The sequence below is a fragment of the Lonchura striata genome, chromosome 10 (assembly GCF_050655825.1).
Source record: "Lonchura striata isolate lonStrDom1 chromosome 10, ASM5065582v1, whole genome shotgun sequence".
Lineage (NCBI taxonomy): Eukaryota > Metazoa > Chordata > Aves > Passeriformes > Estrildidae > Lonchura > Lonchura striata.
In genome coordinates this window covers 17,420,844-17,524,692 of record NC_140712.1, presented here as the reverse complement: position 1 = coordinate 17,524,692, position 103,849 = coordinate 17,420,844, and the positions used below count along the sequence as shown (strand labels likewise).

The 103,849-nt window shown below is 48.6% G+C and overlaps 4 protein-coding genes, 1 long non-coding RNA gene, 1 other non-coding gene and 1 pseudogene across 10 annotated transcripts; 5 read left to right on the top strand and 2 right to left on the bottom strand.

Annotated features, from left to right (window-relative positions):
• The first annotated feature begins 12,095 nt into the window (after nt 1-12,095).
• Nucleotides 12,096-50,510, top strand: ABHD2 (abhydrolase domain containing 2, acylglycerol lipase). Of its 2 annotated transcripts, XM_085588882.1 has the most exons (12): nt 12,096-12,158; nt 16,735-16,814; nt 21,787-21,867; nt 22,671-22,871; nt 32,493-32,668; nt 33,565-33,732; nt 36,527-36,710; nt 40,195-40,287; nt 41,976-42,089; nt 43,303-43,372; nt 44,086-44,170; nt 45,035-50,510. In XM_085588882.1, the coding sequence occupies exons 4-12, from the start codon at nt 22,678-22,680 to the stop codon at nt 45,229-45,231; spliced, it is 1,281 nt and encodes a 426-aa protein (XP_085445008.1). In that variant the 5' UTR covers nt 12,096-12,158; nt 16,735-16,814; nt 21,787-21,867; nt 22,671-22,677; the 3' UTR covers nt 45,232-50,510. The 2 variants fall into 2 exon arrangements, with proteins under 2 accessions (XP_085445008.1, XP_021393296.1); XM_021537621.3 differs by lacking the exon at nt 16,735-16,814.
• A 1,966-nt stretch (nt 50,511-52,476) lies between these two features.
• RLBP1 (retinaldehyde binding protein 1) lies at nt 52,477-59,860 on the bottom strand. 2 transcript variants are annotated; one of them, XM_021537390.4, is made up of 8 exons: nt 57,900-59,860; nt 57,028-57,071; nt 56,668-56,796; nt 56,226-56,427; nt 54,927-55,105; nt 53,813-53,971; nt 53,071-53,181; nt 52,477-52,960 (listed from the first exon to the last, which is right to left on the bottom strand). In XM_021537390.4, exons 2-8 carry the CDS (start codon nt 57,037-57,039, stop codon nt 52,802-52,804), a joined length of 951 nt encoding a protein of 316 aa, XP_021393065.1. In that variant the 5' UTR covers nt 57,040-57,071; nt 57,900-59,860; the 3' UTR covers nt 52,477-52,801. The 2 variants fall into 2 exon arrangements, with proteins under 2 accessions (XP_021393065.1, XP_085445012.1); XM_085588886.1 differs by having other exon boundaries at nt 57,028-59,860.
• Nucleotides 59,861-60,026: 166 nt separating this feature from the next.
• On the top strand, nt 60,027-84,931 carry FANCI (FA complementation group I). 2 transcript variants are annotated; one of them, XM_085588876.1, is made up of 37 exons: nt 60,027-60,184; nt 60,271-60,343; nt 61,145-61,275; nt 61,975-62,131; nt 62,211-62,268; nt 62,702-62,743; nt 63,003-63,126; nt 64,054-64,139; nt 64,317-64,449; nt 64,682-64,774; nt 65,271-65,407; nt 66,198-66,378; nt 66,965-67,052; nt 68,221-68,351; nt 69,004-69,074; nt 69,968-70,082; nt 70,481-70,603; nt 71,695-71,763; nt 72,819-72,920; nt 73,739-73,927; nt 74,022-74,143; nt 74,530-74,694; nt 74,943-75,122; nt 76,397-76,560; nt 76,973-77,049; nt 77,509-77,625; nt 78,323-78,374; nt 78,927-79,054; nt 79,179-79,247; nt 79,373-79,460; nt 79,768-79,949; nt 80,561-80,617; nt 80,702-80,761; nt 81,453-81,539; nt 82,537-82,632; nt 83,169-83,294; nt 84,035-84,931. In XM_085588876.1, the coding sequence occupies exons 1-37, from the start codon at nt 60,101-60,103 to the stop codon at nt 84,098-84,100; spliced, it is 4,023 nt and encodes a 1,340-aa protein (XP_085445002.1). In that variant the 5' UTR covers nt 60,027-60,100; the 3' UTR covers nt 84,101-84,931. The 2 variants fall into 2 exon arrangements, with proteins under 2 accessions (XP_085445002.1, XP_021393294.2); XM_021537619.4 differs by having other exon boundaries at nt 79,765-79,949.
• On the bottom strand, nt 83,721-94,891 carry POLG (DNA polymerase gamma, catalytic subunit). 2 transcript variants are annotated; one of them, XM_021537620.3, is made up of 23 exons: nt 94,839-94,891; nt 93,558-94,182; nt 93,071-93,266; nt 92,510-92,677; nt 92,136-92,282; nt 91,850-91,929; nt 91,255-91,437; nt 90,981-91,138; nt 90,646-90,769; nt 90,351-90,575; nt 90,079-90,199; nt 89,832-89,903; nt 89,599-89,718; nt 89,258-89,418; nt 89,094-89,147; nt 88,887-89,004; nt 88,318-88,453; nt 87,987-88,233; nt 87,780-87,902; nt 87,309-87,480; nt 86,836-87,044; nt 85,616-85,773; nt 83,721-84,508 (listed from the first exon to the last, which is right to left on the bottom strand). In XM_021537620.3, exons 2-23 carry the CDS (start codon nt 94,136-94,138, stop codon nt 84,447-84,449), a joined length of 3,615 nt encoding a protein of 1,204 aa, XP_021393295.1. In that variant the 5' UTR covers nt 94,139-94,182; nt 94,839-94,891; the 3' UTR covers nt 83,721-84,446. The 2 variants fall into 2 exon arrangements, with proteins under 2 accessions (XP_021393295.1, XP_077642048.1); XM_077785922.2 differs by having other exon boundaries at nt 93,617-94,182.
• A 124-nt stretch (nt 94,892-95,015) lies between these two features.
• Nucleotides 95,016-95,088, top strand: TRNAR-UCG (transfer RNA arginine (anticodon UCG)). Its single transcript has one exon. It is a non-coding gene; the product is annotated as a tRNA-Arg (tRNA).
• A 2,961-nt stretch (nt 95,089-98,049) lies between these two features.
• Nucleotides 98,050-99,372, top strand: LOC144246953 (uncharacterized). The gene is made up of 2 exons (XR_013340678.2): nt 98,050-98,419; nt 99,237-99,372. It is a non-coding gene; the product is annotated as an uncharacterized LOC144246953 (long non-coding RNA).
• Nucleotides 99,373-100,287: 915 nt separating this feature from the next.
• LOC146766540 (uncharacterized) lies at nt 100,288-103,587 on the top strand (annotated as a pseudogene).
• Nucleotides 103,588-103,849: the final 262 nt, after the last annotated feature.

Below are 103,849 nucleotides of genomic sequence, written 5' to 3'. Positions count from 1 at the left end.
TCTTTTGAGGGGCTACGGCCTGTATTAGCCTCAGAGAGAATGTAAGACCCAGAGGGAGCTGCAGAAAAAGCATCAGCCTCTCTAAAAACAGAAAGCAAAATGTTTTCTTTCTGTCCCCAGAGGCACGAATGCCAATGTCCTGGGAGCGTGCATGGGAAAGGATATTAAAAAGCGAGTTGTGGAGGCCAGATGGAGCAATGCTCTCCACAGGGACAGTGCATCTTGCAAGTTCCAGTGGATCTTTGAATGATGCAATGGAGAGGGGCATCCCACGAGAAACTACACTTGGGAAGTGTCTCTGTTGTCCCAGCGGGCAGAGGGAAACTCTGGACATGGGCAGCAGAGAAGAGAGAGGAGCAACCTGTCAAGGACAGGGAAGAAAGGAGGAACAGAGAGAGAGAGCTCCCACAGGCAAACACCACGCCCGGGCTCCTGCAGCCGCCAAGTTTTTGCAAGGGATGGCTCTACTTGAAAGAGTTGGGTAGGTCGAAGGTCAGGCATAATTTCACTCCCTTCTGCAGGGACTACTTAGGCCTTGCTATTGCAGTATTTACCACTGGGTTTGGTTTCTTCTGCAGAGATCTGCCAGATTCTGCTGAGTGTAACCCTTTCCAAGCTGTGCTGATAGCAGATAGCCTGGGTAGCTGGGGTGATAAAGAGGAAAAATAGGTGAAGATGGGGGCCATGCATTTCTCTGATGCAATCTTATTTATTTTCCAGCTTATACAAAGGTGTTTTCCTGTGAACAAGAGAGGTGAACAATGCACAGCCCAAGCCCCCATCTGCCATAAAACTGACCAGGCTGATCATCATGGTTGATGAATGTGCAGTGACAGCTTTGGTATCAGCATAGTTTCATGTTCCTTCCCTCCACTCCCTCTCAGAAACTCACAGGACTTCTCCCCACCACAATCAGGTAGCAAAGATGCTCCTCCACCCCCAGCTCAGCCCTTGAATGGATCTTGTTTTGGGTAGCAGCTCCTATTGTTTCAACTATCTGCTCTGTAAAGGAGTTCACTGGCTTAGGTCTATCTCAAAAGTCAGCTGTTATACCCCAGAGGGACTCCCCACCCAAAATGCTCCCACAACACTCTTTGCAACATGGTTTTCCTCTCTCACCCAAGTTTTGAGAGCCCCAGAAAGATCTCTGACAGAGGTAGCCCTCATCCTCCACAGGCATGACCCCTTTTAAGAGTTCAAAGTTGTGGTTCAGGCCATAACACAGGTCCTGGGAAAGTTTCCTGCCACATGGGATCAAGTCTCCCATCCTGCCACACGTGTTAGCCACTCCGAGTGGGAAGGAGAAATGATCTGTGGCACCACAGCAGTGGATTAAGCCCCAGTCTGCTCTTAATCCCACTAACAGGATAACCAAGGGCTTGTGCCAGCATCTCTAACCTCCTGGGTCACTGCCCACTGGCCTACCAGCACTAGGTTTCCAATAGCTGCTGAAGATATCCACTGGTTGGGACAATCCTTGTGTAGTATATGTTATGGAATAATTCATGTTTATGTAAAATACACAGGAAATAATTGTGCTTGTACAAAACATTCTTAAAGTTTTAAATAAAAAGGAAAGATTGCAAAACCACAGATACCAGCAAGGAGAAAGAGCTAATTTACAAACCAAAAACTGTGACTTCTTGAGGAGATGGGCCCTTTCTGGGATAATCCAGAAATATCTACGATCAAGATAGTCAGAGTCCTCAGGAGCTTGCATCCCAATACCAGGTTCAGGTAACTCAACATCTGCATTCATCACTTCCCAGAAACAGCTTTGTCCAGCCCAGCACAGACAATAGGAGACCCCATGAATATGTGAAGCAACAAAAAGAATAGGAGGACCTCTGCCCCAGGCAGAAAAAACTGTATAAAACTAACCAGACAAAGACAACATGGGTGAACAGAGGGCATCTGAAGCTGTAGAGCTCAGACCAGTGTTCACCCAGCACTGAGCCCTGGCTCGGCGCTGTCCCTTTGATTGTGGCTATCAGAGACTGAATCTCAGTCATGAAACAAAAACCTGTTTTTTTAATTATTAATTTGACTCTATCATTTTATTACCTATAACACTTGCATGTAGCCAGACTTCTCTGTTTAGTTTCTTGAGAAACAAAAGGCTTCCTCACTCTCTGCCCTTTCCACCAAAAGAGCAATAGTTTCTTTAAACGCAGCTGTACACTTAGGGATGCTAATGTTTAGGAATTGGGAACTTCAGGACTAATCAAAAAACCTAGATACTGAATATCCTTGGGGCATGGAAACTCCATAAGGCTACTGAGAGCCCTTCTGGATATCTGAAACTTTCTGATTTAAAAGGAAGAAGACAAAGGGCAGCACCATCCACTGGTTTTGCTCTGCTGCCCGCTACTGATCTTTTCTGAGCTCAGATGAGATTCCAGCCAGTTTAACTTCAAGTCCTTTGCTCTAACCTAAATAAACAAGATTATTCTCAGCTTAGAGCTGGTGTGTCTGTGTAAGGTACTTAATATAAGCACCTTTATATAACCCCCTTCTCTGAATCCTTTGCAGTCTTTAAGGATTTACACATGCTTACCTCCAGCAGAAAAGGTGTTGCCTTCATCTTCATTTGGCAGATGGGAAACCAAGGGCTCGAGGGAAGGACATCTCTCCCTTTATTTTGTTCATCCAAAAGCTAGACATGCAGGCTTGGCCTCTTACACACATGGCCTCCTCAGCCACTGGTAACAGCACCACTTCCAAAGATCATTTGTAAATGCTACAGCAGGAATTACCCTGGGAAACACCTGTCTCCTCACTGATGATGGATTAGCATTGACCTCAGGCCAGGATTAAAGCCCTTGGTGGTGGTGGCTCCCTGTGGTGCTCATCTCAGAGCACAGCCCAGGACAGACGGGGCACACTCCAGAGCCCAGACCTGCCTTGCCCTCTGTAGCCTGTTACTTGGGAGCACCCACCTGTAACAGGAACCCACACTCCGTGGTACACCACGGTGCTTAATCTGCTTAATTGAAACCCCTGATGGATTAGAAACTTCCAGCAGCCTAACCCTGCCTGAGCATCCAGCAGATATCACAGGAAGATAAACCATGGCTCTTTGTTCTTTTTCAGGAAGCTCTTTGCAAGCTCCTGCCTTGACACAAAGCACTAAATTGTGTACTTGATAGCTTTATTATGCAGGTCCCTCTGATAACCCAGGTATCTGTGGCAGCTTTCTGATCCTCGCCCTGTTACCACGCTCACAAGACCCTTTCTTACTCAAGTCACCAATTTGGTGCATGTGCTTCTGGCATATGCTTCATGGAAGGTCCTCCAAAGCCTGCAGGGTTTAAGGCAAACTCACAGTCTGATTAAACACAGGCCTGATGGCACTAATGCTGTATGAATATGGAACAACACTAATGAACTCTAACGAGCTAAACCACAGGGTTTGTTTTCAAGAGCCCAGAACCTGTCCTACCTGCTGGTGGAGAAGAGGCTGTTTGCTCATTACTGCATGCTCCTGCCCATCCATGCCGAGAGAGGCTCTGCCCAGGTGGAGACCTTATTAATTTGTGAAGTTGTCTTTTGATCTCTGTATCTCGAAGCATAATGAGAAGGTTTGAACTCTGCCCGTCCCACCCTCTCCATACTTCCCACTTGCTCTGATCCCCCAGAACCTGGCAGAAAAGGGGAGAACTGCCACAGCTCTAGGATTCACTTCTTCCTGGAGAGAAGCATATTTGTGGCCTTCTAAAACACACTTCAGTAACCACAGCCATGGCTGAAGTAGCAGGAAAGCACTAGACCCTGCACACCTTCCTTTCTCTCACAAGCACACCTGACCCTGTGAGGGAATCCAGGGTGACCACGTCTCAAAAGCAGTTCTTTATTCCCTTGGCTCACCCAGGCCAAAGCAGCTCTCAGAGGCCACCTGGAGCCACTTGTGCCCCTAGGTGGAGAGGCTGGTGACCACTGATGCAGGATGTTGGCTCCTGTAGGACCTCTGCTCTGGAAGGAAGTTCCTGGTGACCAGTGCCTTCCACTGGAGCTGCTGCAGGAGCTCCTGTGCTGGCAAAGATCCACACATCCCCCTCACCCTGTGACCCATCAGAGCCTTCCCCTTATGATTCTGTCTCTCTCCCATCCAGGATGGATCCTGCACTCTTGGCACACCAGTTGAAGCTCCTTCTCAACCACTTCCTGCCCCTTGGGCTGCAGCCTCCAGAGCCGCAGCGGAAACCGCAGCAAGAGCTCCTTTGGCACCGCACTCCGTGTCCAGGAGAGCCGGCTCAGCCACGCAGTTACTCCTCTCCCATGGCTCCTCCTTCTCTCTAAAGGAAAAAACAAGCTCCAAGGCAGACATGTGTCCTCAATGAAACCCATCTGTCAGAGCCATCACCACGGTCTCACCGGGCTCTTGCCTGGTCAGGGCGTCCGGCCCCGCCATGGAGAAGCGCACGTAGCCAGTCCCAGGGGCAGCACGCACCCAGGGGGACACGAGGCTGGAGCAGGGGATGCCACGGGATGGCCAAGCAGCTGTGTCCTCTCCGAGCACTCTGCCTGGGGCTGTGCTACCTCCTTTCTCAGCAGTGACAACAACTTCCAGGCAAGGAGCCAGCTGATAGCTCTGCACATCCACAGATGTCTCCATGCAGTTCCCATATACACTGTCTGGAGTGGTGAAGAACTCCCTAGAAGAAACAAGAATAGGCTGATGGGCAGGGGTATCCACCCACCTCTCCCAGCTGCTTCACAAATTTCCTCCAAGTAACATTTCCTAGCACTTACTTGTGTGAGCCTTTTAAAGACTCCAAATGTTTCTCCCTCCCTGCCAGGAGGTTTATACCAACATGTTTTTACAACAGGCATTCAGTTAGTCATATTCCATATGTCCTCTGCAATCACCCCTCCTTCTCAGTGGGATCTCCCATCACATCGACTACTTTGTCCAGCCTCCAACAGAGCCTTTATTAGAGCATGAACCCATTTGCCTTCTGCCATCAACTCCCCCTCCAGGCATTTTCACATTTGACTGTTCTCTCTCACTTCCTTGTCCTGCCCCACAGATCGGTTAATAATAGTAGTTTCCACCTATTCTGCATTCATCCAGTGCTCTTGGAGAGTTAAGCAGCTGCAGCTCCAGTGCTGAGTCTCTCTACATGTCCCCAGCTGGCAATGGCCAGCAGTAAAACCAGTGCCTCTCACTGCAGACAGAGTGAAAAGGTGGGTTCAGCAGCCCCTCAGCTCCTAACAGGGCTTTGCACTTTACCATAGCATTCCCTTTGGTCTGTTTTCTGGGCCAGATTTGTTTGTACCTCTTTAAGATGTCCCTCAGAGACCTACAGATGCAGCCCCAGCACTTCCTTCAGCACGTGTGGTGGGGCCAGAGCAGTTATTAGGGGCTTGTGTGGTAATCTGTGTCTAATTTAGGAAGCTCTCTTCCACTCCTTGCTAACCCACCTCAGGACTGATGTAGAAAACAGAATGGAGGTCACCTGCATCAAGATCTGATGTGGTTCATTTCTGTGAGCAGGGCTGGCTTCTTGACACTGTGCTGTACACACCATTCACCTGAAAGAACCCCAGAACCTTCCCATGACCCTCCCAGAGGGAGGTGCAGTCCCTTTAGCTGTGAACAGTCTTCCTCCTCTCTTGTCTGCCTGCATCTTCTCACTTTGGTAGGCTGCTTTCTGCAAGACCTGAGACAATAACATATCTACCTGTGCTTCCTCCTGCTCCAGCTACGCCTGCACATCTGTCCCAGCTGCTGCAGGCAGGGAGAGCAGCTGTGCCAGCTGTGAGGCCAGTGAGCCCAGCACAGGCCGGGCGGCAGGGCTGTGTCTGGCAGAGCACGTGCAGCCCCACGCAGGAGGCACGTTTGCTCCTGCTGCCTGGGGTTCCTGGCAGGCTTTCCAGGGAGCAGCCCTCGGCTCACAGAGCTGCTTGTTCAGGAGCATGTCGTGTTTTTGCCTGGGCTTGCAGCTGCCTGTCAGCTGCTGTACAAACACGGCCCTGTCTCCCATCTCCCCCCTGGCCTCTTCTCACTCCTCAGCTCTGCTCTTTGCGGTGCTCAGGATTAGCCACACCTCAGCTGGGTAAACAGGAGCTGATCCTGCCCCATCAGCCAGGGGCTTTTCAGCCTCAGCTGCCGCAAGCAAGAAGTGCTCCTTTATTTTTCTCCCAAGTAAATCTCCCTTTCATCATTCAGCACATCTGAAGCCCTCAATTAGACACAGCAGTGAATGTGATCCTCTGGTTTCATCTTCTATTTTCTTTCTTTATCCTTCATTTTCTTTCTTCAACCTTTTATTCTCTACCTTTATTCCACTTAGCTTCCCTATCTTCTGATCTGTTCCTCATTTTCTCACTTCTTTTACCCATTTCTTGCTTTTACACCCATCCGAGAAAAACCACCCTTCCTTTCTGTATGTCACTTTCTGGGTGTTAAATAATGGACTAATGAACGATTCTGGTCTGAAAAAAAAAGCCCTGGAGGTTGTTCGTAACTCCAGCCAGCACCTTAGTCTTCATGTCAGCTCAGAGGCAGCATTTCCTGCAAATTTCTACCTGGCTCTGAAGGGATGCTGAGCAGGGAAGGAGGAGGACACCCATTCCCTGCAGCACAGCACCCTCTAGCCTCCACCAGGGCGGTAGCTCTTTCCTGAGCTGCAAGGAAGGAAGGACCTTCACCATCATCACTCAGCCACGCATCCTTCCATCCTGCCACACTCCCCACACATCCAGCCCTGCTCCCTGCATGACCAGCCCTACCTAACTGCAATAAAATCCTCCTGCAGCATTACTGCCAAATCTCAGGATGGATTTCATGGGAACTCTGGAGGTCAGGATCTTAAAGCTGGTCTGCTCTGAGGAGACATGTGGCAAATCAGACGTCAATTCCCAAAAACTGAGACATCAGTTTTGCAAGGTGAAGCCCACAATGAGCCAAGGTGGAGTCAGCCTGGAGATGGGGTCATTACACCATCAGCAGCACTGTTTATTTCTCCAGCCCATGCAATACATTAACTCAGAGATGGCAGAAAGGGAAGTGCTGCTCCTGCAAAGCCAAGTAAGGTCAGCCAGAGGAATGGAGTGCAGTAGCTCTGCAGCCGCTTTGTTTTCTTGGGACTCTGATCTGCAGTCTTCCAGGGGCCTGTGCATGGAGAGGGGTGGTCACCCCCAGCTCATCCTTGGCTGTGGTGGCAGACCTTCACTGCTTGGCTGAGGCTGCCAGTGCATGTCCAGGATGTCATCAGGCAGATGGAGATGCTCTGGATTAGCCTTTCATCCCAGCCATCCCACTGCTCTTTGCAGCTTCCTACTCACCTACCAACCTCACCAAACCATGCTCCCATGGACCCAATGAGCCTCACCCACAACCCTCCCTGCACCAGCATCAAGCCTGTTTCCTCTCACCTCTGCTTTCCTTCTACACCTCCAGGAAACAGAGCTCTGGCCCTCTGCTCCCAAACACCATCAGTCATTCTCCCAGATCACAACTGTAAACATTTCTTTTGTACTCACCATCATTCAAACACTGTTGTGTTCTCCCTCCCTCCCTTCCTCCCAGATCTATCCCAATTCCCACTATTTTGGCACAAAATCAATCTTCCACCTCCACTCAATTTATTTCCATTAATATCGCTCTCTAGGAAAAGGCCCTTCCCCATTCCTTAGGCAAGACAAAAATTTGGATTTTCACAAGGGGCTGCTAATCCCATTGTTCAGTTCACTGAGCATTTCAGTTTGCAGAATTGTAAACCTGCATTCTCCTCAGGCACCACTACTTCTATGGAAACTTTTCCACAGAAAGCATTTTGCAAGCAGCCACTGAAAAAAAAAAAAACCAAAAACAAAAAACAAAACAAAACATAAAACTGTGGCCTTAACAGACTCCTTTGCCAGCTTTCTGAGGCAGGACAATCACAGCCTTTCCATACTCCAACCTCAGGAACACACTATAGTGGCAAATGTCAGACAGACCACTTGGGATTAAACAGAAGACCAGTGGTTTCCTTTATTCAGCAAGATGTCTTGGAAACTCTCCAGGAGAAGCTCATACATCCTTCTGGCTCTAGTACATCCATTTGTTGAATCCATCCTGCTTTCCTCAGAGACGCCTCCTCTCCCTGCTCTCCCTGCCTGCCAGATACCTGCTGCTCTGATGCCACCTTCCCTGCACACAACCCCCCTGCTTCTGCAGGTGGCTTTAGGGACAGGTGCCACACCAAAGCACTGCCTGGCTCCTGCAGCTGCCTCTTAAGTTACCAAAATGTGTGAAAGGGGCAGAAACAGCTCTAACTGAACAAGAGGTGGCATTAGAGGTGGCTGCAGGGAACGGGCCTACTCAGCCTGGCAGCTTTTGGTGCAGAAGATATCCTGAAGGTAGTAATTTCACCTAACCAGACTCCCTGGAAAATTCAGTAGTGTTGTGGCACAGGTTCCTTTCAGGGAGATACAGATGGATCCTTCTCCCAGACCACTGAGTTTGTTTGTGGAGCCAGGCAGGGTTTGAGTGCCATGGAGATCATGGAGCAACCAAAAGCAGGACCAGCAGCACTGCTGATACCAGGGAGTGATTTTCAAAACCTCTTCCTCTGGGCAGCAGCTGTGGCTGGATGTGGGAGAAAAGCAGTGAGCTGGCTGCTGGGAAATTGTGGACAGAAGCAGCAGAACACAGCCTGGTAAAGTGCTCATCTCAGTGGCATTTCTCTTTTGGCCTAAGGAATTTGGGAATGCAATAGCCCATCTGCTCTGAAATGATCAGTGATGCTCTCTGTACAAGCAGTCTGAGCCCTCTTGGGTTTGGGAGAAAAACAAAAAAAAAATGAGTCATAAAGTCTCTAGCAATGGCTTTCTGCCATTAGAGGAGACCAGAGTCTATGGCTTAGAGGGGACAAAAAGGTGGAGAGCAGTACCAGAAGGGCTGAGGTCAGTCACTTCAGTTCTATAATTAGGAAATAAATAGCATGCTAAATAAACCCAGAGTAGAAGCTTTTGAGGAGTGTGACAGAGCTGGAAGTTGGCAAGGAGCAGCTGAATGAGAATGTGATGGAAAAATACTGATCAGGTGGGCCACGTGCCACCTCCCCAGCTGGTTTGTATGATGCAGCCGTTCTCCCATCCCTGGCACTTGCCTCTGTACATTGCCAGCTCCTCAGGACAGAGGCTGGTCTATTTAGAGCTCTGCAAAGTGCCCATTACTCTTTTAGACACCATTTTCAGAAAATGTGTAAGAGTCCAAAGACCACTGTGCCTCCAGATCCAACAGGCTTGGGAACAGCATGGCTCTGCAACCCACAAGCCAAAGCCTCACTGGCACTGCAGGGAAGGCAGAGCAGGAGAAGAGGAAAAAGCATTGCCTTTATTTCCATCTGCAAAGCTTTTTTGTGCTCACATGTCACTGACAGGCACTTTGCTTATTTTCAGCTGGCAATCAAACCCTGCCTAAGAGCTGTTTTCCTTTTTGCTCCTGCTACACACTGCCATAGATGAACACCCTGATGTTTCCTCTGGCAAAAAGGTTTCCTCAGGGGTGCAAAGTCCGTAGGAGTCCTTCAGCACACAGCATGTTTGCTGAGCAGGAGAAAAGCTGGGCTGGGGGAAATGAAGCAGAAAAAGAGTTCAGAGTTGTGGAAGCAACAGCCAAAAGAGAGAGGGATGTGAAGAACAAAAGGTGATTGTCACCACGGTGTTGCATGGGGGAGTCTCAGGCTGGTTCAGCAGCACGTGGAGTTCTCTCTGCCTGGTACCTTTCCAATGGCTGCATTTAAAAATATGGGATTTTAATTAATTTTTTTTTGGCCTCTCTGTACAGAGGTTGCCTTTTGGTGCCTGCCCAAAGCACAAGGCAAAGCTGCATTCTTCCTGTGCTTGCAGTTTTCAGCATGTACATTTGTCCACTTTTGCAGTAGCCACACTGCTCAGAGAGGGATCCTCCTGTCTACAAAGCATTAGGGTGATCCTGGACATTCCCATCCCACCTCTCAGCAACACCAGCAGGCAGAAAGATCTTCTGGGCTGAAGCAGCTAAATCCCTCCCTAGAAGGCTGGAAATGAAGCTCAGCTTTTTCCAGCACTCTTCCTTTGGGGATGGCATTTTCTGGGCATGACCTGTTTACTGTGAGTGCCACAGACCCCGCTCCTGGCTCTGGGCCAGAGTGCTCCACCCGCAGCTCAGCAGCAGCCCTGCAGAGCCCACCAGCACATCGGCCAGAGCAACTCCTCACACACTCAGAGGGCAGCTTCCTTCACAAGCACAGCTCACCAGCTGTTTTAACAGCCCAAAGTCGGATTTGCATTCCCAAATGTGCTTGCTTCCTCGCAGACATCCCCGCTCCCACGCTACAAGGTGCAGCTGGAAGCCCTCAACACAGCCCAGAGTGAAACACCAATTATTTACACTGGTCCTTCCCTCCCTTTCTGGACACACAGCACCTTTTCTATCACTCCCCTCCTTGCAATAAGCACAGCTCAGCATTTTGGCTCCCACTGCCACAGCCACCTGTAAATTTATGCTGCCAGCTCTTCAGTGTTCACCTCCCCTCAGCAAGAAGAGAGCAGCAAGTTTGGTTTGCTTTGTTCTGTGACAGGTCTGTAACAATGCTCTCTTTTAATAGCTGAGCTTCTCTCGGGTCAGAGAAATCTCCAACAGTCTCAAAGACTTAAAATAAAAGCCTTGCCTGGAGGCTCAACTCCAGTTTGAGGCGTATTTTCCTGCCCGGATCTGTTTTTTCCTGCCTGGATCAGATGGTGGAAGAGCTAAGGTACACCTGGAATCAATTGGACTGCAATTTTCTGCAATCAACCTCAAACACATTCCTTAAATACTTAAAGTTGAGTCTGATACCGGATGGGATGTTTATCTGCTGAGCCTATCTGTTAACTTGATCACAAGCATAACTCACTGCCTTGAGACACACCAAACCTCAGCCCAGCTGAGCCACTGACAAATTTAGCAACCATAAACCCTGGGTATTTTCACAAGGTTAATTAAAAGATAAGGAATATAACTCTGTTTGACTGAGTGGTGTGGGATCACACCTGTAGCAAGTGTGGAGAGAGGAGGATGTTGTTTGTTCTGCCACCTTCATTGCAGAATTTCCCCCTCTGCCCTTACCCAGAGCTCCCTCCTTCCCTGTGACTCAGGCTACAGCAGTTACTCATCTCGTACACAGCGCCCTGGAAAATGTGACTTGCTCCTTGAGAGCTTTCTCCACGTAGGAAGCTCCAACACCCAGTAAACAGAGGAAACATTTAAAATATCTGAAATGAGAGGAAGGATTTTTCCATCCAGTTATATAAAGCAACCATTAACACAGCTCAGAATGGTTGATTTTACCAGCAACATAATGCAGGGCTCCTTTGGAAGAATACAAAAAAAGTAGGTTTATAAACACCCCATTGTGGACAGTTTTTTTTAACCTTATCATTTATTTTCCTCCTAGTGCCTTTCAGGTGGGGCAGGGTCCATGTATCTGGGAGTGGATTTCAGCCAAGGCTGCTCCCAGCGCTTGGCACCCACAGCTGGCCTGTGGGACCACCCTAAACAAACCCAGCGTGCTGAGGGCCCAGCCACCATTTCTAAGGCTTGAAGATCCAGTTTCTAAGAGACGCAGCATTATGTAACCAGCACCCGGTACAGCACACGGCTTCTCGGCAGCCTGGAGGGATTTTTAGTCCTCAAGACCACCGAGCTGCATGTCACTGAGGAGCAACCGTGTGCTTCAGCTGGGGCCGCCCGTGCGGTGACGGTGGCGGCAGGAAGGGCGGACTGAAAATGCGGCTGAGGCTAAGGAGAAGGCTGGGGCGGGGGCCCCCGAAGCCCTCACACCCGCCGCCCCCCGGCCCCGCTCTGTCATGGCCGCGCCGCCGGCGCCCAGAGCCCCGCCCCTGGCCTCCGCCGCCAATCACCGCCCTCCGCCTGACTGACAGGCGCCCGAGCCATTGGGCCCGCCGCGTCCCGCCCCCCGCTCCCCCTGCAGCCAATGGCACCCGCGCGTCAGTGATGGAGCACCCGTCCCCGGCTCGCCTTCTGACCAATCGACGCGCGGGCCTGGGCGGAAGCGGCGCGGCGCTGGCCAATGGGGGGGCGAGGGCGGCCCGTAAAGGGCAGCGGGCGGCGGGGCCGGGGCAGACGGGCGGGAGCGGCGGCGGGAGCTGGCGGGGCCCTTCGCGCCCGGCCGGCGCTGCAGGTGAGGCGGGAGCGCCTTCCCGCAGGGCTCGGGGGCGGCCGAGCCTCCTTCCCGTTCCTCTCGGCAGGCCTGGGGGGCTGCCCTGCGGCCGGGTCTGTCCCTGCCCAGGCGCCGTGCGCCGGCTGCACGCCGGGCCCCGCGTGTTTCGTGCCCGGGGGGAGATGGGGATGTTCCCCGGTGGGGAGGTGGCGGTCGGTGTCCGGTCTCCTCGCGGTTCTCCCCGGCGTTGGAAGCTCTGGGAAGTGGCAATGTGGTGACAGCTTCCACCTTCGCTGCCTGGGGGTGCGAGGCTGTGCCGGAGCTGCGGTGGGAGCAGCGCATCCCTGTGCTCGCAGGGAGGGAAGGAGGAGCTGGGATGCGATCGGCAGCTGGGATGCGATGGGGGAGAATGCTCCTTGCGTGAATGAGAGCCAGGGGGAATGTGCCCCTGTCAGGTCACACTGCTTCTACCAAACGAGGCTCTTCCCTGGTACCCACGCTCCAAGGTCCTGACCCTGCTACGAGCTTCTTGCATCACCTTCAGACCCCCTTTTCTTCTTGCCTGCTGTGTGCCTGCTTTTTACCCTGTGTGATGGGACTCTGCTCCATCCTGCACCTTCAGGTGTAACCTGTGACTCCAGCACAGGAAATGTCGATGTGTCTGTCACAATTGCTGAGTTACAGCTGCTGAGATCTCTCACCTGATGCTAACTTGATTGCAGAGGTACGTTAGGAGCAGCTTTATTCATGCCCTTGTGGCTGGAGGGATTGCATTCTTTACTTTCAGTTTTGTGTAGGTTCCCTTAGAGAATTCATAGCAGCTTCCTCTTATTGTTGATGAACAATTGTCACAAGTATAAAGATTCCTGTCAGCCCCTTAGATTGCTTTTTGGCTTTCACAGCACTGGTGTGTTCTTCTGTAACAAATGTTCCTGTCTTGTTAGTCAGCTAACTGGTACAGTGTTCAACTTACATGCCTCATTTATCAATTATTATCATGCTCATCCATGTCCATAATATTGCTTAGGTTGACGTGTTCTAGTCCTTGCTGAGGTGGTGTCCATAGGGCAGTCAGTTCAGTTGTTTGCATTTGTGACATCTTGTTTTTAGACGTTCTTTGATAATGTGTATTTCCTGTGCAGGGAGTTTTGTTGATGAGTAGTCTTGGGTTGCTCTCTTATCTTTCATGAGTCACCTTCTCTCTGCGGTGCTTGCATAGCTCTCATATCACGAGAGAAGTTTCAATAGCTTCTCTACTCCTCAGATCAGTGGACATGCAGCCATTCTTCTTATTCTAGACATCACTTATTTTGCTCTCAAAGTCAAGAGTAAGAACAGGAAGGATATGAGAAGAGAAATAAAAGCTAATGTTTGAGTTCTTCCATTCTCCTGTCTTAGTCATAAGAATAGTTGTTTTTGCATGGAAGTTCTTCTGTGTTACTGAGTGAATTAGCTGCACAAAAGATGAGGCTGACCTAAGCTTTTTCCACACCTAAAAAAGACAGTCTGGCACAGATGTGAAGGTTGTGGATAAAACCTTCTATGTTGCAGTTTCTGAAGAAACTTAAAAATTAGCTCGTTCTGCTCTTCCTGTAAAAACTGCATTTCTCTATTCAGAAAGTCAATAGCAGCTTAAACTCTTAGTGTTTCATAAAGCTGCTTTATTAAACTTCTCATGTGAAAGCTGAGAGATTAACACATTGAAAGAGTTGTTCTGGGATGTGGCACTGGGAAGGAAAGATAGAAAAATAACACCCTTTGACCTTGGCACAGGCTTATGAAGATGTTTTCTAAGTTCCAGCCATACTCCAGATGGGATTTGGTGTAGGATAAGACATAGAGTAGTGAAATGCCTGGGTGCTACTGGATTTACATTGTCTGTTACCTTTCTTCTTCCATATCTTTTGTCTCTTCATCCAGACTTTTACACTGCTAGCTCTGGCAGTACCAAAATTTGGATTAAGCAAACCAATAATAGGATTTTTCAGTCTCTTGTAGGAGTGTAAGTGCTGGATTCTTGGCTGCTTGTAATTCCTACTGAAAGGTGCAAAGACCAGCCTAAAATAAGTCACTTGGACTTTTCAGCAGAAACATAAATAATCGTGCTTTGTTAGTATTTTGGAGTTGTCTTCTGAGTTCCTCTGGAAGAGTGTGTTTCATAATGTATTGCAACTCTGAATTGCTGTTCTTAATGTGCTATAGTTCAATTGATCTTCTGTGAAAGTATTTACCCTTCTTCTGCCTATCTATTTTGCAAAATTTAAGTTTATATGCAGTTAAACATCCAATCAAACTCTGCTGATTGATGTAATTTCAGTGTGCAAGGGCACACTGTCCTTCTTGTGGAGCAGCACAGTCCCACTTGCCCAGCATATATGGGTGGCAGTGGTGGTGCCCTGTGGGGCAGCTGTCTTAGTCTTTTCTAGCTCTAGGAAGGCTTCTACACCCAAGGGCTTAGCTTTCCTTCAGCTCCCTCAGTTGACTTAATAATAAAGATTGTCTCTGACTGCCAGCCCTTACTCTGCCAGTATCAGGCAGCAGTAATTGAAAATGCTTTGCAAAGCAGTTCAGTACAAACCAGGTGCTTGAAACGTCATTGAGCCTGAGCTCTTAGAGGTAGCGGCAGTGGAAGGCAGTGCCAGACTTGGCAGAGAACAGAGTTTTATCTGTATCTCTAGACTGACCAACAAGTGCTGTTGCCTATTGCTGTCTCTGCTGTTGAAAAATGCTTTCATTTCTCCTTATCATGGGTTCAGTCTGACTAAAACAAATGACATTGACAACTTCCTCTGCCAATATGGGTTGAGCTCCTGGAAACACCAAACTTTTCTGAAATGTCTCATGTCTTATTTGCAGGTAACTGAGCTACAGCCCTATTCAGGGCACCAAGTACTCAAAAAGTATAGTCCAGGCTCCTCATAGGAAGGGACTGCTGCTGAGAGGTTCACTGTTGAGTAGCTTGTCCTGCTTCTAAACTTACCTCAAAGCATCCTCAAAGATACTTTTGTATAGAGCTGCAGAGGGGGTTCAAGCTTGGCTCTCCTTTATCTGGAACACCAAGTTCTGTGAAGTGTTGGTTGAGCATATGTGAACATGAACAGTTGTACTAAGTGAAATAAGCACATGCAGAGTCATTACAGTGAGCCTCCTTGTAAGAGGTAAGGACAAAATGTCCTAAAACACAAGCCTGTAATATCCCTAGCCTGTCACACTGATTCAGCAGGAGAGAGGACAACGTAGCTCTTTGCACGTTGATTTGCTGGTGACTGCTGTAGTGCTCCAAAACCTTCCTTTTAGTTGCAGTCTGGGAGAACCTGAGTATTCAACTGTGGTGGTGGTAGCTGTGTAGTTCTTCTGTCCTGAAACGTTTTTGTCTCATTTTCAATGTTACTTGTGTAAAATGATGTTACTCCTCTAGTGTGAACCTTCTATCTGTCATGGGCAGGCTGTGAGAGAATGACTCTGCAAATCTGCTCCCCTGTGGAGAGGAGCTGCTCATCAGGGGAACAAAGCAAGCAAGGTGTTTAAAGACCTCAGTGAAACAGCACCTCAGCTTTTCATTGTGTTCAGTATAGGTGTTTTCAGGCTGCTTGAACTGGATCATTCTCAGATAAAGTTCTCTTACCTGTGTTGTGCTTTGTTATAGGTGGGCTCTCCCTGCTGTGTGTGGTGCCTGTTCCTCACTTATTCAGCCCTCTAGCTGAGCAAACAGCTGTGATGTGTTTGGACCTTGAGCTGTTCCTCCAGTATGTTCAGCTGAGCCCTGTGGCAGTGTGGGAATGGAGGGGTTGCAGTCAGAGGATAAATGAGGCTTTAACAATGTGATGCTTCAAAATATAATGAAGGAATAGAGCAGACTTCCTTGAGGAGGGTTGGTCTATAATGCAGTTTTTATTAGCTCATTTAGCTCAGTGTGGCTTGATTCCAGCAGCATTCCCTCGACTACTGAGCATGGTTTGTTGGGTTCTCTACAGTCTGTGTACTCCATTTCTTCCCTGGAGCTTAATGCTGCTCCCTGGCACAGTTATGTGGTAGGCAAGGGACACCTGCTAATGCTGTAGGACTGTGCAAAGGTGTTACCCGACATTTCTCTCTGCATCTAAAAGTTATCTTGACCTCTCCTACAAGGACCTATAGTTACATAAGGTAGTGGATGGGGAGATAGTCTCTGCACCTTATCTTAAAGGAAAGGCTCATGTTATTTCAGCAAACATAATTATTTGACTACTGCGATTAATTTCTGTGAAGTCAGCATCTGACCCTGTCTTGGTTTAATCGTGTTCATGAGGTGTGTGCAATAAAAGCCAATGCAGAGGTTTTCAATCTATTTGACACAAACAGGAACCAGGATAAGGTGATGTAACAAGGATTCTACATAGCAATCTTAGCTTATGTATAAAAGCTGCCTGTCCTGAAGTGGAAGTATTTCTGATTAGTTAAGATGATATTGTGGGTAAACAAAGGCAGTTCCTGTAGTTAAAAGGAAGCAAAAAACAAGGCTTATTTGACTGGAAATTAGCATTCTTGGATAAGTGAGAGTGCTGAAGAGCCTCTGGCCCTCTTGACTATAGACTTATTCTTGGGTGCTTTTTTTCAGCTACCTGCCTTGGGCTGTATACCCAGCCCTCTGAGATACTTGATTTCTGCTCTGAAGGTGTGGAATTCCTCAAGGGCAAGGTAAAAAGCTCCTAGATCAAAGCACTTGTCTTTCTAACTGTGCTGATGGTTCCTTGTGCTATGAACTTTGTCCTTGTAACCTCACGGTACCTCTAAATTTAGTACGAGCCAAGTTTGTAACTGATGAAAAGGTCAAGTTCCAGTGAAAGCACAGCCAAGAATATTTTTTTAGAGCAGGGTGTAAACAATAGTTGTTGGTTTCTGAGCTTGCCAACCAGCCAAATCCTGGCCTGATATGGCCCTGGCACAGGGAGGGAGGTGCACTGAGGACTTCAATAGTCTGTCCAAACAGTGTTCTTTTAAGCATTCTTGTGATGGGGCATGTCAGCGTGCCCTCTTCATTTGCAGATATCTGTCACATGTTGGACAACAACATGGGTGGGCTTTGCCAAACTCCTGAGGGCCACATTTTAGCTCTCATGGCCACATCTAACCCTAAACTTAAGTGCCATAAGTGCTCAGCTAATTCTTAATTATGCCCTCTGTGCTTTGAGGTCTGAGACTCAGCTGGCTCTTTTAAATGGCCAGAAGTACTGAGTGATGCATCAAGATCTCAATATTTGCTTCTGATGTGTTCTCTGAGCCACACTGAAGGTCATGGGAGGTTCTGCACAGGGTGAGCTTGGGCTGGGTAGATGCCAGTCTCAAGATAAGTGGTGTTATGACTTGTTTTTTGTGCATAAGCTGATGAGGCATAGTATTGGTGTGGCCCTAAAATACCTGTATCTGTAACTTTCAGGCAACAAAGCAGTTTTTGACTTAACACTTTGCCATGCAAACAAAGGCATTTTTTATACAGGTGCTGGGTAAAAGGATATGGAATTGTGTAATGAAGCTTGAGGCTTTCTTCGTGAGTCCTCTTCCACACGTTTTGTACTTGTGTAGTTTGTCCTCCAGTGCTTAGTCTGGCAGCCTTTCCCATCAGGACGTGTACTTCAGAACCTTTCTCAAGTGGATTCATCTTCATCTGGATGGTCTCTAAACATCATCCTCTGCAGTTAAACTACTGAAAGCTCAGCAGTGTGGCACTGCCATGCACTTCCTGGAGTGACATTTGAGTAATATGCTGGCATAAAACTTGTCTTTGCTTAAGAAACTATGCAGTGCTCTACTTTTACCCTTTCCTTAATGAAGTTCCTTTCCCCATAATGTGGTTCTAAATATCTTACCTGGTAGTGACAAGCCTGTGCCTTCTGGTTTTGCAGTGTATCTTTCAGAAAAGTCATCAACTTTGGCAGATATTAAAGATGATTAATTTCCTGGAAACATTCCATAAAGAACTAATTTCAGCCTTCCTCCTTTAAAAAGGTTGGAAAAAAAAACCAACACCTTATTTCTGATCCCAGTCTGCCTAGGTATAACTCTTTAGAGTAGGGTAGGTTTGCTTTCCTCTTGTTTGATATACTTGTTTTCAGGGTTTTATTCCCAAATAGACACTAAAATATATGAAACCAGTCTGAGAAATGCCTGATATGTTAGTTAATAAAGTCTGCTTGCTTAAATCTGTCAGAAATGGCCTCTGACTCTTCTGAGTCATAGTGGGTAAGACTATTGCTCTGCTAGGTGAGCTGTCACTGAATAGGAAAGGTTAAAGACTCTCACTGTTGGTCAGGCACGTTTGCAGTGTTGTGGTCTGAGAGAATCAGTGAGCCAGAATGCTGAGGGGTGGGGAGGCATCCGTGAGGCTTTTGTACCAAGCTGCCCTTCCTGGAAATGGTATTCCTTCAAGATTCTTCAGTCCATGTAATGGAGAATACCATATCTCATTAGTGGAGCCCCTTTCAAAGAGGCCTTTGCTCTTTCTGTTCCATAAAGCTGCATCCTTGTATTAGCCCAAAGCATTTCTAATGCTTCAGTGAAATAAATGAGTCTGCCAGGCTTTCAATGGCTTGTTAAAAGGCCTGGGTGGGGAGGATCCTGTGGGAATGGCTTCCTTTAATATCTTTGCTTTTTTAATGTTGGCTTTTCAGCATGAAGAGTCAGACTGTTTCTGTGGGTGGAGGAGCTGTAAAGCTTGGTAGCTACCAAATCCTGTGCGTGCCCTGTTGAGTCACAGTGACTTCTGTCTCTGGAAGTTTCCTCTCCACAGGAAACCTGAAACTGAAATGTGTACAGGTCTTGGATTTGTTGATAGTTGTGAATTCACTTACTGTACAAGTAAATATTTTGATGCTGGCTTTTCCAAGAACCCAGTGTTCTTGAAAGGCTCCATAAAGAATTTGCTGTAGGTCTACTGGCTTTTGTTGTATTTGTCTGTTTCTGCCTGCAAAGGGTGAGACTTGGGATTTTTTCTCATTATACTCGTACAGATGAAGTGCACTCTGTTAACAGCAATGCTGAACTGTTTCCTGTAACATGATTTTCAGCTTTTTGTGATGGAAGGGCAAATTAAAAGACCACAAATCCAGCACTTGCTTACCTATGATTGATTTTAAAGATATCCCTCAGTTAAAATTGGGATTTAACAACATTGCTTAAGAGGCCTGCAGGTCTTTGGGTCTGTCATGCCTGTAAGTGATTAAAAAAAAAACTAAATTGTGCAATGAAGATGCTTCAAAATAACATCCTTGGGGTCAAGAGCTTTAACTTCCTTGGGTTTCTCAATGTGGATCTCAAATTCAATCTCAAATGATTGTTTCCAGTGGTATGCTTTTTGGTAATTTTGCCTAGCCTCCCAGAAGTGAATCCAATGTTTTGTATATGGAAAAAGCCAAATGTTTGTCCATTTAGATTAATGGTGACCCAGTTAGAGGAGATTCTAGATTAAAATTTGTTTGGCTCAACCCTGTGGTTATCTGTTTTTTGTTTAGACAAGTTTATTGGGTCAATGCAAAAAGGGCTTAACAAAACAGAAGTAAGGTGACCTCATCCCAGCTGGTTAAAGAGGGAGACATCAGTCCTAGGTGATTAGAGGCTCAAATCCATTTTATAATATAAACCCTTAAAATTTTAGAGTTGAGTGCCTTGACTCAGCCCTTGCACATCTGCCCTGGCTGAGACGGGTCTGTTTAGGTGTTCAGAAATACCAGAATTTGGAGGCAGTGCCTCAAGTGACACAGCTGAATCCATGGGGCATGGAGTCTTCATGGGCTGGATGCACTGTTTAAATAATCACTGCAGAAAGCTGTGCAATTGAAGCAGTGCCAGCTTTGTGTTACATCTACAGGCTGATCTGAGCTTTTGGGTAAAGATCTTGACAAATACATAAACCTCTAGCACCTGTTTGTGGCGTAGGTTCTGTGAATGTGTGTTTTATATTGTCTAAAATGGAAAATACTAGTTCATAAGTGTCAAAGCATAATCCTGCCTACCAACAGCTGTTTTTTCTGAAAGTAATGGCAAGCTGGTATGCTGTTTTAAGGGAGTGACAGGCTAACATGAGGTATAAAAGTATCAGAAAAGATGTGGTGTGTTTGTAATCTGAAGATTATATGGGAGAGAACATTCTCAGGGAGATAGGGTTTAGTTGGATTAATTATACTGAGTCACTAGTACTGACTAATTGTGCTCAGTTTTATTTTAGAAAAATTAACTTAGGTGAAAGTTATAAACAACAAACTAGCTTAAAATCCAGGTGTCAGGATGGTCTTGGGTATTAGTGCCTCTTAATTTTCTGAATAACACAATTATAGAAAGATGTCAATGGAACTTCTGGGAGTTTGATACAAAGGAGTTTTGCTTGAGCACTGATTGTCCTTGAGTTCAGGAACCTGGTCTGCTCTTCAGCCAGCTGTACCTTCCCTGGTGAAACCATTGCTGTTGTTTGCCTGTTGTCTCCTACAGAACTGATAGTTGTGCTGGTGAAAGCTTACCAAGTAGAGATGCGAGATAACATCCTGCAGCTAAACATTGTACTGGAACTCCTCTCATGATGCCCATGCAACCTTCTGAGCAGAAGAATAGAAGGCTTTCTGTGGCCCATCTTCTCATTTCTACTGTGAAGCTCAAAATTGGAAGACAAAAGCTGAAGAGATGTCCAAGATGAAATGTCTCTGCTTCCCTCGTTCTGTTCTGCTATGCAGATGGTTTTGGTGGCAAAAACTTGCAGCTTTCCAACATGGTGTTAGTCAATAGCTGATGTCACATGTGTTTTCTTCCAAGGGGTTTTGGTGTAGCTACGCTGAGTACAGAAGGTACTCCTGAGGCTCTTTACTCCTGCTACAAAGGAGAGTAAGGCTTTGGTGTGCTCTGCCCTGGTAGTGTGTTTTCTGTTTGGAAGCAGCAGCTGTGATATAGAGCAGACAGTTCTGGAGCTTTTCCTGGAAGCTCTGAGTCCCCATCGATTTGTTGTGCCTGTGGGAAGGCAGCTCTAACGGCGAGTATTGCTTACACTTGTATGGTCACAGGCTGAAAGCTTTCTCTTTTATTGGCACCATCAAACTCCTGTAACAAGCCTTCTTGCATGTGCACTGGTGTTAATTAGGTGGCTGTGTCTGAGCCTCCCGTGGCTCCCAGCGTGTTGAAGTGTGATATATTGTAACATCTCAAAAAGCAAGTGTGGGAACAAGCAGAGACTGTTTACGAGCTTCCATCTGTAGGAGTGAGCTGCCTTGCTAAACCGGAATAAAAGTAGCAGGAACTTCTTTCAGGCTGGCTTCACACTTCAGTAACATTGTAGATACTGTGAAGTTTAGAAGAGTATCCTGCTAATCCTCGTCCTTTAAATAGGAAAAGATTTGGGTGGGTTTTCTGAGTACAATGTCTCGCTGTCTTGCAGAGATGAAGTCTCTCTGCTTGTGAAGTTGCATTTGCACACTGCAGGTGAGTTAATACCCTGTAGGCAAGTGATCTAGTCTGGAATCTGTCCACTGGCAATGAATTTCTGATGCAGATGGATCAGAGTTGGTTATGGCCGACTACACAAATAGCTTGCCATGTTTGCAGTGGGACCTTTGTATAAATTTGTTTTCATCCTTTCCAGCTAAGAAATGCAGCTTGATCAGTAAAAATCAATTTGCTTTCCCCCTGACAGGGTAGCTTCCACAGCACGTGGATCAGTGACAAGTCTGCTGAGGACTGGCAACTTTTTCTAGCTTGAAGAAAATTGAAATTGGTAAGACTTGGCTTATCACTTATCTTACTTGGGTTACCCATGTTACTTAGGAAAGACCCAGGGAAATACCTGTCCCTTCAATAAAAAGTGCAGCCAGCTGTTTGAACTGTATGTTCAAAATAAGCTGGATCAGTATAAGAATTTGATTTAAAACTGGAAGGATATATTTTTTATATTTATTTGCTTCTGTTCCTTTACTCCAAAGCCTTTGAAAGACTAGGTAGTCATCTAGTCCTTAAGCTGCAGAACCATAGTGAATAGAAAGAAATACTGAAAATGCCGGTACATAAAGTGACCATCTTAAGTGCAGGCAGCATTTAGTACCAGTGTTCTCATGGAACTGCAAGATTCAGGCTGAGGAGCTGACACAGTAGTTCTTTCAGGTGCTCCTTTTCAAGTCTGGCTTGTACACCTGTGAAGGAACACACATCCAAAGCTGCCAAGGTGCCTTTGTAGCCTGTCTTTTCACCCAGCTTCTGTTTGACCTGGGTAGTCTTGGCCAAGATCCTGCATGCATTGGCTGGCTGCTGATACCTGAGATGCTGGTGCAATTCTAGGGCAGCACTGATTAGGAATAAATCTCCTTCACAGCTGATCATCCAGTTTTTTTTCTGTTGGTCAGGGTGTTTAGAACAATACCAACTAAATTTTCTTCAACTTAAAAGTTGCTAGTCTGAGTTGGTATGCTAGGATTTCCTGGCAGTGTTGACTGACAAATTTAGTTGTATATTTAACATGACAGTTGATATTCATATCCAACACTATATTTCTAAAAGCTTTAACTTTTTTTTTTTAATCTGCAGGCTGAAAATGAGTACAATACTGGAAACCTCTGAGCTGCCAGCAGTGTTTGATGGGGTGAAGCTAGCTGCAGTTGCTGCTGTGCTGTATGTTATTGTTCGCTGCTTGAATTTAAAAAGCCCGACTGCCCCTCCTGAACTCATTTACCAGGACTCTGCTTTGGCTCGCTTTCTACTCAAATCCTGCCCACTTTTGACCAAAGAGTAAGTGGTATATTTTTTCCATGCTGACCTGTATTATTGGAAGAAGAGCTGCATTTAGCCATTCTTCCTCATGTGTTTCATAGACTAGGGTTCAAATGAATGTCAGGGTATACTCTTACTAAAAGAAATCTTTTCTAAGTCAAGCGTTTCTTTATAGTCTCAGGTACCTGGATTTATGACCAAGCTTTGTTGTGTGGAGTTTTCCACAGGTGCATAGAAAAAGTCATCACTGTCCATCTTTATAGAAGCTGTATGCTGGTATTATACTGTACCAGCACCAATAGCCCACTGTCTGTGGAAATGGGGGAGGGGTGGATGCAGTTAGCACTTGTTCATGTTCTTGTACTCCTTTTTATTAGGGAAAGAATCTGTTGGGACTCACATTTTCATGGTGTGTCAGTGCCCTTATAATGAACACAGGGCTGGCTATTAGTTTTAAAGTGCCTGCTCTTATCTGGAGTACTTCAAGTTGATTGAAAACTAATGAAATTTATTACTGGTAGAGCACATCCTAACTAGTTTAATAAAGTAATGACATAGAGGGCAGTTCTAAGCTTGTTGGATACACTTACACAGCTGACACAAGGTCAGTTTGAATTTGAGCAGGCTGATCCCTGATCTTCCATTCCAAGACCTCCAGAATCAGTGCAGCTGCCCTTAGCTTCACCAAGAACATTCTCCAATAATAGCAAGCATTTAGTACAATTTCATGAGTCTTAGGAGGGACAAGGACTTTGATTACACTATTTCTCTTCTGCAATCACTTTGAAAACTTGCAAGTCCTATTTAGAAGCTGTGAGTACATCAATTATATAGTAAGTGCTGAGTGCAGCTGCATGAACTTTCCTTTTGGATCTCAAAAGTCAAGCTGACTTAAGGATAGTCATTTTAAGGAAGATGAGAGGCTTTTAGCAGTGCTGTGTTAGGTGCCTTGATTACATAAAGTATAAGATGTTAGGCCATGGCGTCTGTAAACTTCTGGAGGAAACAAAGCATTATCTGTTGAAATTGGATCCCAGAGAGGGTTCTGTGATGTACTCCAGGCTAGTGGTAGCATAAATGTGTTTGGATTCTTGATTATGTTTACTGCCTTAACTGCAAAGCCATTCCTTTCCTAAAAAATACATGGAGGAGGTTTGAGTTACTTGGTGCTTCAGGTAGTTGCCATCCCAGTGTTGCACTCCAGTAGGACATGCCCCTAGTCACTGAAGGAGCAAGCATGAAGCTGATTACCAGCCATGAAGGCATATTTGTATCAGACTGGTCTTTGGAAATGGATTGTAAGCTAATTTAGCATCCATTTCCCTGCTACGCCAGCTCTGTTCTCACAGCACAGGCTCCTAGCACTGCTGTATTATCGACTTTCAGTTGGAGAACAAAGCATTCCCAAAAGAGTGAAAATGCAAGACATGTCTAGCAGTATTTAGGCATCTGTTGTGCATTAATTGCAGGACTGATGAGCTGCTTGCAGACCCCTGGTGTTGTGTTAATCGTGTGCAAGTTTGATTTGCTTGCTTTCTCTGGATCAGCTGAGCTCAGACTTGCCAGCTTCTCTGAAGATTGTAGAAGTCATCTCCAATACCTGGTTCTTGGGCAGAATTTTGTCTGAAAGACTTTCATGATAAAAGGAAGCAAACTCAGCTGAAACAAACCAGAACAAAATGTATCAATAGGTAGCTGTTCAGTCCTCTTACCTCTATATCTCTGTTAAGGAAGACAGGACTGTTGGGAATATAAGTGCTATAGGGAATTGAAAGAGTTTACAGGAAAGACAGCTCCTAGATGTATATGTGATAACATCACTAGAACAGTAAAAAGAAATTATCACAGACCCTTTTTTAATATAGAATTTTTTTTTTTAAATCAAAGAAATCTTGTTTTTAGGCATGAAAGTCACCTGGAGACTACAGGGGGACAAATGTATTTAAATTCCTGCAATTATGCATGAAACAGTTTGTAGGATAATTAGGAAAAAGCTATGTGAAAACAGCTTGTGCAGTACTCCACTGAAAAATCTTGCAAGGCTTTGATTACTTGCTAATTATTCAGAGTGTTAGGAAAGCTGATTAAGCATCTCTTTTCAGATTCTACCATGAAAGCAAATAAGTAGTCCAGCAATCCCTTCTGTTACATTAGGACTGGGTTTGTTGTCAAATCTGTTATAAGACCGATTCCATGCAGAGGAATGCTCATAGCTGTGAGCTGACTTTCAGACCTGGTTTGTTCAGCTCCTGCTTAAGGGAGGAAAGGGTGAGGGCACTGCTGTGAAAAACAGGCTGGCAGGGAGAAAGCAGAAACAAGCAAAGTTATTCTATCTATGATGATGTTTAAAAATTCTTAGAGTAAACACTTTTGGACTTTATTTTCCCTTTATGGTGCAATCCTCACCTCTGGCCTAATTCAGTGCATTGTCATTCAGTAAGCCAAGTGTTGGTGGATGAATAATTTAAGAACTTTGAATTGTAAAGCTGCTTGAGATGGCTGTGTGCCAGGTACCTTGCACTGGTAGATGTTAGTACTGGTTTTTACAGTTCTATAAACTGCCAGAAACTTTCTACATATCTCCCAAACATTGGGAAGCAAGAGAATCTGTCTTCCTAGAGCTCATGTTGTCTTACCTCTTTTTTCCATTGCTCTGACCCTGTCCAGCTCTGTACTTTGACTTACCAAGTGGCATAATCAGACCCTTTTCCATTCAAATTTTTGAATTTTCCATTCAAATTGCTGCTGCTTATATGGAAACTCTTGCAACTCAGCACAGCTATTGGTGCTCTTGAGCACTTGGGCCTAACTGCTGGTGGCAGCTGTGTCCTTTTCCTGCCTTTCAAAAAGGTACAAGAAAGTCCTTCATCTGCTCTTATTCCTGTAGAAATGCAGTGCTGGCTCTTTGATTCATGAGGGTAAATTCGGCCAGTGCTTGCTGTACTAGGCTAGACATTTTTGGCTGTATCTTTATTTCTGTAGCGATGTGGCACGTGTCATCCATATAGAAAATAATTATCCTTGCTGTCTGCACATTTTTTATCATCAGTAAAGGCAAGCTCCTCAAAGATTGAGGCAAATGACTGTCAAGCCTGTTAGTAAACACTGTCAAAGATCCAGCCTAGATCCTTCTTATCCTTTGTTTGCACACCAACCTATGTTGGGTGAGCAGGCTGCCTGGTACCAGAAATCTTTTACACTGTCACTGTTTTTCTCTCAGATGCAAGGAGATGAGGAGTCAGAAAAGCTGTCTTCAAGCTTTTCAGTGTTCTTTTCTTCCCCCTAATGGCAAGCAGTGTTTGATCCCTGTCAACTCCTAGGTGTTTTACTCTGGGAGGAACACTTCCAGGAGAATAATAAACTAGAAGAACAGTGAAGCTTTGGCAAGTGAACATGCTGAGAGGTAGAGGAGAATGGCAGCTCCCTGTTGGTAGGTTGAAGCATTGACCTTGCAGAGGAAGCAGCCTCGGGGGTCTGAGTTTTTGCTTCGTGGTGTGGCATTGACAGCAGCCTTGTGTTCTCCAGCTCTTATCAGCAAGGAGGATTCCAAGTGCTGTAAATCCTCATGCCTTGTTTTGACTAAAACACTTCTTGTAGTCACAGGTGGGGGAGGAGGAGTGTGATGGGCACTTGACTAAATAAAAGCCTCTTAAATGGTGAAGGAGGTGGTTTAGCCAAGGAGGCCAGTCTGTATTTTAAATAGTTCTTGCTTCACACAGGTACTGTGGGCAGCAAACAAACACTTCTACTCCATTTGTTTCTGTTTTGAGACTCAGGGAATGTGGATGCTCCATAACTTGCTTAATTTTTTTTATTGCAATTTTCTTGCTGTCCCCTTATCGCATTGAGCAGTCTGGCTGAGCTGATGCAGAAAAAGCTGCTTTCTACATATTTGGGATGGGGGGTTGAACCTGCAGACTTTTATATGAGTTTCCTTGATTGGAATTCAATTTGCATTCCCTAGCATCAAATAAAGGACAAGACTCAAAGTTTCATTTTATAAAGCATTCTTTAAATACCTCCAAACTGCTCTGTAAAGGGGAAAAATAATCTCTTACCTGTTGTAATGCAGGCAAAAGTTCTTAGAATATCCTGACATTGAGAAAGTTGTAGGCTGTTTTCTCACCATCAGTATCCAGTGTGCACATAAAGGCCATGTAAGAGTTAAAGTGTTAATCTCCTCAGATGAAATGAAGCAATGCTCCAGAAATAAGCCTGTTGCTGAACTTCCACTTCACATCTTTGAGGACCTGAATGCTGATGCCTGCTAATAAAAATAGCACAGTTTTTATGTGCTTTGTGTGAGCTGCTTATACAGCTGCTGCTTTCCTAAATTCCTGCATACTGGATTATGTATGTGCTCTAAAATGATAATCTACTGCCTGAGAGCCCCTAAACTTAATCTACAATCACATGCTGGAATTGTTTTAAATATTAAAATGCCAGGGGAAATTTTTGGGAAAACCAAGGAATTGTCTTGTTCTTGAGCACTGTGGGCAGCCACCTACCAAGATGTGAGGCTGTGCTGTTGGAATGCAGGTTTGGAGCTCAAACACTAACATTGGTGAGCAGATTTATGTAACTGGGTGTAAATTCACTCTAGCCACTTAAGAGTGGTGAACTCCTACATGTTGGGCCATGTAAGTGACCTTCCTTAATAAGTAAATGCCATCCCCTGCCTTCTGTTGCTGAGTCCTGTTACTGGAAGTTACAGGGCTGGTTACTGGAAGACATAACTGCTTCAAATATTTATCTTTATTCAGAGTGCCTGCTACCTATTGCAGCTGACCAAAACAGGGAAATGAATCAGTTAAAGGCCTTTGTGTCTGGAGAAAGCTCAGCAGCTGTTTTTGGTTCACAGAAATAAAAATCTCCATTTTTGGTACAGCACAACTTTTCCCTTGGAATTTTTTTATCAGTACGTGCTTGTCTGGGTTGTTGTGTTATGCTGTCCTTGTCCTCATGTGAAGGCCTTGGCAAGAGGTCCTCCTAGCTGGTGTTCACTGCTCAGCTTCTGTCACCATAAGCCACTATTGCATAACAGTGGAAATGCTGCTTATGGACATGGTGTTTGTTCCTGGACTCTTGTACATCTGGGAGCAGTTTCTCTGGAACAGGACACTGAGGAATAGGTGCTGAACCATCTCCATGCTGGGCTGGAGTAATCTCTGCAGTACCCTGCTTTTCAGAACCACTTCAGTTTGTAGCATACAGAGGAAGGAGTTGAAAATCTGCTGTGCCCTTGAATGCTTTTCTTCCAATGTTATCAATGCTGGAGGAAAGCCACCTGCTTTTGAGTGAAGGGCCCTTATTTGGAAGACACAGTTAAATTTAGCAGTAATTACAGGTTTAGCATAAAATCTGAAGGGCAGTACTCAAATGCCCCTTAGACTGAGTACTACTTAGCTGCTCAGTCTGCATGGTTGTGTTTCCCTGTGTTGCATCCTGCTGAGCTTGTTTTTCTAAGGTAAACCACGAGAAGAATGCCCTGAGTACGTGTTCTTCTGTCTGCAGGATGGTTGTTTTGGAGAAGCATCTTTTTTCAGCTTTCCACGCACCCCCCCCCCCCCCCCCCCCCCGGGAGAAATGTTGACTTCACTACAAAACAATCTGTTCTACCTCTTGCTATCAGCACTGGGTAGTTAGGTTTTTTCAGCTGGGTTGAGGATAGAAATGTCTCTGGAACTGCTTTTCACATAATAGGCTTAAATAACATTTATCTGATCTGTCCTTTCAGAGGGTAAAGGTTTTTGCACAATTCCTGGCAAGTTTTTTCCCCTCACCAGTGTAGTACCATGCACCTTCAGGACTGAAGAGGTCTTTCCATGCTCTCTTCTTTGAATGGGTTTAGTAAAAGCAAGCTGAAAGTCCACACAAACCCTGTATAAAAAGATGACCCATCCTTCAGCCTTGTACAGTCTTGCACCATTAGGCTCAGTACTTGCTCTTGGAAGTTCTTGTAGACTTTGTCTCAGCAAAAGACATAAAAGTCACATGAAGATTTCAAAAATAGATTTGCCCATTACCAAAATGGAGGGTCAACCGAAATAGTGTGACAGTCAGATCATATGTCTGATTCTGCTATAGATTATAAGGATACCTTGTCCTCAGCTGAGAACAGATTTTACCTTAATTCAGTAAAAGAGAGGAATCTCTTTTACTGTCAAGGCTTTACAGGCTTTTTAAAAATAGGTTAGATTGGCAACTGGTCTTGGTAAACAGAAGTAATATTTTTATTAGCTGCTTGGTTTTGCATCAGTCTGGTAAGGTAAATTCCAATCTGTCTTAGTACAGATCCTGTAGTCGCAGTGAAAAACTATTTGGGCAACCTTATTCCTTTTCCCTGTTAAAGTGTTATGGTGTTCAGTCTCCTGAGCCTGAATATTTAGGGGGTGTATTTTGCCTCACAGGTCTGTTGCTTAAAGGCTAATGAGCCTAAACAAAGACTGGTGAGATAACAACCTAATGCCTGAACACTTGCATGTATTTCAGAGCTTCAACTGCTTTAAAAACTAGAAATATACCTAATGTCTCGGTGGAAGTTACAAATCTCTGCATCAGAGTACTAGCATGTTACTTGTGCTGAAGGCCTTTGAATATTTATCTAAAAGAATGCAGTTACATGCAGAGTGACTAACACACATCTTTGCTGCAGGCAGTGATGCTTAAGCAGCTGACTGGAGTTGGCATTATAAAAGATAATCTGAGCATTTTACTTGGTCTATAGGATGCTCAAACACTTGTGCATTCTGCAGGGAGCAACAGTGAATACTCCCTTGTCCATAGAGTTTCACACAGTTTCAGCTTTGCGGGAAATGTGGAAACTGTACTTGTCACTTGACCATCATTATGGATGGAGCAAAGGGGATTCCTGCCTTAAATAAAAAGCGTGTCAAGGAAACTGCATGTGCTGTTTGCCTCTACAAGCAGTATAAAGGTTTGATTTATTGCAGAGCAGTACTTAGGGAACATTCAGCTGGGTTATGCAAAGATGGTTCTGGGGTTTTTTTTCCTCAGAGAAACCATCAGTGACCTGAAGAGGCAGGCTGTGGGAAGCAGTGTGCTTGAAAATGTTTGCCTTTGTTTAAACTCTTATCGGTACCAGTGAGGCTTTGAAGACTATTCTAATTTCATCTTTAACAACACCCTGTGGTATGTGCTGCTGCATCTCTTCCAGTGGATGACTGTAACCTGTAGCTGGAAACTGAACTGTAGATTAAACATGAGGATAGGATTAGTGCTTGCAGAGTTCCTTGATTTTTGTTTTTTTTTTTCATGGTAGCAGTAATCAGTAATAGCTGTATAACTCAGCTGCTACAGCTGGACAAATTACTTTCCTGTTAGTCCTATAGGGTATGATTTGGGGATAGTCATTGATTTGAAAAGCACTGAATGGAACCAAAATCACCAAAATTTCCAATGCCTGCTTTCACCCAAGATTAGAAACCCTGAAGCAATTTTGATATCTGAGGCTCTTCTAAAAGAGCTGCAAATTCTTATTATAGGTAGTATTTGTCAGCTCCCCTCAGAAGGTGCTAGGAAACCCTATCTGTAAAGGATATCTGTGGAAGAAAAAAGACAAAAAACCAGTCAAGCACTGTCTAATGTGGAGTATGGCTACTGATATGAACTGGTGGTACAGTAAATGACTGGGATGAGGACAGCTGTTTTTTCTTATTTTAGGAGAGCAGTGTCTCTTCCATGTGGCACAGTAGTTGTGTTCAAAACAGAGCTGTATGTGACTTGAGCAGAACCATGTGTAGTTGTGCAGCCTGGTTTAGTTTGACTGCCCTATCCCAATGGATATCTAGCCTAAATTGTGAGAATGGGCCCACTGACTGCTTTCCACCTCTGGCAGCTATTGCAGAGGCTGATCTCGTCCAGCCTCTGTCACTGCTGGGAATCTGCACATTGTACCTTGTGCCTGGCAAGACCCAGTGCAGAGATGCTGGGCTGACAGAAGAGGGGTGCTGCTCCTGGCCTTGCCTGGACCCTTTGAAAAGCTTTAGAGTTGAATGATTAAATCCAGAATGCACTGAGGGCTGATTTACAAGGTTGTGAGCATCAGCTGGCAGCTTTTGTAGCCTTTATTGAAGGAATATCTGCTTCTCCAGAAATCTGTTTTGGACCACTTTGGGAAGTGCAGGTGCAAGAATGAGTGAAACTACAGCAAGCTGTTGTGCTGCTTTGACTATAAGAAGTCCCCCTCATAGATGAGGGAAAAGAATGGGGAGAAAGAGGCCATACTGCTGCTCTTGTCTTGCTAAACAACCCTAAGTAGTTTTTATTAGATAGGAAGTTTTTTTAAGGAGTGTGTGGGAGAGGAGGGAGTTGCCCATATGACACATGGGGAGAAGTCCAGCTGTATGAATAGGTAGTGTCATAGCACAAAGGTAGGGTTTCTGTCACATTCTAGTGGATTATGGGCTTAAGTAGTAAATTTGAGCTGCCTAGTTTTTTGTGTACAGGGAAGAACATGATCTGTGCTTCATATGCTCTCTCAAAGTCAAAAGGAATAATCATAGGAAGCCCTAAACATGATAGGGAGGGAGTTGCTAATCCCTCAGAATCCAAGGTGAAGTCAGAAGCTCTCAAGCTTCTTCTGGATACCGTGGTGTGTGCACCAGAGACCAGAGTTCTTTAACTGGAAGCTTGTCCCTTGGGACTGTTGTTCTTCTCAACAATAAATCATTCATGCTGTCCTGTTCAGAGCTGATGTAACTATTTTTCAAGGCATTGGCTCAGTCTCCTTTGCTGAGTGATCAGGTGATTTGCCCACATAGTGGTGGGGCTAGGGCAGCTCTGCTTGTGCTAAAAAAAATCTGATAACTAAGTCTTTAATGCTTTCCAGCTCATAGCTTTGTTTCTCACATAACTTTCTTGAGGGCTTATAAGCCAGGGAGAGACAATCTGCTTTGTCACATAGCTTTAAATACACACTTGATAAGCATAAGTAATTGGTAGACTCACCCCTCTTACTGAAAGGGATTTGTTATTCAGTGGAGTTTGGTCAGGTCTGACTGGTTCTCTTAACACTGTCCCAACTTATAATTCTGAAAGGCAAAATCAACCTGTACTGTGCTCTTTGCTTAACTTAGTAAAGCAGTTCTGTGTAAAAGGGTCCCAACTAGGAAATCTTGGGGCTTTCAATTTTCTGGAACTTGGTGTGAATCCTGTTGTTTCTGCCATTGGCTTGTACAGTTAAGTGCTTACACAAGTTCATGTGGCTCAACCCAAGAGGCTTCAGTGTTTCAATTAAAACAGATTTACAGCACTGTACAGTTCTGGAGGTCACTTTGGTTGGTTGGCAACATGCACTCCTAATCTCACCAAACCACAAGGCCTCTGTGTATTTAGTGAGAAGCATTTGTTCCTCCAACATCTCAATATAGGGAATGTCTGGGTTTTGGCTTCTGCTGCTGCTGTCAGTGCTGATTTTTCAGCTTTGGGAGTGTTTTGGTCTCTCCTCTTGTGTAAGGCTGCAAAGATTACTGCTGCCAGTTCAGTCAGAGCAAAAACAATTCCATATTTGTTACTCTGTTTGGGAGCTGGTGAGATCTGTTATGGGAGTGTGTTCTGATGTGTTCTCAAGAGCTCATTAACACAGCAGGGGTAAGCAGTTAAATTACTGCCTTTCAGGTACATTCCACCCCTCATCTGGGGAAAGAGTGGACATATCCAGACAGCTCTTTATGGAAAAATGGGGAGAGTGAGATCACCACATCCAAATGGACTTCGCAAGTACCTGACGATGCCAGATGGAGCAACAGCCACCTTTGATCTCTTTGAGCCACGCTCTGAGCACTGCACTGGAGGTCAGTCCAACAGCTGCTGGCTGCATCTACTGCTAAACTTGATTCTGTGCTCTGGGGTACAGATGAGGGTAGAGCCCATGGCTCCCATTTGGCCCTCAGAAAAAGCAGATTTCGTTTTTAAAACTGTCAGTGTTGAGATCTTCATGGTACAATGCTGCAATAGAATAGTTATTTTATCTTTATTGCTGTGAGCAGTGCTTTTCTAATGAGATAAAAATTCAGTGGCTAGAGCTGGTAATGTTGGAGCTTTGCACATGAGAGTTACAGTTAATTTGAAGTGCATATGATAATCCTGAATGTAATTTACTGTGCTTACTTGAATTACAGCAATTACTTTCTTGGTTGATGAAATGATATCTTGTTAAACTAGCGAACAGTGTCAGCAGATCAAATATCATTAGATTAGCCACAAAGTAGATGATGGTTAATGTCAGCTGATCAGAATGCCTGTGCTTAGCAGAGCTGCATTTGGAAGATCTGCATTACACCCAGCTCTAGAGGGGAAATGAGGGGGAAATAGCATAACCAGTCTACTTGGAGTGCTGGGCTCCACAGCTTCCACAACAGGCTGTCAGAAAGCAGAACATGTGTAACATCAAAAATGTCCTTCAGACAGAAGAGTGTACTCTGGGTCTCTAGGCAGTGCCTGGAGAACTGATTGCACAGCTTTCCCTGAAGTTATAAACTGTTCATCTCCCATAGTATGAATTATTTTTTCACATCTGTACCACTAGAGCTGCTGGTCTTCTGTCCCATAGAGGATTTTTGGCAGACTAGTAGGAATTCTAGCTTGCTTGTGGTAGGTGGTTTCCCACGCATCTGAAATGGCAACCTCCTGACTCTCTTAATTTGCATGAAGTGACATTTACTTAACTTCCCTCTCTCTCGGAGCACAGAGGATGTCACAATGGTGATCTGCCCGGGGATTGCTAACCACAGTGAGAAGCAGTACATCCGCACCTTTGTTGACTATGCCCAGAAAAATGGGTACAGATGTGCTGTCCTGAATCACCTGGGAGCCCTGCCAAACATTGAGCTCACTTCACCACGGATGTTCACGTATGGTAGGTACTTCATGGCACCTGGGGAACTTCTCTTCAAGCTCATGAAACTTCTAGGGATTGATCAGCCTCTTTCAGAATAACAGAGCTGCTGTACCCCAGTGGGGGTAAAACACTTTTGTGCTGTTTCTTAAGAGCTATACTAAATTTAGATGGGAGCAAGAGAGTAGGCTAATATTAAATTAGCTTTTATCTCTTCTGCTAGCTCTTACACATGGATTCTCATCAAGGAGGCAGTTTTTTGTAAGAAAACTTTTGGGGAAAAAAACCCTTTTGTGCCTACCCAGAGCCTGTTCAGATGATTTTAGAGATAGTGAATTTGCCATTTTCACAGAATGTGAAACAAACCTGTCTCTGAAGGATAAATGCCACTTCTGAGGCTTTGTAAAATGCAACCTGAGAGGAGTTTGTACCAGCCTATCCAGAAAGTACCTTTATATCTTAGGAGGGACATGTGAGGATTTGCTCCTGGATGTAACACAAGTCAAAAACATGAACAGTTCAGGAGTGTAAAGCTACAGAAGTGGTAGTGCTTAACTGCCATGATTATGGCTCTCACCTTGAGTATAAAGAAGTCTTTCTTAACCTAGAAATTAAAAGGAATAAATTATTTGAAACTGTGTGAAGGGTGACTCTAGCTAGTCTTAACTGGCCTTTTGGTGAGTAATGTGATCCTTGTAGAATGGGACTGCTGTGCCTGTGACCTAATCTGCTTGTTCCTGAGCTCTTTTGAGCCCTCATCTCCCTCTTTTCTGTAAGTATCTATAGGTGCCCTGCCAATTCTGTGTTTAGCAGACTTGTGTTAGGCTTTTTTTTTTTTTTTTAAGCTAGCTGAGCTACTGCTTAGATTTGGATTAACAGAATAGTTATCTTGAACAGTTAAACTGTCAAAACAAAAATACTGTGCTTTGAGGTGCCAAAGTCTGGCAGACAAATAGGCTGTAATGCTTTGTTGGTTGTTTTAGAATTATTAAATATACTTCTCTTTGGGAAGCACTTCAGGAATACCAAATACCCTCATTTGTAGTGAGGCCCTGGGCTGTTATGGCTGCAAGTCTACCATGTCTTGAAAACTAAATTTTAATGCTAAAGAGTTTACTATTTTGATAGAAGTTAAGAGTTTGCTTTCATGAAGCTTTGCTTCAGGCCTTAGGGTGTTATTCTGTAGTGCATCCCTTGAGAAATACCTTTCTGAGTCTTTTATAGCCTTGGAAAGGGCAAAGAATGCCTAGCACTTCCTTTGAGTAAGACAGTAAATCACTTGGCAGAGTTGCTTGTTAAGTAAAGTGCCAGCAAGTCCAGTAGACTTTACTCTGCCTCCTACCCAAATAACTCAGTGCTCTTTCAGCTTTGCTGTATTCCAGGCATACTTGTTGAGGAGCCTAAATTTGGGATTCACTGAACCCCAGCCTCTATATCAAGTTTGACCTGTTGCTTTTCTAGTTTTGATTTCTGAGCTGCCCTGAAATCATGAAGGTCAAACACTAAAGTATTTTGAGCACTGGCTTCTTCCAGAGGAAACCAGAGCAGTGCAGAATTTGTTGTCTTGAATTAAGAATGTTCACAAGGAAGTGCCCAAGCCCTGCTGAAACTATCAGACAGGAGCTTGCTGTTCCTCTGAAGCAAACAAACCCTGGTGCTCAGCATTTACTCCAGAGCTAGGTAAAGTTGGAGTCTGATGTCTACTGAGGATGCTGTAGCTGGGGTGGGGGCACAGTGGATCAGTGTCAGGTTAGTAGAGGGTGGAATGCTAGAATCCTAGGATTTATCTCCCTGGCCAGGTTCCACAGAATAGAGCTGAATTTCTGACTCTGGACAAGAATAAACATCTGAAGTTTTATTTCTGTTGTTCATGAGATGCCTTCTGTGGTTTGCAGCCTTACATCCAAAGGGAAGGTTAACAAGCTGCATAAACACTTTAAACCAGTGTACTAATGGCATCACTGTTGCAGCTGCTTCTCCATATCTCCTTTTCCCATACTCACAAGCAGGAGAAATAGTTGTAGGTACATAGGTTGTATGTGTGGAGGCCTTCAAGTCTGTCAAACAGTTGGAGGATGCCAGCACTGCCAGAAACTGGATCCCTCAGTGCCTGCAGCCTGTGGGATGCAGGTGGGTGTTTGCTGACAGTGGAACAGATGTCTATAGAGACACTTAACTGTTCTCTTGATGTGGAGATGCCCTTGTGTCTTTCAGTGAGATGCAGTATCTTTACCTTTTCACTGGTTACAAAGGATTGAATATCTCTGCTTTAACCCTTCTCCTTGATCCCAGAGATCACCTGCTTAGTCAGGGTCTGCAGCGAGCTCTTCCTGACAAGCCACTCCTTTCCCCTCCCCACAGCAGCTGGATTTAGGGATCCATATTGGTCTTGCTTAAAAAAAAAAAAAAGAGCATAATGCATTCCAAATACCTCACTTCACTTTAGAAGTGGCAAACTGCCTCAGGAAAGTAATGATGTGTGCTGTTTTTGCATGGTAACTCTGGTCAAGCCCAGAGTTGCTGGACTCTGCTTTTTAAAGCTGTTTTAGAAAGGAAGAATTTTGATTGTCATGTTAACTGTCACCATGATTTTTAAGCAACTAAATTTCATCTTGCTTTGGCATTCTGTCAGAACTAAGCATGAGCTAAACTCCACAGGACTCAAATGTATGAACACATGTGAATCAGAGCTATTAAAACCTTAAGGCTATTGAAAAGTCAGGGTAAGAAGCTGAATTCAAAGCATACAACTGAAGCTTCAAATCAGAATTTAAATATATTAGATGATGTTTTTTAACTTTCTTTTTCTTTTTAGGATGCACCTGGGAATTTGGTGCCATGGTGAATTACATCAAGAAGACCTACCCTCAGACCCAGCTGATTGTTGTGGGCTTCAGCCTGGGTGGAAATATTGTGTGCAAATACCTGGGAGAGAGCCAGGCCAACCAGGAGCGAGTCCTGTGCTGTGTCAGCTTGTGCCAGGGGTACAGTGCACTGAGGTGGGTCTGAAGTCTTCTCTGTGCTGCTCTCTTCTGGGAGTGCAGGAGGGAGCAGATCTTTGGAAGGGCAAGGTGAAGATGGATGTTTCCCTTGCACTGAACAGGTCTGACAGATTGTGTAGGATGGCAGCCTCCTGAAGGAGCACCTGAAGCTTTGTTGATTTGCAAGCACAAGTAAACCTTGTCAGCAGTGCAAACAGGTTTTGTGTACCTGGCCAGGTACATGCTGGCAGCTTCTGGACTGTGCATGTGCTGCTGTCTCGTGGCTGGAGTGTCTGAAGAGGAGGTATTCCCTGTGCCTCCTGGTGTAATTAGGCAGGCTGGGTAGCGTGACCAGCTGCTGAGCTGATGCCAGGTTTGCAAGCAATAGTTTACACTGTCTCATCACTCTGAGAAATATCCCATGGTTTGTAATAGCTTGTTTGGCTTCAGTGTGCAGTTTCATCTGGCAGCTCTTACCCAGGGAGACTGGAAAGATACAGCACAGTCTCTGTCAGTCTGTGCTCCCCTCTAAATGTGTGTCACTGAAACAGTGCTGTGGGTGATCAAGGGATGGAAGGTGCTTGCAGCTGTGTTATAGGAGTGGGGAAGGGAAGGAGGAAAAGTATTACAGCCCTAAAGTCTGAAAATATTAATGTTTCTCTGCCTGGAAGACAAGGTTGTGGCACTTTAGGAGCTGTGATGGTTTCACTTGCACTGCTCAAAAACTGGACTCAAGTAATGTATTTTAACCCTTCCATATATGCACAGGTAATGAAGATTAAAACTCTGTAACTGGCTAAGCTGCTGTTTTCAGTTTTTACTGTCTGTACAATCACTAAGGTGTAGCTGACTCTGCAGTAATTTACCTGCAGTTTTGAGCCTTGAGACTACTACTTACAAGCCAAAAGGAACTGTTGAGACTCAGGTGTTTGGATCAAGATCTTTTGGGCTGATATGAGTGGTGAAACTGTGGCAGGTCTGTAAGGGGGTTGCTATGGAATTCAGCCTCACAGCCGGGCCAGGGTAGCTGGAACTGTTGATGCTGATGATGTCCTGCCTGTGTAGGGACCAGCTTGTTATTCAGCAGTCTGAGGACACCTTTTATGAATCGGGGTTTTACAGGTAAAAGCAGAAAGCTTTTCTGGAAGCACTAAGATGTGAGTAAAAGCTTGACATGTTTGTAATATTCCAGCTATCTAATCCCTTTTGAGGTCAGATGTGACTACTGCTAAAAAAGTGTATAATCTGCTGATAGTTCACACCCTTAAAATCTGAACAGATGCTACAGGAACAGCTGTTCTGTTTTGTTTCAAGTAAAATGTTCTTAGCTGTCCTGGGGTTTTGGCATAGAGCACAGAGCATCTTGAAGCCAGCTCCTTAATTGCAACCATCAGAGAGGGTTTGCAGGGATAATATCTGGCTGAGGTCCAGTTGGTTCATCTTCTCCAATTATGCAATATTGTATTCTTGATCTCCAAATTGCTGTTGTGAGTAATGCTGTTATGCTTGCATGGCAAGGACAACCTGATTAACAATTCTCCACTTGGATATTTGTGTGGAAAAACAACTCACTGGGTTTTTGGTTTCTTTTTTCCCTTGAGTTTATTGTACCCCATGGTGTGGGCTGTGTGGATTATTGAGCTCTTGCCTCCACCTGCTGGGTAAACATCTCCTAGCAAACCTCCTGCCACAAAACATCTGCTCTGTATTACTGGACAGCCAGCAGGAAGGCTTTTCAGGTCTTGTCTCCCTTCCTAATACCCACATCTGCTGTAAGTGCTAATTAGCTGAAGAACTAGGGGAAAGCAACCTCTACAGAGCAAAAGACAGGAGGAAGGGGAGGGCCTTTTGCCTGGTTACAGAAGTGGGAGGGAGGAGGTCTAAAGCACCTCCAGGTTAGAATGGTGAAGCCACTGCCTTCCTGGGCTTGGTCTGGTACATGAAAATAGCTGGCTTCAGCCTTCAGGGCTACATGGAAGTGGATTACCCTGATAATATAACCAGTTAGTTTACAGTTCCATTTTTTTAATATTGGCTTGTCCAGCATTTATTTCCCAAATAACTTTCATAAGCAAAAGAAAAAAGTTTTAGTGAGCAAGGTGAACCAAGGATTTCAAACAGGAAAGCCTTTCCAGAGCAGCATCAATACTAGGAGCTGCCAGAAGAATGAGACTCTTTAATGAATTAACACAGTCTAGGGAATGTGTTCCCTGAGGCTAAACAGGGACAGGACTCCTTATTCCTTAATCTCTGCCTGCATAGACTTGATTCTGCTTCTTGATCTTGTGGAATGTATCTTCATCGTAGCTACAGGCTGTGAGGAGAGCCCTCAGCTCTGAAACCTGGGCAGTCCTCAAAATCCTGGAAGCTGCCTGTGGTTTCTTTAACGTTTGCAGCTCTTCATATTAGGAGTTCTGCTGTACACACAGGAGCTGCAGGGAAATGTAGTAACTTTAACTTCAAACATCTTGTGATAACTTAATAGATTTGCTTGGAAAACCTTTTGTGAAGAAAGAAATGTGCATTTTCCTATCTTCTTTCATGCCCCTGCCCTGGCATAAATGTGGTAGGTATAGCCTGGTTAGACAAAAAGGTAATGGATTTGTCTTTTTTTTTTTTTTTTTTTTAATCCATACTCTCCAGCATGGCTAATTCCAAGAAAACAGGTTGCTCCTGCCTGGTAGGGGACTTGCAGGCTGTAGCTTGGAAGGTCATGTTAAATCTACAATGGTTCTCATGGTATGTTAATGTTTAAGTGGTAGGAGAGCTTCAGTAGCTGAAACTGCTCCCAGCATTCTTCAGTCTCTCAGTAAATGATAGTGTGTTCCCTCAGCAACAGCAAACCCTGCTAGGAGTAAAGCTCTAACCTGCCCATGACCCTGCATAGCAAAGGAGTGCTGGTATCTGGCAGAGCTCTCACAACTCTGGATGGCTTAAATTCTGTTTTAACAACAGATAAGCTGAGAAGTGCTCTTCTGCTTTGTAAAGACTTCAGCTCAGATGCCACTTGCAGCTGCAGCTAGTATTTATTCCTACAGTTCCTGCCAATGAATTGAAACAATAATAGTAGTATCTGTACATATTGGAAACATTTGCACAAATTATTTCCTCTGCAAAGCTGTATTACACAATAGACAACACAGTTGAGCAACAGGTTTTAGCCCTTTCCTTGAAAGTGCCATTATGTAAATTACATTGAACTTCTGCAAAGGAATACTAAAATCCTCTTGTCAGTGTTATGGATCTTGATTGATGGCTCTTAAATGCTCCGATCAAAACTGCTAATTGCATTCTGCAAGATGAGACTGCAGATCTGTTTCCTGATACTAACAAACTTCATCAAAGTGGAAGTAATTTCCTGGAAAAGGTTAAGCTGTGGCAGAGAAGGCCTGGAGGTTTGTTTACACAGCCCCCAGGCTGCCATAAGATGTTAACAGTGTATTAATCTGATCTTTCAAGAGCTCCATTAACAGCTTTGTTTGTTCTGCTGTGTTTTTTCTAGGGCACAGGAAACCTTCATGCAGTGGGACCATTGCAGAAGATTTTATAACTTCCTCATGGCAGACAACATGAAGAAGATCATCCTTTCTCACAGGTACTGCAGTACATCACTCACTCTGACAGTATTGATTGGGTCAATTGTTGTATTGGATTTGTCTGCCTGGTCCTTTAAAATAGGACTCCTGAAAGGTTTAGCACAAGTTCCTTGCTAGATCTTTAAATGAACAAACAGAGAAGGTGAGCCCATATCAATCTCATTATACTCATTATATGTAAAATAGACAAATAAGCTTTGGCCATTTTGTTAGAAGAAAGACATTGTTGTCTTTTTATGTTCTGTGGAAACTTGTTTAATGAATGAACAAGACATGCACAGGAAAACATTGCAATTAGACTTCAAAGTGGAGTATTCTGCATCTGTTTCACTTCTAGCCAAAGAATTCCCTATTGAAGGAGCCTCTTGTTCTGCCACGTACCTGAGGTAGGACTAATCTTCAAGATCCTCTGTATGGAGTTGCTGCTTATGAAATAAGCAAATAGTCAAACCTGTAGCTCTGGCTTCTAGCTGTTCCTCTAGAGAGAGCATGTAGCCAGTAAAACACTTAACATTGCTGTTCCTGGAGTGCAAGTGTGCTGTAGGATCCTTGTGTGGCTGCTGCTGATCCGTGGTTCTTGCATAACAAAAGACATTTGTGTGCTACACAGGTGACATGCTCGATGTTGGTGTTTTCCCCATCAAAAGTTCTCTGGGTGGTACTTTCTAGGCAAGAAAGTACCTCATCCTCATCTGTGTGTATTGGGAGTTGCCTGACTGAGGGGAAAGGAGGAAAATATCTTAAGACTTATTTAATCGAAGGAGCATGTATTGCTTCAGACTTTGGTTCTTTGTTTACGCTCCAGTGCAGCATGAAATACTTGTAGAAGGAGGGTAGCTAGTATAGGATGATCCACATAATTCATTCCAGGTTTACAAATATTTAGACAACTTGAACAAATTTGACAAGTGAAGTTAGGTAAGCTCCCATTAAAGTGTACTTGAATTCTTAACCCAGAAAAAGCTGGTGCTGACTTGAAGGGAAGTGTGTTAAGTAAACTTTTTCCATAATCACTTGTGCTCTATCTTGCCCAAATCAAACCTAGCCTCCTGCTCTGACCTGCAGCTGCCTCTCAAAGGGACTAAAAACCCCTTTCCAACTTGTGGCATTTGTTCTGTTTGTTCAGGAAGAAGTTTGTTGTGGTAAAGAAACGCATCCTCCCTTGAGGGCAATAACCAGCTATGACGAGTGTCCATAGTAAATAGCTTTCTGCTAAGAGAATACTCTGAGTAATTTCTGTGTGTGGGGTAGCCTGAAGTCTGTGCTGGGGGGCTTTAGAACCAGATGGTGCAGGAGATGCTATGCCCAATATTGCTGGTGCTCTCACCCAAACCACCCACAGGTTTGGGCTGAAGCCAAAGAACCCTCCCTCTAACCTGTAGCCTCAAGTCCAAATACCCTTAGTGCTCTGTTCTGGGAAGTTTCTTTTAAGAGGGCCCTCTCATGCAGTTTTTCAGTAGATAAAGAAAACATTTTTTCCTACAAGGAGGCTACTGGGGTTTGTTATGTCTTGCTGCAAAGGTAAGTGGACAAACAAGCTGTTTTTGCTCCCAAGGAAGCCTCATGTTTATGTAACCCACTTCTAATCTTATCTTGTCAGATTTGATAAACTCAGTTGTCCTTGAACAGGTCATGGTTTTGCTGCCCTTGTGTTATTTGGATGTAATTCTTGATGTCACTCTTGCAGGCAAGTTCTTTTTGGAGATAACAACATGAAGAAGCCACAAAGTCTGTCAGATGCTGATCTGGGCAAGCTCTACACAGCAACATCACTTATGCAGATTGATGATAACGTTATGAGGTATGAAGGGCAATTCTCTGCTCCCCTGCAGAACTCCAAGTGCCTTCTCAAGTGTTGTTCTTGCATGCCCCTTGCTGGGACTGTAGGAGTCTGCTGAAATACAGTGAACACAACTTCAAATTCTTGCTTGCCTCCACATTAAGGAAAACTTAGAGGAAAAACACAAACTTACTGTTTACAGTCACATCTTCTTTAAAATCATCCAGGAGGCATTCATTTATTGGTAACACCTGAACCTGCAGCACCTTCCTACTTTCCACTAAGGTAGGAAGAGGCCAGCTCTGCTGCCAAGCTCTAGCAACAAAAAAGGGGAATGTGGAAAGAAACTCAGAATTGCTCATGGATTTCCATAACTCTTTGAAAAGTCTTCTGCCTGTAAAACACTTCTGCTTTCTCAATACACAATAGGGCTGGCTGAGATAATGCAACCTTTCTTATTTGTCATACTAACACCTAATTAAGTGCTCTGCTTTAAAAGCAGTAGCCTGTTACTGCCTGTGTCCTTGACAACAATATAGCACTTTAAGTGGCAGTGTTCACACCATGGCATGTTCTGTATCAGGCATTGACCCTTTCCAAAATAAAGCTGTACAGTGTTAGCTAAAAAGCCATGACACTTTTGGCAAACTGGGAGTATGGTTGGCTGCTTATAAAAAAAACATTCATTGGGAAATCTCCCTGCTTGTCCTCCATCCCCAAGGCCTTTCTAGTTTGAACCAACATCTATGTTGTCCCTTATATTAAACAAAAAGGCATTTGAATATAGGCTTACTGAATTCTTGGTTTGGGACGGTGTGAAGGGATTTGGCAAAGTAGAACCACAGTAAATTCTGGGGAACATATCCAGCAAATTTAAGGTTTATAAGCTGTGCTGGGTTTGTATTTGAAAAGACTTTTAAGGAAAGATGAACAAAATCCTAACTTTTTTCATCCATGTGTACAGTTAAGTGAGCAGGGTGTTTTAAAAGAAACACCCTGAGGGCTGCTAGTCTTCATTTTGCATGTTTGACTTGCCCATGCTCTCAGAATGTTTGAGAAAGCACAGAAACCATCAAGGCATGTGCTGCCAAACGGTTTTGCAAAGAGACTGGGTATTTAAAAAGTTATCTATGGAAATTGAGTCATTGTTCCTGTTTCTGCATGTGTCCTCACTTAAAAGTAATAGTGACATGACTGAAACAGGTGATATTAATGACAATTTGCTCTGTTTCAGGAAATTCCATGGCTACAGCTCACTGAAGGAGTATTATGAAGAGGAAAGTTGCCTGCATTACTTGCACAAGGTAAGCTCTTGCAGCAGACTGCTCTTGCACTGGAAGGAAAGTACTCTGTGGGTTTTTTTTTGTTGATACCTGCAGATGTTTTAGCTGTGATTTTCAGAAATAATCAGGCACAGGATATTGGAGTGGGATTTCAGATCTTGCTATCTCTAAAACTGGGGCTAAATTCTCTGGGCTCTTAAGTGCATATAACTCTGGCAGGTGATAGCACCCAAGAGATGGAGACAAAGGCACATGTTCAGCTGAGCTGCTCTGAGTGTATGAGGATAACGTGGGAAATGGGTGCCTTGCATGGAGCCTGCACCTTCAAGGAAGAAAGGCTTACTGGATTCTCTGGATGGCAGATGCTTGAGCAAAGTTTTGCCAAAGTGTAACTGAGATCAATTCCTCCTTTTTCTACTGAACCAGAGAATGGAGATGTTCCAAGACAGTTTCCTGGACTTTAACCAAGGTGTCCATAACAGAGTTGGCAATAGCTGCCTGATGTGCAGAGCAATGCAGAGTGAAAAAAGGGTGTAGTTATTTCAGTTCTAAGAATGGGGACTCAGTCTGCTCACTCTCTGCCTCTTTCTTACAATTGGGCTAGAGGAAAAAATTAACTCTGAAATGAGATGTTAATTGAATTATGCTACGATACTTTTACAGTTGGTAGATTGACATTCAAATACTAAACCCTTTCTGTTTTGGTTTTTTTCATGTCATGTTTCTTGATGCAGATCTATGTTCCTCTTCTTTTGGTTAATGCTGCTGATGACCCTCTCGTTCATGAGAGTCTTCTATCAATTCCAAGAGCTCTTTCAGGTATGCTCAAACAGTCTCCTCAAGCTGGGCATATTTGTGTACCTACACCTAGCTTACCACATCACAATTCCTGATTTCAGAGGATTTCAAAGCTTGACTTGCCTCCTTACATCTGTAATGCTGTGAGAGGTGTGCTAAGCCTCTTTAAGTCACCAGTTGCTAGAACAAGGCTAATCCTGAGCAGGAAGATCTATAGTCCTTTCAGGCACCTGTTGCTTCTGTTGATAGCAGTTCTTTCTTGGATGAAAAAGGTTTCTTCACATCTCCATTGCTCACTGGGATTTAGTAGGAAGATGGGTGGTAGTGGCAGTCTGGATGAAGCACAGATAACTCCCCTTTGCTGATGAAATGGGGACAGTGCATGCATGGCTCTGTCACTTGGCACTGAGCTGGGATCTCTCCCTCAAAAGAAGTTGAGCTGTCTTCAAGCAAGTGTAGCTTCAGCTACACTTAGAAGCTCAGAAGAGGGAGCTGCTGCTGCTTCATCACACAAAGAGTGGGTGCACAGGGAGGGAAGCAGGGTTCATTCTTTTCCTGGTCAGAGGCTGTGAGCAGAGGATTTATCCCCAGCTGCTTTCAGACAGAAGCAAGCACAGAGAGTTTTTCACTGTCCATGCAACAGTATGGCTGATGTACTGTCAGAGCTTAGTGCAGCTTGACATGATGCAAACAGTCCTGGTTCCAGTGGATGTGAGTTCAAGGTGCTCATTTGTTAAAGAATGACCATTTTACAGCAGTACAGGTATTGCTGTTAGGCCCAGTCAGCAGCACCTCTTGGGCAGCCTTTGTCCTGGCAACTCAAGATGCTTTCATTCTCAGCTTGAAGATGTTATCTTGGAACTTTCTGCCTCTTTTCTTTTACAGAGAAAAAAGAGAATGTCATGCATGTGCTGCCCCTTCATGGAGGCCACCTGGGATTTTTTGAGGGGTCTGTGCTGTTCCCAGAACCTCTTACCTGGATGGATAAGCTCGTGGTACAGTATGCCAATGCCATCTGCCAGTGGGAGAAGACAAAGCCTCACTGCTCAGATGCTGAGCAGGCTGACTCTGGCCAGGAGTAATCGACCCAAAGACTCTGGATCACTTCAGTATATCTCTCTGTTTGGGAATATCTTGTTCCCTCACCTGCTGCTTCAGGTTTCCATTCTCCTTGATATCCTATGGCTGGGGTTTGATCACCAATGTGTTTTTTTGAGTTAAAGAAGAGGTTAACATCTGGTCAGAGCCTCTTTGGATATCCAGTCACATGGATTTGTAATTTACTGCTCTGCTTGAAGAATTGGGTTGCTGTCTTTAGCTTGTTACAGGGCTACTGAGCTAAAGACTGCTTGCTTTAATATAGCAGAAGTTTCATATGTCAAAATCTCTTTACCTGCTGGTCAAAAACTTGATCTGCAGCATTTGTTAGGTGTAGATGATGGGATAACTGTGGCTCTCTTCTCTGTCTGGATGCTGGAAAAACCCCTGTACCAAGCCACAAGCCAGTGTGTGGTTCAGTCTGTAAGCCACTACAGTGTAGCTTGGAAAAACAGATGCTTGACTGCAAGTGTAGTGTCAGCTTTGCACCATCTCAAGGGAAACCTTTTAGAACCTAGGAATGCACTTGCACAAGTGAATCACTTTAAAAATATTCAACTTTTCCATGCTGGAGGTGTGAGTGGATTGGGCTGGCTTTATGCTGCTTCTCCAAGTAGAGAAAAGTTGCAGCCTGGTAATGCCAGTTAATGTTTCTATGTAAACATTTTCTCACTTCAGGACCTGATCAGTCACCTTCTTGTCATCTTTGCCTCCTTTTAAATACTGTTATCTTCTCAGTACTGGATTCTTTGATTGACCTGGGTCTTTTCAAACTGGCTCTGGCTTCCAAATGGAAACCCATGATTAAGAATCTGCAGATTCCTTTCTGTGCACTCAATTTGCTTGAAAGAATATTTTATGGAGAGCTGTTGTTCTCTCTTAGGGATTAATTGGTGGGGGAGTAGGGTGTATCTATTTAGATTTACTCCCCTTATGTCAGGGTAAATAATACCAAAATTCTTCTCATTAGCTTTCAGAGCATTAAGTGGGTTTGAGGCATGTGACTTGCCTTACAGTTGATGTGGAACTGGTGTCCCCAGCCTCATGCAACTGAAGTGACATCTTTGCATGGCTGACTACTTCCAGATCTGTGTAATGCTGTAGGATTACTGGCTCCAGTAAGACACTGGGCTCTTTCTCACTAGAATTTATTTTCCACAACCAGACATCCCCTTCTAGTTCTAATGTGCAAAGTGAAGTGTGAAAGCTGTTTGCAGGAAAGCTGGCTACTCACCTGTGCTTTTCCCTCAAGTGGCAGCTATGGTCTGTGCCAAGATAGTTATTAAAGGAAAGTTGTCCCATGACAATCTGGAGACTGAAACTAGTGGCAAAAATCTTTTTTTTTCCCTTACTGTTTGTTCTCTCAGTAATGTAGTATTGTTAAACCATCCATAGGGTTTCTTTATCAGTGTCAGTGAAGTTCTTTTCCTGTCACAACTTCCCTCATCAGCACTTTATTGCTCCAGCCTTGGTCTGTGTTCCAGGCACTTTAATTTATAGCTTATGGGTGAAACAAGCTGCAAGTCTTCAGTCTGGATCAACAAACCTAGGGAACAAGCCTCCTGGACTGTCCTGTCCCTGAACTTCAGTAGGTTGAGTAGGTGGGGTTTCATTTGAACAAAGCAATAATTAACTATTGTAGCAAAGATGCATTGTCATATCAGGAAATTCCTTTCATTTGCCTTAGGCCAAACACCTTGGCCTGTGATCAATGATGAACTGTGGCTATCTGCACATTCTCCTAGTCAGTAAATCTGGGCTTCTTTTTTTCTTCAAAGAGAAGATGAAACTAAGTAAAGCTACAGCAAGATTTGGCTGTGCTTGTGGCTGTTCCTTAAGAACTATTTTAGGGCATCAGTTAGCAAGGATATTCTTAGCTGATGGATATCTTGTCTCTGTGTTATGTTCTTATTCATACTGCATCACTAAAGTATGTCATAAAAGGCATTTCAGGTTTTTTTGTTTAAGTAGTGTTCATGTAATATTCATTGGGTATGACTTAAATATCTTCTCACTTCAGCAGAAGTGGAGTGTAAACAACACATGTACACATCAAATAGATACAGTATAAATTTAGGTGTCTAAGTCTCCCAAAATGAGGTGAGCAATTGGACAGTTCTCAAAGCAGCAGGAGCTGTAGCTTTGTCTAATCAAATAGAGATTTTTCTTTAAACCTGGAGAGCCTTTCTGAGGAGTACTCCTTCCTACCCACAACCCAAGCCTTCATTCTTCAGAAGTGCCAATGCTGTGGGCTTTCTGAAATTCTCCACTACAGAAGTACTGTGGGTCTCTGTCTTGCTCCTTTGCCCTGGTTTTGCACTTGAATCTAAAACTGTTCAAATCACTTGTGACTTGACTGAGTCTGGCTTATTTGGGGAAGGACAACTTTTGTGGCTTTTTTGTGCAAGGTTTCTGGAGCTTGAGGTTCAGCTTATTAAGCCTGTAGGTGGAAGCAGTGTAAAAAAAAAAAAACAATCTGTTCTCTCCATCTCAACAAATTTGATGCTTCTTCCAAAGCCAAGACTTGTATTCAGACTTGCAGTCAGTCACTTAGAGGTCTTGGAAAACTAGGAGAGGAGAGAATTAAGCTGCAGTTCATGTTATCTAAATTATTTGTTAAATCTTCCTACTGACAATGATAGATAATTGATACCTAGTGACACATGAGGCTTTGTCCAGTCCTAATTTGAAATACTGCAATCTCCCAAAGTAAGACAATACTACTCTTGTTATGTGGGCAGGTGGTCTTTATTTGCCCAGTGAACCCAGCCTTAAATGCACTCTGAATTTTTCAGTGTTAGAGGTGAAGTCTTTCATCTCTTGTCAAAACACATGAGGCTGCTGAAGTGTGCACTTGTAGATCACTGCAGTGTGGTCTGATAGAGCAGTTTGAGATTACAACATGGTCAATCTGACATGTGCTCTGCTTAGTTTCAAACTGGGATTAGAAAAATCATTAGGAGAGCTCTTCCACGGGTGGTCTCATGGTAAACACACCTTCCCCATCACTGAATGTAAGTAGCACTTGAACATGAACCCTGAGACCCTCTCAATCAGACGGCAAGTTGCAGAACGATTACTCTTTGATGGTTAGGCTGGTCCAGCCATCACCATTGCCATTTTTCTGGAAGATGGTAAATAAGCAGCTCAGACTTGCTCTGACTGAACACAAGGAACTTCAGCTTCCACTACAAGAGCTCTGCCAGCATTTTTAATTGTCCCTTTGTTCTAAATCAAGGTGTTTTCAGGTGGGTCTGGCAGTGTTGTAGTTGCACCGTAAAGGCAAACAGTGAACTTCCCTGCAATCCTTTTCCTGAGTGTTTTTCTGCAGTTCCTGTTTATGAAGATATGGTTACAAAGACAGGGCATTAAGTAAAAATGTTGGGAACTATTAACTCCAGTACTGAATTTAGCCAAGCTACCTGTGTGTCATCTGTCCTGGGTCTGTCACAAGTTCCTAGACCACAGCCCTTTGACACGTGGTGCCTTGCCCTTTTCCTCCTCCTCCCTTGACATCAGCATATCTAGAGACTTCACTAACAGCTCTGTCAGAGCTTTTGGGGCTTTGCTTTTTGGTAAATGAATTTTCAGACACTATTACTGAGACACACCAGTGATGCACACAGCACAACTGAATGCTGACTTCAAGGACCTTTGTGAGCAGCCTACAACTGGCTACAGTCAGTTTCAAGGCTGAAAATAATGTATATAAGCAGTGGATCACTTTCAGCTCTCTGCTCCTTTAGCAGTAGGAATTGAGTCATAGAAGCAGGGTTTGCTTTGCTTGATATGTGACTTGTCTTGCAATCCCAAAGTTTTTGTGTATTAACACTCCAGCAGCATAGCTGGAGGTAAATTGCTCAAGTGGATACATCTCAAAGGAGAGAGCAGCGAGTACCATCTTCAGGACTTCATTGCCAGTGTAGTCACCTGGATTGCTTCCAAGTTTTTCTGGAAATACTATGCTTGTCTGGAGCTTAATTAAATCCTTCAGGGTTTTTTGGGTTTTTTTTTTTGTAAGACCAGAGAAGGCCTGAGCCTTGTGCTGCCTGTGTATGTCACTTGTGAAGAACATCTTGTGTCTGGCTCGAGTCACACTCCATGTGTCCGTATCCCTTATGTGGGTTGGTTCATTTGGGAAGGTGCTGGAGCCACAGTGACTCAAAGCAGTGTCTCTTCCATGGCTTCTAGGTGAAGAGCAAACAGCCCTTCTTGACTTTATGATTTTTCTCCAAGCTTAGAATGCCTCAGAGCAGCACCAGCCAAGGGAGGGTGCCCTGTTACTGTACCCTCTTCTCACTGGCAGTGGGAGTGACACTGGCCTGGACTGCCTCAGCTGTCAGGGGAGCTTAGGCACAAGTGCCATCAATGAGTCAAAGCAGTGCCAGCTTTCTATGCTGTGCTGGAAAGGTCTCTGGAGTTATGCTGAACACCTGTACAAGGTGCCACAAAGCCCCTTTGCTTTGGTCTGACTGACAAGCTTCCATTGGAATCAAAGTCCTTGCACGACCAAAGAGGAGATACAGAATTTTCTTCTTGGATCTCCACTATAGTTCTGCTGGGATATTGACCCATCTCATGGACCCTGCCAACTGGAAAGTCTTTAAAACAAACAAACAAAAAAAGCTAAATAAAACCCATTTGTATTTGTTATAAGCCCAAGTCAACACCTTTCCAAAGGGGCAAATTGTGTCATTGTTACATGATAGCTTGACTGTAATTCCCAGTGACAGATATCTAGCCATTCTTCCTGAGAAAGCATAACCTCTTTCTCTGAAAGTTCCTAGCCAAAAAGGTGTGTAAAGAGCCTGGGAAGAGGAGACCTGTGCCCTTGTTTTTCTCGTGAAGCTGTATTAGAACAGGCACAGTGACTGCCAGTATTCTTGGTGAGCAGTTGACTATGAAAATATTTTCAATTTGGCAAAAATATATTCTGTAACTATCTCTAAATGCTGCCCTAAAGAAGCCTGTATATTGAGACACCCTCCCTGCTGCCATGTTCTGAGTCAGATTCTCTGGAGCTGAGAGCTGCAGGGGAAATGATTTGCAACTAGCAATGCAATTTTTCTATATCTGCTGATGTTTACCTTTAAAATTATATATAAATATATATAAAACTGTCTTTGATTTTTTCTTTAATTTTTGTTCTTGTGTGGTGTAAAATGGAAGTCATTGCAAAACAAAATGTAATTTTGTTATCTTTGATTCAGTGGGGTTTCTTTATTTAAAAATAAAGGACTTATTGAAGTCAGTGCTACAGCTAGTGCCTGTGTGTGAAGTTCCATATGTTGGCAGAGGCTCTCAGTCTTCCCTGAGGCCCAGCCTGGGGAGCTGGCTGGGGGCAGGTGATACAAGCACTCGTGGTGCTCAAGCCTCTCCTGGTTGCTTTTTGTCTTCTGGCCAAGAAGAGGTCTTTGATGCCACTCTGGTGGAGAATGGGTATAGCATCAGTTTAAAAAAGCACATCTGCTGTGAAACTACTGAAAGAGTTATTTTTGCCAGTGGAATAGAACATTTATTTTTCCCTATGTGAGAGCAAGTGCATGTCTTAATCTTTGAGCTGCTGGCAGAAGAAACACAAACCAGCATCTCTGGCCAGGACAGTGACATCTTTGAGCCTAGAGCATACAAAAGCCCTGGCAAAAGCTCTACTCAGCTGCCCCTGACAACTCTCCACTGTGTGGTTTATTACCTACAGCCCAGGGGAGGGGCTGTGGAGGGTAACTGGGACTGGTGACCTGCTGGGGCGGCTGGACTGGGTGCTTTGTGGGACGCAAATTACATCTGTAATTTACTGGCTGTTGTGAGATAGCTGTTAGATCCTCTCCAGGACTCCTTCCTGCCTTGGTCAGTCACTCAGCTCCCAGCTCTGCTGGGCTGTTCTCTGTCTCCCCATCAAAGCAAGCTCCTGGCTGACAATTTGTCACAGGAGTGGTGAGCAGCCATGGGCACCTCCCAAGAGCTGAGACTATCCCAATGTAAACCCCTGGGCAGCAATGTGATACTTCTATGTGAATGGATTTTTTTCCCCTTGTTCTGTTTCCCCAAGCTGCAATTGCTCTGCCTCCCAGGCAAGCTGTGCTGTTGTGTTTGCACTGGCCTGATGCTTGCAGGGTTGTCACACGCGGTTTCCTTGGGATGGCTCCAGGTGCAGAAAGGAGCCAAAGGAGGTGGAGAAGTGCCTTTTGCTCTGTCTCTGGACTCTTGCACAAAGTTGGCACAGCCTAAGGATTTGGGACTCTCCATGCATGGACTCAGCAAGCAGCTGAGGCTGGAGCAAACATCTAACCCCAGACAGACCCTGTCCTCCCTGCAGCTTCAGAGCCGCTGTCCTGTTTGGTTTGAGCCTGAGCCAGGGCCCTGATGAATGTGGCTCTTGTCAGCACCCTCCACCTCAGCCAGCTTTGGGTGGGGGGGGCTAATCTGGCTGATGAAAAGGACCCGTGTGGAGTCCCTCCCTCCCTGGGAGGTGGGACAGGACCCACTGTGGGACCAGGCTCAGGGAGAAGGTAACCTGGGCAGAGACCAGGAACCTGTTCCTCTCTGAGCCCTGCTGCTGGCCAAGGGAGCAGATGGTCAGGGAATGGGTTTGGCTTTTTGGAGGAGATGCCTAGTTCATGAACCAGAACAGACTCCCTTGCTTGGGACAGCTACTTATTCCTTCCTCTTCCCCATCTGAGCAAGGTGTAATTAGTGTCAGCTGCAGCTTGTTTGCTGCACAGGTACCATCCTTTGCCCTCCATGGTGACTTTTGGTGGGGCTTCCCCAAATGAGCTCCCTTTCACAGTGCAATGCTAGGAGAAACAACTGTGCTGATGCTTTTGAAGGATTTAGGAGGGTACATTCTGCTTTTCTTTCAATTGTTTTGCGATTGAAATCCATCTCCTAGTCTCAGTGGCTAATGCAGCTTCTGTTCTCCTCCCTGCCCAAGCAGGAATTAGGCGGAGACAGCTCCACCTGGGACCCTGGTTGGGTTTTTGTTTGCCTCTGTTTTCTCTTCCCTGGTTAGAGCAGATGACAAAGAGCTGGGGGCCCTTTCTCAGACAAGAAAGGGACTTGATCTGGAATGCAGGGAGGATGGAGATAGGCAGTTCCTTGATTCCAATGATGAGGGGACAGGAGTCTCCTGCCAAATGCAGGTACTGATCTCCTGATCTCCTTAGAACCAGCAGTACAGCCAGCACCCAAAAAGCTGTGCCCCTGTTCCTCACCATGAGCGACCGCAGAGCTCTGCTGTTAAACGCTTTATTTCTCCCTCACTGTAGCCCTCCCTTCCCAAAGCCCACACTCTCCTGTCCTCCCCTTGCAGCTCCAGGAAATGCTGTGGGAGAGAGCTGGTGGCCTCCTTTCTCCACCAGCTCTGGAGGGAAGGATCTGTGCCTGGGAGGGACAGCCCTCTGTCTGGAGAGGGGACAGGAGGGACAGGCATGGAGCAACGCACCCAGGGTGCTTCAGCACGAGCAGTCACTCGACCGATGCTACAGGAGGGAGGTGGCTGGGGTTAGAGGGCCACCTCTGGTGCTGTGGTACAGGGGAGGGCAGCAGGCTCCTGCTTTAGAGAGCCGTGTCCTCAGATTCGATGCGAGGCCCAAAGAGCTTCTCTGCAGTTGCTTTGCCATCGTACTTGGGCAGGTTGCCACCAAAGTCTGCTGGCAAGATGTCAGCGTCGATCTCCTGGTAGAAGGATTCCAGCTCCTCACCGTGCACAAAGACCTGGAGGGAGATGGGAGTGACCCTCAGCAGAGGACCAGGGCAGCTCTCCCCAGCTGCTCTGTTTCACCCAAGGACGTGCCTTTGCCTGCAGGTCCCTTCCCCACACTCACCCTCTCCAGCAGTTTGCTCTTCAGGAACGGTTTGACCACGTTGTAGGTGGTGGTGAAGTACCAAGGCTGGTGGATGAAGTGGACGGCCTTGAACCGCGCTGGGAAGGAGTCCTAGGATCCCAAACCCAGATGCAGATGGTTACAGATGGTGATCTTCCCTTTGCTCAGATCTTGCCCAGATCTGAGCAGGCAGCACTGGATACACCAGCACTGCACGGCTCCCCTCGCTCCATGTCCCCTTCTCTATTTGATGGCCCTTTTCTGTTCTGACCCAGAGCATCAACCATCCTGGCCTCAGGAGTACCAGGGAACTGAAGAGCCTCTCAGACTGCTCACTGCTCCTACTCCATGAGAAGGACCTCCCCTGGGAAGAGCCGAGTGTCTTTGGCATTTGGTCCAAGGGCAGAAATTCTGGAGTCTCCAGGAGTCTGTGAGTCTCCGTCCAGCCTGGGCTGGGCTGGGCTGAGAGGCTCATGAGGAAAGCCCTCCAGGCCATGCCCGAGGATGCTGCAAGAAGTGGTAGTACTGCTTCTGGCTAGCCATTTGAGAAGGGAGATGGGGTGGGCAAAATTTTTCAGGGTTAAGCCAATTAGCTGGCAAGGCAGGGAGAGGGTGGTGGAGCCTCTCCTCAATGCTTTCTCATTGTTCCAAACCCTGCTAGCCCTCCCACCTCCCTTCTCTGAGCTCCCTGCTTCCCCAGGGTCCCCTCTGCCACTGCTGGGTGCAGACTTTGCCACCTCACCTGCAGCATGTCCACCATCTTCTTGAGCTCTGAGGGTTTGATCCCTGATGCCTGCTGCATGGTGAAGCCCTTGAAGTTCTCAATGATGCAGAACCCATTGATCTGGGTCTCTTCGTTCTCCAGTAGCTTCTCCAAGATAATACAATAGGCACGAAGGATCTAATGGAGAGGAGAGACAGCAGGGTCTTGTATGAGGTCTCACCTCCCACAGACCCTAGGGGGTACTCAGGAAGAGTCCCATGGAGCGTTATCCAGGGTCTGTTGGACTCCAGCCTGCTTGTCACAGCCAGCCCCCAGATTTCAGAGCAGGGAGGGGGTGACCACATTCTGTTTTCAAGTCATGAGCATCAGATCTGGATCAGTGATACACTGAGACCAGATTCAGAGCTAAGCAGAAAAGGAAACCATGAGAAGCTGTGAGTTACGTGTTTGGAACCTCTTTGCCAAGAAACCCTTTTCATGCCCTGGGCCTCAGTTTCCTCCTGTGCCCTTGATTTAATGGTGTGGTGCCTTTCTGCAACCCATGTTACATGGGCTGAGGGATGCACACCCTGAATTTGGCATGCATCTTGCACTGCATCCTTTAGGGTAGACTGTTACATTGTGCTCATGGGCATTCTGTTCCCCATTCCCCAGGACCCCTGTGACTCTGATCAGATAACCCTGGACCCCTCCTTCCTGCCCTGACAGGGTTGCTGGAGAGCCAAGAAGGCCTCTCTGCCCAAAGTCTAGATAAACCCCTGACATTTCCTGTTCGCCCTCTTTTGCCCCGCTCTCCCCAAGGACATCACAGAATAAAGAGAGCTGAACCATCATATATTGGGGTAAGAGCCTCTTTTGGAAATCTTTGCCATCTCCTGATATTCCTCCCCTCAAAGCCTCGGATCTCTGGGCTAGCCTGATAATTTAGGGGCTGAGAGGGTAGAAGTATCAATAGACCATACTTTCCCAGGCTCCATCAAAGGATAAATCCAAAGTGCTACAGACTTACTTCCACCTGTATGGCTGGACGGATGCACGTGTGTGTGTAAGGAGGATGTGCTCACATGTGCCGAGCGGGACAAGCCCAAAAGCAGCACCACTGCTGTGGGAGCAGCCTCTGAGCTGGGCTCACCTCATCGAAGGTGATCTCCTCGTAATCCCAGTTCTCGATGTTGAAGAGCATCACCACCCGGCCGTACTTGTCCCTGCTGGCCAGGATGCCGGGGTAGCCGGCCTCGATGGTGCTGCGCACGGCCTCGGGGCTCAGGTTGTCAAACAGCTCGGGGTACTGCTGGCGGAAGTTCACGTAGCCTGGAGAGAGGCAACAACTGCAAAACTGCCTGCTTTCCCAGCCTCGGGAAGCTGGGGGAGCTGCCAGAGACAGGATGGGCTAATGATGGTGCGATGTCAGTGCTGAGCCCAAGAGCTGTGGAAAGCTCTGTCCGTGGCCCACATGGGTCAGGTCTCCTCCAGCAAAGGGGAAAAGAGAAGCTCAGCAGCAGACCAGCCCCAGCATGCTTGGTGTTACCCCTCCCCTGGCCAGGAGCCTTCCACGCCTGCTTTCTTTCCAACACCTTAACAAGCAGATAAAGTAATTTCCCCCCTCATTTCCCTTCCCCCTTTCCTCCCTGTTTGGGTGAAAACCCCCATCTACCCTCTCTTGGCACCCGGCAGGCACGAAATAAGGAATTTCATCCTGGGAAAATGCAGGCAAACAAAACAGCTCGTCTGAGAGCCAGCACTGATAATTGCAACTCATTATCCCCATAGCTGACACAAAGAAGAGCAGAGCTGGAGACAGGCAGGTTCCAGTCAGCAGCCACCCTCTGGGCTGCTCTTCTGTTCCCCCTCCATGCCTTTGGGTCACTCCCAGTGTGAGGAGAGGGTGCCACAAGCACCCAAACCTGTCCCCAGACCTAGAGGTGCCCCAGGGGGGTGCAGAGCCTCCCAGGCACCATGCACAGAAGCATCAGGAGGGTGCAGAACTGGCTCCTTACAGGGGTACAGAGGGGGGAGTGTGGGGCATGTACAGGGCATGGGGGTCTCAAGGGGATGCAGCCCAAGCCAGCTGGGTTTGCTACATGAACGAAACCATCACCAAATGTGAGGGTTTTTTCCATTTTGTTTGAGTAAACTTGTGAGGAGTGGGATTGTCCTGGTGCTGCAGGAAGCCTCTTGTCACCCTCATTTATTTCCTTCCCCATCCCGGCTTCTTCCAAGCCCCTCAATCCTGACTTTTTCTATTCATACCCTCTCTCCAAACCCTGACTTTTTCTATTTATCCCCTCTCTTCATTCCCTTCCCATGTCAGGGTCCTGCTTTGCCAGCACAGTCCAGTCTGGGCTAGGAGGCACCAGGAGAGGACTGGGAGCTGCTGGGGGATGTGTACCCTCGTCCTCACATGGCATCACAGCCCAGGACCCCTCCCCACCTTTCAGCAGGTCATAGGCTCTGTGGACATCGAACTTGCGAGCACGGATGAAGCGGAGCAAGAAGGAGTCGTCCCTCTCCTGCACCTTCTCAGCCACCTTCTGGCAAACGTCCTCGCCGCCCGCCCGCTCCTGCACCAGCTCCCGCAGCGCCTTCACCGCCACCTCCCGCTTCTCCTCCGTCTCGTTCAGCTCATCCTTTGCCTGGGGGGAGCAGAGAGGGGACCCAGTGATGCCACACACACATTCTAAAACACCCTGGGGGTCGAGGAGGCACCCAAAAACTGAGGGAGGACAGGAAAGCTGGGTCACTCAATCCCCAGCTTGGAGACATTTTGGTAAGTGCATCCCCCACCAGTGCAAGAGGCAGTCGAGTCTCCTCTGGCCCCTGAGGAGCAGGTGCCTCGGGCTGCAGCTGTCCCCCATTCCCCACAGCCTCCTCACCTTCTGCAGGGTGTGTGGGGGGATCTTCTCGCACCTCCCAAAGACGGGGCCGTGGTCCTTGGTGGTGAGGCGCTCCAGCTTGGAGCGCAGCGCCTGCTCCTCCTCCGACACGATCCGGAACGTGCCCGTCTGTGGGGAGGAGAGGATGTGGGGGCTCCCCAGACAGCCCCCCAGCTCCCTGCCCCACTGCAAGTCTCCTTGGGAGCCACAGGGAAGGGGAGAGGCTCCACACACACACACTGGGGTTGGGATGGACTGTGTGCTGCTTGGACTAAGGTGCACCCCGTGCACCCCATCCCAGCACTGCAGGAGGGCATGGTCAGAGCCCAGAGGATGGGGCAGTGTGGGGACAGTACTCACAACTGCAGACATGTTGTCCTCTGTCTTCTGTCAGCAGCAGGACACTGGCAGAGGGAAGGAGGAATCAGCATGGATCCAAATGGTCTCCACGGCCTCCCTTATGCCCCATTCCCTGACATCTTGCACAGATGGGGGCAGAAGTGGGTGTCCAGAGGACACCCCCAGCCCTCCTCAACTCCATCATCTACTGCCTGCATCTCTGCCTGCCCGAGGAACCTGAGCAGCCTGGAGAAACACCAGGGATGTTTGCAAAAGCAGCTTAAAAATCTGTGTATTGATCATCTGATACTTTCACATGTTTTTCTCACTCTGCCTTTCCTCTTCGGGCTGGGAGCATCTCAGCCTGCACTCACTCAGGTGGTCTCAGAGTCTCAGACCACCTTCACATTGGCAGAGGTGAGCATCCAACTTTGGCCAGGCAGCCAGCTCATCCTTTTATTTCTGCTACCAAAATAAATAATATTACCAAAGTAAATACTCATCCACAAAGTGTTTCCCAAACTCTCAAGTCTCACTGCTCTACCAACAGCAAGGCTGGACTGTAAACCTCTCTGCATCTTTCCAACACAGCCTGGATGAAAGACCTTGTTGCCATCCATGAGGAAGAGGGCTGCCTTCATTCTACTTCCAGCATCTACCCCTGCCTATCTGTAACACCAGCTCCAAGCCCAGACTGTGAGAGGGATGCTTGGCTCCAGCTCATCCATTTCCCAGGGGCATCCTCTTTCCCTCCTCCTCCTGGGAAAGGGAGAGGCATCCCCTTGTTCCAGGCATCAAAACCAATTCAAGCTCTGCAGGTGCCAGGTTGAGTGAGGGCTGGATGATGGTCTTCAACGCAGTCCTTTCAGCTGAAAAATGTCCTGGATACTCACCAGGAAGAGGAAAAGCTGAACTGTCCTCGGCAGGTCAGTGCACAGAGCTGAGATGGAAGCAGGGATGGTGAGGCCGGAGTGGAGCAGCAAGGAAGCCGGGCGAAAGCTTTGTAGAGTCACCGGGTTGGGATTAGACCGTCACAAGGCATCAACTCACTGCAGCTTTGCAATTAAGTCAGCCCAGCCCAGGAAAGAAACCCCATTAAAACATTACAAAAGGCAACTGAGGAGAGGGAAGGAGGGAGCTGGGGCTCCACCACCAGCCAGAGCGTGCGTGGAGAGGCGGGCTGGATGCCGGACCCGATTAACAAAGTATAAAAGCTCCTTGTTGTGTAACTCGCTCATTAGCACGGGGCAGGGGCAGAGGCAGGTGGTGGGCAGCCTGCCATCCCAGCCTGCTCTCTGGGGCGAGCAGGACAGGTCTCTTCCCCAGCTTCTGCCCAAAAACCCCTGGCAAGATCCTGCTGTGAATTCAGCCATGTGGGCAGGGTCTGGCTGCGGGGATGGGTATGCAGCAGAGGATGCTCCTGGGACTCTCCAATTCCTCCCCTATGAGGCCTCCCAAACGAGCATCCATACAAGGCCCTTTTCAGCTTTTAAAACAAAAACACATGGGCAAAATTTCTGCAATACTCTCAAGTGATGATTGACTGCTCGGAGCTCTGGGAACTGGAAGCCATCCACCCCCAGGGAGATGCCACAGACCCATAGGGAGGGGAGCCCCAGGATGTGGGAGAAACAAAGGTCAGTCCACATGTGGGTGCAGCAGGATGGCAAAATGGGTTTTCTGGGCTGCCCCAGCATGCTGAAGCTATAGGGCAGGAGAGTCCTTGCAGCCTTAATTCTTTGGGTCAAGGTTTGTGGGAGCTGCATGAAGATGTGGAGAAGATGGAGCTGTGCTCAGGCCCAGGAGAGGAGTTTGGCCAGGCTCTTACCATGATGGGGATTTTGGGGAGCTGGCAGGGCCAAGCTAAGCACCAGAGCAGGGCTGAAGGGACTTACACAAGGCATGTTTTGTAATGCCTCTGGGATTTGCGGATTTGGTTTCCACACAGGGCTGTCCTGCAAGCGGAGCTGAGACCCCAATGTGAGGGAGGGAGGAGGAGGAAGGCACGAGACTCCAGATGAAAGGCTGGGGTGCTGCCGAGGGAACATTCAGACCTGTGCCAAAACCCCGAGCAATGCCGCTGTGGCCTGAGGCACTGTGCACTGCTCTTCAGAGGAGACCCCCAGCCCTCCCATCCCCTTCTCACACCAGCCCTGGTGCAAGGCTCAGCTCCCTCCTGCAGCTCGTTGGACCTTTGTGCGCAGCTCAGCACAAAACAGTGCATAACAGGGGTACATCATCAGCATGGGGTTTCTCAAACAGGCCCAATAATCTCTCTTGGGGTGCCAGAGAGAACCTGTGATCCCTGAGGCACCTGGGCAGCCTGGCCAGCACACTCATCACAGGTGAAACAGTTTTGCAGACACATGTACAACCCCTGGCATCACGAAGAGAGTGTTTTGTCCTGGGTGAACGGGTCTCGGGGGGACCCACCCTGATGTACTGTGACAGAGCCCCTAAGTGCCCCTCTCTCCCGGGTCTGTTATCCCCCTGCCCACAGCGCCATGTCAAACCCGCAGCATCAACTCCTGCTCCATGTGAGCACGGGGTTTGCGAGAGCTCCCACGCGGGGCGGGCACCGCATCCTTCGGCCAAATCCCGCAGCTTAAAGGCGGGCTACACCTCCTGGTACGCTAGAGCCCACCTCACGTCCCCCGGAATTAGGGGGTTTACCCGAATGCATCTGAGCCCCACGTGGGTGCCACTCGCTGCCGACGGGGGTGGCCCTGAATGGGCACTTTGTGCCCAAATGTGGGTACCCGCGGCTGCACGCCCCGCTCCGGGAGCGCTCCCACTGCGCGGCGTGGAGTTTCCCTCACGGGAGATAACCCAGGAGCAGGGGCTGCACTCCTGTGCCATAGCTCTGCGCAGGGAGGCCGGAGCGGGAGACCCGCCGCGGTCCCTCCCTGCCCGCCCCTCTCCGTCACTCGGTGTCACCGCCCGCCCGCCGCCGGCCCCCGCGGGACTCGAACCCGCGGCCGGCGGGAGGGCGGGAGCCGCTCCCCGCGTGACGCGCGGGCACTTCCGGGCGGGAATTTCGGGGGACGGAGCCGCGGCGCGGCGGTCCCGGGCGGTCCCGGGCGGTCCCGGCCCCATGGCGCAGCGCATCCTCTCGCTGGCGGCCCAGGACGGCCCCGAGCGGCTGCAGGAGGCCCTGCAGAGCCTGGCGGAGGGCGAGGTGCGCGCTGCCCGCGGGCCGGGCGGGGAGCGGGGCTGCGCCGCGGCCGGGCGGCTCTCAGCTGACAGCATCCCCCTGTCTTGCAGCTGGGCGACATGGTGACCAGGCAGGCCCTGAAGGGGAGGGAGACGGCGGCTCTGCTGAGGGGGATCTTCAAAGGTGGGTGATGAGCGCGCTGCGCTCGGGGGGCTGCGGGCCCAGCCCTGGTGGGGGCCGGTGGGTGCAGCTCTGCAGCACAGGGAGAGTCACTTTTGGCAAGAAACCCGCTCGCCGGGGATGTACAGGGGAGCATCACTTTTGGCAAGAAACCCGCTCGCCAGGGATGTACAGGGGAGCATCACTTTTGGCAAGAAACCCGCTCGCCAGGGATGTACAGGGGAGCATCACTTTTGGCAAGAAACCCGCTCGCCAGGGATGTACAGGGGAGCATCACTTTTGGCAAGAAACCCGCTCGCCAGGGATGTACAGGGGAGCATCACTTTTGGCAAGAAACCCGCTCGCCGGGGATGTACAGGGGACCATCACTTTTGGCAAGAAACCCGCTCGCCAGGGCTGCACAGCACGACATCCGGGGAGATAGCAAACCGGACTGGAGTTGTGGAGAGCCCGCGGTGACTAAGGTTTACTTTTGAGAGCCCTGAGGGACCTCGCAGTAGCGCTGAGCTGGCCAGGTGAGGAGAGCTGGTTGCCAAGCTGGTTCTCAAGTTTTGACACTCCCTGGTCTCCGGCTGCTGTTAGCACATCCTGAACCACAGGATGTGCTAACAGAGTGGCCGACTACTTTATCCAAGTATCTCGTTTCCTGTTCTCTAGGGTTTTTTATTTATTTTGTTAGATAGGTAAAATAAGAAGTTGCAGCCAGGTGACAGTTTATCCCTGCTGATTTCCTGCAGTTTAGCAACATATTACTTGCATAACTTTTCTCCCCATTCTTCTGTCCCTCTATTTTCTTGCTGTAAGGCTCCCCCTGTTCCCAGAGAAGCGGTGTTCTCAGGAGACTCCAGGTTTACAAGCACTGTGTCCCACTAGTGGAATCAGGGGACCTGCATTTGAGCAAGGTGTCTGAAATCATAGGACTGCTGATGCTGGAGGTAAAGCTCCTTTGGGCTGGCTTTCTTGGGCTCTGCTGAGTATAATTTAACATGTAAATTGAGATATTTCACTAAACCACTGAGGAAACTTAGTTGTATCCTTTCCATGGATCTTCCTTAGACTAAATTAGCTGGTGTTGGAGTTGGCTCTATGTGTGAATTTTATTATCTTTAGATATTTAACATTAGGCTCAAAACTCCAAACCTATAATCACATAATTGTCACCCTGGTTCTTAAGATTTTCTAAAGCCTTCTGAGTTTACATTCTGCTGGAGGACTTTCCCACACAATTTCTGTAAACAACAGATTGTTTACATTTTTTATGGGGGTAGAGAAACTTGATGTACTAGTAGTTTGTCCAATGTCTTTGGAGAGGTGGCCCATTCACTCTCCAATCCAATGTCACATTTAGGAAAGTATAAAAGTCAGAGTCAGAGAATAAACTTTTCTTCTTTACCTTACAAATAGCAGGTAGCATGTGTCGTGCTTTCACGTGTCTTATAGCAACAAATAATTTTGATTTATTGCTGTGTTCTGTAAAGAACAGTACAAAACAGTGATCTCAGGCTGAATTTTTCTTGAAAGGGAGCATTTCCCTGTAAGAAATTCTGTCTTCTGCTGGGTTTTGGTGACAGTTTGGATGTGTATGTGGAATTCTGTGTACTGCCTCAGGCTCTCTCCTGTTTATGTTCTCCCAGGCCCGCCAGCTGCCAGGCCACGCGCTAGCAGAGCTTGCCAACCTGTTTGTGGATGTCATTAAAGGGGGCAGCCTGACCAATGGGAAATCCTTGGAGCTGTTTTCCACTGTTCTCACGGCCCTGGCCAGTTCAAAGGAGAACCTGGCTTATGGGAAAGGTAACCCCCTATCAACTCTTTCTCTGCAGCTTGTACTCCCTTCCTCTAGAATCAACTCTTAAGACTTTTGCTTTTTCAGGTGAACTGAATGGGGAAGAGTTTAAGAAACAGCTGATAAATACCCTCTGCTCCAGCAAGTACGTGTGTCTGGCAGGTCTTGGTTGTGTGGCAAAACATTGTGTTTCACATTGTGCTTGGAAAAAGCATCACCACGGGCTGTGTGTCCTGTCATCCTTGAATCTGTGCCCTCTCTGACACTGTCTTCTCTAGCTGGGAAAGTAGTGGAGTACCCTGTTCCCAGATCTTGTGAGACTGTTGCATGAGCTGGTCTCAGGAAGTGCTTGGTTTTATTCCTTTTCTGGCATTTGTTATTAAATGGGCGTGGGCAGTTCAGAACTACGGAAATGTGGGTAGTTAGATTGGTGCTGATGATTTCTGGTGGAAATCTGGCTTCTAATTTTAGTATCAGAATGTAACAGGGAAATGGTGGCATTGAATAATTGTGGAGGGGAAGACTTAAATGATAGTCCAGCTTGCTCTCAATCTTCCAATATATCTTTGTTTTACCAGGTGGGATCCTCGGTGTGTGATACATCTTGCCAACATGTTCAGGTAATTCTTTTTCACTTCAACATTGACTTGTGCCATGGTTCTGTCTGTGTCCTATTTCATAAGCAGTTTGGGGCAAGTACAAACAGGAGGGCTGACTATACCAGGCAGAGCACCATGGATGGCTGGTCAATGAGCATCCATACCGATTTGGATGCAAAACACATCTGGGCGTGGCATCGTGGATTTTGTTCCATGTGTGAGTGAACCTTGGCAAATAAACAACATATTTATTAAAAAAAAAAAAAAATTGATTCAACAGGGATATTCCACTATCAGGAGAGGAGCTGCAGTTTGTGGTGGAAAAGGTCCTTAGGATGTTCTCCAAGTTAGACCTGCAGGAAATTCCCCCTCTGGTCTATCAGCTGCTGCTGCTTTCTGCAAAGGTAAAGCTCGCAAGAGCTGGATTTCCCCCAGGTTTAGTCCAACAGAAAAAAAAAAGTCCAGAGTGATCTGTAGTCTGGATTTTGGCAGGGATTCTGATTGTTCCCAAACCACGCTGTAGGGACACAACAGAACACCAGCAGATTTTGTTTCCTCTAACTCCCTCTAGCCTGAGGAAGCTGACTGCTCAGAGAAAGGTGGGATCTTGGTCTTCCTTGTGGGAAAAAAAGCAAAGCTTTGGGAAATAAAGGATGAGCACAGACCTAGCAGACAGCAGAGAGGATTGGTTTTTCTCAGTGTGGTTTTGCTCTCTCTCTATGATCTGCATGCACCAATAATAGCTCATGCACTATGATTGTCTCCTGGGCTGTAGTCTGACTTGTACTAGGAATGTGTCATCTCCTGTGCTCTTCTCCAGAGCAAGACTGCCAGGGACATCTCTGCCCTTTGACAGGGTGATCTGGCTCTTTTCCTTGCTTCATTTGTGACCAAGTCAATGCCAAAATGATCCAAAGACAAATTATATGTGTGTTATAGAGGGTCATTTGGGTTACTGGCCAAAATGTATTGTTTAGATTTAAGGTTAGGAATTTGAAAGCTTTCCCAATTGATTAAAACATAAAGGATCCTTTCTAATTAATAACAACTTCAAAAAAAAAAAAAAAAGAAAAAAAAAGACAAACAGAACACCTGTGAGCCTGAGTTTCTTCCAGCTATTCTATAATGCAGTCAAAAGAAATAAGTGCAGTCAAAAGAAATATGAAAGCTGGAAATCTGGAAATGAGCCATAGAGGAGTGCTCACCTATGTGAGCAATTTATGGAGGGAAATGAAGGATACCCTAAATTTGTGATAGGTGTGGGAATTGAGTTTTGTTCTCTAGGGTACTGCAGACCCTGCAATGGCTTAATGTAATGTCCCGCCTTGCAGGGCAGTAAGAAGACTGTTTTGGAAGGAATCATCAGTTTTTTCAATCAGCTGGATAAGAGACAGAAGGAAGAACAGAGGGTTCCTCAGTAAGTTCTTGCCCTGTCTCCCCCTTTCTTTACTACCTGGGTATTTGTAGGCACACTGCTCCTGCCCAGGCCTCCCTGAATTTGAACACTTAAACCTTGTACAAGAACATCCTTCTTGTTCCATAAGGAATGATTTCTGGCTTTGGCTGGCTTATTATTTTCTGGTAAAACTTACAGGTCAGTGGACCTTGAGGTGGCCACAATGCCCCTGGACCAGCTCCGCCACGTGGAAGGCACCGTTATTCTCCACATTGTTTCTGTCATCAACCTGGACCAGGACCTGGGTGAGGAGCTAATTAAACATCTGAAGGTATGGCAGAGATGGAACAGCCACTGTTCTTGAAGATACTTCTTGAAGCAGGGTTTAAAAACTTAATTTATCATCTGGACAAGGGATTTAATAATTTTTATGATTGCAGTCATGTTCTCTTTAGCGAGTGTTGTGATATGTTTAAAGAGACATGTGCCTGATGGCTTCCTGAATTTCCAGGGTGTTTCAGTAAAGACAACAAGTTTTCTCACTGCTCCTTGCTGTTTCCTAGACTGAGCAACAGAAGAACCCTGGTAGAGCCCTGTGTCCCTTCAGTGTAGCTCTTCTGCTGTCAGTTGCTGTAAAACACAGACTGCAAGAGCAGGTATGTGCTTGATAAGCTTGCAGAGAGCTTCCATGGGGATGCACTCTGCACTCCCTGTAAAGGAAAGGAAGCATGGTTAGCTCAGAGTCCCATCAGAATTAGGCTTAATATGGTTTCAGGATGCTCGTGGGCAGGCAATTAGATCATTGGTGTATGCTGTACTTTACTGAACACTCTAAAAGACCCCAGAGCAATATCACAGTTTTCCAGAGTAGTGATTCCTGTGGGTTGGTATTGTAGGATGAGAAGAAAAACAGTCTATTTTTTAATGTTTTGGCTCTGTGGTGGCCACATGAAGAGCATCTGGCAGCAAGTCACCCTCCTTGAGGCACTTAATGAGACTAGTGTATTTGTCCTGACAAAGAAGTGAGTTAAGATTTTTGGCAGGCTGTAGTGGAACTTGTGTCTGGCTGGTGCTCTTACTGGAACATACCCAAGACTATACAGGTCCCATTTCAAAGATCATTTCCTTACACGTAATGATTTTATGTTCCAGATATTTGATTTCTTGAAAACATCAATCACAAGAAGCTGCAAGGACCTGCAGTTCCTTCAGGCCTCCAAGTTTCTGCAGGATTTGTTTCCTCAACAATATGATATAACTGCTGTCATTCTGGAAGTGGTGGAAAATAGGTGAGTTGCTGCCACGTGCTGCAGAACATTCAATGGGCTTTAGAAGTGGGGAGAGTTGCAGCTTTGTTAAAACACTCTAGGATGCTAAATACTTCTGACCATGTGCTGGCAGGGATCAGTGTCAAAATCCAAAGGTTTTATCCCAGTTTTATATTAGCGAATTAAAAAAAAAAAAAAAAACCAACATGTGGCTGTATAAATCTGCTCCTTCTGCCTCAAATCTCAGGGTCTGGTGGTACAAAGAACTAAACTGATCAGGGCCTAATCTGCAGTGTGAGTCATGCTGCTGGCTGTAGTTTGTGTTCTGATCAAGGGATGAAGAGTAGGTTCACTGTTTAAGGAGGTTCACTGGTTAGTCCTTTAAACATCCTGTGGAATAGCTCTGGACTGTCACCAGTTGACCTTTAGTTTGATGGGAGGCATTCCTCTTCTGTTTTTCTCCAGCTTGAAGATCTTGAAGATCAGTAGGGTACTCGTGCATCACAGTTGTAGCCTGCTGTTAAGTTCAGGTCAGACCTGAAAGCACATTATTCCCCATGGTGAGGAAACCTTTGGGTTGGAAACAAATTCTGATAGAGAACCAGGACTGCAGAGATGGGCTGAGCACCTGTCCCTCAGCCTAAGGACAGTCACAGGGTTATGGGGGCTGTCATCTTCCCTGCTGTCACCAAGTGTCTCTCACTGGTGCTTTGGACCCTGGAATGCCTGCAGAAGATTTTACCTCTGCTCTAATCCAAACTTTCCTATGGATAAGTTGTTTCTTTCCTCTTCTATTTAATGCTTTCCTCAGTGCATTTGGTTGGGACCATGTTACTCAGGGCCTGGTGGATCTTGGCTTCAGCCTAATGGAATCCTATGAACCAAAAAAGCCCTTTGGAGGAAAAGCTGCTGATAACAGTTATGGCCTTTCAAAAATGCCAGCCCAGCAGGCTTGCAGACTGGGAGCAAGTATCCTGCTGGAAACGTTTAAGGTAATGTAGGTTTTGGAGAAGTTTGTTTGTTTTTTTTTTTTAGTGGGGGGAGAACAACTCTGTTCTTATTTTATCCTGGTAAACAGTGTCAAAACCTTGCCTGCGATATCCACTGTGAGTGTTTTGCAAACAATGCTAGATTTTGTCTCCTATTTGACCCTTTCCAGCCAGCCTCATGAAGAGCTAATTCTAATCTGTTCCAGCTGTCATGATACTTGTGTAGTCCCTATTACAGTTTCCAAGAAACTGCAGAAGTAGAGAAGGTAGAAAAATTCAGAGGTACAAATAAAATCTGACAAGATGGGATTGAAACCCATTCATCTTCAAACTGGTAAATTTTCATCCCATAGATGATTGGAACCATTATGTTCTGAGTGTACTGTGTGTGCCTTGATGTGCTGGTTCTGATTGTTCTGGGATGAAATTTGAATCAAGTAGTATGGATTTAGCTGAAATGGGACTTCTGGTGACCATCCTTGCTTACCTATCAGATCTGGATTTGCTTTGTACTGTACAATGCCTGTGCTGTGAAGTACAGGAGTATCTTAAAGGTTTTGATTTTTATTTATTGTTCTTCCTCATTCAGGTTCATGAGCCCATCAGAAGTGATATTCTTGAGCAGGTCCTGAACAGAGTCCTCACAAAAGCAGCATCTCCTGTTAGCCACTTCATAGGTAACAGAAAAGAGAGAGAAATGTGCTCTACTCTGTGGACAGTCACAACACAGCTCCTCAAAACACATTATAGAATCACAGAATTGGGTTTGGGTTGGATGGGACCTTTGAAGGTCATCTAGTCCACTGCCTTGTAATGAGCATGGAGATCTTGCACTAGACCAGGTTGCTCAGAGCCTCATCAAGCCTAACCCTGAATGTTTCCAGGGATGGGGCATGTACCACCTCTCTGGGCAACCAGTGCCAGTGTTTCACCACTCTCACTGTAAAAAGTTTCTTCTTTATATCCACTTTGAATCTACCTTCTTTTAGTTTAAAACTATTAGCCCTATTCTTATCACAGCAGCAACTGATAAAAAGTCTGTCCCCATCTTATAAACCCCATTTGAGTACCAAAAGGCTACAACAGGGTATCCCCAAAGTTGGCTTCTCCAGGCTGACCAACCCCACTCTCTCAGCCCATCTCAATACCAGAGGTGCTCCAGCCCTCAGAGCATTTCTGTGCCCCTCTGGACCTGCTCCAGCAGGTCTCTGTCCTGCTTGTGCTGAGGACTCCAGAGCTGGGCACAGTACTCCAAGGGGGCTCTCAGCAAAGTGGAGTAGAGAGGGAGAATTCCCTGCTTCAAGTTGCTGGCCAAGCTGCTTTTGATGCAGCCCAGGATGTGATTTGGTTGCTGAAGTACCTACTGAAGTGACCTGAAGCCAAGAAAATCAGTTGTTTCTTCTCCTCTGACTGAGGTATCAGCTGCATCAGATTGCCTTGTATTCATCACAGGTGAAAAATATGTTTGCAGGCAGTTGCCATGGAACAGCTGACGCACAGAAAGTCAGGATCATCAGTCAGTTGCCTGTTCCATGTTCCCAGCCTTGCTTTCTCCTTGTCCTTGGGCTTGGGAGCCACTGGGGCTGCTGGGATGTCAGTGCTGCAGCCTCTTCCCTTGCATCTCAGTGCCCTCTGGTGGGGTGAGACCCTTCAGCTGGGCTGGGAGCATTTTTAGTGCTTGGTGTCTGCAGTAGACTCAGTTTGTCGATGCTCATTTTATCATGACCTCTGTGTGTCATGGAAGGTCTTTGATTAGTCTGTAATTGTTAGCTCTGCAGACATCTTCTGCTCAGTCTTTTCTGGCCCCTTGGCATCAGCTGTTCTTTTTGTCCTTTTATTTTTCAGACTTGCTGTCCAATATTGTTGTGTCTGCTCCTCTCGTGCTTCAGACTTCATCCTCCAAAGTCACAGAGACCTTTGACAATTTGTCCTTTCTGCCCATTGACACAGTGCAAGGGCTTCTCCGGGCAGTACAGGTACAGCTTTGCATTTCTCCATGGATCTCCTTGCTCCTTTAGTTCCAGTGACAGCTCTGGGCCACAATTATATGCATGATCTGATAACCCTCCTCATTAAATAAGCCTTCGTTCTCTGCTGTGGGTTGTTTGGTGTAGCATGGAACTGTTCTTCAAGCATGGATTTGCATGTGCCCTCTAGCAAAAGGCATATGGTGTGGTCTGGCACAGGACCAAAACTGCTCTGTGCTGACCCTTCATCTGGAAGATGCCCAGATGCTGCACCCTGTAGAAAACTAAATCTACAGTGTTTAGCTGAACAGCTGTAGCTGTCACGTTGATTTTTCTCCTTCCAAGCTCCATGTCAGTGTTCCTCTTTGCCTAGGTTGAGATACTGCCCTGGTGTTTTAACTTTTACCTGTTTTGTCCAACCTGGGGATAACAGTTATTTTCCTAAGCCCTTACACTGTGTCCTCACTAACCTGCTAAGGTGTCTCACTGCCACAGCTCTCTGGGTTTTCTTGTCTATTTTGATATGTTTTGGTCTTCCTACTGTACCGATGACAGTACTGGAAATGCAGGGCCAGATGGGCCTGAGGAAGATGAGCTCATATGCCCCAAGGGCTTGGCATGCCTTAGTGCTTTTCTCTCCAAAGGTTATTTTCCTTTCCAGCCTCTGCTCAAAGTCAGCATGTCAGTGAGGGACTCCCTGATACTTGTTCTCCAAAAAGCTATCTTTTCCAGGTAAGCTGGGGAGAGGATTCTTCGAAAAAATTTCTACAACTCATTTATGGTTTTGGAGCAGAAGTATTTTTATTTTGGGCTAAGTATCTTCTCAGAATGTTCTTCCCATTACTAGATAGTGACATCTCCTGTCCCTTTAGCCTGGAATTGTGGTGCAGTCACAGCTTCAGTGAACTGGGACACAAATCCCAGCCCCCATCTGGATGAATGGGCTTTGCAAGTTCAGAAAGCTGTTGAGAACTCCAAATACATAGGCAAAATTAAAACCAATTGTAACATGTATTTAGCATAGCTAAATACATCCAGGGAAGGTCTGGAAGGAGCCATTGATCAAAGTGCTGAGCTGCCACATTCTTTCTGATCCCTTACAAGGTGTTGTCTTGGTCATGCTTTGAGCAAAGCATCCTGCTGTGATTGTAGACTGGATTTTGTTGACCACTGGCTGCCTAGTTATGAGTATAGAATTCAAAATTTGGGATTATTTTTGAAAGCAAGGGACTTGGTCTTGGGAAAGACTTGGCATTTCTGTGAGTAAAGCAAAACACCAGGTTTTTATTAGAAATTTTTCAACTCTGAGGTCTGTGACACTCTCCCAGCTTTCAAGGGATATTTAATACTTGGGTCTTGGCCCGGGCTCTCTCTGAGTGCGAGCATTGTAAGGACAGAAAGGAGATTGAATATTGTGAGAGTGTAGAGCAGGGGAGTTTCCAGCAAACTGCCAGCTCTAGACTGTTTGGGACTGTACTGCCCTTTTGGGAAATACAGTTGTACAGGGCCCAGTCACTCTGTATTTGTGGCCTTTTTTTTCATTGCTGAGTTGATATTTTATGTGCTTCTGAGTTTCTTGCTTCCACGTTTCCTTACGTAACCCTTTTTCCTGTCCCAATTCCCAGGCAGCTCGATGCTCGTAAAGCTGCAGTCGCTGGCTTTTTGCTCCTGTTAAGAAATTTTAAGGTTCTGGGCAGCTTGGCCTCTTCCCAGTGCAGCCAGGCCATTGGTGCCACTCAGGTGAGTGCTGTTCTGCAGTCCCTTTGTGGCCTTGTGAGACAGTCTGGTGTCTAAAATGCACTGTTTGAAACAATTCAAAAGGGAAGTGTTCCCCCAGAATGGAAATACAGCTTTAGTAAGGATTAGTCCTGGAAATCCAGCAAGGATTTCCTTCCTGTAAGGAAAGCTTTAGGAAGTGCAATGTGCAAAGAGAAGCTGGCCTGGAGATGTTGCTTCTCAGAGTCATTCTCTCTTACAGCACCAGTGCTCTGGGGAGCATTCCCACTGCTCCATGACAATGATGAGGAGCCTGGCAGCACAAGGACTATCTCAGTGATTGTTCAGGGGCCAGACCCTTACCCCTTGCTCCTGTGTTGAGATATTGTAACCAGTATAACGTGACTAATGTTCCTTCTCAGGTCCAGGCAGATGTTCATGCCTGCTATAATTCTGCAGCTAATGAGGCCTTCTGCCTAGAAATCCTGGGCAGCCTGAGGCGATGTTTGAGCCAGCAAGCAGACGTTCGACTCATGTTATATGAGGTAAACATGGTTTCTTCCGTCTCTTAAACAGCCATAAGCTCTTCTGTGGTCTGATTCTTCTCTAGCCTCAGGTAAATAACAATCATGTTATTGTGGAAAACAGCCTTTCAGCTCGGTTTTGTTCTTCATGGGACATGTGTAACATGTTTTCACTCCTTCTGTTGCTGTTTTTTTTGACTGTTATGAACCCAAAGACACGTTGATGTATCTTCTTCAGCTCATGCATTGTTTAAGAGCAAAAATATATCAAAGTCTGTCTTGCTGTGGTAGGGCCTAGGGAATGAGAAGGATATTTGATGCCCTATGAAGAGGAGAGATATAACAGGCACTGGATAGATGTTGAGCTGTTGAGAGTTAATTATGGACTCCAAAGAAAACTCTGTCTGGAGAGTATGGAGAAACTTCCTTAAAGACTGCATCAGGGATCTGTCTTTTCTCCTCTTCCTTTCCAAGTTTCTATAAAAATTTGGCTGTCCTTAGGTCTGTTGTGATAGGCCTGTTATAAAGGGCCATTTTTGGGTGCATATCTTAGGTTGTGTTATCACCATGGGGGTACCACCTTGAGAAAAAAACCCTGTGCCAGTCAGGGAGGTTTTGTTTCCTTCTTGTCTTGGGTTGGATTGACCTTTGATGAGCTGCAGGTTCTGGGTGTACTCATCACTGTTGCTAGAAAACTTGTGCTTGCTTTATCCATCCACTGAGTTTTCTCAGTCTGCAGGATTTGTTGCCTCCTACAGTTTCCCCACTGGCTTGTTTTGCCTTTGAAGCAGGGTTTCACAGTTTGAAGTTGGATCTTGTGCTTGTGTTAAATAGCAGTGAAAGTCACTCTGGGCTTGATGCCACCGCTGCTAGGGAGATGCAGCTTGTGAGAGGGCCCCTGTGAGGAAATTCATACTTTTTCTGATTCATACCTTCTTTCTGTGGTGCCCTGGCTTTGCCAGATATGGAGTTTTACACTGAGCACATTGTTACTTCCTCATGGTTCCTTGCGGTGCCAAAGTGTCATTGCAATCTTATGACACCAACTTCTTATGCCTGTGGTTCATTTTCTGTGCTCTGTCAGCCAACGTGTCCTTCCTTCCTGTCTCCAGGGTTTTTATGATGTCCTTCGCAGGAACTCCCAGCTGGCCAGCTCTATAATGGAAACACTCTTGTCTCAGGTAAAGTCCTGCTCCATGGTGGGGCTGCAGAATTCTGCACTTCAGCCAGTATGGCAAACAATTCAGGTTAAATATTGGGGAAATCGTTTTCCCTCACACTGGAAACATGTTTGGGTGCTGTGACACTTCCCCAAAGAGGTTTTCAAACCCCTGCTATGCTGAGAGAGCAAACTAGGTAAATGTCTGGAGACGGGTTCATTGCCTGCCATGGGGTGGAAGAGGAAGAATCTCTTGGAGCTCTTTCCAACCCTTCAGTTCTTTAGGTGCTGTGGAAAGTGTGAGCCCAGAGAAGTTCTTTGTGTTCTCCCTATTCCTTAGCAGTGCACAGCAGTTACCCTCCCATAGTTCCCCAAGGATATGTGCTGACACAGTAATTATTGTTGCTGTCTTCCCATCGGGAGAATACCCAAGTCCATGTAGGATCTGGGAGGATTAACTCATCCCCCAGCAGTGTTGCTCATGGCAACAAGACAATCACATTTCCTCAATCCATTGGACAGGCTGTGCTTTCTTTGAGACAAGTAATTTTCTTCCCTTTAATCATCCAAAGAGTTCATGCTGACTAATTCCAGCTTTCCCATGACAGTATAGGGTCTGAGAAAAGAACATGAACAGAGCTAAGACAGCTTTTGGGTAACAGAGGGCACTTAATAGTAAGTTGGTGTAAAAGTGTAAAATTTTATAGCATCATTATGTATCTATAACTTTCTATAGCAGCAGCAGCTATTGATCCTCACTGTTTAAAGGAGGGGTAACACTGCAGGTGGGTTGCAAGTGATGTTACTTGTTGAGGCAACACAACAGCAAGTGGTCAGCTAATCCTGTTTTAGGGCACTGACGTGTCCTGGCTGAGGTACAGGAGCAACTCAAGAAGGGATTTTAATCACCAGTAGAGCAGATGACGTGGCTCATGTACTTGTGCAGTCCCCTTATCACAGTGCCAGGTTTTGCTCTCTAGAATGGGGTACAAAGATTATTATACTCTGTTTTCAAACATCCTAAGAGGCTCAGTTACCAAGTAACTGGTTATTTTTATTTCTTGTTTTCTATGACAGATAAAGCAATATTACCTGCCCCAGCAAGACCTCCTGCCTCCACTCAAACTGGAGGGATGTATTATGGCTCAGGGAGATCAAATCTTTCTGCAAGAACCACTGGTAAGAGCTATATTGGTTGGCCACAGCTGCAAGCTCATCTATAACTAGCATTTTAGTTGTCCTACATGAGCTGAATACCTTGTGCTTCTTCAGCCTCTTCTAGCCTGGAGCAATTCTTTTAATAGCAACAGAGCTGGGCATCTCACCCCTGCCTCAGGCTATTTATTAGAGCTCCCCAAGCATAGTGGTTGTGGGGACCTGTGTGAAAAATGCTCTAGGAGTAGTGTTCTTCTGTTATCCTCCATTGAGTTCACCCTACGGGGATTTTTTCCCTCCTTTAATTTAATTTCACATAAAATAGTTGTGCAGTGTGTGTGTGTAACAGGGGGAAGAATTTGTCCTTTGGTTTTGCTCCTTTGAAATTGTTGGAGATGAGACCTCAATGATTTGTTGGATTTCCAAGGGAACAAATTCAAATTAATCATTTTGTTTTCCCCTAAGGAAGCTTGTGTGCAGTAGCACATCCAAGAAGGGCACAGACACTTCAGCTACAGTGAGAGTCCTTTTGGAAATTCCCTTTCCATCTCCTTCAGTACCTGAGGTGGCTGGGTAGAGGGAGCAGTGGGAGTTAAGTCTTTACACCCCATCTAGAAAAGCTCAGGCACAGAGCACTGTCTGAAGCTGGAACTGAGTAGCTTTGTGTGAGATTACTGATCCCCTCAGTTTGGGAATGAGGCATATCCTCAAGACTCAAGGCAGTTACAAAGGCAGCCAGAGCTCCTTACGTCCCACCATAACAGTCTGGCCCATGTCTACTGCTGCCAGTGACCTCCAGCTCAGAGGCTGAGTGTGACTGTGTGGCTGCTTCCTCCTTCCAGGCCCACCTGCTCTGCTGCATCCAGCACTGTCTTGCCTGGTACAAGAGCACTGTGTGTCCGTGCCAAGGAGCTGAAGATGATGATGAGGAGGAGGAGGAGGAGGGTGTGGGATTTGAGCAAAACTTTGAAGAGATGTTAGAATCTGTCACACGACGAATGATCAAGAGCGAGTTGGAAGACTTTGAACTGGTAAATCAGATTTTCAGTTTGACTCAGTGGGAGAAGATGCCGAGTTTTTGTCAGATTTTAAAAGGATTTTTCACTTGTTTCCTTTACCTCTCAGGATAAATCAGCAGATTTTTCGCTGTCTTCTGGTGTCGGTGTGAAAAATAACATCTATGCCATTCAGGTGATGGGAATTTGTGAGGTTCTGATTGAGTACAATTTCAACATCGGGAATTTCAGGTAAAACATTAAATCTTACCCTCCAGCACTAGCTGTGCTATTTTTTACCCAGCTCCTTGGAGTACAGTCTCATTGCAGGCACAGGATGGTAGTGCCAACACAGAATCAGTGATCTGAGTGTGAGTGCCTCGTGGCACAGCCACTCACAGAGCCCTGGGGAGTGTTTTCCTTTGGAATGTCATGTGTTATGGGAGATGGGATCTGACATTTTGTAGAAGAGCAAGTTGAGGAGGATTGGGTGAGGTATACACCGTTAGGGAGGCAGGGGGATGTAACAGGTTTCATAATTTAGGAAGTGTCATGGTGTAATTTGGCAGGGGAAGCTTCAAATAGGAAACTCCAATAATGCATTTTCTCCATTAATGCTTCCTACTATTTTATTGCAGTAAGAACAAGTTTGAGGATGTCCTAGGCCTGTTTACATGTTACAACAAACTCTCTGAAATCCTGAGGGAGAAAGCTGGAAAAAACAAATCTGCTTTGAGCAACAAAACTGCACGGAGCTTCCTGTCCATGGGTTTTGTATCTACTCTGCTCACAGCTCTGTTCAGGTGAGAAGGAGTCCCAGACCTCTGTGGAGCAGAGCCAGACATCAGAACATGTGTTAGTGTCCTTGGAAAGGCTGGTGCAGCTCTTATCCTCTGATTGTTCACTACAAGCTACCAAAACAAAAGGTCTTTTCCACCCTCAGTTCAGCCAGAGATTTTATTTGCAATTTCATATGAAGTTTTGGATCTCATAGGCCATCCCTGAGCTTCCTGTGTGCATCCCCAGTTCTCTGACAGTTCTGGTCCTGCAGGGACAATGCCCAAAGCCACGAGGAGAGCCTGGCTGTGCTGCGCTCCAGCACGGAGTTCCTGCGCTATGCTGTCAGCGTGGCTCTGCAGAAGGTGCAGCAGCTGGAGGAGACGGGACAGACGGACGGACCAGACGGACAAAATCCAGAGAAGATGTTCCAGAACCTCTGCAAAATCACGCAGTGAGTCTGTGTGGCATGTGCAGACATCAGCAATGCATTTGGGGGATTTTTGATTCTCAGGGAGGGTTTTGAAAGAAGAATGCAGTCTGTAACTGTTTGGAATTGTTGTTGTTGCTGGGTTGAGGTCACTGCCTTTCTGTGCTCCTGAGAAATCAAGTGGAGGCACTACAGTTTCTGTGCCATACTGAGTGATACAGCTTTAATAACTTGGCCTGGAAGAACCAAATGCCATCAAATATTTTCAGCCCCTTTCTGACTTCTTGTTCATCACTCATTGTCATAGAGAAGGTAAGATGATTACAGGCTGGATTCTTGAGGCCTCTGGAATGCAGTAAGTTAAAATTCACTTCGAACTATGGAACAAAACAGATGTATGAGGGACACAAGCTTTAGAAATCGTTTGTTTAGGACTTTTGCAAGATGCTTGAAGACATTCATGCATCTAATCCTTTGGAAATCCAAGAATGTGAACCATGTAAATGTCTTTTGGAATCTAGGTCATATCTGCATGGGGTCTTTTCAGAGCCCAGTCAGCAGAGAGCACAAAATGCAAATTACCCCTGCCATGCATAATGCCGGTTTTGTGTCTCACCCCAAATAATAGAGGCTATTTTTGTTGCAGTCATTAGGACTACATGTGAGCTACATGTTTTGCGTGATTGGACATTGAAACAGAATAAGATCATCTGTGCAGGCAACACAACTAATGAGAAGCAAGGAGAGGGAACAAAAAAGGGAAGAAGTGGGGTTAGGGAAGCAAGAAAACGATGTTTGCCTACAAACAGAAAAGTCTTCTTTGGGCCAAACAATTTTGCTTTCCTCACAGCTGTTTACTTTGCTTTGCCTGTTTTTACCTTTCTGATTTTATTTATAGAGAGCCCTGTAGTGAATTCTGACATTTCACAGAACCAAACTGCCACGAATAAAGCTCTTTTTGTCACTGGTAGATTTGACACCAGTGGTCATAGTGGTCTGAGAAAAAGGGAAAGCAGGGTGGAAGAAATGAGTGTAAAAAGATTGACTTGAAATGGGATTGGAAGGTCCCTTGGCACCTGGAAAGAATTAAATTATTTAGCTGTGCAGAAGGAATGCAGTAGCTGTTTTGCTAACATTGAAATAAAATCTTCTTAAAAAAGATCTCTTCCCCTGCCCTTCTTCTATAGGTAAAAGACCTTCCAGTTTAGTTATATTTAAAATATTATCCTAAGAGTAGATCTAATTCTTGCCCTGTGCAGCCAGCTTTACTGGAGTAAATCTCATCTCCCATCCCACAGGGTTCTGCTTTGGAGGTACACTTCAATTCCGACCATTGTTGAAGAGTCAGGGAAGAAGAAAGGCAAAAGCATTTCACTTCTGTGCTTGGAAGGTTTGCTGCGGATCTTCAACACGGTGCAGCAGCTGTACTCTGCCAAGATCCCCCAGTTTCTGCAAGCCCTGGGTAGGCACATGGCACCATTCTGCTCTGGTTTCTACCCTCCAGGTTCCAGCCCACGTGTGGGCAGGTACAGACCCAGCACCCTTTATCCATAACTAGAGAGAGATGGCTCTGGTTCTTGTCTCTCAGCAACAAGGTGGGCTTAGTAGCATAGGTTTTCACACCAGAGACAAGTTCTAGAGATATATTTTACCTGCCTTTATAATAGAGCGCTCAGTCTGTCAGCAGAGGATAGCTGGGGTCTGATACAGCATTCTCTATTTGAAGTTTGCCTTTAACATGTTTTTCAGCTCACCGTGGTTCTGCAGTCTGTATTCATCCTCTAGCTGTGAGCAGTCTTTCCCACTTTTGGAAATAAATCCTGTATTCTGCTCTTGGCATTTAGCTTTTTTCTGCACCTTTCTGTCTCTGCCAGATATTACTGATGGTGACGCAGAAGAAGCGGATATTAATGTCACAGAGAAAGCTGCCTTCCAGATCCGACAGTTTCAGGTGAGTACCACTGTGTGCTGCAAGTGTTCCAAAGCATTTGGGATTCTGGCAGGAAACCCTGCTAGCTCTCTGTTGCTTGACCACAGGGTTTAGTATGTGATAGCAACTGTGGCACTGATTCACTAGCAGTTCAGGAAAGTTTCTGGTCCCTAAGGAAAGCTTCTTCAGGGTGGGTGGATGTGCATGTGTATTTACAGAACTCAAGGTTCTTTATTGCAGGATAAACTTATCCGAGTATTCTAAAAGTCACACTGACCATATGCAGGCTGTATGTAAGCACTCCTTTCAAAAATCAGCACTTGTTCTTGAGAAGAGTCCTGTTTTTGTATTCTCCTTCTCTTTTGTACTCTCTTCTGTCATTCTCCTTGCTGCTGATCCCTTTATCTGCTTGCAGCTTCTGGTTATTTGCTTATGCAACACACATTCACACTCAGGGGGTGTTTTCCTTCCCCTAACCAGAGGTCCCTGGTGAACCAGCTCAGCAGTGCTGAAGATGACTTCAATGCCAAGGAAACACAGTCACTCATCACTGTTCTCTCCACATTGTCCAAACTCCTGGACCCAGCCTCACAGCAGGTACTCCTCAGCCTTCACATTGTGTCATAGCCATGGGTGTGGGAAGGAGAATATCAGATGGGGTTGGCATCTGTGGGCTCTGGCATGTGTGCCCTGCCTCCTCCCACAGACCACACCAGGTCAAAGGGACAGTTCTGTTACACTGTGAAGAGCTCTCCTGTCACACACCTGCAAGGACACTTCAGAGAAAGTTGTCTTGCCATCACACTCCTGCACATTCTGATCCTACCTTTGAGCACCTGAGTGATTTGTTTGCCTGAGCAGGGACTCCTAACACAGCCTAGCTGTGGTGTGGCCTCCACATGGGAGTAGAGGCAAAAAAGGCCAGCAGACTCATGTCCAGTCCAAACTGGCTGAGTGCCTAATTCCTTCCATGCAAGGAGTCATTTTCTAAAGTGCCCCAATTTTACAAACTAGGAACTGCACTAACTGTGCCAGAAGTCTGGAGTCATCATTTGCCTTAAATTAAATGCAGCTGTTACTCTGTCCAAGGGAATGTATAGCCATTACCCTGTCCTGAATCTCAGTTTTTGACTTGTTAGTAGGCTAAGTGTCCCTTGTGGAACTTCACAGAGCACAGCTGGATTCCCTACTCATCTTCCTCTATAATTCATTGCCTTGGATTTTTATTACTAGTAGTAGTTTTGTATTTTGAATTCTGTTTCAAAGTCATAGTATCTTTTCTCCTCTTAAATAGTTCCTTCAGTTCCTGACTTGGACAGTCAAAGTTTGCAAAGAAAATGCTCTTGGTAAGTAAGCTTTGAGGAGCACATTTAGATGTGATATGTCAGGTCTGACATTAGACCCTTACATGCTCTGTCCTGGTGTTATCTCTTTGTCAAGATACATTCAAGTCCCGTTCTGTGGCAGATTGCCACAACATTGTGATATAAGTACAAGTATTATAGAGGGAGCTCCATCTCTAAAACTATTAGCATTTCTGAAGGAAAGGAAGCCACTCACCTACTTGACTTTTCTCCCTTGTTATGTAGGCTCAAATTGGGATTTATACTCTGCAAAGACTGTATTCTTTCCAGGGTTTGTATTGCACTTCCTCAGTGCTTTTGGTCACCATTGTTCTGTGACCCAACAGCTCCAGTGGGCCATAGTTCCCCTTGCACTATTACAAGGGATGCCTGATGTTTTAAACCCTGTTTTTGTAGCTGGAGTGTTTTGATAGGATTTTCACCTACTGTTGAATCCATACTGAATCTGAGACTTTCCCTCACTGAATGTCTGATGTTCCTAAGTAGCTAGGCAAGCTCTGCACTTGGCACTGTGTCACTTTCTCTTCCCCACAGAGGATATTTCTTGCTGCAAGGGTTTGCTGTCTCTGCTCTTCAGTGTCCACGTTCTCTACAAGAGCCCTGTTGGTCTCCTGCGGGAACTTGCACAAGACATCCACGCCTGCCTGGGAGATATAGATCAGGTATGATGCAGGAGCAGCTGAGCTCTTCCTCACATAGTGCTGTCAGAATTGAGTGCATCTCTGCTGCAAACTATGTGACAGCAGTTAAAGTCTTACCAGAATTTGTTTTCTGTCCTCTGCCCAGGACATAGAAGTGGAGGGTCGGTGCCATTTCGCCATAGTGAATGCCAAGACTGCAGCCCCCACTGTCTGTGTGAGTCAGAACAGCATATGTGTGACACCTGCAGTGTCCAGGGCTACTGTGCTTAGAGCAGCTTGCAGGTTCCTGTTGTGCCAAACTCCTCCAAAAACCTGTTTTGTTATTGGTTTCTGTCTCAGCTGCTGGTTCTGGGTCAGGTGGATAAGGTCCTTGAAGAAGTGGATTGGCTTATCAAGAAACTCACCAGTCTGGGATCAGACACATCAGGTAATGAAAGTGGTCCAGTTCTTACTGTTACACCTCTGTCAAAACAGGTAAAGACAGAGAGCAAAAATACATCTGAGGATTTTGAGATAGCATCATCTGAGGTCAGGTTAAACTCTCCCTTGAGTTGGTTCCACATGAACAAAGTAAGATAAGGGTATTGTCATAAAATCTCTCCAGTGATTATTTTCCCCTTACCCCACTGGGGCTTTATGCATCAGACACAAAGATGGTCTTTTGTGCCTCCCACCTGCACAACCGGATTCATTAGATATATATTCACCAGATATTCACCTCTTTCTTCTAGAAGACTCCTCTCAGGCATCAAACCAAAGTCAGGCTCTGGAGAAAGGTGTAATTCTGCAGCTGGGAACTCTTCTGACAGTCTATCATGAGCTGGTGCAGACTGCACTCCCAGCAGGGAGCTGTGTGGACACACTGCTGAGAAGCCTCAGCAAGACATACGCAATTCTCACCTCCCTCATCAAACATGTGAGTGTGCTCTGCTGACAGTGGGCTGCCTCTGAGCTAAAAACCTTCTCCCCACCTGCTGCAGCAAGCTCACAGTGACCCCTGGCAGCAGCCAGGCTCAGGACTGTGCTGTTGATCTCTTGAAGGAGTTTAGCCCTTGTTCTGTTGGCTTTCATGCCCAGTTTCATGACCTTTCTGAGCAGTGATAGTTGTACCAGTGGAGATAAAAGGAAAGCTTCTCTCCAGCTGAATTTGGCTTTGGATGGCTTGGAGTTGCTGTGTCCAGTGTGTGCTGTGGGTTCCCCTACACAACTGTGTGCACAATGAAGGGCACTCACAGTGTTCTCACAGTGCCACTCATTTCCATTCCCTGAAGTAGGACCTGGGGGAACTGGGCCATGAAATTCCACAGGCCTGTGAAGCTCCTTTGAGACAAAGTGGTGACTGCCCCAGAGCTCTCCTCTCACAGCTCTGGAATACAGACGTGGCATTTGGGATATAACAAGCCACTGGGGAGGGTATCTGTGCAAATCCTGCCCTCCCCACTGTGCCATTCTGTGAGCTGCTTTGAGCTGTGCCTGGATACAGGATAAGAACAGCACACCTAGAAGAAACTCCTTTTTTCCTTGCAGTATATCCAGGCTTGCCGCAGCAGCTCAACTACCATCCCAGGGAGACTGGAAAAGCTGGTGAGTGTGAGCAAATTTCTGGGGAAATGGCTCATTGCCTTGAGTTAGGAGTTAACACCAGCCTCTCTCTCTGCTTCTTTACAGGTGAAGCTCTCAGGTTCCCATCTGACCCCACAGTGTTACTCATTCATTACTTACGTACAGGTAAGGCCTAAATTAACTGGCACAATCACAGCCAGTCTATCTGATGCTGAGTGGTGTATCAGCTCCAGTACACAGGCACCCTTGGGGATTATTAATCTTCTTGACATGACCTGAGTTTCATAGAGTTCAAGCTCTACTTTGTCAAATATAGCATAAGACATTTCAGCACCATTGGGACTGAGCATGCTGATTTCTGCTTGAGCAGAGAAGGAGCTGGGTTTTAGCTGGGTTTTTTTCCCTCTGTTCATGTGGGGTTTTTTGGATGAGATTAATACTGCTGTTAACCACAATGGCAAATAAAGGTCAACAACACTGCAGTCATCACAGTGTGAAGTAATGTGGGTGCCAAAGACTGCAGTGCTGGAGCTGGGATTTATCTGCCTGGAGAGGAACTGGGTACTTGTGTGAGGACCACAGGAATTTTACAACATATTGGGGAAGGTGTCATGGTGTGCAGAGTTATCACTGCTGGGGACTTCTCATACATACACATTTCTGAATGTATAAATTATGAAATTAGTTTCTTTCTTGGTTTTTTTTTTTTGATCATACCTAATTCCACCCTTATATTGCTACCTGTTATCTAGCTGGTAATGCTATTAGCTGGAACAAGGACTTCTCTGGCCTTTCTTGACTGTCCTTTCTTCCCTGCTTACCCTCTAATGACACATCTTTTGGCATTCTCCTTCAGAACATCCACAGTGAGAGCTTAAGCTGTGTAGAAGAGAAGAAAAAGAAGAAGAAAGAGGATGAAGCTGCTGCAGTCTCCACAGTAATGGTAAGACTGACTCACTTCATGACAACATGGGCTGTAGTTGCAGGATTGAAGCTTGTGGTACCTGGTGGCTTCTTACAGATCACCGGATAATTTGTCATTTGGGCCTTTAAGTAAAAATCAAATTTAATATGCTGTAATTTCAGAGAAAAGTCTAAAAAAATAAAACCACAACAAAAAAAGCTATCTTCACTAAATGCAGCTTAAAATCTCATGGACATGAAACAAAGGTCAATCTGGATAGTTTGCCTTTTCTGCTATTTTTACCATTTGGGGTATGCTATGAAATTAGAGATATGGGCTAATTTATTGGAACCAATAATGCATCCTCTTTAAGTAGTTCTTAATTTCATCAGTACATTTCAAGATGAAGGAAGGAATGGTTTCCACTGAAGTAAAGCAGTCAAAAACGACCAGATTATTTGTTTGGGAGCAAGTGAATAGGCTGGCAGGTTCCTGGTCCTTGATGTCCTTTGTACTCCCAGACAGCATTTACTTCGTCTCATCAGCTGTCCCAGACATTCCTGTGATGTTAAGGGTTTAAAAAAGCCACAAATATGATCTCCCTAGCTTTTCCCTGAGTGTATGGAAATGGGCTGAAATGCTGCATGTCCTTCACCACTCTGTCACCGTGGGGAACGAACACCAGTGGTGGTGAATAAGCAGAACGATGTGGTGAAACATTAGGGTGCTCCTTGCTTGGATGGCTCATGCTTGTGATGCCTTGGGAAGAGCTGGAGCAGAGGAGCTGCTGACAGGGATGTCAGGGCTGTGGACTGCAGGCAGAGCACAAAACAATGCATGGGAGAGCCTCACTGCAGAACCATCTTGGGAGTCAACTTAAAGCTAGTGACAAAGCTGACAAGGCTTGCTGGTTGGGACAGGACTGGTACAAAGCAAGGCTACTGAAGACTCTTTTCTAAACTGGGAATGTTGTGGTCTTCATGTCATGCTACAGTGCCATTGTGCCCTTCCAAATCTGATCCATCTCACATTTCAGGCCAAGGTGCTTCGGGAGACCAAGCCAATCCCAAACCTGATTTTTGCAATTGAGCAATATGAGAAGTTCCTTATCCATCTCTCCAAGAAGTCAAAGGTAATGGAAAGCAGAGAGATCTTCTGTGACCTGAACCTGGTGCAACAGTGAGATCAATGACATGGTGGAGGGCTGTTGTTAACGTCTCTTTTAATGCTCAAATTAGGAAGGTGTAGGGACCTTTCAGCCCTTGCCTGTGCTCCTGGCCCAACACTGCTGAATTGTTGCCATATTGATACCAGCCCGTGCCAACAGCAGTCCTGCCTGTGACCTGTGGTTCCTGGTGGAGCAGGAACATGCACACTTTGTGCCACCTTTCCTCACTCTCCCCCAGTCTGTGTCATGAAATGTACCACAAGGTCCTACATGAGAGTGACAATAGCTGGCAATCACTTGGCTTTTAGGAGAGTGTGAATGGGCCTCTGGGCTGCACGGGGGCAGGTGCTTTTGCACCCACTTTGTGCTTCAGTCCTGCATTATTACTGTGATGGACTCTGTCCCAGTGCTGTGCAAAGGACTAGGCAGGGTAGAACACTAAACTTAAGATGCTCATGGCTGAATGTTTTCCCTGCCTGGTTTCCCCTTGGCTGCTGCAGGTGAACCTGATGCAGTACATGAAGTTAAGCACCTCCCGGGATTTCCGCATCAACGCCTCCGTGCTGGACAGCGCCCTGCAGGAGCGGAACTCGGAGGATGCTGAGAACGAGCCACACAACGACCAGGTCAGCATTCATTTGGCTGCTTTTACTGATAGGTTTCCTCCTCTTTGGAAGCCAGCTGTATTTGTGAGTTGTGCAGGAATGTGTGAGGTTAGAACAGCTTGTCTTTCCTGGGTTAGTTCTCACTAGGTTGATAGGAAGGAGTGAACAGCTTCTCTCAGAACACCCCCTATACCCCAGCCCTCTGCCTCAAGCAGCCTTTATTGTCATGCACCAGCTCTGTCCCTGATCTTGGGAAGTGAAATTGTTGGCCAGGATCAGACCTTTGCACCACAATACAAAGTGGTTTTTGCATGCAAGTTTTTGTAGATAAAGATCTGGCAGGGCAAATTCTGCGAGGCATCATTCTCCTCAGACCCATCTCTACTACATAGTGCTGGTGAAGGCAGTGCAACATTCTGGCTAAGAAAAATAAAGAGTTTACTCTGCTGATTGTCCAGGTTTTTATTGGTGCTTCTGTCCATATTTTCCTGAGTATTTCAACAAGCCAAAACCCAGGACAGAGTCCCTGTCCTGTGCCACTGGTAGCCCTTGATCTAAGTTCCAGCATGAACTGGGGAGGGGGTGGCCCATGGGGAAGGTCTCAGTGGCTGACAAGAATCCCATATTCAGGTCATTTTGTTAGTGAGAAAAAGAGCTAAATTCTGTTCTGCACAGCTGGCTTCTTGCTCTAGGTAAACATTCCTTAGACTACTCACACAAAAACAATCACACTCTACTGCTGCTCTCCCTCCCCTCTCCAGAGCAGCACAGCGGAGCAGACAGATGAGAACCAGGAACCCAAAAAGAAGAGACAGAGAAAAAAATAAACTGGGGTTGCTGCCACTGCCTCCTCTCACAGTGCCTGTTCCATGGTGGACTTGGAGGCTGCAGATATGGAGACGATGGTTTATTGCTTCTCTTGCCAAATACTTATGCCTTCTTCCTTTGTGTCCACGGGAGCGACTCTGGCCCCTGTCTCAGGTTTCACAGCTGGCTGCTGCCATCAGAAGAAGTACCTTTGCTATTTGAATCTTCCTCAGACACATCCCTTCTTACAGCAAAATGGAAAGGGAGCAGCTGGGATCAGTCAGTCCCTGCCAAAAGATCTGCTTCTGAAAGGACAGGGAGGCTTTGGCACGTGGTGTGGACAGCTGTCCTGGCACTCTGGTGTCATCACTGCTTCTCCAGCGAGCCTTTGGTTATTTCAATTATCTGATATATATCCAGTGCTTCCCCTGGAAGACAAGGGGACAGTCAGTTCCCTGCAGTACACTCAGACTGCGACGCAAGAGAGTGATGGTTGGGATTCACTTTAGTTCAGGGCATCTAGCACAGAACGCCCTAAATTTGTTCAAATTTCAGTTTTGGGTAGTGGTGAGAATGCAAAAACCAGCACCAGTAGGGAGCTGGGAACATGAGCTGTTCTGCCTTGGAGTTGAAGCTGCTGTGTGCATCTCCTGAGCAGCGAGAGGCCACAGCTTCCTCTGCCCAGGCTGGTTTTGCTGTTATGTTTTTGCTGACCCTGATTGTGATGCACTTGTTTAATTTGCCTTGCTCTTGGTGAAAAGTGCCCTTTTTGCCTACAGAGCACAAATTCTGTTTCTGAAAGCACCCTTTACCTGTAAAAGTCCTAATAAAGGTTACTTAAGGGCAGAGCATCTGATGTGTGCAGTGACTGAGAAAACAAATCTGAGGACAGGTTCTTCCCTTATCTGGGAAAGAGCTGCTACACGGTGAGGAGGAGCTGCTTTCCCAGCCACGAGTTAAATGTTTGCTTGCAGCAATTGGAGGGTTACACTGCGTGCAGACAGGGATGACTTGAGGCCTTGGGACTGCTGAGGGAAGCACCCAGCAACACCAGAGCAGTTCTCTGAACAGAGCTGTGCTTGGCTAAGGGAGAGCAGGGAAGGACGGAAAGAAACAAAAATGGAAAAGTTTGGGTCTGCAGGGCAAAATAGACAAAGCAAGGTTGCTGAGGTGCTTCCTTTCAGAGAAGAAATTAAATTTGGTTTGTGTTAGAAGTGCACAGGAGGGCTCCTCCAAGGGGCACAAAGCAAACAAAGAGTGGGTGAACAGAGCCAGGCCTGGCTCTTAATTTTCACAAATATTTGGAAAGCAGCAGCAGGAACACTCAAAGACTGAGGAAAGAGGGGCAGGCTCCAGTACTGTGGCTGCCCTGTGGGTCATCTGTCAGGAACCAAGGGGCTCATGAGGTGCCTCAGCTGAGCAGAGCCCTCAGGGAATGACTTCTCAGGCTCTGCTTAAGCTGGGAAGGCTCATACAGAGGAGATCACAGGGGGCAGCTTGCAGGTGGAGAGGAGATTACAGGGAACACTGCTCACCTTGAGGGATGCCATACTTCTCCATCCCCATGGGATTTGATGGTGTCACACAGTTCATGGTCACCTCTTTCCTTAAGCACTGGTCAATATCCACTGCACTGAAGAAAGCCACTGATTGTGGCAGGTCCTGGAGGCCCAGTTTGTAGGCAAACATGCACCTGGAGAGCAAGAAAGCAGGTGGGACAGTGCTGGACATCACCCTTGGCCTTGTCACACCCAGTTCCAATCAGCCACATTTACCAACACTGGCCAGGCACCCCTCACAGGGTATTGTGCACCCACATCAGTCAGCAGGTAGGGGTCAAGGTGCTTTCTAAGTCCTGGATAGCAGGAGGGTCAAGTGTAGCTAAAAGGGGCATGGGAGGAACAGTAATGGAGCCTCCTTGAGAACATGGAAGAATTTTGCTCCTCACTGCTGGCTAATCCTCCCTGGCAGGCAGAGCAGATGCAGGATTTTCCCAGCAGGAAGGTCTGTGCTCACAGGAGCCAGCACAAAGGCAGGAACGTCAGGGTGCCTGCCCCGCTGCGGCTGCAGAAAGGCTGCTTGTGTCATTCCTGCCTCCACACAGGAGAAACAGCTCACCTTGGGCAGCTCCTGTGTAACCAAACACCCCACAGTGCTGGGAAGGGGATTTGGCAAAGCTGGCTGTGCCAGAGCTGGATCAACTGGAGCCCTTGGAGATCAGGAGCTTTCTAGGCTGAGCTTAGTTCTGCATGGGGCAGGGAAGCAGCAGGAGCAGCCCAGGCTGTGGGAGGGGTGACAGTGCTGGTGCTCACAGCAGAGATGAGCCATGCCCCCTGCTGTCCCCTGAAGGCAGCAGGGGATGAGGGATGGGACAGTTTCAGGCTCCCAGCTCCTCAACTAAGCCAAAGGCTGCTGCCATGTGACAGCTGCAGACCTAAGGGAACAGGAAGAAATGCACTTGAATCCCAGCAGAGCCAGTTACTGGCTCCATCCCTGCAGGGCCAAAAGCTGATGATAAAAAAAAAAAAAAGCTTTTGCCAGCACATTATCCCTGGAAATCAAAGCTGAGGTCCATTTATAGCCACCTGAGTCCACATGAAGGAACTGCAGCCCCCAGTGCTGCTAATTTGCCCTGAGCAGAAGAAAACTGCTCTACACCAGCTTGCTGTAGGCAAAGCCAACCCCAGGGGCTTGCCTGTCCCACTCCAGCTGCTGCTGCTCCTCCCCAGGAGACACCAGAGCCACCACATCTCACCTTGTGAGGAGGTTGGTGATCTGCAGGGCCAGGGCTGCCCGGTAGCGATCCTGGTGCTGGACCAGGTACCGCACCTCGTCGTGGATGCTGATGCAGAAGCGCCCGTTGATGTCAAACTCCTCAAACAGCCACTTCATGGCTACCAGCATGAGGTGCAGGTAGTCAACAGCCGAGCTCTGCACCACCCAGTTCACTCTGCTGGTCACAAACTGGGGAAAGGAAAGAGCTGGACGGTAAGAGAGCACTGCAGTCAAGGGCACGGTACCCACACAGGACAGCTCCTGGGAGAAATCTGTCCAACTCAGGGCGGTTGGGTTTTCTTGGTGGCATGGAGATAAAGGCACAATGGGTTTCTGAATGGCTACAAGACCCTAGCGGGCCTCCAGCAATCTAAGAGGGGCTGAACATCAGGTATCCACTTCAGAAAAGATAAGCAAAGCCAAAATCTCAGCATCTCAGAGCTGCATCCTTACCTCCCCCTTGACCATGGCAGGCTCCAGGGCCCTGCTGATGTGACAGCCCAGCACTGGGGTCTGTGGGGAGGGGGATAAGGCAATGCTTTCCAGCTTGTTGAACATCTCAGACTCAGTGCCTCCAGCCCACACTCTTTGCTCCACCACGTTCCACTTCTTGTCCCTCCTGGACCTGTGGGGCAGAGGGGAGGTTTACTGAAAAAGTGGGAGGGGATTGCAGATCCCCATTTGAGACCCTTAAACACTCCCTATTGGTTTGGGGCTGCAGGATGAGATCCTGCTAACTGTTCACTGGGAAAGTGGGTGAGGCTGACAGCTCCCAAATCAAACCTCCTTGGCCCCGGAGGAGCAGGAAGGGTGGACCAGACTATCCAGCCCCATCTCTCTTCTCTGCCTAATGCCCATCAGGCTGCAGCACTCTCCCCCTCACATCCCGATGCCACCGAGTCGTGCAGGGTCAGACCATCTCACCCTTTCATGGCTTCTCTCTGGAGCCGCTGGACATCCTGGGCCGACACCGATCCATCCTCCGCCCTGTCCACAGCCAGGTCCAGCTTCGCCACCAGCCACTCCCCCTCCTCAGAGAGATGGAACCTGGAAGGGAGAGCGAGTAACCCAGCTCCTCTGGGTGGAGCACCGCCCCCAGCCCTGTCTGCACTCTCCCCGGGCAGCACCCACCTGCGGATGCCCTTGGTGACAGCGTACATCTGCTGGGCCTTCTCCCGTGCCTGCTGCTGCGTCAGCCGGTGGTTGAACTGCATCAGCAGCCGCTCGGCAAAGGGCTGCCCCGCCCCGTAGATGCGCCCGTAGTTGAAGACCTTGGCGTGCTCCCGGCTGATGCCCACGGTGGCGGCCGTCTTGCTGTGCAGGTCCGTGGCGTTGCTCTTCTTGCCCTGCAGAGTCATCCAGCCGAAGGCCGTGCAGCCTGCGGGAGGGGAGCAGAGGTTGGACACCCAGCGGGGTCAGGATGAGGATGGGGGGATCACCCCCCTGCCTTGCCCTGGCTCACCGTGCATGCCAGCGAACTGCGCCTCGCCGAGCACGGCGGCGATCCACAGCTCCTGGGAATCCACGTCTGCGCCCACCAGGGCGTAGCCAGGTGGCACCTGGACCATGGCTTTCAGCTCGCTGCCCACCCGGTCGGCCTGCAGGACACGATGCCCAGGTGAGCACATCCCTCTCCTCCATGGCAGAGGAGCAGCCTTCCTCACACAGCCAGAGAGAGCTGGCACAGCACCCTGTGCCCCTAAGCTTTGCTCGCAATGTCAAAACCGGGTTTAAGTCATGGACCATCACCCACTTGGTTACTCCAGCAAAGAAGGGAGCTTGAGAAAAGACAGAAACTGGTATGTTGCTGTTTTCTTCCCCTTTGACCACATCCTGAAGTTCCACAGCCCCTGCCGACTCCTTCCTTTCTCCCACATGAAAGCACATCAGCGAGAGGACCCCAGCTCTGCCCTGCCACCCCAAATCCCAACATCCACATCCAACCCCTATTCCAGCCCAAACACCTCCCATCAGTCCAAAACAAAGAGGGAGCCCCAAAACACTCCCACAAGGATCCGAGCGTGGCCATACCCGGGCATTGCTGGCTGTCAGCCAGGTGGGCTCCACCGCCCGGCGGGTGACAGTGCCTGCGGTCACCACCTGCGGCAGGATGGCCCCGTAATTGTCCTCCTCGTTATAGTCGGGATGCCTGGGACAGAGGCAAGGATGAGCATCACCCTGCAAGTGCCCTCCTGGCGCAGGCTAAAGGGAACAACAGTCCAGATTTGGGTACCATACCTGGTCACCACACGGGGCAGCTCCCCTTTCTTCAGCCACACCACCATCTGGGAACTGAGGGGACACACTGTAGGTGAGATGCTGAGCCCCCGTGCATCCACACAAACTCCCCTGTCTCAACAGCCTCCACCCACAGAGGTGTCACCACGAAGGCAGCTGCTCACCTGATCCGCTTGTGAGCATTTCTCCAAAATGAGATCATTTTGTTAATCTCAAGGGCCCTTGTCCCATGTGTGCGGCCCACAGCAGCCCGCAGGGTGCCGTCCTCCATCTGGGGCAGGAAATCCTTGGCAAAAGGGCTTCCCACGTTGTTATCATTCCCATCCTTTAGCAGCAAAAGAGGTGTCATGGCTCAGCAAGCCACAACTCCACATCAGCAAAGCTCTGTGCATCCTCCTGTCCCAGCTACAGAGATGGGTTTCCCCCACCCAATCCCACAGAATGTGATCACTTGGATCCCAGCAGCACTGGGGGGACAGGAAGAGCCTCAGGAGCCCCAGCTTGCCTTGTGAGGCAGCTTGAAGAACCAGCACCCAGGGATGTTGACATCGTTGTAGGGACCATTGCCATGGTGGAACGAGGGCTTGCTCTTCATCTCTGCCCCCCTCAGCTCTTCCATCTCTGCCTGTGACCAGCAAAGTAAAGCAGTGCCAGGAACATTTTCAAGCATGGCAGGAAGGGGAAATCAAGGAAAGAGAGATCAATCCACCACCCCATTCCACAGGAAACCCCCCTTACCAGCACCAGGCTCTGGTCTGCTTTGCTCATTTTCTCCTCTGGATCCACCTCAGTCCGGCTCAGCTCCTCCATCTACGGCAGAGAGGGACCATGGGGGAGCCAGATCAAACACCAATCCTCCAGTAACCCTTCTTAAAGGGAATTTCTTACTTGCAGCCCCACACAGCACTGGTTACTGCGTACACACAGGAGGAAGCACAGCCCCACACCTCCCTCCCACCAGGGAACCCTCCATGCCCTCCTTCACCTTCTGCCATATCGTGCTGCTGTCCATCACCAGCAGCTCGTCCTCCACAGCTGCCTCCAGCCCCGGGGGCTGCTCCTTGCCCTTCTCCAGGCAGTGCTGCCTGTACAGGTCCTCAATCGCCCTGGCAAAGGAGAGGCCAGGGCTGACGCACCCACAGAGGACCCAAGGTCCTGGGCAGCACCTGGGCAGGGTGCCAGGGTGCCAGGGAGCTCCCAAATACCCCCGTGGGGCAGCTCCCAGCCCAGCCCAGCACCCCATTACACCCCTCTCACCTGTGTGGGCAGGAGGGGCCGTCCGTCTCTAGAGGGGCTGCTGGCAAATTGTCCTGCCGTCCTGGCACCAGGTATCCCCAGCCGTGTTTCTCTGAGTAATGCAGGGGGAAGCCGTCCCAGGCCAGGCGCATCAGCTTTGGGGTCACCCTCATCTGCAGGCTGATGAGGCTGGGGCCAGGCACCCAGCCCTCCTCCTCCAGCCGTGGGCACAGCTTGCGGTACCAGCTGGGGAGCAGCAGGGATGGGTCAGAAAGTGCAGGGCGAGCCCTGGGGACACCCAGGGTCCCCAACTCACCCCGGGTGGCCCGGCAGGTGCTGGAGTCTCTTGGGCTGCAGCGCCACCGTCTCCTTCAGGCGCTCCAGACAGAGCTGGCTCGCAGAGACTTTCAGCTCCTCTTCCTCACTGGGGGGACCAGGGTCTGGTGGGGCAAGGAGAACTGGCTTGCAAAGGGCCCTCTGTGCCACCCTTCTGGGGACAGGGACATCAAACCAGTCCCCCACCATGTGCAGCAGCATGGAACATAGGCCAGCAATGATTCACCCTGCAGCACCAACAAACCTTGTCCCTTTGGGCACCCTGGGAAAGCAGCACTGGAGCATCCCTCATCCCCAGGGATAACCTGTGCTCACCCTCCTGCCATTCCTGTGCTGACTCTTCTGCATCCATTGCTGCTGGGGAGACTCGGCTGTTCCCATCCTGACCTTTCTTCTTCTTCCCTGGATTCTTCTTTTGCTTAAACTCCTGTGTGTCCCATTCGAGATCCCAGAGCCAAGGGTCATCCTTGTACCTGATGACACACCACTGTCACACCACGGCTTTGCTCCTGTCCCTCACACCCACAGCCCCCCATGGACCACCTGGTGCCTTCCTGGATCTCCTTCCTGCAGCCCCAGCCCGTGGTACCTGTGCTTGTGCAGAAGCTGGCAGGCATCATTGGCCAGGTTCATCAAGGACTTTTTCATCTCCTTCTGCAGCTCCTCATAAATACCCTGAGCATCATTCAGGTACCGGTTCCAATTCCCATTGACTGGCAGGTAGGATACTCCCATCTCCAGCATCCCTGCAAACGTGACAGGGTGGGGGCACCTGGATCCCAAAGCAGCAAAGAATTAGATATCTGCCAGAGGGGACAGGCCCTGGAAGCATCACACTACAACAGACATGAAGATGTCTTCATCTAGAGCTTCACAGCCTCACACAACCCTCAATGTTCTTCCCCTAAACCCTGTAAGGATCCCTGCATCTTCTGCCTGCCCTGTGCAACAACCCCAAAACTGCAGGGCTCCAGGCTGCCTCAGGCAGCCTGCTCACATCCCTCAGCCACTGTGCTGCTGTTTATTCCTGGTCAGCTACATGGGAGGGGTCTGAAGTCCCTCCTGGAAAGAGTATCAGGACACCCTAAGGAAAAGATGAGCTACATCCCATGCCCAGAGGCACCATGACCCTCCCCACTGCCCACCAAGCCCACAGCCCCTTGGCCAACACCAGCAGCTCTCACCTCTCCATAAACAGAGGCAGCTGCTCTTGAAACACCTCATGGGTGGCCTGGACATCACGGGCACAGTATGACACCAGGTCCTGGGGACAGCAGCAGGTGAGAGCAGGCAAAGCAACCACCCCTCTGCCAGCACAGGGCAAGGCATCAGGGCTGCAGGAGCACAGAGCAGGTCACAGCCCCACGCACACCCAATGCTGTAAGAAAGGGCAGCAAAATGGAAACTACCCCAGCAGCCACTACCACCCTGCTCCCCTCTCCAGCTCCTGTCGGGGATGGCCTCCTGCACCTGGAAGTTACTCCTGATGTCATCCATGGTGCCCTTGACAAAGATCTCCCGTGCCTCCTTCTCCAGCGGCTCCCCCCCGACGTAGAGCGCGTGCACATCCGCCAGGTTGTTGATGCTGCTGACGTGCACCCAGTCCCACGAGGTGACCTGTGACAACAGGGGGGGTCACACACTGTGGGGGGACAACCAGCTGCAGCCAAGATCAGGAGGAGTAAAGGATCCTGCTGCTCCAGCTGAAACCAAGGCCGCCTTATCTGAAAGGCGCTGGGAGAGCTTCACTCACTGGAGCTGCTCCAACAGCTCCAAACGGCCCCACCAGAGGAGCACCCGGTGCCCTGCACCCACAGCACTGCCAGCAGCTCAGCAGCACTCACCGCCGGCCCCTCTGCCTTGCTGCGTGTCCTCTTCATGTGCTCCTTGACCTGCTGCAGCCCCTTCCTCTTGCCGTGCTTGGCAGCCATCCAGAGGCTGCGCTGGAAGCCCGTCAGCCCCGAGATGGCCATGTGCATGCTCATGGTGTCCAGGAAACGCATCTTGGAGCCCTGGGACACAACAAAGCGAGAGAAAAGAGAGGGTTGGGATATGCTGGAGGAGATGCAAGTCCTCTGCTCAAGCTGCTTTTGCTAAGGGAAACTTTACCTCCCACACTCCCCTTTTGAGAGCCAAAAGCATCCCCAGTGCAGCTGTCAGTTGCTCAAAGGTTCCTGCCACATCCCCAGCTGCCACCCCGCAGCCTCCAGCAGCCCTACAGGGTGCAACAAGATCTTCCTCTAAAGGGATCCAGCCTCAACCTGTTCTGCAGGACAAAGTGAGTGCAAACCTGGGGTACCTGTGCTGAACAACATCTGTCAAAGTAACCCTCGAGAGCCAATGCAAATGATTCTCTGGGTAAGAAATTGCAGCTGCCAGAACAAAGCAAAGGCTCAGTGGATTACCTGGATAAGATATTGCTCCTTGATGAATGCCCGGTCAAAGGCCACGTTGTGTCCCACCACCACTCTCTCTGTCCAGTCCTGTTTGCTGGCACAGCTGGCGCCTGCTGGGCTCTCCATGGGAATGAGGTCGGCCAGGGTGAGGTGGCTGGACCAGGAGTAACGCTGCTCCAGCAGCCGCCTGCTGCACCACGAGTACCTGGGGGGGACACGCAGCACTGCGGCTGTCACAAAGCAGCCACGGGGTGCTGAGCAGGACCCCAGCTGTGCCAGGGAGGTGACCAACCCAGGGAGTGCTGCTCTTGCTAAGCAGGACACACACCCCACACCCCACACCCCAGAGCCATGCTCTAGGGCTTTGTTGTGCCCTCCCTGCAAGCCAGCAGTGGATTGCAGGACGAGGCTGCACTCAGGACCATCCCCATCCTGCCACAACCATCCCCTCCAGCCCTGCTGCGACCCCAGCGTCGCCGCCGGCACCGCGTCTCACCAGGCGTGCGGGGAGACCGCCACGGCCAGCGTGGGGCAGTGGCCATCGGCCACACACACCTCCACGTCCACCACCAGCGCCCGCTCCTCGGGGAAGTCGACGGGCTCCGCTCGCCCCTCGGGGCCATAGCGGGTCCAGCCCAGCTGCCGGGCCCAGCGCTGGGGCAGCGGGGGCAGCCGGCAGCGCAGCAGCTCCTCGGCCGCCTCCAGGTAGGGCAAGCTCTGCTTCTGCGCCAGCAGGCGAAAGTGCTCGTCGATGTTGTCCCCGTACATGCGGGGCAGCTGCAGCTCCACGTCGGGCAGCGTGGACGTCTCCTTGCCCCACAGCTCGTGGCGCTGCAGGTGCCGCACGCTCCGCTGCACCTCCTCCTCCGAGTAGCGCACCTGGGCCCCCCGGAAGATCTGCTCGTGGAGGGTCCTGGAGAGCATCTGGATGTTGAGGGGGTTCATGCGCCGCTGGCCTGCGGCCGCCTCCCGGCTCGGCTCCTGCGGCAGCGGGCGGCCGGCCGAGGAGCTGGACGGGCATCGCCGGGGCTGGGGGCTGCAGCCCTGCGCCGAGCGCATCCAGGACACGCGTCTCATCGTCCCCACGGCTCCGGGACGTGCCCCGGCACGGGCAGCTGGAGCTGCGGGGGGAGAAAAGGCGAGGGGTGAGCTCAGCACTGATCCCTGCCATGCACGCACTGTCCTTGCAGTCACACGCTCCTCTGTACCGCTGGGCCCCCACACCGCCGTGACCCCCTATAGCTGTGTCCCCACACAGACGTTTTCTCTCCTCTAGCTGTGTCCCCATACAGATGTTTTCCCTCATATAACTGTGTCCCCATACAGGGTGTTTTCCCCCATACAGCCATGCCCCATACAGATGTTTCCCCATACACTCCAAATTGCACTCCCCATATTACTCTCCAAAGTGTAAATAGCAGATGTTTTCTCCCATACAGCCGTACTCCACACAGCCGTGCAGATGTTTTCCCATACAGAAGTTTTCTCCCATACAGCCGTACTCCACACAGCCGTGCAGATGTTTCCCCACACAAAAGTTTTCTGCCATACAGCCGTGCTCGCCATACAGATATTTTCCCCCATACAGATGTTTTCTCCCATACAGCCGTGCCCCCAAGCAGATGTTTCCCCATAGAGATGTTTTCCCCCATACAGCCATGCTCGCCATACAGATGTTTTCCCCCATACAGGTGTTCTCCCCCATCCAGACGTGCCCCCATACAGATGTTCTCCCCCCCATACAGATGTTCCCCCCCAAATTCCCCCCGGTTCCCACCTGGTTCCCGCAAGCGCCACCGGGGCCTGGACCGGCGGGCAGATCCAAACCGGAGCGCCCGGGGGAGCTTCCGGCCGCGGTGACGTCCCGTCCCGTCCCGCCCCCCTCTCCTCCCGCGCATGGTACGGCCCGCCGGGCTCCCCTCAGTAGGGCACGCGGGGAGGCGGGAGTGGAGGTGGCCGCGTGGCCTAATGGATAAGGCGTCTGACTTCGGATCAGAAGATTGCAGGTTCGAGTCCTGCCGCGGTCGCGCTGAGGAGCGCCGTGTTGGCGCTCGTTGTTTTGCTCCTCCCGTTTGTGCCGGTCCGGTACCGAGCTCACCGCGCTCACCGCGCTCACCGCGCTCACCGCGCTCCTTTTGCCCGCGAGTTTCACCGCCCCGAGGAAGGAGGCGCGGCGCGGGAAGCTCAAGGTGGCAGGGCCAGCACGCACGGCGCTTGTGACCCTCAAATCCCCGAACCCCGAGCTTGGGGATGGAGCACTGCGTGGAGAGCCGAACATGAGCGCAGGGTGTGGGATAACGGGCTGTAGGGCGCTGGCAAGAGGGTGTAGAGTGCAAAGAATGGGATGCAGAGTGCAAGGAATGGGATGTAGAGTGCAAGGAATGGGATGTAGAGTGTAAGGAATGGATGTAGAGTGCAAAGAATGGAATGCAGGGTGCAAAGAATGGATGCAGAGTGAAAAGAATGGGGTGCAGAGTGCAAGGAATGGATGTAGAGTGCAAAGAATGGGATGTAGGGTGCAGGGAAAAGGCCACAGGTGCAAGGAGTAGGATGTAGGGTGCTGGGAATGGGTGTTGGGTGGAAGGAAAAGGATGCAGGTTGCAGGCAGGGAAAAGGCCCTAGATGCAGGGGTGGAAGGTTGGGAATATAGGGTGCAAGGAGTGGGATGTAGGGTGCAGGACGAAATGTAGGGTGCGAAGAATGGGCTGTGAGGCGCAGAGTATGGATGTGGGGTGCAGGGAAGGGCATGTAGGGTGCAGGGAAAAGGCCACAGGTGCAGGGAATGGGATGTAGGGCACAGGGCAGGGGATGCAGTGTGCTAGGAATTAGGGTGCTAGGATGTAAAGTGCAAGGTATTAGGAATGGGATGCAGGGTGCAGGGGAAAGGTCGCAGGTGCAGCAAATGCGATGCCAGCTGCAGGACAGGCGGATGCAGGGCGCTGGGGATTCAGGGTGCAAGGAATGGGATGGAGACCGACAACGAAGGGAAATGGGAGGTGCGGAGGTGCGGACAGGTGGGTGCAGGCTCCGTGGAGCCGCAGGAGCTGTTGTGGCCGGGACGGTAGCTCCTGACACAGCCCAGCCCGGCGCTGATATTGCCGTGCCGAGCCGGGCCGGGCCGTGCCGAGCCGAGCCGCCAGGTGGCGCTGCGGCCCCGCCGCGCCGGGCCGGGCCGGGCCGAGCCGAGCCGGGCCGGGTCGGGCCCCCCGGGGCCGTCGGGGCGCGGACACCGCTCGGGTCCCGTCCCGCTCCCGCTTCACCTGCGGCACCGGGCAGGGCCAGCGGGCACCGGGACTCCCTTCGCCCCTCCCGGCCCCTGCGGAACTCCCCACCCCGGCTCGCCTGCTCTCCTGTTCCCCCGCTCCTCAGCCTGCCCTGGGGGCTGCAGGGCCGGCGGGATGCGGGTGAGGACCCGCTGCTGCCCTCCGCTCTCCGAACAGGCAGAGCCGGCGTGGGAGCGCTGGGGGGTGTGAGGAAGCGCGCAGCAGGCGCAGGGCGATGCAGGGTTCCGCGGCTCGGAACGCGTTTCGCAGCCCCGCGGGGCCCCTCAAAGTCCCTGCTGCCCCCCAGCTCGAGATTCGATGTGCGGGCTGTGCTTCACCCAGTTTCACCCAGCAGCGGGAGGCACCCGCTTTGCAGGAGCCTGCCAGGAGCCGCAGGGTTGCCTGTCCTCGGCCACCTCCGGACCGGGGGCTTAAGGTTTCAGGGTGTTTCTGCGGGAGCTCGGCGGGCGCGGGGTGTGGAGCCGGCGGGGAGAGATGCTCCAAGACCGCGGGTGCTCTTGACGGGATGGACGAGCCATGAGCTGCCCTGGAGTGAAGGGAAGAACGGTTTAGGGACCTCCGGCTCCCGGAAAGGACCTGGGTGCACTTGTTCTCCCCTCCGATGCATTGTGTTAACGCAAATTTCTCTAATTTGGCGTCTTTTATCTCCTTATTTTCATCGTGTTCGCAAAAAATTAAATTCTAAAAAATCCATGCCCACCCCATCAAAAAAATGTCTCCTCTCTCCAAAGCGTAAATAACAAAAATAAATTCTCCTTTAAATGTTTCTCGCGGCAGCGCTCTGGGAGGGACGATGACAACGAGCTCCGCTGCCTTGTGTGTAGGCAGGACCGGGCCAGGGCTGCCTGTGCCTCACCTGAGTGCCGGCAGGAAGGTTCGACAAGGCAGGGAACAACTAAAAAAAAAAGAAAAAAAAAACAAAAAAAAAAACCAAAAAACACCACTATGAACAGCCCGAAATAACCTCAAAAATCCGCCGCTTCAGCAGAGCTGGCTGCAATGCATAAGTCGGAATGGGGTGTGTATCGTATTTTTTTTTCTTTTTTTTTTTTTTTTCATTCCCGAGGTTTTTTGGTTTTATGTCTGTCTGTCATGCAGAGAAGCATCCCCATCCAGGTGCGCCCCGTCGGGGTCCGGTACCGGCGGTGGGAGCTGCGACTTCTCGCCAGCTTCTTGGAGACCCCACTCCCCGCCGGGAGCTCAGTGCTGTCTGTCGGATAATGGGGCGGTGGGACTTTGTTTAACCCCGTTGCCCCTGGGGCCAGGGGTCAAGGGCTTCCTCTTCCCCCGGGACACGGCGGAGACGCCGTTGGTCACAACAGGAGGACCGCGGCGAAGAGGGGGAAGTGGTGGCCGCAGTGTCCCCCTGTCCCCGCCGCGGCCCTCCCCGTGCCATCGGCGTGGAATCCCCTAAAGCTCCTTCTCTCCCCGGCACCGAGAGGCTGAGAAGGGCTCCTGATGGGTGTTTTGAGGGAGCAGGTGGAGGCCAAACATCACCACGGGGCAGCGGGTGATGATGCAGAGAGGCAGCCCCTGCTTTCCAGCATCCCCCGGTTCTGCTTTCCCCTCGCAGCTGGAGCAGGAGGTTTTTAACGGGGTGCCGGTTTTAGCGGTGTTTCACCCCCTCCCTCCACAGGTAGAGATGTCGCAGCTGCCCCCCCGGAGCCAAGAAACGGGAGAAACGGGCAATTTTTATAGGTGACGTACGGGCTTACGTGGAAATCCGTGCCCAGCACTGCTCTTTCAGCTTCTTTTTCTCCTGAAATAACCCTTCCGAGAAGCTCGTACCCCCCTATTCCAGCTCGCAACCCCTTTTTTCAGGCTGGGGAGGAGTCGGGAAAGAGGGAAGGAAAAGAGACAAGAAAAGCACCCCAACATCCCGCTCTTCCCCTGCTCGGGAAGCGAGCCCCGGAGCTCCCAAAGTGAGCGCTGAAGAGGGCGACAGGAGACAGGCGGGAGCCGGCTCCGAGCTGGAGGGGTCGGGGGTGGGATGAGAGCAGAGGAGGACCCTCCTTTTCGGGATGAAGGGAGAACCAGCGAAGGAGGGAAGCTGGCGGCACCGCGGGCATCCGAGGTAAGTCCCTCTCGTGCCCGCAGCGGCGGTACCTGAGCCAGGGCGCTGCTGCGGGGGATGCTTTGAGGGTTCAAAGGAGCCCGATCCCGGGGCCGCCCGTTCCCGGGGTGCCCCAGCACGGCCACCGGGCTCTGCGGGGCCGGGGCTGCTTTGGCGGCTGCGGCTCCTGTGCAATCGGTGCCGGTTGTCCCGGCCCGGGCGCTGCCGGCAGCCCCTGCCCCGCTCCGTGCCCGCTCCCTCGGGGTTGGGTCGGGGTCCCCCCGGGCCGAGCAGCCCACGGATCCCGCTCCCAGCCCCCGGGGCTCCTCCCGTGCGTGTCTCAATTCGCTCAGGCTTGACTTGGCAATAAGCTCTCTCAATAGGGTGACAATAGAGCCCCGGTGGGACCCGAACAAAGAATTTGAAAGTAGTTAAATTGCAGGACACGTCCATCGCCTGGGTGCTTGAATTTAAAAAAAAAAAAAAAAAAAAGAAAAAGAAAAAAAAAAAAAGAAAAAAAGAAAGAAAAAGAAAAAAGAAAAAAAAAGAAAGAAAAAATCAGAGAAAAGAAAAACGAGAGAGACTTTTCTTTGGGCTGGTGAGAAAATGCTCAGGGTAAAAGTTGGTTTGGCGTCTTCATTTCAGCGACAATGGAGCAGAGCTAATTCAATAGGAAACGCGGGGATTTTTTAATGAAAAGACCGCCGGGGTTACACCGAAGTTAAGCTCTTGTGAATTAATTATTAGGGCAAATAAACTGGGAGGGGGGGAGCACTCGGGAGGGAGTGTTGCAATTTCTTAATATTCTCCTTTTCGTGTTTAACGACAATGCCATTAGGTTTTCGACTCTGGGTGAGCAAAAGGATTTCTTACACTCCCCGGGAAGAGGAGAAGACATGCTTTTTTTTTTTTTTTTTTTTTTTTTTTAAATGGTGTTAATTGCTTTTAAAATAAAATACTACAGAATTTGGCAACGAGCTCCGATTTCTGCTGGCGGTGGCATTTGGGGTTGTATTTCCTTTCGTGGCAACTCGCAGATGCAAAAAAGGAAAATAACGGGGAAATTTAAAAACACGAATGTAAAGGCGAGGCGGCGTGTTCGGCTATTGCAGATCTCTCGGGCTCGATCGGTTTATTTTTTCCTACATAGAAAACCTGTCTGGGGATCCCTGTGTATTCATCGGGGCGGCGAGAGACTCCCCAGAGCCGCTCCGGGGCATCGGTGGAGTGAATCGGAGATAAAAATTAGGAGCCAGGTTAAACGCAGGAAGGAAGAGGAGAGGTCGGAAGCGAAGTAAAGGTGTGCCAGGAGGGATTGGGGTGTGGGGGGCTGTGGGATTTTGGGGAGGGCTTTCTGAGCCTTACAGCAGAGGCTGCAGGCGGTGCAGCGTGTGTTGATGCTGTGAAGACGAGAGGGAAGATACAGAGGGGAGAGGAGAGGAGAGGGGCGCGCCGGCGGTACCTGCGCGCCCGCGCCCCGCTTCCAGCTCGCTGTGCCCCCCGAGCCCTGCGCTGCGGCTCTCGGGCCGAGCCGGGCTCCGCGCTCGGCCTGTCCGTCGGGGAAGGCACGGCACGGCACGGCCCGGCTACAGGAGGGACCTCTTTTCCAGGGCTGGGGACTCGGCCCGGGGGCAGCGTGTGCCCCGCAGGCGTGCCGTGCCGTGCCGTGCCGTGCCGTGCCGGGCCGGGCCGGGCCAGGCAGGGCCGTGCCGTGCCGTGCCGAGCCGTGTCGGGCCGGACCGGGCAGTCGCGGGTCCTTTCAGCATTTGGACAGCGGTGCGGGCCGGGAAGGCGGCCGGGGGGCGGTGGGAGCTGCCCGGGCCAGGGAAGGGTTAGGGGCGGCCTCAGCCCTTTCCCTGTCCGCCGTCAAGGGGTCCGTGCCTCAAGGGATGGGGGGCACCGCCAAGAGGGGACTCGGGTGGCGGGGTGTGGGGGGAGCTGGCCCCGCTCTCCCCACCGAGAAGCGCTTCTCGAGGCCGGGGGAAGAGTGGGGTGCCCGGTGGGGCGGCCAGGTGAGCGACGGCGGCCCCGGGGGAGCCGGAGGCAGAGGGGCTCTCCGGGGGGAAAGGGGGGTACACGGCCCCCCTCCCCCGCGCAGCCCCATCCTCGGGGGGTAATTAAGGGGTGAGGCGGAGGGGCTGCGCTTTCTGCTCGGCGGAGCCTGCCAGCCACCAGCCCCCGCCGCCACCGCCGCCTTCCTCCCGTCCTCCTCCTCTCCCCCTCCCTCCCACCGCCTCCTCCCCTCCCCCTCTCCCTCCTCCTCCTCCTCTCCGCCATGGTTGGAGTGAATAGGCGGCTGCCGGGCTGACGTCAGTGCGGGCAGAGCCTGCCGGCGGCGGCAGCTCCCGGCCAGCGACCAGAGCCGGCACCGGCAGCAGCCGGGAAGACGCGCGGAGCCGGGGCAGAGCCGCCTCCGCCGCCCCCGCCGGCCCGCGCCCGGGGCTGGGGGCTGCGGGAGCCGCCGCTCGGCCGGGGGCAGCCCAGCCCGCCCCTCCGCCCGCCCCGGGGAGGGGAATGGCCCCGCCGCCCGCTTCTCCCGGGACCTCCGTCCTGCCCTCCGCACGGCAGCAGAGTGAGTGTCGCGGCCGGGCATCGCCGCCTCGGCGGGGCGGCCCCAGGGAGGCGGAGGGTGCGGGGGACAGTCTCCTCCGGGGGGACACACCGGCTGCCGGAGGGGGAGGAGGGAGGCAGGGAGACAGGACGGGGGATACGAAGTTGGGCCGGTCCCCGCCGGGAAGTTGGGCTCCTCCAGGTGCCGGCACCACGCGGGACCGGGACAGCCCCGCGCCGCTGCCTGGCCCCGCTCACCCTTCGCGGGGCACGAGTGGAAACACCGCGAACCTTTTGCTGCCGGGGACGCGTTCGCTCCGGCAGCTTCTCCCTGGATGCCCGGGACGTTGCAGCTCGGGAGAGGGGCCCGGGACGGGCTGAGCCCCGACGGGACGGCGGGCAGCTGGGGCCGAGCGCTGCCGGGGGGCTGCCGAGTTTCCCCCAAACCTCCGCTCTCGCCGGTCGGAGAAGCGGCACGGGCCAAAACGCCCGGATGAGGCCGAGCCTCCCGGGACAGCCGGGCTTTAGGCCGCGGGAGAAATCTCGGGCTCCCGAGGAAGTTCATCCTCCCGGTGCAGCGGGTGCTGCTACTGGACCTGTTTTTAGGGATGAAGGGGAGGATATCAGGGCGTCCCGCTCCCCTGCTCGGATTTACCCCTGAGGACCAGCAACGGGGCCACCGCTGCTTGTGCCCTGATCTGCCACCGGCTTCTGGTGCCAGTGGATTATTTTCATTTTTCATTTGCTGAATGCATTTCCTTCGCTTTAAAAAAAAAAAAAAAAAAAAAAAAAGAAAAGAAAAGAAAAGAAAAAAAAAAGAAAAAAAAAAAGGAAATTTTTTAAAATTTTATCCTTGTTTATAATAATTTTATTTTTCTTACTGCTTTTACCCTAATTTTTAACAATTTCTATTTTCACCCCCATTCATTCTTCCTTTTTGCTCCCTGCCTTCCCGCGACTTCTTATTTCCTCGGGGATCGTTGTTTGGCTTTTGTGTTTTGTTTTGTTTGTTTTTTTTTTTTTTCCCCTGTATCACCCTGGAAGTGAAACGCATTTTAGGCCTCAGCCTTAAGGAAACCCGAATCATAGCAGTGCAGGTGGCCTGAGACTCTGCACCTGGCCGGATCCCTTCGACGTGCCTCCACCCCCGGCCCCGGCCGGGCAGCACCTCGCCCCGCCAAGCGAGGAAGGTCCGGGGCGGTCCCCACCTGGGTCCCGGCTCCGACGGCCGGAGAGAAAAGAGGAGCCGGGGGTGAGACGCAGCCGCTTTCCCTTTTCGGCGCCGGGGCTTGCTCAGAGGCTGCTTTTAATTACTAAACAAAGCAACGCGTTTCCTTCACGCCCGGCGGGAGCTGCCGCTTCTTTGCCAAGCCTAGATGGTGAGGGGAAAACAACACCCCCCCCTCCCAAAAAAAAAAAAAAAAAAGATAAAAAAAAAAGAAAAGAAAAACCATCCCAAAAAAACAATTAGGAGAAGATGCAGCTCGAGGCTGCGAGGCGTGGGGGGTTACTCCAGGTTGGCTAAAAATAACTTCTCCTAATTAAAGAAAAGTGACGTCAGACGTGCAGGACGTAGAAGAGGGGAAGGCAGCGGACTCGTTCCTGGGCGATCACGTTAAATAATTCAGGGGCGGCCTGGTGACCGGGCTCTTCCGAGGTGCGGCCAGCGGGGCCGCCCGCCTTGCCTGGCGCCGGGATCACCCGCGGAGGGAGCGGGCAGCGCGGCCGCCCTGCCCGCGGGCGGGCGGAGGTCCGCAGGGCCGGGGCCGGTGCAGCACCATGGCCAGGGCCACGCCGGCACCGCCGTCCCTCCCCGTCCCGTCGGGCCGCCCGCCGCCGTGGGTGCTTTTCTCCCGTGCAGATGGAGGAGAGTCCCGCGGCCCCCGTGGGCGGCCCAGGGCAGGAGGACGAGAGCTGGCTCCGGGTGATGCCATCGGAGCTCCGGAGCCAGGGCAGCCCCGCCGATGCCTCCCCAGGCTTCTCGATGGTGCTTTGCGCTGTGCCAAGGAGCCATTTTGTACGCATCTTGCTAAAATTGCGCCAAAAAGAAAGCCCAAACAAGCCCTACCCGCCACAAAAGAAAAAAATAAAAACCAAACCCAAAATAACCAGAATTAAAAAAAAAAATCCCGCAATACCCAAGCCTAACAACAAACAAAAATACCCCGAGCCCATGGTATTCTCTCCCACGTACTGGGTCTCTGCCTATACGGAGAGAGAGGGTCAAGGCGAGAGCTCCGAACAGAGCAAAATATTGCCGAAAATGAGCAGGGAAGAAAATTAATATAATATATGTTTCTGCCAAGAAAATCACCTCCTTTGACCGGCAGAGAGAGGGGATCTCGTCTCCAGCCCCGAGAAGCCCGGCGAGGTGCAGTGGTTCACCCGCAGCATCCTCGCCTGAGCGGCACGGCGGCCCGGGGGCTCGGCACGGCGGGCGGGAGATCTCGCATGGCGGCAGCCGGGCAGAGCTGCGGCTTAGCAGGGCTGGCTCTGCCCGTCTGGGCCCCCTCGCCGCTGCCGCAGCGACAACGGGGCTGGAACGGGGCCGCATCGCCGCCGAAACGGCCCCGGGAGTGGGGAAAGCTGTCGGCGGCGCCCCAAGCTTCTCCCCGCCACCGGGGCCCCGCGGTGAGTAACGGGGCCTCCCCCGTGGGGGTAAAGCGAGGCCGGTCCCCGGGCAAGGCGAGCCCTCCGTGCCCGCTCGGTGCCACCGTCCCCGCATCCCCGGGCTGCGCTCCGAGGCAGCGGGGCGGGCGGGCGACTTCCCCCGCCCCAGCCGCCAGCATTCTAGCAGCGACCACCCTAACAGCGAAACCGATAAATTAGGAGAAAATCCAAGGCCGTAAAATTAAGGAGATCCCATTCATGGCAATATTTTCCTCCCTGTCTCCAATATAG

Bases quoted from the DNA above. Each gene is read 5' to 3' on its own strand.
- POLG (XM_021537620.3), bottom strand. From the start codon at position 94,138: ATGAGACGCGTGTCCTGGATGCGCTCGGCGCAGGGCTGCAGCCCCCAG. The intron at 89,148-89,257 runs GTGAGCAGCTGC...GTGTCCCCTCAG, and splicing joins AATGCTCACAAGCGGATCAG to TTCCCAGATGGTGGTGTGGC. The intron at 88,234-88,317 runs GTGAGCCAGGGC...CCCCTCCCGCAG, and splicing joins GCAGTTCGCTGGCATGCACG to GCTGCACGGCCTTCGGCTGG.
- FANCI (XM_021537619.4), top strand. From the start codon at position 60,101: ATGGCGCAGCGCATCCTCTCGCTGGCGGCCCAGGACGGCCCCGAGCGG. The intron at 62,132-62,210 runs GTAACCCCCTAT...TTGCTTTTTCAG, and splicing joins GAACCTGGCTTATGGGAAAG to GTGAACTGAATGGGGAAGAG. The intron at 64,140-64,316 runs GTAAGTTCTTGC...TAAAACTTACAG, and splicing joins GAAGAACAGAGGGTTCCTCA to GTCAGTGGACCTTGAGGTGG.
- ABHD2 (XM_021537621.3), top strand. From the start codon at position 22,678: ATGAGTACAATACTGGAAACCTCTGAGCTGCCAGCAGTGTTTGATGGG. The intron at 32,669-33,564 runs GTCAGTCCAACA...CTCGGAGCACAG, and splicing joins CTCTGAGCACTGCACTGGAG to AGGATGTCACAATGGTGATC. The intron at 44,171-45,034 runs GTATGCTCAAAC...TTTCTTTTACAG, and splicing joins AATTCCAAGAGCTCTTTCAG to AGAAAAAAGAGAATGTCATG.
- RLBP1 (XM_085588886.1), bottom strand. The intron at 56,428-56,667 runs GTGAGGAGGCTG...TGCTCCCCCCAG, and splicing joins CCCCACACACCCTGCAGAAG to GCAAAGGATGAGCTGAACGA. The intron at 53,972-54,926 runs GTGAGCCCAGCT...CCTCTCCATTAG, and splicing joins AGGAGATCACCTTCGATGAG to ATCCTTCGTGCCTATTGTAT.